This window comes from Parasteatoda tepidariorum, chromosome 8 (assembly GCF_982258835.1).
Source record: "Parasteatoda tepidariorum strain Cologne lab strain chromosome 8, Ptep-v5.0, whole genome shotgun sequence".
Classification (NCBI taxonomy): domain Eukaryota; kingdom Metazoa; phylum Arthropoda; class Arachnida; order Araneae; family Theridiidae; genus Parasteatoda; species Parasteatoda tepidariorum.
This window is the reverse complement of record NC_141762.1, coordinates 8430631-8567920: the sequence shown is the minus strand read 5'-3', so window position 1 is coordinate 8567920 and position 137290 is coordinate 8430631. Positions and strand designations below refer to the sequence as shown.

The following is a 137290-nucleotide window of genomic DNA, read 5'->3' as shown; positions in this document are numbered from 1 at the left end:
TACTTCCTAAATCAACATTTAGGATTGATATAGATTTTATAATTCTCTGATAGAAATGCTGAAATGAAATTTTTTGATTGATTTATTTCTGGCATCAATATAGAAAAGCGAGAAAAAAAATCGCCTCTTTCTTACCATTTTAACACCTCTTACCGTAGGTTAAATCATCTTCCTAACCTAAGTTTTTATGAAGAAATCCTGCCGCGTACTTCAAAAGGAACGCGCCTTCTGTTGAACGCCCTCTTTTTTCTCTTCTTGACTTAATATTCGAATCCACATTAATTCTTATACCGGATTGTGTTGGGATCAGGGAACTCGCCGTTCATAGGAAAGTTTATGGGTTCGAATCCCGTGTATGTTCTTTCATTCTCGGTAATTTTACAGTGGGAGCAACGTTGGTCCACCTAATAGGGTGCCCCTAAAAGAGTGGCCAACAAATCTACTCTGTGAAACACCCGAATTCACGAAATGTTAACACGTGTGGGCATTACAAATGATAAAAAAAAAAAATTAAAATTAAAAAAACATAAACTTTTGTCAACGACATTAAAAGATATTGCACTTTATTTTATTTTTCCTTTCAAAAAACTGTTTCAATTTGGAAACTTGTTGCTCTAAAACAGCGGTTCCCAATTTCTTTTCGATTACGGAACCCTAAATAAAAAAGCTTCTCTTTTCGGAACCCGACTTCATATTTAATGTAAATAATGACAATTGTGTTGACTATTAAAAGACCACTTTATATTTAATTTCGACTTTTTTATGTTTAATAAGAAGAGATGAATTTTTTCATCGACAGTTGAATTCGCAGTCTTGGAGACGAATTTAGCATAACTGAAAATTTTGTTTTTATATTGCTATGAAAAAAAAGAATGTGATTGTGAATGACTATTATGGAAACTTAGTTAAATAATTCAGTTATTTCATTTTGATTTGAAAACCGAAATGTGAAATGCTATTGCAATTTCTTTTTTTTAATAAATGCACGTCCTTTTCATAATTGTTGTTAGAAAAATTATGCATTTTTTAAAAAAAAAGTTTCATTTTTCTCTTTTTGGCATATTACGTTAAATATAAATTCATAAAGACAATCTGAATAATAACCAAATAATGGATTGTAGATTGGATTTAAATATAACTATAGATTTCAAAAAGTTGAAAAAAAAAAACTGTTCAAAAAAGTCTTAACCATTCCTACCTATCAATAAGTACTTAGCTACGTAATTCAATATAAAATCTGTAAGCAAAAGCAGTCTATTCCAAATACGTTTTTAAAAATAACATAATTTACATAATTTTAATTAATTAATTTAACATAATTTTTAAAATGAATGAGAAAAATTGTAAATTAGACAATTTTATTTTTTAGTCTTTTTATTGCTATTTTGACAATGTATTTGCTCATACGGCTGCATACTGCATCTGCTGATATGGTTTGCCGTTATTTTTTACCATATTTGTTTCTTTCCGATTTTTTCTTCAATTATATATAACACTATTATAATATTCATAATAAATGTTATGTCGATATTAAAATAACGTTTTGTAACGATGTTATTGTCTCGAGAACTGACGACGTTGAATTTTATAGAGTTAGCATTCTTAGAAGTCTAGTTGGGCATTTCACAAAACGTGAAGCATTGTTTAATTAACTGTTTTTAATAATGCGGTGTGTTTGTTGTTTTAATTTACATTGAAAATGTATTTTAATTTATATTGTTAATAATTGCGAGAGAAAGAGAGAAACTAAGGTGTCAGGCTAATATGAGCGAAAGATGAAGTAATCAAATATAATGTCTTTTGAAAAGCAAATTGAATGCGTGAAAAAGAAAGTAATGCAATATTTATTACAATTAAGGAACATTATTTCTTATCCATTTGCAAACAGTGAAATGACGGGCGAATAAATAATCAATAGACCCTTGAGGAAAAAACATGCCAATTCGATCATTTCTACACGTGACGAAATAAAACTGGTTTACTCGTTTCTATGGTGACTGTAAACCATTTATTTTACGCAAATAAACAACTGCTCTGTTAATCAAACATACATCTCTTAAACGACAAATTTACTAAAATGGCGCCAAAATTTGGGAAGCCATTTATAAGCGTATGCAAGGTGAGGGCCTCGAAACATTACGATTGAGACCTAAGGAGCAAAATTCCGATTATTAAATCAAAAGTTATTATATGTATTCCCTTTTTTTGCTCACCATCAATACAAATATTCCTCAGCCGAGGTATAAAATATGAGAATCACGGAAAAAGAAACAATGCTTAATCACTCGCTACGCTTTCCTCTTTTCTTAAATAAATATTATAAAATAAAGAGAAAAAAAAAGATTTCTTTATATAGTAAGCAATATTTCTTTTGAGCTAACATATTATTTAATTGGGTATTGCTAAAAATATCAGATTAGATAAAACATCCGATTATGGAGTATCAGGAAAATAGCATTTAAACTTTAAATAAAAAGCAAGAAAAGAGAAGAAAAAAAAAACAGAGTAGAGAATATCGATCAAGTGTATACGAAACAATGAAAAATTTCTTTTAAAAAAAAAAAAGAAAAGAAAATCGATACTTTTAAAAAAAATTTAATATATCAACTTTTTTATGTGTAGAGAATATCGGGAATATTAGAGAAGAGAAGAGATTTTAGTGTAGAGAATATAGATAGGTCAAATGTACAAGAAACAATGACAAATTTTTAGGAAGAAAAAATTTCTTTAAAAAAAAAGAAAACCAAGATTTTTTTCCCCCTTTAATATATCAAATTTTTCATATGCAGAGAATATCGGGAATATTAGTGCAGAGGATATTTCGTACTGTAGAGAATATAGGTCGGTCAAGTGTATAAGAAACAAGGACAATTTTTTCTTAAAAAAAAAACGAGCTTTTTTTTTATTTAAGATATCAATTCTTTATGGAATTAAAATTATATTTAAATAAGCTTATTTGGTTATTGTTAAAAGTATCCGATTGGATAAAACATGAGAGAGGGAATATCTGAAAAGTAGCCTTTAACTTTTAAATAAAAAGTAAGAAAGAAAAAAAAAAACAGTGTAGAGAATATCGATCAAGTGTATCAAGAACAATCACCAATTTTTTTTTTATAGAAAAAAGAAGTAAAAAAAAAACTGAGATTTTCTTTATTTAATATATACATTTTTTATGGAACTAAAATGATATTTAAATGAGCTTATTTGGGTAATGTTAAAAATATCCGATTAGAAAAGACATCAGAGTAGGGAAAATTCTGGAAAGTAGCCTTTGAACTTTAAATAAAAAATAAGAACTTTTTTATGCGTAGAAAACATCGGGAATATTAGTGTTGTAGAGCATACATTACAGATCGGTCAAGTGTATAAGAAAAAAATGACAAATTTCTTTTTTTTTTTTTTTTTTTTTTTTTTTTTTTAAAAAAAAGAGAACTAATATTTTTTTTTCATTTGATTTGTCAATTTTTTCAGCTGCAGACAATATCGGGAATACTAGTGTACAGAATATAGGTGTAAATAAAAAGTAGAAAAAAAAAACAGTGCAGAGATTGTCGGTCAAGTGTATACGAAACAATCGCAATTTTCTTTTAAAAAATAATTTTAAAAATGAAAAGAAAACAAACTTTTTTTAAAATTTAATACATCAACTTTTTATGGGTAGAGAATTTCTGGAATATTAGTGTTGAGAATAGATTACAGGTCGGTCCAGTGTATAAGAAAAAAATGACAAATTTCTTTAAAAAAGAGAAAGGAAAAGAAAGAAGGAAAATTGAATTTTTTTTTCCATTCTATATAGCAACCTTTTTATGTGCAGAGAATATTGGGAATATTAGTGTAAAGAATATGTTATAGTGTAGAGAATATCGGTCGGTCAAGAGCATAAAAAAATTTAAAATTTCTTTGAAAAAAAAATATAAAAAATCTAAATACTGGGATTTTCCTTATTTAATACTAGCCGCCTAAGGCGGCCAGCTGTCCGCCACGCTAAAGGTTTTCACAAATAAAGTTTTTTGAAACATAGCAGGAAATCTGAAGATTAGTGGACAATTAAAGTGTTCCTGTCCTGCAATTTTGTCTTAAATTCCTATTTTATATATTATATAGCTACAACGCTTAAGAAAAAACAAACTAAAATGCTAAATAGATGAAAAGAACACGAAAACGAATGAATTTTTTATGGTATCAATTTCTATTTCCATATAATTTTTTATGGTATCAATTTCTATTTCTATATCGCTACAAAAATTATCGTCTTCGCTTAAGAAAAAAAAAAAATAGAGCGTGGAAAGAAGAAGAAAAACTTATTATAACAGCGACAAATATATCAAAGCGAAGCGTTCTATTTACGTATCGAATATGATGCCACATTTTTAATACAAAAGTTAAACTTTTCTCCACTTTGATAAATGTAAACTAATGCGAACCTTACAATTAAATTATTAATTCCTTCGTATATTATTGGTTTAAGTTGTCGAAAATTAATAATTCAATTGTAAGGTTCGCATTAGCATACATTTATAAGAGTGGAGAAAAGTATATGCATTTTTAATAGTTTTTTGAATATGGCTCTTTGAAAACGAAAAAGCATAGATTTTCTTACAAAATGACTGATAACTAAAAAACTAATCCAAATTTTTGAAAAAGAAAAAAAATACTTCTTCATTATGTCAAAACACAATTATGTGCCGAGTTTCGTGCCTGGGCGAGGCTTCTGGGGCAATATATTGTGATTACAGACACATACAACACACAGCCGCGTTTATTATTATGTATATAGATTTAAATTTTTTATATGCAGAGAATATCGGGAATATTAGTGCAGAGAATGGTTTGCAGTATAGCGAATATATTACCGTGTAGAGAATATAGATCGGCCAAGTGTATAAGAAACAATAAAAACTTTCTTTAAGAAAAATAAAGGAAAATCTAAGATTTTTTAAAATTTAATACATCAATTTTTTATGTGTAGAGAATATCGGGAATATTAGAGTAGAGAATACATTACAGTATAGAGAATATAGGTCAGTCAAGTTTATAAGAAACAATAACCATTTTCTTTTTCTTAAAAAAAGAAAACTAAGATTTGTTTTCAATTAATATATTAATTTTTTTATGTGCTGAGAATAACAGGAATATTAGTGTAGAGAATATTTTACAGTGTAGACAATATAGGTGTGTCAAGTGTATAAGAAACTGACAATTTTCATTCAAAAAGAAAAAAAACTGATTTTTTTATTTAATATATACATTTTTGTATGAAACTAAAATCACATTTAGATGAGCTTATTTGGGTATTGTTAAAAATATCCGATTCGATAAAGCATGAAAAAGGGAATATCTGAAAAATTGCCTTTAAATTTTTAGATAAAAACTAAGAAAAAGAACAGTGTAGAGAATATCAGTTAAGTGTATTAAGAATAATCACCATTTTCCTTTTTCAGAAAAAAGAAGAAGAAAAACTAAGATTTTCTTTATTTAATATATAAATTTTTTATGGAACTAAAATAATATTTAACCGAGCTTATTTGGACATTGCTAAAATTATTCAATTAGATAAGACATCAGAGTAGGGAAGATCTGGAAAGTAGCCTTTGAACTTTAAATAAAAAGTAAGAAAAGATAAAATAAAAAAAAGTATAGAGAATATCAGTCAGATTTAATAAATTTTACGTTTGCAGTGACATAGTGACTGGGACTCTATACACAACGGTAAAGTTACAAAAAGAAATTTACCATATGTATAAGATAGACTGAATCAAAACTTTATTCACACTTTTAAGTTAACTCAAATTTTGTCTGGATATGCTTCAACTAATGACTATCTTCACAGATTTAGAAGGCTGGGATAGCCTGGTTGGTAGGGCGTTTAATCCATGATCTGAAGTTCGTTGGTCGAGGACTCTGTAGTAAATGGTGACTGGTTCACGTTAAATTTGTCGTATTACGAAGTTCTCCATATTCCCATATTATACCTCTGGGGGTACTGAGTTGAAGATTGATTTCTCTCTGGTTCAGGTCAAAATTACGACGTGTGAATGAATGAATGGATGTATGAATGCGTCCGGCTTACAAACGGGTTGTGAGGTGTGTGGCTGAAGTCGCATTCTTGGCCATATATGGTGCCACTGAAAAAAAAAAACAGGAAACCCACCCTCTGGCTTAAAACTCGCTTGGATTCACAAAGCAGGCTTTCTGATATTGGCAAGTGACAGTAGAAACAACAACAACAGATTAAGGCATATAGATTCTCCTTATTGTACCTGTGACCAAAATGAAATCCAAAGGGTTGAACTGAACATGTTTTATTCTTCTACCCTCAACTGGTCTCGCACAGACACGAACTTTTTAAACATACTATCACTAGTGGACTACAAAGGCCACCAGACATTCATATTTTGCTTACAACTGACTGCCTACCAATTTTTCAAAAATTTATAAACGATATTCCTTATCTTTCTTTTCAATATCCCATCTGTCTTCTCCTTAGTGTTTTATTTGCCTTTTGCTAATGCCAATGTTGTATCTGTAATTAAATATTGTGTAACGTTTTCGATACACGTACTTTAGTTATGGAGCATGCTGAAAAATAAATATTTTTAAAATTAAAATAGATACATACATACATAATTTAATTTAGAACTATACCCACATTACCACACTTGGGGTAAAGTGGGTATAGTTCTAAAATAAGTATATATTTGACTAAAAAACATGTGCAAATATTGTTTTAAAATTAAAAACGCTCTTAAATCAATGCATCATAATTAAATTTCAAAAAACAAATGCTATCGAATATCGGGAAGTGTTATGCTATCACTGTTTATTTCTTCTTCGTATTAATAAATTAAAAGAGTTAATGTTCATGACTATCAAAATTAGGTTTCACTTCGGATGTAGTTCACCTAAAAGCAAGAAAAAAATGTGATTTTTTGGTTTACTTGAAATGTAAATGAAAGTGTGAAAAATAACATCTATGGTGGTGATTTAAAATGTTTTTACTCTTTATACTAGACATGTATTTTTAATGGATTTAGTTACTTTAAGGAAATTGTTTTGTTTTCCAGTAAAAAAACTGTCCTATAAAAGTAGAAACTTACGTGAAATCGCATCTATATCTTTAAATATGCCCATTGAGTTGATCATAAACATATAAATTGTAAGCCGTAAAATTTTCTTATCAGTTTATGAACTTGAAATAAAAATGCTTGCCGCAATCCTAGGAAATATCTCTAAAAATATTACTTAAATTATCACAACTTAAAAGTAGAAAATAGGTGAATTTTAAAAAATACCCACTTTACCCCATCTATCCCTATATTTTACTTTTACTTTGAACAACTAAATTGATTTAAAATAAATATCTTTAAATAGCGAAAGAACTTTTCTTTTGTTCGGAAGAAAGCTATTTTTAGCCGATGCTCGTCCCCACATTTCTATATAAGAATAAGGGGTTTAAAATACAAAAAGGAAACAATGTTTGTTTTTCGCTTTTCTATATTGATACCAGAAACAAAAAGTGTTTTTCATTTTGCTCTTTTTCGTATCATATTACTCACTTAATAGAAAATTGTATTTTCTTAAAAAAAATTTTTTTTTCTTCATAAAAGCGGAAGGCTTGTAATTTTTTAATCACTGCTAACAGACAATTTTTGTATCTTTAATAATAGCAATCTGACTGCGTCTTGAAAATTCGTCGTAATAGAGAATTTCTCGTAATATGCCGCACTCGTTATATCAAGGTTTTTACTCCGTATTACGAAAAAATAACTTCAATGACTATATCAAAGGTATAACTATGGAGAAACGTGTCGGAAAAAAGGGCCTGGAAAACCAGAGCTGGTAAAGAACGTAATGAATTGAGTGAAATCAATGCAATAAATGTTCGCCACAACTTGTCAGCCATGAGAAGGCGAAGATGAGGAAGCGTCATAAAATGACAGGGCAAAGAAAATGTTTTGACACAAGAAATCGAAGTCAACTGCAGAAGCAAAATAAATCTAAAGCCTTTCAATTAATGAATGATTTCTTCTTTCCATTTTTTCTTCATAAGGTTAAATATATTTATATCATAGGATGATTAATGAAGTCAAGCTGTTTTCGTTGAAAAAGCGTTTTCAAAGTGAAATTTCCGTTACATCTCTTATAATTTTATTCACTTATTTATTTATTTATTTTTTTTTGGTGGATTTTCATTAACCAGTTATGATGAACCTACAAACCAATTTCATGATCCGGTACTGAACCAATTTTACTGTTCATCCAGAGCCAGGAACCATTCCTAATGACGTAGTTTTATTGTATATTTGGAGGGGTATTGCATGTTATATATATATATATATATATATATATATATATATATATATATATATATATATATATATATATATATATATATATATATATATATATATATATATATATATATATATATATATATATATATATATATATATATATATATATATATATATATATATATATATATATATATATATATATATATATATGTAATACAAAAATAATAAATACTTTTGTATTAATAAAAGAATTAAAACTCTTTCGGTTTCATAAAATGTCTTTGTTAAAGAGTAGGCGTAGAGCTATTCTATTTTGGGAATTCAAGGCTGAAAACATACCATTGAATAATAATTAGATTTATATTTGAAAGGAGGAGTTATTTTTAGAGTCTTGTCCCTCTTTCACTTCCATATTAGGAAACATTAAATGATTTTCCATACTGCGTAGAGTTACAAAGGCATGTACGACTGGGACCGAAGTACACCAATATCTGTAGTATTTAATGTGAGAGCGATTGCTTTCGCATGATGACTCTTGCTGAATAATATGTTCCAATAACCGTCTGGAGATTTGTCCACACCCCCTCCTGTGTGGAGTGGAGATGTGAACTGTTGTAACCACCAGCTATCTTTAAATAAAGCTTTTTATAACGTATCATGGCTTTCAACTGCATTTTTTAATATGAATACACCAATGATAACAGAGATGTAGCCCTGTTATTATATATATATATATATTACAAAAAATTAAGAATGAAATTTTTCTTTAAAACCTATTTACCATTCAATAGCTCATTAATCAAGTAATCTATAATACCGGAGGGGGTTTTGTCCCCCAAACCCTCCCCAAAACTATGCCACTACATATGTTACTTTAAAAAAGTAAGGAGTAAAAGTGCAAGTAATTCAAGCAAAAGTAACGAGTAAAAAGTGTTGATTTTAAAAAGTAACGATTAAAAAGTACAAGTAAAAACACTAAACAAGAGAGTAACGATTTTAAAGACATTTCGAGGAAATAAGAAATTCAAAGTAATTGTAAATTTCATTAAAAAATGTACTCCACAACAAATCCACAGAAGAGGATTTGTATTCTTTTAATGCCATAGAAATAACAAAAACTATTCAAGCACACCATGAAATATGATTCAATAGAGGATACGACACCAACCAACCAACCATTAAAAAATGTAAAAACTTATTTTTTTCTAAAAAATGCATAAAATTTTAATTTAAATGTATAAACTTTAAAATGTAGGGAAATGTTGCACAATTCTATTGAAATAGTGAACGCTGAGAGAAACTAAACGAGAAATCAAAATTCAATGTTTGCATATAAAAAGGAAATTTTAAATTATGCTCATTTTAAAACTATTAAATCTTCAGAAATTTCGGTTTTGCTTTTAGAATTTTTTGTATCAAATTAATTTGTTGAACATATTCAATAACATTATAATTTTTTTTAAATAAATAAGTAAAAAAAAAATTTATTCATTTACATTTAAAATACATTTCAGTAAAGGTTTCACGTTCCCTCCCCTCCAGCCGCCCCCTCCATTTCGGGAAATTGCAATCTTTCAAGATGTTACAGACGTTAGCTGTTAAAGAATATATAATACATTAAATTTATAAATTAAAAAATAATAAATTTCAAAAATTTTGAGTTTTTCTTTTTTAAAAAAAAGGAAAATGTTTAAAACATTTCCGAAAAGGGTAGAGATTTTTTCTCTCGACATTTTCAATACAAATACTTAAACTTTTTTCCCAAAAAAGAAACGAAAAAACAAGTAAAAGTACTGAATTTTAAAAGTAACGAATTACAAGTAAAAGTACGTACTTTTTACTTTTACTTTCGTTACAAGTAACGGAAATAAAAATATTGTCATGCATGCACATATGTTCCTCAAAAAAATATTCAAATTTATAGTTAAGTAAATATATTCATAAAAATGTATAGTAAGTCAGTTTTGAAAATCGACTTATTTCATCAATTTATTTAATTGGGCAAGACATATTTTATTCCTGTGCAGAATTTCAAAATCTGATGTTAAAAACTATTTTCACTAAATTAATAAGATAGTTAAATTTTATCCTAAATTAGGAATAAGGAATTACGTTGATAATTGCTTAAAGTGTATAAAATCATAATTATAAGAAATACAAAGACAACTGAAAAAAGTATAGTATATGTTTATAACACTCATATTAAATTTGTTTTGCAATATTTTTAATTTTTTAATATTTTTTTGCACTATCTTCACTAAATATATTTTTATTAGTGTTTGTTAGATCAGCTTTTAATAGAAATGAATAACAATTGCAATTAGAGCATAAATATTTTCTTTCAAAAGATACATTAATTATTCTATACTCTGTTGCAAATTAAGAAAAAACCATTATCTCTATGGAGAAAGCCTGTTTCCATCCATGTGTACGCCAAATGGATGCCAAGCTCCTAGCGAGAACGTATCTCAACATCGCTAACTCTTGGAACAGCGTTGCATCCAGAGCCTGACTAAGGCAGGGGCATACGGGGCAGTTGCCCCCAAATCAAATAGAAAGTTTTTGCTTTACCTTCCCTTCTTCAATGAACTTTTTTAAAACAAAATATCAGTACAGTGTAAAATCTGCCAGCTTTATGTTAGCTTCTTCATTAATCTATCGCATGAACTTGAACACAATTTATAAATCCGTGGCTTTCCAGGGCGCAATTCAGCTAAATTTTCTCAATTACGATGGAAAAATTTGGCCAATCAAAAGCGTGTATTTTTACCTACCGTAGAATGCGATATGTTTGCAAAATACAGGTTTCTGATTGTGTTAATATGGTCATCGTAATTGCCTAAATTTAGCTGAATTTCGCCCTAATGTCAGTAAGGATATGAATTTTTCTCAGCAAGATGACAAAGTTAACAATCAAAAAACTGCATTCGGCATGATGGACTTAGAATTGTCAGAAAATCAATGAAATGGACAGAACTATATTTCATCTGACCATTAGAGGGGGAGGGACTTTATAGCTATTTTTACCACGTTTATATAAACTTGCCTTCGTGTATGTCTGTCCGGGTGGAATTTTGTAATCGATTTTAAACTAACTTCCCGACTAGCTACGAACTTCAAATTTGGCACATAGTTCAGAATTGGATGACAATGCATGAAAATGAAGAGAAAAAAGACATACAAAGTAAAATAAAATTAAAATTTAAAAAAAAATTATTTTCGAGATTGTCTTTTGTTGTCGATTCCATTATTTCAAATTATTACGTGTGAGGTGAAAAGATTTTTGTTGTCGGAGTATTTTTATTGGCTGAAAAATCACGTGGTAGGATCCAGTTTTTCCTCATTCATTTCCAGATTGTTTTGGTTGTCATCAGCATAAAACTATTGAAAGTCGTAAAGGTATTGTTTTTCTATAAAGATTTTTGTATCCCTAATTTAAAATAAAAGTTCTATTGCTTTAGTAGTGGTCTTGTAGTAGTCTTGACTACTCTTGACTAAGAAAAATAATCTAAATAAAAATGTATATTTTTAAAAACCACGTTTTTTGTAGTCGTAAAATATAAAATAAAAATTAAAAATTAAAAAAATCATAGTTTAAAATAAAAAAATTCAAAATAAAAAAATTCAAAATAAAAAGTAATATTTTTAAAAACCACGTTTTAGTAGTGGAGAATAATAATTAAGAAAAAAATTGAAAAACGAAAAACGTGGGGCGCATGAAATACATAACAGTACATATACACATACATATACACATTTTCTTACTCATACACATGCACAGCCACATATACATCCACATACCTATGCATATACCAAAGCATATTCCACATCCACATTCAGATACAATTACAATTACTGATATACATACACATATTCTCAAGAGCACACATACACACACTAATATAACATTACTGTTATGTATTTCATGCGCCCCACGTTTTTCGTTTTTCAATTTTTTTCTTAATTATTATTCTCCACTACTAAAACGTGGTTTTTAAAAATATTACTTTTTATTTTGAATTTTTTTAGGTTCTAGTCAATTTTCTTGTTGTCTATGAGGTGAAAAATTTATATACTTCCATAAAGTGCGGTTCTTCGTTGCAGAAGTGGTAAAGCATAGGGGGCCCCCAAAGAAGGTTTTTCCCCGGACCCCAATTAGGTTAAGTAGGGCCCTGGTTGCACCTATGCACTAGCTTCTTTCAGCTTACTTTCTTAAATTGTGTGAAATGAGGAAAGCATAATTTATTAATCAATTAACAAGTAATAAGAATTAATGAAAATGATATTTAAAAATCTCAACCAATATTCGTTTTTCTATTAGCGTTTAAAGGAACTGATGAAAAAGTAGTAAATATAGTTTCTTGCAGACTATTTTCCTCTACAGTGAAAAAAATTAAATCTCGCATTGGATTTGTTAAGGACATATCAGCGTAAGACGAGCCACTTTTAGTGGTCTGATCAAATCCAATGCTCTTGCAGCATCATACAGTTGTTTCTCTTTGAAATATGAGTGTTTTTCTCATTTATCGAAATATGACTGCAAGTCTAGGATTCCAATAAAACTTCGAAACTATAACCCTTTTTTAATAATTCTGTTATATATATCATAAAAGATAGCACGAATTAAACTTCTGTCTGGCGTGTTTCACTTTTAAAATCTTTTCTATTGTTTTGAAAGCATATTTGTATAATTTGGTAACAAAATAAAACGGAACGATATGCAAAAGCGGATAGTTATTTGAATCTTATATCACAATTGCCTTTTGTTAACTTGCAACGGAGTATAATACTTTTACTAATTTAAGTATCATCAAAGATTAATTTCTTAGTAAATAAAAACACATATTAAAAGTTATAGCCAACAAACAAATAAAATTGTTAAGGTTTATTTTTTATTTCAATTTAACAAAAAACGAATTTAAGAACTTATTATATTTCATTTTCAGTTGATTCATGCTTATATTGAAAAGCAACAAGTATGAATAAAATTGGTCATCGATAAAATTAAACATAACTATTCATCATTAGTTCTTAGCATCCTTGCAATGATTTTTATTTTAAATTAGACCGTGGTAAATAAAATAAAGCAAAATAATTATTTGTCCCATTTTATAATAAATCGCTAATAAAAAAGTTTGGATACATTTTTTTTCGTTTTGAAAATGCCACTTTCTTGGTTCTTCCACTAAGTTTATGAATTAATATAGCTAAAATAATTTAAAATTTGTTTAAAATTAATATTATTTGTTGCCCTTTTCGGTGACTTTACGTTATTGAAGTAAATAAAAAAATTTTTTTTTGTAGCTTATCCTATTAGAATGAAAATTAAATGTATTTATCATCACTTGTCGTGATGATATTGCTCGCGGCCTACTCACGATAGCCAAAATTTACCACTATCAAGTAATTTTCTCCGCTAAATATCCCTTTCGAGGGACCGTAAAACACTCATTTACAAAGTATCGGTATTAAAACTTTTTAGCATCGGTGCAGATTTAATAATCAATAAATATAATAAAAACACTTTAACATTTGAGTTTCGTGTAAAATGAGTTTGTCAGAAGCAGCCAGCTAGGAGAGATATTTTTTTATATATATAAAAAAAAAAATTAATTGTTATTATAATTTGATAAGGATTTTGGAACATGGCCGTTTCCATCTATTTGACCTTTAGCTTATTGTTGAAATATTTATAACTAGTGTTGAAAAAAAAACCCTTCAAATTCCAATTCATTAAAATATTAATACACTATCTTTGCCACCACTGGAAAAAATATCATCGGAAACTATGAAAAACTTTTTGTCGAAATCTTTTTATTATTTCTTCTTATTTCTTTTTAATATATAAACTCATGTTTGTGAAAATTGCAACACCATGAAGGACTTACGCGAGTGAACTGAAAATTTCAGGAAATGCAAAGTAGAGCATAATATGCAAATGATTAGAATTTCAGACCCGTAGCGCATGCGTATGCTGAGCAGCGTCCTCTGAACGGCGAATGGATCCGAATAAATAGATGACTGTAGTGAGGCGTTTATGGTTATCGGTGGTTATCTGCTAGTGGTAAACGTTAGCTCAGACGTTACGAAAGAGAGCGAGATTTCAACAACTTACGGAGTTTGAAAGAGGGAGAATCATCGGCCTTCCTGAAGCTGGATTGTCTTATCGTGCAGTAGCCGCTCGTGTGCAGCGTAACAGAAGCATAGTGATGCGTGTTTGGAAGCAGTGGATGGACGAGTGTCAGACAACTCGGAAATCCGGGAGTGGACCCCGAAATGTCACATCAGCTCGCGATGATAGACACCTGGTCCGCATGGTGCTGACAGACCGTGCGGCTCCCTCTAGACAACTGGCAGCACAGTGGTCAATAGCTACAGGTGTTTCATTGTGTGCTTCATCAATTCGTAGACGTCAACTGCAGCGTGGACTGCGCGCAAGAACTCCTTTATACATGATCACCATCACGCTAAACCATAGCCGCCTGCGGCTACAATGGGCCAATCAGCATAGGGACTGGCGTGCTAATTGGCAGCGTGTCGTGTTTTCTGACGAATCCCGCTTTAATTTGTGGTACCATGATGGCCGCATTCGTGTCAGACGCTATGCCGGTGAACGCCACCTTCCGGAGTGCATTATCGAAAGCCACAGTGGACGAACACCAGGAGTTATGGTCTGGGGTGCCATAGCATGGCATGGACGATCTCAATTGCTACGAATTGTGGGCAATCTGAACAACAACCGGTACATCAGTTAAGTTTTACAGCCCCAAGCTGTTCCCTTCCTTCAAGCCTTTCCAGACGCTGTATTTCAACAAGACAATGCCCGCCCTCATATTGCTAGGACTGTTCAATCCTTCCTTGCATTGCGACAGGTACAGCTTCTTCCTTGGCCTGCGTATTCCCCAGATATGTCACCAATTGAACATGTGTGTCATTTCGTTGGTCGGTGCCTCGCTCATGATCCTCGTCCTGTTGCTTCTACAGACGAACTTTGGGTACGCATGCAAACTATATGGAATGCTCTTCCTCAGGCAGACATTCAGAATTTGCTTGACTCCATAACACGCCGTGTAGCAGCGCTTATTACGGTGCGTGGTGGCTACACAAAATACTGATTTCGATCTCTTGTTATTGTTTGTTTGCTTTGAAAGTTTAATCATTTATTTGTACCACTCAACTGTGTAGTAAATTTCATTCAATTATGACGATTCCCTCATGGTGTTGCAATTTTCACAAACAGGAGTTTATATAACCGTCGTTGAACAGTCGACCCGATTTTGGGGTTTATGACTACTAATATTGAACTGCGTAGCCCAGTAATTTTGAATCCTATCCAGAAGACAAAGGAACTCCTGGATCAAGTATTGGAAAAATTTGCTTTCGTGGAGGACTTTTGATGGAATTAACCCGCGCTTGCGTTACATGGAGAGGAAGAGCGGAAGAGCACGAGAACCTCCCACCGTTAGCTAGACCGCAAAAGGATTCTAACCGATGATCCGTCTACCACTGAGAATATTTCAAGCCAGTACTGTGGTCGGGGCAAGCCGGGTGCGGAATTTGCATCGACCAGCCATCGCCGGGTTTCGAACCCGGGTCACTTCATTGGAAGGCGAACGCTCTGTCCTCTGAGCCATCGTGGCTCTTTGTAGAATTCTTATCAAAATTGCACAAATTACCATTTTACCAATAGCGCATGTTACTGCCAGAAGTACATATTAATTAAACGTCATATGTGAGTTGTGCCTACGACAAATACTGTTCGCTACTAGTCGTGGCCACGACGAATTGTTGCTGCCAAATTATGCCAACGTTGAATTATCACTAAGAAAAACTGCGCGCTTGATGAACTGCCATGTGACGAATTGTTCTTACGACGAATTGTCCCACGATAATTTGTCTTCGTCCAATTTTCGGCAAGACGATTTGACTGTTACTGGCGATCAGAAAACTATTTAAACTTATGATGTCAGAACTTCATTTAAAAGGTTAATTCCTATTACAGTGTAAAATATTTTGCTCGTATCGGTTAAGAAAATAGTGGAACTAACACTTTTATCTTCTTAAGAGATTTGAGTGTTCTAGCTAATCGGGGAGGTGAATAATATAGGCGTCGAAATTTTGATTGCAAGATTTCATCGTAACTGTCATAAAAACGAGTAAATAAAAACGTAGTCTACTATTCAAGTTTATAAAATTATGTATAAAATTTCCAAGTTTTTTAGATTAACGAAAATCAATTAATTCGGAGGCAAGTTGTGTTAGAAAGGGATCATTTTCTAAAAATAAATTTCTTCAGTTATTTTGACTGACCTCGCGTGACCATCCATACAATGCCTGCACATTCCATAGGGTCGCCATAGCTACCGTCGTCTAACAAATATCAGCGCTATGCTTAATTATGTGCTGCACGGCAGAGAAGAATTTTGTAGAGAAAACCTTATTTATTTTTCTGCTTTGTAATGGTATTTCAGTCAAACACTTCAAATTAAAATCTATACGAAAGCGTCTACTATTTGTGTTTCATAAACTGTGACCGTTAAAAGTATTTTAACGCATTTCTGTGGAGCTAGCTTCTTGTAATTCACATTATAAGAATTGTTTTTCAATAAGAAATAAAAGGAAAAAACAAACGTTGAAAAGGGAGCAATCTTTTTGACAAAATTAACCCATTAATGAGCCGTTTTAATATATTTCATAAGCACCTAAACAGGACTAAGGGTTTTGTAAATTTGTTTATTTTTGAGGACAAAGGGGAAGACGGAGTTTGAACGATGTTTATGGCAAGATATTAAAGCTCCTTTACTTTCAAAATTTTCGAAGAAAGTGAAGAAATTTTTTTTAAACTAAAATATTGCTCGAAATATTGCCAAATTATCAGAAGATGTGGGCAGTTTATGAGCTGACTCTCTTTTCTCCAAGCACCCATACCACAGATAACGAGTGCACCACTCTGCTCAATCGGCTGCTAGTATCGAATTCACAAGCTCAGGCTGTCTACAAGCGGAATGAACCACTCCTTAACCGATTACGCAGCGAGGAGTTGAACAATGATAGTTATAAATCCATAATAAAAGTTAAACTGAAACAAAACGTTACTCCTTAAGTTGTTGTTGTAGTTCATTTACGTCACACTAGAGCTGCACAATGGGCTATTGGCGACGGACTCTGAAACATCTCTGAGTATGGTTTAAAGACATGCCATCACAATTCTGATACTCTGCAAGAGGGGATGGCTCCCCCGCTTCGGTAGCCCAACGACTTGCGAGGGAAGTCGATCAATTTACAGTAAAATAGTTTAATAAGGTCCAATACCGCACACACTCGGACCTTCTCAGACTGAATCAAGTGGTCACCTACCCGCACACTGATCGCAGCTTGTGACGCTTGACTTCGGTGATCTGCTGTGAACCGTGTCTTAACGATTAATCCACTGTTGTTGTTGCTGCTTATTCTCATAGATCTGACATTAGTCAGATATCATTTCCAAAAAGTTGTTGAAAGCCAGAAAAGTCCACTGCGGGACGTTATTGCTGAAGTAAAAATATTCTTAATGGTAAATTGATCATGGGATTAAACCCCTTGTCATAAGGCTGACAGTGGAAGGCTTTCCTCTAAAAGTAACTCATGTGAGAGTTTGTTTCACTTTAAAACTTTTTCCATGTATGTGTTCTCTTGCTTGGTTCAGATTTTCAGAGTTGGGTTTGGCGCAAATTCAATACAAGTGTTAAATTCTGATGTTTTTGCTGACGTAAAAATTTTTTCAGTGATCATTTGTTAGAATTCCATTATCGTAGGGATAACCGTGGGGAATTTTCTTGGTATCCGATCCTTAGTAATTTGAATGAGAGTTTTACTCAAAAATTTCCTCAACGAATTGCGAAATGGCTAAGAACGCTGTAAATTGGCTGGCCTTGATTTCGATAATTGGCCGGCCAGATCGCAAAGTGGCATGGGAGGATCAGCCAAAGTTGGAAGAAAAAATCATTGGCACGTATTATTGGCTCTGTACGACCATAACTTCATTCTTTAAAAATTACTAGCTGCTGTACCAGCCGCTAACTGTGAAGGGATGTGGCCATTTGAGACAAAGTAAAAAATTAAATTTTTAAAATTTTAATTTAAAAACTTTTTTTCTATTTTTAAATTAGAAGATTTATATTTTTAAATTAAAAAAGAAAGCAAAAGGGGCAATATTAGCAAATTAACTTTTTAATAAAGCAAATATTAAAAAATTGTGGTCCCACCATACCACTCGGTATGTGAACAAACATACCACTACAATTTTTTTTTCCTGTAAAGTGAAAGTTATTAGAAATACAAAAGATATTAAATAAGATAGTAAAATGGTCGCCTACCGGGTATTCTTGAATGAGCACATCGTGTTTTGGCCGGAGCATCGTGGCCACTTCGCGAAATGGCTGTATATATATATATATATATATATATATATATATATATATATATATATATATATATATATATATATATATATATATATATATATATATATATATATATATATATATATATATATATATATATATATATATATATATATATATATATATATATATATATATATATATATATATATATATATATATATATATATATATATATATATATATATTTACACGAGTACGATTGTCATAGGCATAATTCGTCGCGAGCACAGTTTTTTGCAGTTTCGATGAATTACATCTATTTACGAAGAGAAAAATTACATTGCCTACAAAAGCTAACTAGATATTTCATTTGTGGCTGTTCAAAAATTACGAAAGCTCCTAAGACGGGAGAGTGTATTGTCATATGTTAATTGTTATTTACAAGGGTTAAAAGGTATATGAGCAATGCTTGCATAAAATATTAAATTAAAAATGATTGTTGTGACTAAGGGCTTCACATGAATTAATAGTAACCAGTGGTCAGAAATAGCCCACTGCAAGTAGTGAAACTACTGTAGTCGTTCCTTTTTTCGTAGTTTGTAGTGTAGTGAGCTACTTGCATATATGGCAACGAGTAAAAGTACAAGTATTTTTAAAAAATGTAATGAGTAAAAAGTAAAAAGTTCTTATTTTAAAAAGTAACGAGTAAAAAGTACAAGTACTAAGCAAAAAAAGTAACGATTTAAAAATACATTTCTAGGAAATCGAAAATTCAAAGTTACCTGAAATTTCATTGAATAATATTCTTATGTTCTTTAATGTTTTTGCAAAATTGTTGTTATTTATTTAATTATTTTTAATTTTGAAAGTTATGGATATTAATTTATTTTTAAATTCGCAAGAATATTATAATATAATTTTATAATGTAATCGTATAATATAATTTTAAAATCAAATATAATTTTAATATCAAACTTTTTAGGGATTTGCACGAAAAAGAAATTTTATCTATTGACTTTAATTTTTAGTTTATTATTTTTATTTAATTAAATTACCATTGATTTAAAATTGTTTTACTCCTTAGAAACGCGTTTTAAAAACACAAACATAAACAAAGCAAACAGATAGCTTTGTGATCTTTGAGCTAGTAAAAAATAATTGAATGTGTAGTATAAGTTGAAACATAAGGTATTTAAACACGAAGTTAGCTGTGAATGCATATATATATTGCATTAACAGTTTTTTTTTTTTTTTTAAAGAAAGCTTACCGAGTTTTAGAAAAAAGTAACGATTTCATTCGATATTTCCGTTACAAATACTTTTACTTTTTCCCTAAAAAAGTAACGAAAGTACAAGTAAAAGTACTAAGTTTAAAAAGTAACGAAGTACAAGTAAAAGTACGTACTTTTTACTTGCACCGGCGGTACAAGTAACGAAAGTAAAAGTATTGCCATGTATGGCTACTTGCTTAAGAAAACAGTAGCACGGTGAGCAGTGCGGTACAAAAAAATAGTAGTTTATAGCGATTTCTGGTAACTACTTTTAACGTTACTTTAGACGGCTCTAACGCAACTAATTTTTCAAATTTGATGTATTTTCGAGGGTCCATCAATTGAGGGAATGAAAATGACCCTATGGAAATGAAATTACGTATTTAAAATCTACGTATTTAAAATCTACGTATTTAAAATCAAGTACAACTGATATATGACCTAACCATTACGAAAAATAGATAATCAATCACTTCTGTCACACTTTCACATTGATGTTATTGTTACATTGATGTTACTTTAAAGGAAGCAATGTATTTTCGATATTTTTAATTTCTGGAGGAAATAAAAGAGCAATAAACAATTAAAAAATTGCAAGCATTTGATAGTTTCGCATTTCTTAAATTAAATACTCGCGGTCTGAAAAGGCGTAAAAAGATGAAGATTAAATGAACAAATTCGAAATTTTTTTTTTGGAATAACAAACTGGCTTAAATATCTTGGACTTGAAGTAATGATTCTTAATTATTCCCTTATATTTAGGGTAAGTCAACTTCTTATTCAGAACCATTTTGAACATAGGCGTAAATTAAGTTCTCTTGAAAAGTCAAGCTCCTTAAATTACTAGAACATTTCCAAAGTAGTTTGTAATTACTACAATTAAAGAAATATAGTTTTAGTTAACGACATTTGTAACAATGTAGTAGTAGTAAACTACAAAAATAATGTAGTTTTTCCGAACACTGAGGGTAACGTATCAGTCGCAAGAAATATTATATTTCACTCAACGTCTTTGTTGTTGAAATTTTTTTAGATCGTACAAATTGAGTTTTTCAAGCTTAATAATTAGCTAAAACATATTTTTAGTGACCAACAATTTTTTTTCCTCTAATTTTTCCGCCATTTAATTTCAGTTTTTGAATCGGTATTTTTTGAATTAAAAAAAAGGAATTACTAAATTTTGTTATGATTTATAAAAATTAAAGACTTTTACAACAGACACTTTGGGTGTTTCATTACAGAAACTGAGACGTTTTAGGATATGAGATCAGTAAAAGTTTCAAACAAAATTTTTTTAATCAAAATAAAAAACCTCTTTTCCCAATACTAACAAGAAAATGACTTAACATCACGTCTTCACCGTCTCAAAATGAGGCTCATGAGATATTTTTTTGACTTATTTAACAATCCTGAAAAAAAATTGTGCTGCAGATGCACTATCTAGAGCACACCACTAACAAGAAATTCCAAGTCTAGAACTGGAAGAGGAAGTTGAAACTTGTGCCTATCAAGTCATCGAATCTGTTGCGATGTCTTCAGAAAGACTTTCTCAACTAAAACTAGAACAATAAATTGACTCTGCGTGCAAGATGTTGATCAATTAGGTTCATCAAGGTTGGCCGGAGAAAAACAAGATAATACTATCATGTCTACCCTTTTGGCCTCTAAGATATGAAATCTTCACACAAAATGGCTTGTTAATCAGGAGAATCCAAGTAATCGAGCCAAATAGGTTACGGTAAGAAATAATAGGCAGAATCCATGGAAATAAATGCCGTGCTTTAGCGAATTCTACAGTATAATGACTTGATATCTTTTATAGGAATAATGTCCCTCCTGCATACAGGAAGCTGAAAACTGTTTTGAACTTTTGAAACCAACTAATTTTTCTCAAAGACCTTTTGAAATTGTACCTATGGATTTGTTCAAATTTCACGCAGAATGGTATTTATTTGTAACAGATTTTTACTCGCGTTATGCAGAAGTGGCAGAATTGAATATGCTAAGATTAAAGGAAGTAATTTATATACACTGCAAATAGATTTTCGCTAGACATGGAATTCCGGATATTGTAAGATCAGACAATGGACCACTATTTGAAGTCAATAGAACCGCTGAATTTTAAGACTTCGCAAAACTGTACGACTTTAAGCATATTACTTCAAGTCCAAGGTATCTTATCTCAAAGCAACTGTGTTGAAGGTATCTTATCTCAAAGCAACTGTCTTGCTGAAGTGGCAGTAAAATAAAAAATAATAAAATTAAGATTCATATAGTTTAAAGATTATTACTTGGCTTTGTTGAATTATGGAACGACACCTTTGAAGGATAGCAACAGTCCTGCTGAATTGTTGATGGGATGTCGACTATAATCAACCTTACCTTTAGCAGTTTCACTACTTTAATCAAAGCTAGTTGAGAATGAGAGATTAGAGGAAAAAAGAAGATGAAATAATAGAAAAGCAGAGAAAGGATTATGATCGAAGACACAATGCCCATGCATGAATTGAAACCAAAGTGTATGGATAACTAATACGAAGATTGTTGGCACTGCACAGAGAAAAGCTGAATCACCAAGGTCATACTTTGTTAACCTTTTCGAGACTGTCGAGTCATAAATGTATTCGTACAGCATCAGAATCTGGATGGTAAAAAATAAAAAGTGGTATCTTAAGTTTGGGCATAGCTTATTTGACAGACTTATTTTTGCTTTCACTTTAAATCGAATACATTCATTCCTTATGTGTTAGAAGTGTAACTATACAATTTTTAACTTGAACTAAGTAGTGGTGAATTAAATAAAGCAAACTATTATTTATTACCCCGCCCACAAATAAACTGCTATAAAAATTGTTTGGCTACCAATTTTATCTTCTCTACTCTGATTATCGACACCCTGAGAATGCATATATGACTCGCCCGTCTCAAAGAGGTTAAGGAAGGCAAACAAGTGGTTCGACGGAACATTTGGTTACAGGATCTAAACTATAGATTCCTCCACTCTAAGACGATTTGGAGGAAGCTCTTTCTGAAGATGATAACAAAATGAGCTTGTCAGAAACAGAAATAAGAGATCCAGATTCACCAGTTTTGACTCGAAAGAAAGATAAATCTCCAAAAGTTGCTGTGGGGGAACCGTGAGAGCCCCGAATAGAAAGGGGTGATGTGGAATCAGCTCGTGTGAACTGATATATGTTAACTGTAACTTCATTTCATAATATATTTTCGTCTTCTATCTTATCGAGAGTTGTAATTAAATGTTAGTACGTGACGTTAGTATACTCTCGTCTATTTAATTACAGGTATCTAGAAAAACACATAACCACACAAAGTGCGTTCAGTTACTAGGTTTTTAAATGCAAAAAAAGTTCGCCTTGATGAAACTCACCTTCAGCTTGTTGAAATTTATGGTGAAGGAGTAAAGGAAGAAGGAGGGACGGTGAAGGAGTTTAGGGTGATGGAAATAAACGTAAAAGGCTTTTTAATGAAGGAAAGAATAAATGTTCGTGATGAAGAACGATCTGGACGGCCTACTGAAATGAATGAAGACTTGATACAAAACGTTGATGCGCAAGAACAAAGACGCAGCTGCGCAATTTTCATTTCGATTTACTGGATACATTTCTGACTTAGTACCACTTCGCCTCTTTTCATTTGTTTCCGAAACGTAAGGGATAAATAAGTGGGAAGCCCTTGGAAAATGATGGCATGACATACGATTAGGTTTGATAATGGGATCCAAAAGGTGGTGCCACGACTTGACAAACGTTTCAATGTAAATGGTGACTTTTTTGAAAAGTAAATAAATGTTCATATTACAGCTTGCGATACACTATTTCTCTTATGTGGCACCATGTTGCAATTATTAAGGTTTGTCGAGCCAATTAGGTAGTAATTATCCTAACTGGCAGCAATGCTAACAAGCGTTTTTACCAAGATAGGAATATTAAATTTTGACCATATGTTCGCTATCAGGTAAAAAGAAAAAAAAACTAAAAGTTTCACTTTCATGTTTGTATTTATTGGGATAATTAACTCGAAATTAACAATGCTGAGAAACATATGTTTCACGCAATATAGAAATCCCAAATTTAGAACTTATTTTTTTATGAGATTAATAGAAAAACAAAGCTTTATTTCGATATTTTGTAACCAACGGCGAAATTGGGGGTAATTAGCCTATCTGAAAGTTATGCTAAATAACAAATTCCCACAAATTTTCACGATGTGCTTAGTACAACATACCCGATTCCATCGTTCCTGTCATTAAACTGCGAAGCGATGATGGACGACTATGTGGCATCTCGAAGCTGTGAGTTTAACTCTGCAGACCAATTGCCCACCGCAGGTTAATTCTAGAAAGATTTTAAACTCTTCAATGGATTTCGTTTTCAATGTAAAAGTAAACATCAACAATTTCGAGCTCTTTACATGCTCGATTTCCGGCTAGAAAATTTATAGCTGCTTACTACAGCTTATTCTGCGAGGCGGTATTTTCAAACAGATAATTTTGTTTTCAAGAAAAAAAATAAATTAAAAAACTTCTGAGCTCAAATCTGCTGTATTTCATAAAATATTAATGATATCAAGTAATTCTGGTGAGCTTGAAGAGAAAATTATTTAAAGATCATCAGTAAATCTGAGAAAGAAGGAATTATTAGGAAGATTAACATATGATTTAACGAATCAATATATTCTTGTAGAAAAAGAAAAATATTGCAAACATTAGTACTAAAATTATTTCCCTGGGGATACCATTAATTTGTTGAAAAGACATTGTTTAAATAAGATATATTTGTTGTTTAGGTTAATATGAACTAGAAATTTCCAGTTCTCTTCATCAATAATATCATTCAGATGAAACAAAGTATGAATTTTAAGAAAGTCATCAAGAATTTTATTAGTTGGAAGGGAAGTATATAAGTTTACGAAATCAAAACAGTATAGAAAGTTCACACTATTCAAAGTTTTGAGTATATTTAGAACCTGTATACCTACTATTTTTAATATTCCAATTTAGGCGATTATTTGTTTTAGTATGCTTACTAATTTTATTGTATAACTTTTTAAGAGTATTTTCTAAGTAAGTGGTGATTTTTTTTCACGTTACTATTTACGCCACTAGCAATAAACCTGAACTTGGTTCGGGTTTCATGGAATTTTGGATTAGCAAAAAGAAAAAGAAAATTGTTGAAATTATTTGGTTTAATTTTAAGTCTTTCATAAATAGCACTAATTTTAATAATAATAATATCACTGTGTTGAGTTTTTTGTCAAGTTCATAGGAAAGAAGTCGTTTATAAAAACATTTTCAGACAGTAGCAAAATTATTACTAGCTTTATCAACACGGGGGATACAGAAATTCTTTTGAATTTTCTTAATTTCTTGTTTCAGTTCAGAATTAAAATTTAAATTTTTATGAAAAACTAATTAGTTCCTTTTCATATTAGTGTTAAAATTTTTAATGATATTTTATCTCCATTCATAAAACCTTCAAATGGAAAATTACGTTTGTAAGATAATTTTAAAATAAACTCATTAAGATTTTTAATAAAAAAAGAAATAACTTCATATTTAGTATATATATATATATATATATATATATATATATATATATATATATATATATATATATATATATATATATATATATATATATATATATATATATATATATATATATATATATATATATATATATATATATAAACTTTCCATTAGCGTTGATATGAAACTGAATGGACGATTATTCTGTGTGAGAAATGAATTTTCTTCCTGATGAGAAAACAGGCTGTTGACTGTGGGGTAAAGAGACCGGAAAATACGATTTAGAGAAAAGCTTTTCTAGAACATAAGAGGAAACAATTAGAAAGAATAGCAGATACAAAATTAATCCTGTTCCATAGACCCACAATCGTTTCAGTTCTTTCCAGGAAATTCTTTTATTTTCTCTCTTTCATTCTTTCTCCTTCATAAAGAAAAAGAAAAAAAAAGATGAGTTCCATTAGGTATTAGTACGGGGAGGAGGTAGAGAGAAAGGTATTAACAGAAAAGAATTAAAACAAACATTCTATTCATCTTAAACACACACACTCCGCATAAAGTGTAGGAGGGGGCGGTGCTTCCCTTTTTTTAAATCTTAATTGTCAATTATAGACTTTGACAATCATAGACATATTTATACTAATCAAAAGTTGAGTTTCAAATAAACACATGCGTTTCCTTCAATAGTATGTCTTTTTTAAGCCCGAAAAAATTTAAAACACAAATTTGTGTCTGAATCGGAAATTACGAACTGTTTTGAAGTATAAATAATTAATTGTGAGGTATCTACATTTCTACCTGATTTTAGGGAATGTAATTTTCAATTACAAGATATAAAATTTGAATGCAATAGATTGAATAGTTCTCGAAAAATTAAATTTTAAATCTAAATTGTTAACTTAGAAAGCATTCGACCGATTTCGTTCAAATTTTGATATTTAAAATTATATTCTAATGACGATAAAATTTCTTGACCTTTTATTTCAAAATATTAAGAATAGTAATAATTTCAATAATAGAAACAATAAATGTTTATTTCAAAGGTATTTTTGCGTGGAATTATCATTAAAAAAACGATTTTTATAAGTGTATACAACATTTTCAGATTCATTTAAAAAGCTCTCTAGATGTAGCAAAATACGCAAAATTTAAAATTAATATTACGGGATCCATAATTTCGACTGCTCTCTAGATCAAACTATTGGGACAATATTTTCCAGATATTTTGCGGGCAAAGTATACAAATCAGTAGAAAAAGAAATTTTATCCAATAAAAAGAAGCTCTGATTTCGTAACTTAAAATATCGTCTTCACTAATTAATTAGCATTCTTCATGTTAGGCCCTCGAACGATACAAACTGAGTCCTAGTACACGAAAATTGGATCATTGGATAAGAAGTTATTTAGGGTGTTCACTTTTTAACTATACGTTTTCACTATACTAATCTTTTTTTTTCTGAAAAAAGGAGAATTGTTACAGAATGTCTTGTTTAACCTTTTGATCGCGTGGAAATAACATCAAAACTTTGATATGAGCTTATTGCTTTACACATGCTATAGGTTAGTATTTTGGAAAAATACAAGATAAACAAGAAAATAAAGTTTTTTGCTGTTAATTAGCAGTTTTTTTTTTCCTTTTTACTTTTTGAGCCAAGCTTAGAAAGCTTCCGTCTGATTTTATCACGTTTAAAAAATAAGAAATTAAAAAAAATCCGGAAGCAAAAAATGAAATTTTAGCGTTTTCTGCCCCGAAATAGAATTTTCGATTATTTGATGTTTATTGCCTCTTAATTGGCATAAAAATATCTGACATTCATTTCTCAAAATATCCACCTTATTTTAAACACCTTTTGAGGAAATTTTCATTTTGAAATACAGCGTCACGGTAAACCTCACTGCGGTTACCTATGTGTCAAATTTTAGTACTGTTTTTCTGGAAAAAACAGATCTGCAATAAAAAGTAGATGTTCTTTCTTAAGATTTATAAGTCTCTCCACGTCTCATCCCCTGGGGGAGAACAGGGTGTCAACTTTGTTGTTATAGAATGCAGAGACAGACACATAACAAAATTAAATTCATTCTTTTATTAAAAATGACAACTCTTAGTATTCTCAGCTTTATTTATATCATTTGCTTTTGTTGATTTTTGCCAATTTGTAGAGCGAAAATTGCATTTAAAAAAAAAGAAAACAATATGCCGGTTCATTTATTTTGCTTTAATAGATTAAAAACTGTCAATTTTCTAGTTCCATCTTTTCCTTTCTAAGTTAAAATATACTATTTTCCTTTTTAATATTTGAGTGTATAAAAGAAGTGCACTTAAGTAAATCGGTGACATTAATTACGTGGGAAATGTTTAAAATTCCATGATAATATGAATTTTAATGAACTCCCTCTTTTAAAGGAACAAAGCTCTTTTCAAAGCTGAATTCATCTAGGCATTTATTACTAGTTTCGTTAATTGTCGCAAATATGAATTTTAGTTAGAAAACCGGGAAATGCATAGAATTATAAAGTCTCTGAAAATTATCCTCATTACACGCCAAACATAAAAAATAAAGAAAAAATAAAAATGTTTGGACTTTTTGATACATTAAAAAAAAAAATGATGAACAAATACTCAAATAGAAAAAGCAATTACTGAGCACTCCACGCGTACTTCATTACAAATAAATTCCTCCTTTTAAAAGAAGTAACGGAGACTAAATGTAAATACAATTTCATTGTAGTGTATTTCATGCGTGGTAATATTTTTTGTTAAAGTTTAACATACAAAGAATAAGAGCGGAAAGGCCAAAATGTCCGGCTTCGTCCTATGAGTACTTAATTTAATTATCGGCGCTGCATATCCGATACATTATATCTATCAATGTCCGTAGCCATGTTATTTTGAAATTGAAATTGATTTTGAAATTGACCCAGAGTTCAAGGGATCAAGCATTGGGACGAACGCAATCTTTAAAAAAAAAAACTAGTTTGTTTGCTTTATTGTGTATAAAAATTTATAAAACAAGCAAAAAGCAATTATCATTATAATTATTTTCTTTTTATAAGGTTATTTTTAGATGAAAATAAGGAATTCTTTTTTGCATTGTACGCTAAACACTGTAAAAAAAAATTCTATCGCCTGAAACAAAAAATCCATAGAGGATTTTATTATAAAGGTATCAACTATATTTTGAATCATTATCTTAAAAGCAAGTGCATATACTACTGTACTGCGTTAGGGATGTATGCAGTTGAAGAAAATTATTCAATAATTTTAAATTGAAAGTTGTATAAATTTATATATTGTACAAGATATAGTTCTAAGGATATATATCTCGAGTTTATATAATACAACACATTTTTATTAGTAGTTTATTTAAGACTAAACTTTAAAGAATGTTTCTAAGAGAAATTTAGGATGATTGTTCAGATGTATTCAGGTTTTAATCATCCAATAACTATTACAAGCTTAATTTACGAGCAATGAGATATACCTCAATACGATCTCTTAAATTTTTCGATAATCGTCGAAAAATTTTATCTTTATACCAATGTTGAGCAGAAGATTCATATGGCTCATTCCGAAGTTTTAAAAAAAAATCAAGTTGTCGTCATGTAAAAGATTTTTATGAATTTTTTTTTTTTGTATAAAAATTCTTGATCGATAACGACTGAAACTGATTTTTCGGACTGATATGAGCAATTCTTCAAATAAACGCCAATTAAGCGACAAAAAGAATTTTTTTTTGGGGGGGGGGGCACACTATTTCTACATGAATTTTCCTCTTTTTTACACCCTGAAAAAGTAAGAAAAAATCGTGAACATGAAACTTTTTCTTTGTGAATTACTTTAAATGACAAAATATCAATTTTAAATTTTTCCCGATTTTTTCAATTTGCGAACTTTGATAAAATTTTTTTATTTTTGTTCTTTATACTAAAATATAATCTTATAGTATGAAATCTCTATAAATACATTTTAGAGAGACATTATAACAATATTATATTTATGTAGAAATCGTTTTATCTGAATAAATGGCTCAGATAATGGCTCAGATAAATTGAAAAAATCGGAAAAAAATTTAAATTTGGTATTTTGTCATTTAAATTATGTCACAAAGAAAAAATTTCATGTTCGCGATTTTTTCTTGCTTTTTTAGGGGGTAAAAAAGAAGAAAATTCATGTAGAAATAGCGTGCCCCCCCCCCAAATTTTTTGTTTTTTATTGGCCGCCTAATAGGCGTTTATTTGTAGAATTGCTCATATTGGTACGTATCAAATTCAGTAAAAATAGAATTCCAATTGTAAAAAATGTGCGGAAATTGAAAATTTGAACCGTTATTATTTGCATTCAAATCAAGTCTTCTCAGCTGCAATAAAGAAAGTTATCGACATTGGGTTTTGTACATAACTGCAACAAAATTTGTAACCATATTCGAAATTGAATGAAGTAAAACAACGTGATTACAGCACAAACATTGGCATAAAAATGAACCTATTGATAGTTTCGGTTCTATAGACAGCAACCTTCCGATTGTAACTTGTTACTTTTTCCAATAATTTCGTGTTTCGACACTGATGAAGGTTTTATTTGCAGATCCGATACTACAATAGTCCTTTAATTGTGCTCTTATTTCACTTTATTCTTACGCATAGTATCCTTTAAGCAGGCATTATCCATAAGAATTAATATGAGCAAATTAATTTTATTTAATCATTATGCGATGATGAAATGAGAGAAAGAGTGATACTAAATCGTTGTGTTCTTCAGTGAAAGTTAGGGAAAATCTTGCAAAGAAAATCCGTAAAATGTCTCGTTTTAGGGAATAAGGGAAATCTTAGTAATTGTAATTAGTTTATGAAATAAGTCGCGCGATTCCAACAAAGAACAGGGGGGAAAATGTCTTACTTTTAATTAATGCATACTTGAACCAAAAATAGATTGAAGGACAGGATGTGAATTTAAAAGTGTGAGAAAGCGTTTCGTTTTGAATAATTATTTAGGAAAAGTATTTACAGAAAAGGAATAACATAAAATGATTAATTGAAGCTTTTTATGTTACATCCCCCACCCCAAAAGTTTTTAATTTCCGTCAAATTTTTTTTTTAAAAAATTATATATTTGCAAAACTTTCCCTGTGATCGAAGCACAATCGAAATGAAAATAATAAAAGTCGTTATCTCACATTACAATCAATATATAAAAATAGTATGAATTACAAAAAACACATTTAAATAAACAAGATAAGAATTCAACACTATGTTACTAATTTAACACATAATTCGCCTACTAAAGAAATGTAGAAAAGCAGGCCTACTTTTTAAGTAAAAAATTTTTAAATAGCTTTTCTGACTCTTTGTCAATTCAGTTCTAAGTCCTTCGTTTGAAGTTCTCACTAAAGTTATTCTCCAAGAAGTATTATTCTTCATAATTACAAAATTTAAGTAAATGCTCAGGATGCAAAAAATTTATAAACACTTTAAAATGCAAATATTCATAAACATAAATAAAAATATGAAAATACAAGTTGACATTTTGTTAAAGGAAAAAGTTAATCTGAAGTTTTGATTTCAGTATTATTTATTTTGGGAGAGGAAAAAAATGACACAGTGGTCGTTATTCTGAAGTTTAAGAAAAGGAATAACATAAAAGGATTAATTGAACCTTTGTAAATATATATATATATATATATATATATACAGTCAAACCTCGATATCTCAAACTTGAAGGAAGAGGAGAAAAAATTCGAATTATCGAAAATCGCATGTTATCGATGGTAGAATGAAGAAAAATGCTCTTTACATACCTTATTTATTATTCCATATTTATTCTATAATTGTTGTAATAATTGTTGTTTGCTTTAGAGATGTGTAAGAAAGTTTGTCTATAACAGTTTCTAAATGGACTATAGCTTTAAATTTCTCCTCTAACATATTCGGCTGCCTCTCAATAAATCTCCTTACAGTGTCCACTGCAGAAAGTGCTTGTTTGAGAATTTATTATGATTATGAGAATTGGCTTTCTATTTTTTTTTTGGAATTTTTTTTTTCAGAAAAAAAAATCTACACTATTTACGGAAAAAAAATTCAATATATCGGGGGATTAGGAAAAAAATTCGAGAAATCGAGGTTTTTTTTAACATTGAGTGTATAGGAAATTTGAAGGGAATTTCTTTTTCTTCGAAATATCAAAAAATTCGTGAAATCGATGTTCGACTGTATATTTATATATATATATATATATATATATATATATATATATATATATATATATATATATATATATATATATATATATATATATATATATATATATATATATATATATATATATATATATATATATATATATATATATATATATATATATATATATATATATATATATATATATATATATATATATATATATATATATATATATATGGGTCATTCTCACGAAAACTGTCATTTTTCAGTTCATAAAATCCCAAAAAAGTAAAGTGAATAAAAAGCTCTGAAACTTTTTATATTAATAGAAATATGTAATGATATTATAAAGAAAGTATAAATCCTATAAATTGTACTTAATATTTAAATTAATAAATTTTTTAAAATAATTAATTTATAATTAATTAATTTATAATAATTAATAATTAATTAATTTAATAAATAAATTAATTAATTTAATAAATTAATTTATTAATTTTTTAATTTATTTTTTAAATTAATTAATAAGTAAATTAATTATTTTCACTATTTATAAAGTGAGGGAATGACACTAATAGTGAGGGAATGATATTTTATTTTAATACATGTTTTTATCTAAGTTACATCTACCTAAAGTTTGAAAATGATAACATACTAAGTATATCTAATATTTATTATAATTTAGTCTTATATATTTAATAGTTTTTACAGGTTTGGGAAATAAAATTGGCTGGCACGATTGAACAAAAAAAAATTTAATAATATACTCATCTTGAATCATTCCCTCACTTCAGCGTCATTCCCTCACTTTATACACAAGTGAGGGAATGACGAATTCAATAAAAGTTAAAAATAACAGTTAGGCCTAATGAATTTCTGAAATCAATCACATACAATTATATTCATACAAGAAAGCAACATATAATTATCCACTTTCTCGATGAAGTTGTATTTTATTTTACTCTAAAAAATGACATGAGGGAATGACGAATGTAAAAAATTTTACATGGTTTGATTCATTCAAATGTATTCCACAGCAAAGCTTCTTTAAGTTGAAGATGGAAACATACTGCAATTTTGTTCTATGATGCCAGTTGTTAACTTCTGAAGTTTTTATTAGAATATTTTTATTCTAAGAAGATTGCAGGTGATAAGAACATTGTTGTGAGGGAATGACGCGAAACACTGGGGACAAAGTTTAAAATAGTGCTGTGTTAATATTTTTATCAGAAATTCAATTTAAAATTGATTTTCTGAATTCTATATTTTAGTATTCTGAAATAAAAAACACGAATTTGTAAAAAAAATTTTTGTATTTCAGAAACAACTTTTTTCTTTTTTTAAATCAGCAATGGGGACAAGTGAGGGAATGACATATTGGTATATTTTAATTACCTAAAATAAATAAAAAATAGAAATTGATAATTTTATTCTTTTGTTAGCTTGCATTCTGAAGGACACTTTCCCTGAATTTTTTTTCTTCGTAAGCTGTAAAACAAACATAAATTATACTGGGGACATGAAAATGACTGTTTTTGTGAGAATGACCCATATATATATATATATATATATATATATATATATATATATATATATATATATATATATATATATATATATATATATATATATATATATATATATATATATATATATATATATATATATATATATATATATATATATATATATATATATATATATATATATATATATATATATATATATATATATATATATTTCCACTATTAAAAATGTTTATAAGATAAATTCGGAATATTTCGGACACATAACATCTCCCAGTTGTACTTAAAACTAAAGTGGATAGTTCTAATCACCTTCTTTTTTTTCTTTTTTTTAAAATACGTTCTGGGAACAAAAACTTGAAATGTCAACATTAGGAGAGAAACGGGTTGACATTAATTTTTATTATAATGTTTATTGTAGCGGGTAAAGAATTTGTATTTTTTCGCTCTACATCTCCACTTTCATGCTTCTGCTTGTCTTGAACCACTGACGACCATTGACGTCATAGATATCGATTGAGAATCACACGTGACTTCCGTCTGCGGCGGGAACATCCAATATGGCGACAGGGATGAGAGCGCTGCAAAAGTTTCAATTTTCTTTTTTGGAACTTATTTCGCAACTGAATCAGTCACATAAGAGGACACCTGCTACTCTCCTTAACATCTGATACAGAGTTAACGGATGAATTGCATTCTTATTTGGATAAAAACATTCTTGAAGCTCTAATATGTAACATTCGAATACTTCATAACTATTAGTACGTTTTAATTGATAATCAAGTAAATGAGCAATACTAATTTCTGTACATACGTGAATAGTTCTTCGATCTATAATTTTTTAATGTTTCTTTGTACAGTACTACTGAAGTATCTTACAGCAATTCAGAAATACCGGTATAGATACTATCACTGTACCGGCATTTACGGAAAGATGTCTCTTACACGCCCGGCATTTGGCGCTGTTAGAATTCATTAAACCCAGTGACGAGATTCAAATCATTCCAAAAACTATTTCGCTTAAACGATTTTCGAATTTTTTTAATTATTTAATGCCAATAGAACCATGGGCGTCGCTGCGGGCCAATCTTTGAGGGGGCAGACATTAAATAGTCATAATAGCCTTCTAAACTTCACACATAAGGATTAAAATTCTTAAAATGTGCTAAATATCTACAAAAAGATTAATAATTCTTATTTATTTTTTGTTTTTAAGGAATTTAAATCGCTGATAATTCAGGAAAATGTTTCTTCATTGATCTGAAATATTGAGGGGGACTTTTTAGAGATTTCTAATTATAGAGGGCGATTTATACTCAGCGTCCCACCGCACGGCAAAGACGCCCATCCATTGAACGAAAAATAGTATACGCAATTCTATTTATTATTACTATTTCTTAGAATTATTTAATGCAGAAATATTTAGAACTGTGCAGCGTTAAATAGAACGGTATAATATAGAACAATGAGTCGTATAGACAGTTCTATAAGTAATTTAAGTTTTTTTTTAATTCAATAGAACTACAGTATCTTAACACAATTCAGAGCTACTTTTTTTCTATTGGGCGAACAGAGTATCTCCGTGCATTTCCGAAACGCCGGTACAAATATACCATCATTGTACTGGAATTTCAGGAAAACTCTCTTTCACTTAATTCACACTCCCCCAGTTTTTGGGATAGTTTAAATTGAATTCAATGACGAGAGTCACACCAGTCAAAAACCGGTTTACTTAAACTTTCGTATTTTTTTTAATAATTATTTTATGCAGAAATATAGGGAACGGTGAATAATATGCATCGTACAATTATTTTTTTGCATTTTTTATTTATTTGATACAAAAGAAATAAATAGGGCCGGGATAGCCTGGTTGGCAAGGCACTGGACTCACATTCGTAAAAACGGGAGTTCGAATCCAGCCAGCCGAAGACTCCCCGTGTAGTAAAGGGTGACTGAAGCACGCTAAATCTGTCGGATCACAAAGTCCTTCATGTTCCCGTAACAAATTAAACCTCTGGGGGTATTGAATTGAATATTGATTGTTCTCTGGTTCAGGTCAATATTACGATCTGTGGATAAATGAATGCATGTATGAATGGGTCCACCTTATACACGAGTTTGACGTATGGGTGTGGCAGAAGTCGAATTCTCGGCCGTAGATGGTGCCACTGGAAATCAAGAATAATCTCACCCCCTTGCTTTAATGGTCTACGACAACAACAGCAACAGAAGAAATAAATAGAACAACACACCGTAATATAGAGCGGTGAATAGTATACACCAGGGGTGGCGAACCTTTATACACCTACGTGCTATTTTTTCTAAAAAATTGTTTCATGAGGTCATAGACGTGCCGTCAAATAATTTTGACTTCGTGATTATTGAGAAAATAATAATACTAAATGCTATCAACTCAAAACTCTTTATTTACATTGAAAAAAAAAAAACATTTTGCCATGTCTTAAAACAGCTTAAAGTAACATCAGTGTGACTTCTGTTTAGATAGATTAGCTGACAAATAACTTATATTAGGTTGTAAGATGTTAGTTTAAGCAATACTGTTAAATTTTTTTTGCAAGTTATCTATTGTTCTTATTGTAATAACAATTGTGATCGGTGGCGTGCCCAAAATATTGTGTCTCGTGCCATAAATGGCACGCGTGCCAATGGTTCGCTATCCCTGATATACACCGTTCCATATTTTATTTATGTTTCTTCATACAGTAGTACTACTGCAGTATCTCACTATAGCTCTGAAATGCCGTTACAGATTCTGTCACTGTACTGGAATTTGAGTAAAATCGATTTTTCACGCGCCTAATTTTCGGTATAGTTAAAATTAAACGTATTCGTATTTTCGCATTTTTCTAATTATTTAATGAAGAAATATGTAGAGTGCGACTTGAATAACTTTTGATCTAATGATCGGATCTTCACGTTCTAGAACTCTATCTTAATGGTTGGGGGGGATGACCTCTAATATACTAATTAATTCGTGCAAACGATATTTAAGTTACGAAATCAGACGCAAAAACATACTTTCTCTGAATAAAATTTTTTTTCCCGAGTGTGTCAGGTCACAAAATATGGCTCCCTTAGTTAGGTCCGAAGAACGAACCATATCTCGAGAACTTCTTAAGTGAATTTTAAAACAAATTGCTCGAAATTATAGCATTCTTTTATCCTAAGATAATTCCATGCAAAAAAAATAGGTTTTAGATAATATTTATTATTTTTTTAATAATAAACGAAAAAGTAAATAATTTAAACTGAAAGGTATAGAATTTTTTTCATTTTTTTAAGCAATGTAATTTACATGGCAAAAAACAAAATCTTTGTGAAATCGATCGAATAATTTCTGAGAAATCAAATTTTGAAAAAAACCGTATGTGTAAAGTTTCATTGCTCAGGAACAGGTCAACCAATTTGTCCCAAATTATAGAATTTTTCATGTAAAATTAAATACTTTAAAATGATGTAAAAAATTGTGCACCTTAAAATTCAAATTTTTTTTTACTATTATTAAATAAAATTATGAAAAATAATAAATATCTACTAAATTTATTTTTTGCCTTATATTTATCTTTGGATAAACGAATTCATAACTGCGCAAAATTTTATTAATTCGCTTAAGAAGTTCTCTAGATATGCGAAATACGCAAAATGTAAAATTAGCAGTAAGAGGTCCAAACTTTGAATGGCTCTCCTGGCCAAAATATGGGGACACTATTTCCCAGATTCCTATATTTTGAGGGTTAGAAATCTGAATCCCTTGAAAAACATGCATGTTTATTCAGAGAAAGTGCGAGTCGGATTTCATAACTTAAAATATCGCCAGCACTAATTAATTAGCATATTTGAGATCACCCCCTCAATCCATTACGAATGAGTTATAGAAGGGGAAGATCCGATCATTAGAACGAAAGTTATTCAGGATATTTTACGCACTGTACAATGAATATTATGTGGAAGATTTTGGTAAGGACCAGACTAGTTACTTCGATTTTGTGGAAATTATTTTTGTTTTCAAGCGGACTAATTCTGAATTATCATCAGGCCCAGACTGGGATCTAAAATCGTGCCGGGCATTTTAGAGATATATCGGCCCTCTACTTCAGATAAACACCGCGTGCGCGGCTCCTAATGTATCATTTTTAGGCATTTTTTACTTATAAATTCTCATGAACGTAAGTTAATTTATCGAAGTAAGAAAGTAGATAAAAATTACTTAATAATCCCTTATAGAATATATTTCAGTTTAAAATACATGGTTCTTATGAGGAAACATAGGTTGATAAAATTAAAGAGAAGGTGAAAGATGAAGAGTAAATAAAAGTATTTCTTATACTACACATACATGAATGATTTATACAAAAATTTTTTTAAAAATAGATTTAATGCTTTCATTAAATTAAAATTTAATTTAATGACTTTTGATGAAGCTCACTATTTTCTGCCACTTTATCGATTATGTCGTCGCTATCTAATTTCATTAATAGATCTTTTTCTATTGCCATTACCATGAGAGCATTCAAATTATCCGAAGATAAAGTACTCCTCATTCGATTTTTAATTACCTTTAATGTAGAGAATGATCTTTCCCAAGCCACCTGACTTATTGACAATGTTAGTAAAAAATTTTAATGCTGGACCACTTAAATTGTAAGAATTGGTCAATAAATTGAATCTCTGTAATATCTTGTTGCAACAAATAACACAATTTTTGCCGGTACTGCGTGTCTCACATTTTAGACTTACTTCTTCTTCTGTTCCCAAAATAAAGTCGTTATTATCTTCATTTGAATGATCTTCTCTGATTATTTTATAGTCTTCTAAGTCTGAATTTTTTAGTTTTTCCCAATGTAAAGCTAAATTTCGTAGTTCAATCCGCAAATTTTCACCTATAGCTGTTTTGTCAAATTTTAGCAAGAGTTTGCTTAACTCGTTTAGTTCGCCAGATTGAAGCTTGTTAAGACGTATTTTAGGGAAATGTTTCGGATCTAGATGGGAAAAATTGGCGTACAATTTTCCATTTGCGGGAAACCGGCGTACCATTGACGCTACAACTGTGCTGAAAATAATGTTATGGACGTTTATCTTAAATGCAGTGGTTTCATCATCAAAAACTGTTTCATTCGACGCTATCTCATCAGGCATCAATTTTCTTTTCTTCACTCTTTTTTGTGGAAACTTAGTTTGAATTTCTATTTCAGTTTCAGTTTCTTCAAATTCCTTATTTGCGCGAATAATAAAATCATTTGTAACTTTTTGTACACCTTCAAAATCTCTCACTATTTTTTTTTTAGTTCTGAACACGTTTGTGATATCATTCCAAAAGCTAAAAGCTAAACCAGAGGTTTGCAAATATTGGGTGAGCGGTGTAGTTCATTCAAATATTCTTGAGAATATTTTGGTGTTGATTACTGTTTCATATTTGCAAAATGATTCTAAAAATATTTTTGCCTTTGCACGGATATCTAGCTTGAAATTTGAATTTTGTTGTATAGTTTCTAAACTTGCAATCAATGTGACATTTAACGGCTTTATAGTTGAATCTGAGTTTGAAAATGAATAAAAAATTTTCTTTAATGCAGAATCTTTGGACCACCAATGTGTTTCTCCAATAGTTGCGAGCCTTTTTTTATTTCCGTGCTCGTTACTTTGTTCCCAGATGTTCATGCGTCGGTATGATTCAAAGAAAAATACTGCGACACTATTTAGTAGGCTGAAAAACGATGCACTTTCAATTAGTGCCTTCGTGGTATCTCCTAAAACTAAATTTAAGACATGTGCATAACACCAAACATGAATTTGACCAAGGGACTCTTTGGAAAGCCATGAAGAAAATCCTTTATATTCACCTTGCATATTTGCAGCCCCGTCAGTTGAATTATCGATGCACTTTGTTATATCCATATTACAAGACTTTGAAACTGAATCCACTAAAGAAAACATATTCTGTCCTGTTGAAGATTTAACAGCGAGAAGTCTTTCATATACACGATCGTCTTTCAAATATCGTACTATAATTGAGCATTGATCTTTGCATGAAATATCCTGTGTTGTATCCACTTGTAACGAAAACATACCAGCTGCTTGTACTTCCATACTAATATCCCGTGTTATAAGCTGTCCAATTGATTGAATAATTTTATTAATGGTGAATTTGGAAGGAAACGTTAACAAAGACCTTTACTCTTTTGTGACTCGTGAAGTTTTTTACTGCTCTCAATACAATCTTTCAAAGTAATATCATATTTGCTAAGAAGAACAACAAGTTCCAAAAAGTTTCCATGATCTACGAATATGTCTTCCAGAGTATAGGCAGCTCCTAGTCTATCGCCTCTATAACTTAATCCTATCCCCTCTGCAGAGTATCAAAATTGTGATGGCATGTCTTCGGATCCTCCTCAGGGATGCTTCCCAGATAGTCGCCAAAAGCCCATTGTACAGCTCTAGTGCGACGTAAATGAACAACACCTACACCAACATAACTTAATCCTCGTTTCCCAATAAATTTAATAATATCTATTATTTGTTGCAAAATTTCTCTTCTGTTTCGTACTTGCGCTGAAAGTAAAGACATTTGATTGCAGAATAGCAAATTATCAAGATTTGCTTTGTTATCTGTTAAAAAAATGCTTCAGCACAATTATAGTGTGAAACACTTCGCTCATGTTCATCGACTCTGTCATGAACATGCCATCTATCTTCCATGCCTCGTAAAAACGGAAATGAACTAACCCAAGGTGAAGCAAACGCTAAACTTACTGAGTAAAACAAAGCATTTTGTTTGTCGCTATATGTCAGCCATTTCCTATTAGAATCATCTTTCCGATACATTTCTTTTTTTAACACAGGGTCACTGACGTCTTGTTTCGGATGATACTTAAAAATAAATCGAGTTGACTCTTTTCAGGACGTACAAAATAATTAAACGAGGGAAGTGAATTGCTATCTTGCTCAGTTTGTAGTTCGATTATAGCAAGATCAGAGGCGTCAATTTTAATGTACTTTTGGCCAATTTCTGATCATCCACCTGTTGTTCAATTTCTTATTTCTGATCATCCACCTGTTGTTCAATTTATGATTTATGATCATTTTCCCGGTGTTCTTGATCTCTATATGAACTATTAGCAACTTCTCCAGCTGCCTCCACTGTTTCCTCCACTGCATTAGATGTAGAGGAGTGCGATTGCGGACATGCAAAGACATTTGTCAGTTTAACACATTTTTGGGCACTGGCTTCTAAATGTTTCTGTTTCTTCAATCTAACTTTTTCTGCTGCTCCTTTTACTTTGCTCTTCTTGTTTTTATCCATTACTCAGCCACTAAACTCAAGATCAAGGGGAACTTTAACTTTGATTTAAAAGCCGCTCAGAGTTTTGATCAAATTTGACGCTTTCTTTTCTTATGTAGGAATTGAAATCCAAAAGGCTAAAGAATTTACATAAATTCTTAAGATCATTTCGGTAAGAATGTTTGATAAAGATATATAGAAAATTTAAAATTTCAGCAGCTCAAGAATTCCCATTCACAACTTTATTTCGATTTAGACTGGAGACCCCTATTTAAATATTTGTGATGTTCATGTCCCTCTCACGTCACAGGAAAATTTTAAAGAAAGTATAATTTAAAAATATGATTTTTTACGTATTTTAATGAAAAAATTCTAACAAAATTGAAAAGACTTTAATTTTCCAATCAAAATATGAAAAAAAATATTGCATGAATAAATACAATATGTATTAGTCAATTTGCTATACAAACAAATATCAACTTTATTACTATTTTTACTAGAAGACAATTAAGTGTATAGTGTATTCAAATATTATTCAAATAGGTATGCTATTGAATTCTGAGGTTAAACCAGTTTTTACTTTTAATGTTTCAGTACGGTATAAATTCGACAACAGGCCCCCATAACCCCTTCGTCATTATAGACCCCCTTTAGAAGTTCTTCTACCGGTTGGGGGTCGATACCGATCCTCAGGAAACCCTTGGAACTTAATACCTATACATAAAAATTAAAAATAGGTATTTACCAAATGGAATTTAAAAAACACACAAAAACAAATTATACATTATATTAAAAGTCTAGTGAAGAGTCACACACTGTAAGAAATTCTACTGGATAAAATAAAAGTTCACGTTTGTGCAATACTGGAAATAATAAAGAAAGAGAATCTTACACAGCATTAAAGACTCACAGTCGGACATTTATTTATTTATTTGATTTTATCATGAGTCAACAACGACATCTAACAGTATCTCTAGGAACTAATTTAATATTAAGGTATAAAATACAGGGTGATTCAGATCATGCGTGCCACCCGTTTTTTTCGAGAATGGAGCGAATAATCGATTTGAAATAAAAAGACTAATAACTAAATCGACCCCAAGGAATTCAATAGTGATATTGCTAATTCCCGCAAGTAGCCGGAAATACCGGAATTTGAACACAACTTTGATTTTTTAAATAGAAACCTATATCTTATTTGGCATCATTGGAGAGAGTTTTTGAAACGAAATAACTTTTACCTAAAATATTTTTTAATATTTCTTACTATTTTCAAGATAATAGATAAGAAAAAATACATATTAAACAGATTTTGACATATTTACTAAAAAATTTTTTTTCGTCATAATGTCTTATACCTTCATTAAAACACATTTGTGCTTTTCTTCCCATGTTTTATAAAAATGGAAGCGATTTTGATTAATTATTTTTGGTAAAAATGATAAATTGAAGTAAATAATCAGAATTTTTTCGTATCCATTATCTTGAGAACAGTAAGAGATATAAAGAAAATTTCAAGTAAAAGTTACTTTTTTTCGAAAACCCTCTCCAGTGATAAGATATACGTTTCCATTTAAAAAATCAAAATTGTGTTCAAGTTCCTGTACTTCCGGGAATTAACAACAACACTTTAGAATTCCTTGGGGTCGATTTAGTTATTAGATTTTTTATTTCAAATCTATAATTTGCTCCATTCTGGTGGCACGCATGTTCTGAATCACCCTGTATATTAAAACAATATGGTATCTCACCCATTGTGGTGGTCCTGGAAGAGTGGATACCACCTCTGGAGAACGCACTAGGTCTGCTCATCGGCAAGTCCGATTGTGCAGTTCATTGGAAATAAAAAAATTACTACATATATCATATATATGTTATTTAATATTATTATTATTATTTGCGCAATATTATTTGAAATTCATGCAATGTATAAAAAAAAATTTGAGCTGCTGGCTCGGCCCAACCGGCCCTCTGGGCATTTGCCCGGTTTGCCTACTGGCCAGTCCGGGCCTGATTATCATTCACTAGTGAAGAAGAAGGATCTACCCACTGATTTGGCATATTGTTGTTGATTAATAAAGGAGTCTGTGTAGACAAGTTTGTCTTACTATGACAACTCTCTAATATGCTCTTTATTGTTTTTAAACTAGCCTTATTTACTGTTCAGTACCAGTTACACGAATTACTTTTTGTCCAACACATTATACGTTTACTAAAGATTCATACCTTCACAAACAAAAGGATTAAGTCTAATAAATCGCACTGTTCCTTTACGTTTCGATAAGCTTTGCTCTCGGGGTAAGTCTTTTAATACAGAATTGTAGTTTTAATATAGACATAACGAAATTCTCCACAATATATTTTTTTAATAAAACTAATTAATAAACACTATATTTTTGTAAGAAATTTTGGACTGGCGCCCTTAGCAGCCCTGAGTCCAGAATCAATCCTCCTTGAGTACGGCCTTAAATACATCATGCATAATTTTCTTACATTATCATATAAAATTAAAATGAGATCCCAGCGATGACTGGTCGATACGAATTCCGCATCCGGCTTGCACCGAATACAGTGTTGATGAAAAATATCATCAGTGGTACACGGATCATGGGTTAAAGTCCGCTTGCAGTGGGATGCTTTCGTGGTTTTCATATCCATGTAACGAAAATGCATGTTAGTTCCATCAAAAAGTCCTCCAAGAAGGCAAATTTTCTCCCAATTGTTTCAGGAGTTATCTTGTCTTCTGGATTGAGTTCAAAACTACAAGGCTACGGAGTTGAACATTGGTAGTCGTAAACTCAGAATTGGGTCGGCTGTTCAACGACGGTTGTAATAAAAAATTGCCATTGAATTAACATGCGTTTTCACCGAGTGCGGTCTCACACCCGTAACCCGACGAGTGCTGTAAGACTAGGATTTTTGACATTTTCCAGGTAAAAAAACTATATATGTAAGAAGTAGTGCAATTATGACTTTTCAGGAATGATACATTATACAAACTAAGCAATTAATAACTGATTAAATATGACAGTTTCTTGGTAGAAGAGTTTACCTCCAACAGGATCCTTTGAATCTTAGCTACGTTGCCTTTCCCGATTTTCCCCTACACCATTTTATAATTTATTTCGAGTCAATCTTAATAATTTGTGGAAGGAGGAGTTATTGACAATGTCTACCCAGGTACCTCAAGATTGATTCGAGTTAGCCTGTCTTATATGCTAGTGAAATGATGTTTAATAATTGTAGTGTTAGTTACGCCACAATACTCCCCCGCCAGAATTTTATCGGAGATGGAATTCGGATACCACTTGTTGCCGTATTTGCAAAAGACCGGGAGAGTTGTGTTAAGTTAACCGTATTTTGAGGGCTTGTGGCAAGAGCTGTATTAAGTTCACCGAGTTTTTGAGCGTTTGACGTGCGTGCTGTATAAAGTTCACGGTCTGTGTGGTCTCTTCAATCTTGTTATTAGAAGTCGAGTGAGTACAGGATCCCGTTATGTGTAAGTGAAACTGAGAGCAACGATGGCTCAGGGGATGGAGCGTTCGCCTTCCAATGAGTCGAACCGGGTTCGAATTACAGTCGATACGAATTCCGCATCCGGCTTGCACCGACCTCAGTGCTGACGGGAAATATCCTCAGTGGTAGACGGATCATGGGTTAGAGTCCCCTTGCCGCCAGGCTAACCTTGGAAAGTTCTCATGGTCTTCCTCTCCATGTAATGCAAATGCGGGTTAGCTACCTCAAAAAGCCCTCCACGAAGGCGAATTTCTCCCAATACTCGATCCAGGAGTTTCTTTGTCTTCTGGATTGGGTTCAAAATTAAAAGGTTACGGAGTTGAACATTAGTGGTCGTAAACCCATAAAATTGGGTCGGCTATTCAACGACGGTTATAAAATAAAAAGAGTGAGACTGAGAAGCAACAGCGCGAGGAGGACAGCGACGCAGTGACAAATAGCAAGTCAACTGTTCAATGCATTTCATTCATCGAAGTGCGCGTTACTTTCAGAGTAGGTGAGTTCATTTCACGTCCGGGTCACCAATGAGGGGCATGAGTTATCGGTAATGTTACTTTTCAAGCATCAATAGGTACATCAAGATTGATTTTAGTTAGCATGTTTTATATACTAATGAATTGATGTTTAATAATGGTAGTTACGCCCCAAATTTTATAAAGAAATATATAGAACAATTTACCTTAATGTAGAATAGTGAACAATATACACCATTCTACAATTTATTTATGTTTGCTTTTACAGTACTACGTTAGTACGCCTCACTGCAATTCTGAAATGCCGATATAGATACTGTAACTGTATCGGCATTTACGAAAAACAATATCTCACGCGTCCAGGTTCTGCAACGTTATTTTAAGAGTTGGCGATGTTGAAGCAGCTGGAAAGCTTGGCATGCATTTGTCATACACTTAATTGCAAACAGGCTCTCTTCAAAGAGTTAATGGTTTTTCCTTAGCTTGCAACAGAGTATAGTTATTGTTGTTTGCTAACTACTGATCGTTACCCGCAGTGGACTGATCGTTAAGACACGGTTCCCAGTAGAACACCGAAGTCAAGCATCACTGTCTGCGGTTAGTGTGCGGGTGGGTGACCACTTGGATCAGTCTGCGTAGGGACCGAGGGTGTGCGGTATTGGTTCCCGTTAAACTGTTCTACCGTAAAGTTCTCGACTTCGCGTGCAGATCGTTGGGGTACCGAAGCGGGGGTGCCATCCCCTCTGCAGAGGATCAAAATTGTGATGGCATGTCTTCGGATCATCCTCAGGGATGTTTCCCAGACCGTCGCCAATAGCCTATTGTGCAGCTCTAGTGCGACGTAAATAAACTACAACAACTACAACAATGAAAGAGCGCGAAAAGTACAACAACAACAACTACGTAATAGGTATCAGAATATGTTACCCAAATGCCTTAATATTTGTTTTTAATAAATAAGCAAAAAATGATGATTGGCACTAACGTCTCATGCACTTTTTTCATGACGTTGAAGAAATTTTCAAAATAGTAACTGCGATATTTTTATATATTCCTCTTCTTTAAACAGAAGTATCGAAAAATGACTGATACAAATATGTCTCTTTTTTTGTTTAGTTAATTTACACGTATTTTAATTATGTATCCATACGACGATAGCCTGGTCGGTAGGGCGCTGAGTCCATGTCCGAGAGTTAGTGGGTTCGAACCCCGCCGGTCGAATACTCCCCGTGTAGTTGGTGACTGATGAAAGTTAAAATTCTGTCGAGTCGCTAAGTCCTCCATGTTCCCGTAACAAATCAATACCTCTGGGGGTACTGGATTGGAGATCGATCGCTCTCTGATTCAGGTCAAAATTACGATCTGTGGATGAATGAATGGATGTATGAATGGGTTCGCCTAATAAGCAGGTGTGACGTATGGTGTGGCAGAATTCGAATTCTTGGCCATTCATGGCGCCACTGAAAAACAAGAAACGCACACTCTGCCTTAAAACTTGCTCGGTTTCACCCAGCAGGCTTGCCCGTGTTGCAAGTGGCATTAGAACCAACCAACCAACCCACCTTTGAAGTTTATTTGCTGCGGTGTAATATTATCTACCTTGTGGTACTTACTTTCATTTTATGAATTATTTAAATTTTCATTTTTAAGGCAATTCGGCAACGAGATTTTTATTCTAAACATAGTTCAAAGTGCGTGTTTAAGAAAATGAACACAGTAAAATAAACGAGCTTTTTCAGTGTTCAATCCAAATTTAACAAGGAATTTGGAATTCACTTTTTAAACACTATAAGCATAATCTTATCGAAGCAAATTTCCGGGATCAGAGTTGACTGTAAATTCATATTTAGAATACTAAACCATTAAGTGATGGCTTATAAAAATCTAAATAAGTACAAGGTTTATTTAATACCACCTATTAAAAATTTATGGGACACATAACAACCTTTTAAAAAACAACTGCTGACTATAAAGTTTTAAAAAGTGACCAATTTAATAATGATTGATGCAAAATGACAAAGTCATGGACGAATTCATTCGGATCCACTAAGTTATTCTTTAAAAAGGAAAGACCAATTTAATGAAATGTACAAAGACATTGATGCAAATGGAAATCATTTGGGTCCATTAGTTTATTCTTTAAAAACAAAATAGACAAATTAAGAAATTGTACAAAGTGATTGATGCAAATGGACAAAATCATTCGGATCCATTAGTTTATTCTTTAAAAAAAAAAAGACCAATTTCATGAAATGTACAAAGTGATTGATGCAAAAGGACAAAATTATTCGGATCCATTAGTTTATTTTTTTGAAAAAAAGACCAATTTAATAAATTGTACAAAGTGATTGATGCTAATGAGCAATATCATGGACGAATTCATTCGGTTTCATTAGTTTAATCTTCGAAAAATTAGAACAATTTTCGTAAGAGAAGTTTCTAAAATGGAATCAAATACTACGTCTATTTTCTTAAATAACTATGATAATTTTCTTAAAAACGCTTTTTGAACTGTGTTCAGAGTGATAATAATAATAATAATTGAAAACAGACTCACACCGACGAATTATTTCATTATTGTTACCACTGAGAAGAAAAAAATTTAGAACTTTTCAAGAAAACCGAAATCAAATTCCTCACAATCCAATTACTTTGTTTATAATATTAAAATAATCATTCTTCCAATACTGTTTTGATGATCGTTTTCATTCATTTGATCTTTCTCAATGTCAGAGAAAGAGAGTGAGATAAAAGAGGATAAATCGGGTTCTTCTGCTCTTAAAATAGTGATTGTTCGTATCGAAAGATGACCTATTTTTAGATCTCTCAACCAATCGATGTTTTCTCTCTCCAGGATTAAATTATTCCCGCCGAAAGAGACCGGGGAAGAGGGGGGGGGTAATTTTGAATGAAAACCAAACAGAGAACTGACACTAAGTTTTCTTTTCGATAGTTGGCGGTTTCCGATCTTTTAAGAGAGAAGCCTGTAAGTCAGCTTGAACAGATTATATTTTCTCCCGAGTTCTATCTTCTTTTTTTCTTTCTATCTTAATGAAAAGAAAAAAGAACAAAACTAGCTGTTGAATCCGGATAAAAAGAAGAAGCCAAAATTTGATCAAGTGATCTGCGTGAACAGTAATCTAATTTTTATTTTATTTTAAAAAAGTACTTGTGAAGTTGCTATTTTTTTATGAGGTACTTTGAACAAAAACGATACGGTATTACAAATACCACGTTTTAGCTCTGCTATAAATTTCCTAACTGCTACATAACTCAATTTTTCATATGTGTGCCTTTTCGGTTACTTTACATTTTCATAAATTCACCTTACATTTTTATATGCAATTACATTTTATGTATGGAATACATTTTCTGCATGCAATTCATCTAAAGTAAAAGATTAACTAAAATAGGTACTTGTTCGGTATCAAAAACGTGGTATTGATGTCATTTAACTCGTGTTGTCGTTGTAGTTCATTTACGTCGCACTAGAGCTGCACAATGGGCTATTGGCGACGGTCTGGGAAACATCCCTGAGGATGATCCGAAGACATGCCATCACAATTTTGATCCTCTGCAGAGGGGATGGCACCCCCGCTTCGGTAGCCCGACGACCTGCACGCGAAGTCGAGCACTTTACGGTTGAACAGTTTAGCGAGGATCTATACCGCACACCCTCGGTCCCTACGCAGACAGATCCAAGTGGTCACCCACCCGCACACTGACCGCAGCCAGTGATGCTTGACTTCGGTGATCTGCTGGGAACCGTGTCTTAACGATCAGTCCACTGCGGGGCATTTAACTCGCGATAGACCTCATTAACGTTTTTTCCTCCTGTAAATCGACGTCAAGATAAGAGCACAATCTATATTATATAAAACGCTAATACGTACGTATGTATGTATGTATCAATAAAACCGATGATATTTCTTTTCTCGCGCTGGCAACAGTTTTAATTTTTAATTGATTGGATTCGGCGCGCAATAGCACTTAGAGAGCAACCAGATAACAATAACCAGAGTGAGCATTATCAGGTTGTTCAATTCAGATTCATGCACTAAAAACATGACAATATTCGCGATCGCAACGAACTATAGGGGGCGTTGTTGTATGAGACAGATACCTGCGATTTCGATATGAACAGTCATTCATTTACTCTAGAGACGTCTTTAATGTAGCACGTAGCATTGCAACGTTCCTTTTTTTATCGTGGCTAATTAAATTTAAAAAAGAAAAATGTTTAATATCCTTTCTTATGCAAACGAAAACAAAATGGTATCTCTTTTTTTTAGAGAAGGAACATCCAAAACACATCGGAAAAATATTTGCACATAAACAGAAAAAAATATGTATATTCTTATAAGAGTTAAAACCTAATGCCCGAAAAATAGTTTTACTAAATTTAATGACATAACATGAAAGGCCTATTTAAATTTTACATTCCATAGTTTTAAGAATCATATTAGTTCAAAAATTAAAATGAACAAAAAGTATACATAAGCCTCATAATTTTATGAAATTTAATTTAGTAAAAAAGGTTTTTTGACAACAATTTTTATTAAAAAATTTCAAGTTTCAATAAAATCATTATTTAGAAACTAAAAAACATAAAATAAGGAATGCTTACGATACAAAGCAAAAATGAAAAACCCAATTCTAAAAATTCTTTGCATTAAAATAAACAACTTTCATGTTTTTTCTTTTTTGATTCATAATCGGACGCAGAAAACCATTCTATAGAGAACTATCATTTAAATCAAATAAGAAAAAAATTACTTAAGTAAAATTTTTTATTTTATAAAAATTAACACTTACCTGCTTTATAAATCAGAAGAATTCCAAAATGATTTGTTCTTCGATTTTTGTTACCATTTTTTAGTGCTATGAAAATTCGTCTTTGGGAATTGCCAAAAATAGAACAAGATGCAATTTTATTTTTTCAGGAGCGAAATACTTTGCCCATTGTCCACCGAAATCCGATAAACTACTTTGATTTTAAATAAAGTGTTTTATTTTATGATTTGTTGGTGTAGATTGGTGGCACTTAAAAACCGCCAAATCTGTAGTTGCGGTGACGTTATTACGTAAGTACCGAAACATATTACTTCAAGCATTAGAATATGCAAGAAGTATACATTGGCACATAATTTTATACCATTTAATTTTTCAAAACAATTATTTTAGCAACAATTTTTATCAAAAAGTTATAAACTAAAAAAAGTAAAATAAAGAATTCTTAGGATAAAAAAACGATTTTAAAAATTCCTCATATTGAAATAAAAGACTTCCATATTGTTTCTCTTTTCATTCTTACAGTTCTTAATCAGACGTAAAAAAGCATTCTGTAGAGAACTATTATCAAATAAGAAAAAAAAAAATTTACAAGCTAATTTTTTATTATTAAAATCATGACACTTACCTTCTTTATAAATCCGCAGAATTCCAAACGAAATGCTCTTCGTTTGAAAGTTTTATTTTCAAATAATATGTACATAGATTATCCCTTTATTACTTTTAGATAACATACCACACATCAAAATTTTATAATTGTAAGATCTCGATATGAATTTGAATATGTAGCTTAAAAACAGAACAGCTGAATTCTAGTTGAAATTATCTATTCTTTCAAAACTCAGAAATACTTACCAAAAAAACGATAAAAAATTTATTAATCATCAGCACAAATGACACTATTTCAAGTAATTTGGATGATTCTTTATTGTTGTTTTCCGAATTATATAGATACAGAAATATATACCGTTCTATAACAAAGAAGAATATTCTATAACAATTGCTGTTCTTGACGTTCTGAATTCACATTTATTTATTGAAATGACGAAAGCAATGTTGACTTCAGTTTAATTTGTAATGAATTGAAGACAGAAGAAATGCATTTTACCTTGAAACACACATCTGTAACAGTATGCCATAGCGAAATCGGAAGTTATCAGTTGCAAGTTTGTTGATAATAGAAGTTGAAAATTATTGAGGAATTTTCTTCAAATGTTTGGCGTGTTCTGTTTCTGAAAGATTTAACAATGTTCTGGAGAGTTTTTTCAAGTTTTTCGGCTTTTTCCTTAGGCAAATTTTGCTTCTTATTTCGTGCAAAGAAAATGGCGACCGACTCTGACAGTGATTCTGGTGGAACTGAATGAAAACGTGATAAATTAATGTCTGATATTTACAGGCTCCCGCTAGACGGCGTACTCGAGCGTTGCGATCGCGAATTTTATTTAATCTCCATTAGGAATTAATTAATTAATTGAAGTGAGAATGCTTTAAAAGGCCGCTGTTGAATTGATATTTTTCTACTGGGAGCTACCTAAACGTCTAAAAAACGTTTAAGTGTTTGTATTGAATGCATTGAATTTTTTTATATTTCGCGTTTATTTATGCATTGAATTTTCACGCTTTAAAATGCAGAATATTAGTGAAGCAATATTTTATAATTTATTTTGCTTATATGTTTCTTATTTAGCTAATGTTTTGATTTTTTCACCATGTACAATCTAAATAGCTAATATACTTTTTTAAAAGCCAATAAGAACATTGGTAGAATTCTTCTACATAAGTACAATACTATGTCTTTGATGATAAAATACCATGTCTTTGATGATAAAATACTATGTCTTTGATGATAAAATACTATGTCTTTGATAATAATATATTATGTCTTTGTACTAGAACATTGTGTTCATTGGCGAGCGAGCGCAGCGAGCCATGGTTCACGGAGTGAACCACATAGGATTGCGTAGCAATTCTCGGGGGCTGGCGAGCGTTAGCGAGCAGGGGGCGGAGCCTCCTAGTTGTATTTATTTATTTATTTTCTTTAAAATTCCCATTGACTAGTGACACAAATTTCATTTAACTTTATTTTATTTTATAACCAGCGTTGAACAGCCAACCCAATTTTGGGTTTATGACCACTAATGTTCAACTCCGCAGCCTTGTAGTTCTGAACCCAATCCAAAAGACAAGGGTACTCCTGGATCAAGAATTAGTGAAAATTTGCCTTCGGGAGGACTTTTTGATGGAATTAACTGGCATTTGCGTTACATGACGAGGAAAATCACTAAAACCTCCCACGGTTAGCCTGACGGCAAGGTGACTCTGAACCATGATCCGTCTACCACTGAGGATATTTTATGTCAGCACTGTGGTCGGTCTGGACACAGCCGGAAAGCTGGGATTCGAACCCGGATGACCTGATTGAAGGTGGACGCTCTTTTCCCTGAGCCACTACGACTCGATTCCATTTAATTGTAACAAAGATCTGTCAAAAGCATATCTATAAGCAAAATTAATTTGTGACTTTCTACAGCTTTTCCACATATCACGAGAATTATCGTTGTGCTCATTTGACAAAAAGATTCAAATCGGAATAATTTATAAAATTTTTTGATTGAATAGATCTGAAAATGTCACATATTTAATTTTTATTAAAAGAAATCGGCTCTAGTTTTATCTCCTCTAATCTTTGAATGCCATATTTCCAAAATTAGGCATCATTGGCGACTTTTTACGGTTCCTCGTTATGAATATGAACATTTTCTCCATTAATTTTGCTTCATAACTTAGTTTTTATTTCAATTAGAACTTATTACCAAAATTAATTTAGCATCATTGAAGACAATAATAGTTTGCCGATTTTTTTAAGATCTCTTAAAGGAATTAGTAACATTTCTCCATTAATTTTCTCTTTTAGTGCATAGCCGATTATTTTACTTCAATTAGCAACTAATACAAACTTTATCATTGGCGTAATAGTGGTGTTTTTCATGCTTATCCTTCAACTAAATTGTTTCATTTCTGCATTATTTTAAATTTTCATCATAAAGCTTTTTTTCATTTCTATTACCGGTGATTTTAAATTATAGTTTTATACGAACAAGTTTTGAAAACATAACTATAAACAAAATAAATACGTGGTTTCAAATAACTTTAGGAATAATAATTCTGTGATGTAGTTTGCTTATGCTGCCACGCTCTCTTTAAGCATAAAAATAACCTGGAAAATAAAATATAATTAAGTATAAGAGAACGAGCAACAAACAATCAATTTTGACTCAAGATACAAGCTGGCAAACATTACTGGTGTTATCTTTAACATATTTTAAATTTTTTTTTTAACCATTATTAGCTTATTTTAAAACAGTGGCTTACGCTAAGCCAATGAGAAAAATTCAATTTTCAAAATGTCTCTGAATTTAAATTATGATTAAATAATTTAAATTTGTAATTTGTTTACAGTGCTACTCTTTAGATTCATTTTGAATCTCGTATATAATTATAGGCCCATATAATATAGGAAAATATTTTGTTATACCCAGGTTACTTCAATTACAATTTAAGTCAGATATGGAGTTAGATTCTCGGGTATCATTACCCAATTGTAGTCTTAACTTGGCTATTTGAAGAATTTGAAATGTTTTGTGAATTTAAGGAAATGAATGAAAATGCAACGAATAAGAAAATCAAGAGATCCAGAACAGATAACAGGTTAGAATTGTTAATAACAAGACTGATAGTTTTCTTGAAAAATACAGGATCATACCTGAAAAAAAAAACCGTATAACCTTTCGTCAAAAGGACGTGCTGAGCGAGCCTTAAGAGTATTAGTAGAAAGAGTTGAGATATTATTAAATAAAAGTGAATTACCGTTAAAATTTCGGGCTGAGGCGATTAATTTTAACACTCTCATTTCGAATTATTTTATTCGAACACCGCGTAAAAATAAACCGATTCTTCCGATTGAAATATGGTCAGGAAAAGAACATTACACTTAACTACTTAGAAGTATTTGGAAGAGTCGTTTATTTTCATTTGCCTAAACAATTCCAAAATAAATTTGATATTTCATGAAAACGCGGGATTTTTGTCGATTATTCTAGAGAAAAGCAAGCTTATAGAATATGTAATGTCGATAAAAAAATTTTGTAATTGAAGTCTCTCTATTGTGTATTGTAATTGTTACTGTCAAATTTAACGAATCAGTTAGAGGAAGTAAATTTTCTGACAAACAAAAATGAGTGTATCATATGGAACATTGAGGATTTGACCCTGTTTAATATATCTCAACCAAAGAATATAGAGAGAAGTCCAGCTCCTCGAATGGGTAAATTACGCCGAGAATTGTTCGGTGCGGAATACTATACCAGAAAAACAACTTACAGGGTGAGTAACGTACTCAGATTTAGCAGTGCATCATACGTATTAAGATACAGCGCATTCTCATACGAAGTAAAGTGACAGTCAGGAGGTGTGTCACCCGTGAACGGGTTGTTGGACAATTCTACATGTATGGTTGGGCACTCTGTCTCCCGCCAACCGCCATTGCATTCTTTCTTTCTATGCCAAAATGTGTTTAAGCAACATGGATGATATAAATGTATTCTCAAAGAAATTTCTTAATGAATAGTAGAAGTGCTGTTTATTAATCAAGTAAAAGTGCAACATAACACAACAATAAACCAAAAGAGATAACTTCTCTTTTAACCCAGTAGTGGTTTGGAAGAGAACAGGATGCATACCCGTTTCAAGAACCTCTGCATTTGTGCCCCTAAATATTGTTTTTCCTTTTGACATAGGTACCGCGCTTAACCTTTGGGGAATGATTTACACTAAGCCTATGAGAGATAGACTTCTCCCCCTATGTATATTCCTTGATCCTACACTGATGCTATTTTTACGTCAGTACTGTGGTCGACGCGAGTTGAGAGCAGAGCCACTGCTGGGATTCGTACCTGGGTCACTTAATCGGAAATCAGTTTCCTATATCGAATCCAACCGAATAAAAATCAAAAACGTTATCGAATTCTTACGAACCACAACTGGATGAAACGAAACAGTAAACCAGTTTCATTCAGTCCTCTGCTTCCTCTGGCAATCAAACTAGTTTTGATGTTTTTAACCCCGTCTTTTTAAAAGCAACTCGTCAGTTTCGCGTTCATATATGAATGTTTTTTTGGCTTCCTTTTTGATACGAATTTAAAAAAATATATATTAGAGTATTCATTGGGACCCGGAACAAGAACCGCACCAAACCTTGGGGGGACTGGTTTACATTATGTCTAGAGAAGCTAGCCTTCTTTCCCTGTTTATATTCTTCGTCTCAACCTCAAGTCGAAACTGAAGCCCAACCGAATGAAGGAGTGAACATTCTCTTTCTCATAAATCGTCTTAAGAAAATACCGAGATGCAAAATGAGCACAATCAAAATACTCCCGCATTAAGATGCTTCTGAAAGAATAAAAAATAAAATATCCGCGAACGTGAGCTTAGCCTTGAAAGAATCATCTGTTCTTCGAACAGATGAATTACGTTCTTCGAATTATGAACAGACGATAAATAGCAATAAATATTCGAAGTGGAAAACCGCAATGGAAATTGAACTTCTTTCGATGGAGAAGCGTAAGTTTTTCGAATTAATTGAAAGGCCTAAGAATGAAAATATAATAAAAAGTAAACTGGTGTATATAATAAAAAATATCGATAACAACAAGGAGCGACTGGTTGCAGCTGTGTTTAATCAAATAAAAATTTTTGATTATTCTGAATCATATACACTTCATACCTGCCAACTTTCACTCTTTCCGAGAATGGATTTTCAGAGTGGTTGTAAAACAATAAATGAAAAACAATCTGACTCAAAAATATATTTGTATTTTGATCCCGTTGAAATTCGCTTGAGAAAAGATTATTATGCTTTTATATATTTATTGTAATTATTTATATGTAGTGGAGGTCAAACTCATTTATAATTATCATTATAATTCAAAAAGTTAATTGGAATAACCTGAGTATTGCTACCACTTTAAATATGAAAATAAAATCTTCCGGAAAATCCGGAAGAGTTGGCAGGTATGAATTACTTGTGGTAAATATTGAATTATTCAGGGTATTAATTGCTTAAGCGGCAAAATTGGATTTAATTGTTACATTTCTTGATATTAAAACAGCATTTTTATATGGTGATATTCATGAAACTGTATTTATGAAAATACCTCCAGGTTTTGAAGATAAATATAGTAAAAATAAGGTAAGCAAATGAGATAAAAGTTCTTATGATCTACCTCAATCTGGTAGAAATTGGCATATAAAGTTAAATAATGAATTTTAAAAAGATTGGTCTTACTCAACTTGCATCTGACAATTGCATATTTACTAAAATTAATGATAAGGATTTTTTTGCAATTTGTGTTTACGTTGATGATTTGGCTATATTTTCTAATAATTCGAAATCATACAAAGATATTTCAAAACTTCATAAACCATTTGAATTAAAACAAACAACTAATGTTTCAACATTTTTAGGCATTGAGATTTCATAAAAAGAAAATGGAATTGATTGACCTCACACTCATTAAATTGAATCTTCAATGAAAAAATATGGTATGGAAAAATGTAGGAAAACAAATACCCCCATAACTAAAGTTGAAGATAGATGTTTTTAATCCTACTGATGATTTAATAAATCAGACTGATTAAATCGTAAGTGAATTTTTATATTTAGCAAATAGAACCCGACGAAATATTGCTTTTGTAACTAGTTATTTATTACAATTTAGGAAACGTTCCGAGAAAAAAGGCATTATGTTCTGGCTAAAAGAGTTTTGAAAGATTTGAACGCTGTTCAAAAGATAGGAACATATTTTATAATAAAGAATTCGGTTTTTAAGTTGTACTGCTGATGAAATTTGGGGCCATGTAGAAAGAGAATTTTTTTCCAGGTTGTGTAATTAATTCTCTTATAGCACGAAAAAGTAGAAAACAAAGATATATAGGGCTATCAATATGTGAGGCTGAATTATTTGCTGCAGCTGACGCAGCTCGAAAACTTACTTGGATAATAAATATGTTCAATGAAATGAACTGTGAAAAATTTATTAATTCTCCTGTTACTATATTTTCTGATAACCAAGTTGCTATTGACTGGTTGAACATTGGGAAGTCTTCTAACAAAACCAGGCATGAAAATCTTAAATTTCATTTTGTGAGAGATATGATTGAAGATGAAACATTAAAAACTGTTTATAACAATGCTAATGATAACATTTCTGATTTCTTAACTAAAGCTGTAGCGTTTGAGAAATTAATTTTCTTTTTGAAAAAAAAATAAGTTTAATTTGAAATTATATTGAGAGAAATAATATTTTTTTATAAATTGTTATTTGTAAAAGTAAAATTCTTCTCGCAGGTGGTGATTGTTGTCATTCCCAGGGAAGGATTGCTACGAAGTCTTTTTCTTTTTAATACCGCCAGATGGCGTTTGTTTTAAATTTGTATGTATTTGTCTGTTGAATGTCAACAAATCTTACTTTCTGTCTGAATCTCGATCTCCACCCATTGTTTAATTCGAAATTATATTGAGAGAAATAATATTTTTTTTATGTGTTCTTATTTGTATCAAAAAATAAAATTCTTCTCGCAGGGGGAGATTGTTGTCATTCCCAGGGAAGGATTGCTACGAAGTCTTTTTCTTTTTAATACCGCCAGATGGCGTTTGTTTTAAATTTGTATGTATTTGTCTGTTGAATGTCAACAAACCTTACTTTCTGTCTGAATCTCGATCTCCACCCATTGTTTAATTCGAAATTATATTGAGAGAAATAATATTTTTTAATGTGTTCTTATTTGTATCAAAAAATAAAATTCTTCTCGCAGGGGGAGATTGTTGTCATTCCCAGGGAAGGATTGCTACGATGTCTTTTTCTTTTTAATACCGACAAATGGCGTTCTTTTTAAATTTGTATGCATTTTTCTTCTGATTGTCACTAAACCTTACTTTCTGTCCGAATCTCGATCTCCACGCACGGACCACAGTTCCTAGAGAAACTTCAGGCATTAAAATCATTTTATTTTCTAGAATTGTAGAATTGTTACACTTAGATGAAGAATATTACATAATTCCGTGAGGTACTTTGAACGAAACACAAAATGGTACTTTTTCATTGTTCATCTTTCCAACACGCACGAAATAAATTAAAATCGACGTGCAAAGACATTTTGAGAATGAAGTATAAATACAGCAGATGAATAAAGAATGAGGCGAGATTTCTTAGTAGTAAGTTTCTTTCTCGATCCATGAGCCAGGAGGTCTATGTCGGAGTATATACCGCCTCACTTCATCATAGACGAAAATGAGGAGAGAGAATGGAAGAGCGATCAGCCACCACTGGAATTTCAGTGGATACATGCGCAGACCACGATCCATTCCGGGGCAGTAGGATAGGAAGGCGGCAAGGGCTGTTTCAAAGCAAAGTCCGAAATTGAGGACGTGGTTCCTGAAATAGATAGGTATTATAATTTCGTAGAATTAATCCTGTTCATCTTAAAACAGTTAGTACAAATCAAATCGACCGATTTTGCCAATATTGGGGAGCTATATTCATTCTCGCGATTTTCACAGATCAATTGACTGTAACAAAAAGACAGGTATAGTCTGTTCACCAGGAGTTGGCACTTGGCTCCGCCTTCATCACGTGGTATGCGACAATACTATTTCTCTATTTTTGGGAAAAGGATGTGAAGAATCTTGAACAAGGTTGCTATTTGGCGATCGTATGACAAAAATATTTATTTCTCCAACTTCATATTCATCTTTTTAACATTAAATATTTTATAAATTTGATCATATTTCGCTCCATTTTTTATGATACTATTTCTCTTTTTTGAGTGAATAGTTTATCCTTTTTGAGACATTTTTCTGCGAAAACAGCAATTTTTAAACTTAAAATATATTAATTAGCTAGAGAAACGAAATGTATAATAGCAGATTGTAAAGCGAAGTAAGTGACTTAAAAAAAATCACTGTTTGTGTTTGGCGCGCATTAAAGGTTGTCTCAATTTCAAGCGTGGAGATGTTTCACCTTTTACTCCAGCGCTGAAATGAACTCTGCGTCCGAGGAGGTGGAGCCAAGTGCCAACTCCTGGTGAACGAACTATACTTATCGGTTCTCGGGATCATGTGTTAGAGATTGTTTTTTCGGAGATCCCGCTAACTCGAACATTGGTCCCTGCAACTAATAAGTAGAAATTTTAATATCCCGATGTTAATGACAAAAGTATCGATATTTAACAATAAACCGCGATACTTTACCAATTTAATTTGCATTATCTTTTACACTAATCAATATTCTCGTAGCGCAAAGTTTATCAATACGCAATATTGTATTCAATCATTAACGTTATGTACAATGTTTGTGCTCGATAACCTTAGTTATCAATAGCGATCGCTTAATTTCCGCATTCCATGAGTATTGTTATCGCTAATTATCACAATTCTGTTGTATTGGATACACTTGCGTGTATTATCAGGTATTCTGTGCAGAGCATAGATTGTCTCCTATATGTTGACTTCAGGATTCCTATACCGAAAAGTACCAATAGAATAAATACAAACATAACGCATACAAAAATGAGTAACTAAGGGAGATTTCGCACGTAAGAAAGATTGGAGCTCGCGTTTATTTTAGAAGTTAATGTAGGCGTGATTTAAGCTACAAAGGTACAAGCCAACACCTCCTAGAAGAAGGAAGGCCTCAGCATAGATCAATTTAGTAGTCCGATGTGACGAAGTTGACTGCGCAGTTGATGAAAAATAAGAAAGATGCCATTACGTTCGGGGTACTAAGCTGCGCAGTGGTTGAAAATACGAAATATGTCATTACGTTTGGACTACTGAAGGATATTTATGGTAACCCGTGCAGAGGCCTACTCTTTTCTAGGAGGTGTTGTACAAGCACGCTGTTCATAGCTGTTAAATCTTGTTTAAGCCTACCTTCCAACTAAAAACATGGACGTGGAATGCGAATTGATGAAATGTATTGATGAAATTTAGAAATGAATCACGTGATCTTACAACATTTATTCATTCATTCAATAAGTACATAATTTTATGGGTTGTTGTTCAACATTATGGTTGTCCAATTGCATTAGTTCCATAAGAAACTAAATATATTTTCGCTATTTTAAAATTATAAATTATATTTATTTTAACTATACAATTTAGTTAAAAGAAGTTAAATAATCAATAGAAGCTCAAGGATATTTTTAAAAAAATATTATTATTAATAATAAGAATAGGCAGCATTATTTATCGCTGAATTCATTAAAATCTATAATCTACCAAATTTTTCTGATGAAAGAACCGCAATTATACGTAGAGCGAAGCATCTTGAATCGTATGCCAGAGCTTTAAAGAAAGAGTCTACATCCATAGTAAATGCTTGTTTTGACTTTGTGGTCAAAATTTAAATGATATTCCACTACGTTAGCGTTTTTAACTTATGGACTTCGGCGAAATCTCTTATTTTCACTTACATAAGTTTGGTATTTTTTCACACGCGCATGCGCACTAGAAGTGCGCATGCACCTATAATTTATTTTCGCATAGACATAGCACCGTCATTGCAGAGTTTCAAGATTAGTTCTCAAATGCAGAGTCAGATCAAGTTCTTGAATGCACATTTTCTTCCCATGTGATGATTCAATGCTTTTGTCACTATATCATTTTCTGTGGTAATTAGATCCCAAATTTTGATAATTTTTCCGAAAAGAGAAAACACACACACATACCAACACCTCCTAGAAGTAGAAAGGCCTCAGCACAGATCAATTTAGTAGTCCGATGTGACGAAGTTAACTGCGCAGTTGATGAAAAATAAGAAAGATGTCATTACGTTCGGGGTACTAAGCTGCGCAGTGGTTGAAAATACGAAATATGTCATTACGTTTGTACTACTGAAAGATATTTATGGTAACCCGTGTAGAGGCCTTCTCTTTTCTAGGAGGTGTTGCACACACACGGTTCAATACGCATTTTCAAAACAAAAATGAATCAGAGTGTGTTTAGTACCGGCCTTATATTTAGAAGTGATCTGCATATTGCTAACAAAGCGATGTTTTGTTGATAATGTTCGTCGAGATGTTAAGTAAGTATCAGTCAGTACACAATATATTATTGCAGATACATATTTTCCCCACTGCTATAACTTGTTTGCATTTTGATATTTCGATAAAAATGTTTCAGCATTTGAAACCCCATGGTTTACTCTGGGTTTACACGAATTTACTTCCACTATACTTTACATTTTATATAACTCATGTAGGTGGATACGGTATGGTACGGTACTTTTATTTATTTAAGTCGATCTAGAGCTGCACAATGGGCTATTAGTAAACGGTCTGGGAAACATCCCTGAGAATGATCCAGGGTCAACATACCTACATCACATCCCGTTTTACAGGGAGGACACATTTACACACCATCCATCCATCTTCAGATCGTAATTTTGACCTGAACCAGAGCATGACCCATCTCCGACCCAATACCCCCAGATGTATTGATTTGTTGATGGGAACTTGGAAGACTTCGTGACCCCAACAGATTTAGCTTGCACCAGCCACCATTCTGCACACGGGTAGTCTTCGGCTGGCTGGGATCGAACTGATTACCTTTCAGAGATGGGTCCAATGACAATTTCTCAAAAAATATTTTAGTTTTAAGACACCAGTCTACGTAAAGAAGGATTATTTCGAATGAAGTAAAGATTCGAAAACTGATTTATTGAAATTGGGGATAGAAAGATCTCCTTCACCACATCGAAGGAAACGATTATGAAGAGTAAGTTCTGTAAACAGAAGTAGGAAGTGTTGAAATACTGCCGGAAGAAATTATTGAGCAAAGATTAGAGCATGAAGCGCTAGCGGAAAAAGTCAACTGCATAAGGAAAAATTGGGAGCCCTATAGAAAAAAAAAGAATAAACGTCAAGAAGAGACTAAATGTCGTCGAATTGAAATACAAGCAAAAATGGAAGCTAAAAGGAGAGAAGCGTCAGAAAAAAGACGCTAAAAAGAAGAAGACGCTTACTTTGAGAGTTGGCGAAATAGATATTATTTATGATAGAAAAGAATAAGAATGCAGATACGTTAGAGAGAATACGTTAGGGCTGTTTTTCAAAGGCTTCGTCATAATATGAAATGATACTTTTTTGCGAATAATATGCTATTTTTATCACTACCGGAAGAAAGGATTGGAAAATAGATAGAATGTGTGTAGCCACAGTGAATCCTAAGTTACATAGAAACACTAGCCATAAAGAAGGCATGTTTTCCTCATAGCGCCGGCATATAGGGATCCTCTACAGTTTGTGCTGGCTGGCAAAAAGATAATATTCAGTCCAGAATAACGAGACTTGCTGAGGAGCGAGATTGGCGAGGGAGATTTTAGAACAGAAGGTGGAAAGAGTTTTAGACTGTGCTGGACAGAAAAAAAGTTGCTAAATGGATTACGGCTAACATCGCATCTAAAGCTTTTATTGTCAAGGTTCATTTATAAAATTAAATGTTCGTTTATTTTATAAAATTCAACATGTTTAATCTTCAATTATCCATCTACCCACATAATTAATAGCCGCTCGGAAGTGACGATGTCTATCACAATGTTTTATGCTTCTATCATTAAAGGCATTGTCAAGGTTCATTTATCAAATCAAATGTTCGTTTATTTTATAAAATTCAACATGTTTAATCTTCAATTATCCATCTACCCACATAATTAACAGCCGCTCGGAAGTGACGATGTCTGTCACAATGTTTTATGCTTCTATCATTAAAGGCGCGATTCTTTCATGTTTTTCTACAGCGCTATAAGATAGAATGAAACTTACTTCATTCCCTGGTGAAGTAAAGAATTTCTCCTCGTCTTACAGATAATGAGATCCGCCCATTGGACGATGACGATGGACACAAAGAAGGCAGTGTGACATGTGTACTCCAGCGTCTTCCTCCCTTTGTATGTCTGCGTGATAAAGTGACAAATAAATATCAAAGATCAGATGGTAAAAGTAAATACACAAAAAGTAATGACAACTCACCATAGCCGATAAAATTGCCACAATAGCGACCTTGTTATTATAAAAATAAATATGCATTTTTAGGGTTAAGATAACAGTAAAAAGCCTGAAAATGAAGTAGACAAATATATCCCTTATTTTTGAAATACATGTCTAGAGTAGATTGTTTTTACTTACAGAGTGATTTAGTTGCGCTGTACTTTATGAATGACAAAAATGTCTACGGCAGAAATGTTTCAACAACAAATTTCCAAATCCTAACAAAATTTTTCCAGAAGAAAAATCAATGAAGTGCAACACCTTTTGACATACATTGACAACAATGAATGTTGATTATATAGCTGTTGTTATATAGCTTGCATACAAAAATAAATTTTAGAACTTGTCTAAAACATTAATTTCAGCCTGCCTCTCTATGTGATGTTTCTTCGATTAATCAAGGCTTTCCTTTCAGGACGCCGGTGAGATTCGTTTCTATACTAAGATAAACACGTGAAAAATATTTTCACTCAGTATCCACCACTGAAAAGAATACGAGATCAATTTGGCAGTTAATTTCTATTGGCTTTAGAGTCATGTGATTTCTAGCCGGTTGGTAAATTGGCCTAAATCATGTAACCCATACATGTTTCTTATTTAACTTAACTTTTTGAACTGACATTTATAATTAAATTAGTTACTAAGGTAGAATATCACACCTTTAGAGTAACTCATTCAAGAAAAAAACTTCCTTCTCCTAAGAATCCAATATTGCATCCTAAAATTGCGTGAATATGAATCGTGATATTGGATTTTAAAAACGCGAAAAGACAAATCACAATATGGAATTTTTAAATCGCGAAAATATGAATCACTATACATATTAGATCGCGTGAATACGAATCGCAATGCTCAGTTTTTGAATCACGTATAAATGAGAAAATTGATGTTTGATATTAAAAACACATGAATACGAATCGCAATATTGGATTTTAAAAACGCGTTAATAAGAATCATGATATTGGATTTTTTAATGACGTGAATAGGAAGTGCGATGTACGATTTTTAAATCGCGTGAATACGATTCGCAACGCGGTAGCTTTTAAACCAGGTTGAAACGGAAATCGACGTTTGATATTAAAATCGTGTAAATAAGAATCGCAATATTAACAGTTCTAAATATTCAAAATGGCGAAAATCCGCCAAATCAAGAGAATCAAATTGGGAAAGAACCACGAAAGACGTAATTCCTCACGTAATTAGTAAAAGAATGTATATAAATATCTCGTTAAGGGGATGTTGACAAAATTGCAACATTTTGTCGGATTATAAGTTTTTGATTCGCGAAAGTTCGCGAACTAATGGTTTTGATTTACGCAAAATTCTGCGATGTTCGCGAAAAAATCGCATGTTCAGCTTCTAGTTTTTAGACCAGGGAGAATGATATGTAAAACTTGAAATTTCGTGGTACCCACGGAATACAATCACCCCTAATTTAGGGATACAACAATATTTAATAGGAAAAAAATAATTTCGTGATTCTTGCTGATGCCAGAAAAAATACTTGCGATTTTTAATCTAATTTTACTGACTATTCACCAGACATGGAAATCAGATATAATATAGTGATATGCCACACAAAGATGCACCCTATAAATGAAACTGTTTCTTAGCGTCATTTCCAGTTATGTATTGATGACTACACAAAACGTCTCTTCGTGTGCACGGAAATCGTTGTCTCTTTCACTATAAATGCTGTCTTTTGAAATATGTCATCATTTTTTTGCCCTTCATATGTTTTTTTCCCCTCACTAAACAATTATTTACGATCTTCAATATGTAGGTTTTGGAACATTAATTTCAGAAACGATTTTCTTAAACTATATCTAAATTAATAAACATAAATTGAAATTTCATTAGAAAAAGTCTTTTAACGCTGTTTAAATATTTGGCTTTGTTGCTGTTAAAATTAATTTCAATGTAACTGGAGATTGTTTCACTTTAACACTTCAATATACTTCTTTTTAAAGTTTGATAGGAATATTTAAATAAGAATTCATGAAATTAGACGGCAATATGAGCACCAAAGAAAAAAATTTTTTTGTTTCCTATTTGTGCGTTAAATTAGTTATCAGTTAAAAAAATTACCCATTCTTGTCCATAGGAATCAGGGACGTCGTTAACTGCTTTTGAATCCCATGCTCTACGAATACCGAATAATGTACTAGGCCAGAAACCATTCTCTGCCATGATTACGAAATAGGTGAAAAATCCTGCAGCAGCTTGCATCATTCCTATCTGACCATAGGCCATCGAAATAAGTCTGAAAAAGAAATGTTGGATAAGTCAATTGAAATACGTATTGTCGACATTCATTTGCAGAAAAAATATTTTTATTTAATTATTATTTTACCAGGACGTTTTTATAAACTCGTCTATAAGTTATAATCTCAGTAAAGTTTCGAGGAATAGTTGTTAGGAAGAAACCTAAGCCTTAATTTAATGTTATTCTTCAATTCATTGAGTGTAATAGAAATAGTCCTACGTTAATTTCGTGTATGCTTTTCGCTTGTAATTCCAATGATTCAAACTTCAAGTAAATAACTTTGTTGTTATATGTTGAACTTCACGAAGACAAATACAGCAGACACTATGCTGCCTAAGCACTTGAAAAAGAAACATCGTTCTCTTATTGTCATTTGGTTGTTCGAGGCTTTTTTCCCGTGGAAGCCTTATATCTCTACACCATGGTGATCCTTAGTCTTGTAGTGGTCTTATTCAAGAATTAAAGGAAGAAATTAAGAGAAAAGATTGGCATACAAAATCATAAAATAGAAGCAAGAATATAATTGGTTATTGTGCTGCGATTGCATCTCCTATTATATTATCAATTAAAATCGAGTGCAGCGCAAAGAGCATGTAGTGATAAAATAGTAGACTTATTTGGCCCTTGGCTCAGGCCTTTTTTGTAATTTCAATTAATTAGAGTGAATTTATTTGGGAAAATGACATCACTTGTGAAAAAGTGAGCTAGGAGTCTAGTTTTTTAATCTTCGTGGAGAGAGCTTTTTCATAAAATTGAATATTTGAGGTTTACGAAGTTTTTAATTCAAAATCAGTGTGTATGGTTAAGTTTCTTATATAATATCATAATTTACTCATTCTTCTAAGTATTTTATTTTGAAATGTGTTGGTGTTGAATTTTTTAGTTTATGATTTATTCATGCTGCACCAAACTAGACATGTATAGTGCGTTAAAAAAAGAAAAAAAACTGACCATCCTGCATAACTTTTGATCTAATGATCGGATCTTCCCGTTTTTGGACTCATTCTTAATGGTTCATCCAACATGCTAATTAATTCGTACAGATGATATCTTAAATTGCGAAAGCAGTCACAAAAATGTACTTCCTCTGAATGAACCCACCTTTTTTCACGATTTCGGATTTCTAACCCCTCAAAATATAGGAGCAATCTGGGAAATATGTTCCCAATTGTTCTGTCAGGAGAACGTTCCAAAGTTTTGATCCCTTTACAATAATTTTAGTTTTTGCGTATTTCACTATATCTCGAGAACTTTTTAAGCGAATTGAAAATTTTTTACACAGAATTATAAAATTCATTTAGCCAAAGATAATTCCATGCAAAAAAAAAATTATTTGTTATTAGTAAATATTTATTATTATTTTTTTATTATTATTTCTTTATTATTATTTTTAAAATTAATCGAAGAAATTTGAATTGTAAGGTGTACATTTTCATCATTTAAAAATTGTATGCATCATTTAAAGATGGTAATTTTAAATGGCGAAATACAACAATTTGAGGGAAATCGGTCGAATAGCTCCTGAGAAATTGAATTTCATAAATGTCAGTTATTTAAAACTCGATTTCTGAGGAACTATTTGACCGATTTTGATCGAATTTCGTATTTCGCCTTTATTCTTTAAAATGATGCAATAAATTGTGTACCTTACAAATCAAAATTTTTTCGACAGCTATTAAATAAAATTATATTTACAAAAAAAAAATTTTTTTTTTGCATGAATTTATCTTTGGATAAACGAATTTTATAGTTGTGTGCAGTTGTTTTTCAATTTTCTTAGAAAGTTTTCGAGATATAGCGAAATATGCGAAAAGTAAATTAATATTAAGGGGCTAAACTTTGGACCACTCTCCTGACTAAACTATGGGGACCAAATTTTCCAGATTGTTGTTACTCCCGATATTTTGGGGGTCAGAAACTTGAATCCGTCGAAAAAAAGGTGTGTTTATTCAAAGAAGGGACGTTTTTGTGTCTGATTTTATAAATTAAAATATCGTCTGCACTAATTAATTATCATGTTTGAGATCGCCCCCTCTAACCATAAAGATTGAGTCTTAGAACAAGGATGTTCAGTTACTTGTAGCAATGTGATAGTAGATAATACTGGCATTGTGGTAATGGACACTACCAGATAAAAGGTACTTAATTTACTAATGCAGATACTGTGGTTTTAAGATTTTATGCCCCCCAAAACAGATAAGTACAGAGAAAAGTATGCAATCAGTAAGCAACATATGAGAAATAAAAAATAAGGACCTTTCGTTCACCAGGTTATCGGTTTTAGGTTCTCTTGGTTTTCTCTTCATTATATCGCTTTCGGCTTTTTCATATGCCAGAGAAATAGCTGGAACCTATAAAAAGACAAAAACAATATTTTAATGTTTTCTTTATTATCTTACTATCAGACATATCATTATTTGAATTCCGGGTGTTCTGTAATGATTACCGTAAATGTATATTTTTTAAAATCCTTGTCAAAAAAGAAGCACACATTTAGAGTTAGTCACAAATAAGGTTACTTCTCAGTTATAAGGAATGTGTGTTGGCGGATGCTTTTCAGAGTTGTCGCCAACGTGATCTTTGGTCCTTATAACCGATAAGTACGAATTTCAATACCACGATACACTCTCAAAAAACGATATATTGCGATATTTTTCCATTCCAAGTAATTTTATTAGTAATTCAAAATTTTGATTCTTCAGAATTCATCAATTTGTGATTGAAAGAGGAATTCTATAACAATTCACATGTTTCAAAGTTGTAATGTATGTCTTAAGTGAATGTTACCTCTCTAAATATTTTTATATAAAATTTTTCGAAGTCAGCCTGTTTAGCTAAATTTTTTAGTTGAATTAGATTTTTATAGCCGTAGATTATTTATTCTAATAAGAATTTGTTTAAAAAATAAACCCAAACAACAAAAAAAAGTGTGCAAAATGTGTCATTAAATGAAAAAGACCTATCAATCACCAATTTACTAAGTATAAGGAGAAATCTACTAAGTTATAAGAGTCTACCAGCCACTGGCTACTGACTGAAAATTTAAATTTTCAGGTCTATAAGTAAAACAAGAAACGCTTTCGGAAGCTGTTTGAATTCGCTAAAGTATCCGTAAAGGAAAAGAATCATGTTTCAACTCTTTTCTTTTTTTTGGACAATCAAACATGTTTTAAGGTGTCTACCCCAGTCTTCCTCAGCAGTGATTAGCCACAAATGAACAAAAACATCACATTAAGATAATGAATCAAAAGAAGTTAATGCTTAATTTCAAGTTATATACTATATACTATTTTACCATAAAAGAATTATCGATATTTTGGATCGATATTTAAAACTTCAAAATTATCTCGAATTTTTTAATCTAAATGAAAATTATTAAAATCGATGAATAGTTCTCAATTTTTGAGAATAGAGCGTTTGAGTAACTTTTCAAATTCTGAAAAATTAGATAAAAAAAACTTTGGCCTATTAACGTTTTGCGTAATTTTCAAAATTAACAAAGAGGGCAGAAGACCTATTTTATCCTAATAGTTATAAATAACTGTTACAACATCGTAACAGAAATAAGCAAATCATATTATTCACTAATCCAGGTTTCTGTCAAAAAAATTCAGGTTTCCGTGAAGGTCGATCATTTAGGGTTCCATAAACGAAATTTTTTTTAAACCACTGCCCATTTTTAACAGCTATTAATGAAAAACTTTTATTAGTTTGAACCAACTTATTGCTTTCCTTTGAGTGATAATCTATATTTTACCTGGAAGCAGCGACGAATCCAGAGCCTCCCAATGATGTGCCCAGATTCGAATCCCAGCGACGGCTGGTTGATACGAATTGTGATCCTAGCGTGTGCCAACTCCAATAAGGAGGTAATATATCTTTAGTAACACACGGATCATGAGTTAGAATCCGCTTGCCTTCAGGTTAACAGGGGAGGTTTTCGCGTAACACGAAAGCCTCCCACTCATGTAACACAAATACAGGTCAGTTTGGTCAAAGAGTCCTCCACGAAGGCTTGGTCCAAAAGTTTGCCTGACTTCTGGGTCAGGTTTTTGATATTCGAAAACCCACAGATGTTTCCACTTTTCAGCGAAGGTTATAGTCTAAAATATATTTTATAGAGGGAATATTCAGTGTAAAAGATGAACTGTTACCATATCTGTTCCAAGATCGATGCAGAGGATTGTAACTGTTCCCAATGGAAGAGGAACATCAGCCAGAATGAAGAGCAGGAAAGGAGAAATTTCAGGAATGTTACTTGTCAGCGTATAAGCGATGGATTTTTTCAAATTATCAAAAATGAGACGTCCTGCAAAAAAAAAAAAGAATCATTTATTGTTTTCAAAAATTTTTCTTTTAAATATTTAAAAAAAATGGGATTTTTAATGCTAGTCTTCTCATTTATTTTTTTCATAATGAACAATAGAACAGTACATAAATAATTCAAACATTCAACATCTTTAAATAATAAATGTAATGCTTTTTTTAGAAACTTTGGCAAATCTTGGCTTTGACTTTGGAAAAAAAATCGATTTTTCCGACCTACCTAGGTGTATATGCCCCCTTAAATTATTTTTAAAATATTTTATTTCTTTTGTGAACTATTAAAAAATTATTTTTTTTATTTCTTTTTTTAAAAAAATGTTTTTTTTGGGGGGGGGCATGACCCCTATGACCCCCCCCCCCCCGCTGGATCCGCCACTGTATCAAATTACACAAATATGCTTTCAAAAAGAATTTGAAAGCTTCTAAAAGTTAAACACGTCAGACAGAAATTTGTATCGTGCTATCTTTTATGATATATAGATCACAGAATTATTAAAAAAAAAGTTATAGTCTCGTAGTCATACTGGAATCCCAGACTTGGCGACATATTTCAATTAATAAAGAGAACATTCGTTCTTGAAAAAGAAGCAACTGTATGACGTTAAGAGAGCACTGGATTTTATTAGACCACTGAAAATGGCGCTTCTTATGCTGACATGCCCTTAACAAACCAAGTGCGAGATAAAGAAATTTTACTTTTGCTTCGCTATAGAAGAAATTCGTTTCCAAGAAACGATATTTATTATTTTTTAATTAGTTTCTTCAAATAAGAGTTGGCGATGTTGATATAAGTGCTCTAATTAATTAGCATATTTGATGTCACTCCCCTCGAACCATTAAGATTGAGTCCTAGAACACGAAGATCCGATCATTAGATCAAAAGTTATTCAAAATGGTCCGTTTTTTATTTTGCGCACTGTACATTCTAACTTCAAGAAATTTTTATATAAAAATGTAAAATTAAACTAAATAACTACTAACTGCAATTATAAATTAACAATAATACTTAAACATTGTTTCATTTAAAATCATAGCGTTCAAACTGAAACAAATTTTTAATGTAAAGAAATAATAAAATACGTTTTTAAATGCCACTAGAATAAAATTATTTCGCTTAATTATATTTGAAACTATCTAAACTTAGTGATTTTTCATTAAATAAAATAATTTCATTAAATAAAGCTAACATAGGGGTTTAAAAAAAAAATAACTTTTAAAAAATTCGGAAATATTTGAAGATTGCTGGAGAAGAGGACACGTGTCCCCCTCACACTACGCCTATGCTTGCACATCGCTTCTGTCTAGCACTTCATTTGAAAGATGGCCGGTTTTCAAGAATTAACAAATGTATCTCCTTATCATTATGAAATGATATAAATGAAGAATATTATCCTCATGAAATGTAGATTCGAAAATCGTGATTTGAAATCAAATTCCTTAATTAGGTTCTAAACTCGAAGGGTAAATCATAATCGAGTACATTCCATTGATATTTTCCAGTAACTACGATTATATTTCATTTAGAGTGGATTTAAATGGGAAGACAAGTAGCGATTTCTAAACTAGATGTCGAATATTCCAAAATGTCATCGTTCATTAATACATATTTAAATCTTAATAATGTTTCTACCTCCTAAATTATTTCGAAACAAACCCATTTTCAAAGCGAATAATAATAGATACTAAATTCAATGCGTGATTAAGCCTAATATGTTCCTTATTCGTTTAAACATTTGTGAAAAGTATAACAGTATTCAGTACGATGTCGTTCATAACACATTCTTTTTAATACCTCCTTAATTTAATATCTATTATTCCTTTTAGAATTTTTACTTTCCTTTTCATTTTTATTTTGATTTGAACCTTTAAAAAATTTCTTATTTGGCCTCTATGTAAGCTATAAGCTAATTTCTGATTTTTTAAGCTAATTCCGGAAGTCCCAATCTATTCGGGAAATTGCTTGATGAGCGTAAGTTTTGACTATAATGTGTTGGTTGCGTTTAATAATATCATTTTTGGAGGCAACTGATACTGAATACTTTTTTTAGAACTTGAGCTTCCAAAATTATGAACTACGTAATCTAGTAATGTAAAGACTTTGAGAAGAGCAACAATTAAGAATTAAGGAAATAAAAATTATTTTTTATTTATTAATTGTTCTGATATATGCCTTTCATATTCGCGCGTAATTGCGTAGCTTAAATTAATAGAGATTCGTTAATTATTAACAATTTTTTTCACCTCATACGAAGAGTGAGAATTATGTTACTAGTAAGAATATATATTTTATGATTACTTTAAAGTTTAAGGGATGTAAGCTGCGATTTTATTTTGAAGTTTATATTGAATTTAATTTAAAATACAATTTCTACAGTTACTGCAGTTGAATGTTAACTATGACACGTTGACAGCCGTCATTTTAGGGGATAAATTCTTCAGTAATACAATTGAATCCACAGTTTATTATATACAGTTGAATCTACAGTATAGTTTGTCTATGGAAAGAACTCTCCATGAAGTCTAAGGCTCTCTGATGCTATGGAAGCAATAAATAGCACATTTCAAAGATTCTTTCTTCCCAGATTCCCTTTTTCTCTATCACCTGAGTCAAAACCTGTCTTAAATAATGATCCAACTTGAAATAGTAAAACCACGTTAACATAGTCACCGCCACAATTCTAAACGAATGGCTAGGGCAGTTTTCTACATAGATATATTATATTTATCATCCTTGTTGTTGTTGCTTATCTCCCACCAGTTTATAGGCTTTTCAAGATCTTCATAATCAGAGGACGCACCCTTTTTGAACCCTGAAAAACGTGACCTGGAGGACTAACTTGAAACTTATTTTTTGGGAATCATTATATTCTGTATATGTATCTCATTGTGTTCCTTCAGACCAGATCTAAGAATCCGTTCTCATTGAAAAAAATCATACATAAGAAGGAGATGAATAAATTTCCTCCCTAATGAGTCAAAAACAGTCCAATACGTGTTAAGGTAAAGTCTGATGTTGGTGACACTTGGGATAAAGTGGGTAGGTTTTTATACCCTCAAAAAAAACCTTAAAGTCTTACTCTTTTGGTGGCCGCAGAAGAGGGGCGAGATGGAGGTACAAATTTTCCTATTGTAGGAAATGGTCAAAATAAGGCCTGGCCTACGACCCCAATATCAATGGTGAGTAAGATGTATCAACCCATCTTTCTTAATTATGTATCATCATTAGTCTGTATTAACCACGAAAATTGGTATGAATTTTGGCGACGCATGACACGACGAATGACTGTCACTTAACGCATGGACAACTGATGGAGGTTGAGCGATACTAAAAGACATATTGGTTATGGCTATTAAATTTAAGTTCTTCTGCTGCACTAAAAAAAAGCATCATTTTGTGGGTGATACTTCGATTGATTTGTTTACCTTCTTCTACGCCAGTAACTATAGAAGCAAAATTGTCATCCAATAGAATCATATCGGCTGCTTGTTTGCTGACATCACTTCCTGCGATTCCCATTGCCACACCTAGAATTTTAAAAGATACAGACAGCTTTTCAAAGAATAGAGCACGCTTTAAGCAAAAGAAATATCAGTTTAAAAAATGAACGATCCTCGATTTTTAAATATTAAGAGAGAAATGCAATTGTGACTTAGATTAGAAACTCTCAAAGCGATAATTACGCCATGATTTTGCAGCAAAAATTTGCTATATGAAAAAATACTATTGGATATTCCAATGTGGTTTCACCTATGGTCAAATTTTACCATATAAGTATATTAAACACTTACCATACGCGTATGGTAAAAATTTGACCTACCCTTATAGCAAAAATTTGACCTACCCTTATAGAAAAAATTTGCCATACGCTTATGGCAAATTTATTCACGTGTATGGGAAAATTTTACCATATTTATAATATATAACCCTATTTACCATATTTCTTACCACGTTTATTAAATTTTACTACATTTATTTTTATTATTTTATTTATTTGCGCCTATGGTAAACTTTTATACTACCAGAACTCCCATAGGAATATCCTACGGTATTTTTTATGGTAGACTTATGGTAAATTTTCCTAAGGGAATTTCTTTTTAATTTAAGCATAAAAAAGGATGAATTTTAACTTCTAGCATTTTTACGTGCTGCAAGATATTTTTCAAGTGTATTTTTAATTATATGATATAAATCCACTGGACTGAAATATTATAATACTTTTATACCACAAACATTAGCCGAAAAAAATCACAAAATATTACCTTTTTAAATGATAAAATTATGAAAAATGTTTGTCCAGTATATGTGTTTCTAAAACACCGGGTAACTTAGCCATAACCTAAGTTGCTTAATTGGAGCATGTTTCCGTTCAAGTTGAATCATTGGCTTAAAGTATTTGGACGCTTACCCAGCAAATTTATGGTGTAGTACAGGATTCGACCTGAGCTCCTCTCGTTGAAAACATGAATTCTAAAATGTAGGTAAATATTCTAGACAATGTTTCTCTATTATTTCTTTCTCAATATTTCGAGAAAATACCACTACTCTTCCAAGTAGCTCCATTCACATTTCGAGACTTGCACATTCAGGGTGTGATGAAATGGGTGCTTTAAACCTTTTTAGAAGTTCAAATCTAAAATCCACAAAACATCATTGGAGGCAAATTCGGAAGCCTATTTACTTAGACAGCCAAATCCTCACTACCAGCACTCCCTTTAGCTCCATTCCTATCATCACCAATGAGAAAATGGTTGAAAAGTCTCCCCAATCTGTCGTCGATGCAAACAGGGGACCAACATCACATACCTCTGGACTCAATACCATTGAGTGCCCGCATACTTTTAGCCAGACATTGTTTGTCATGTAATTAAGCTAAAGAAGAGCTAGTAAAATTCACTTATCCTTAAATTATTCAGGTTAACTCGAAGATTTTCCTTACCAATATCGGCTTTCTTGAGTGCAGGTGAATCATTGACACCATCTCCTGTGACCGCAACGATTTGTCCCTGCCTCTGACAACCTTCCACGATGATCAACTTCTGCTGGGGAGACGTTCGAGCGAACACAATCTCTGTGTGCTCTCGTAGAAGCTCATCCAGTTGTTCTGGAGTCATGTCTCTGAGCTCAGCTCCGTGAACAACTGCAGCCTTTGCTTCCCTAAAAGAAAGGACGCATTCAATTGACTTCTCTCCAAGGATTTGAAATTCAAACGTTTAGTTTAACTGTAAAGAAATAGTGGTTCGTATAGGAAACATTAAGCCAAAAGTTGCCAACTCGGAAAAAAAATACCGGATTCTGGCTTGCACAAGTCACCGGTGACCGATAATACGCATAAGTATCTTAAATACAGCAACATCGCCATCACTATTAATAACACATTAAATCGAAAAGATAATATCGAGAATATTATATATGACGCTAATTTTCGAATACGATATTAAGCTGAGTGCTGGTAAATTAATCTGTATAGCGAAACTATAAGTCAATAGAAAAATGAAATGTATTAAATTAGAAAAATATTGCAATATATTGTTAAATCTTGCTATTTTTTGACAGTACATTAAGGTGATAAAACTTATCATTTATAGAAACCAATGTTCGTGCTGGCGAGAATTCTGAAGAGCAGTTGCCAATATATGATCCCTATAACCGATAAAAACCAGGATAACTTTTATGGCGAATACTTACAGGACGCTTTTTACAGGTTATCATTTTTGAGTTCCAAACACCTTAAAGTTTATACCTCGAAATATCATAGATTTATTCAGTTCTAGACTCTCTATTACCATCGTAAAGTTTAGAATTTTTCCTTCACAATAAACTATCTCATTTTCTCTTCTTTTCCCTTGAAATTTTTACACTGTGATATCCATTAATCTTTAGCAGTTATTTGCATCGAATGCAGTGAACTTTGCCGTTTCATTTAAGACACAAAAGAACAAAAATAAATAAATAAACCGTTAATTTTTAACCGTGCAGAAAATCAAAAACTTCTGATTCCTTCGGCAATCATTTTTACCGCTAATGCCAGATTATTTCATCTCTCGGACGTCTCATACACTTTGAGTCAACTGCTTTTATGCGATACTATTGGAATATCTATCATATTAAAAGGGATTTATTTGCTTATGGCTCTATTAAACTAATATAAGCGTCTACGAATAGAATAGATGAGAGTTGTGGTGGCGTAGGGAAGTGTTCCCCAACCCCCGGTCCGTGGATCAAATGGTACGGGGCCACCCATTTCATTGAAACTGAATTTAAATTCCTAGGTTTATACCAAAAATTAAAAAAATCTGTGTTTCATTATTTTATTTATTTAAAAAAAGGGGGCTCCCGAAGGTAGTGACATAAATGTTTTAACGTTTTAAAACGATTACCCCCAGTTGGAACCATCTCATTCCAAAGAAACAAGTACAGGGTTCCCATTAATTTAATGTTCTAGTAAATTAAAATGTTAAATCACTTTATATTTATTTTTTGGTGTAACTGTATTTTATTTTGAAGGCATGTTTAAATACATTTAAATTAAAATTAATAAACCACAATAATCAAAAATGTAAACAATCAACGTCCCCATCCCCTCCTACGAGCCGCGGTAAAATTATCAAACGTTGACAGGTCCGCAGTGATAAAAAGGTTGGGGAACACTGGCGTAGGGGATAGAGCGTTCGCCTTCCAATGAGGTGAACCAGGTTCGCATGCCAACAATAATTGGTCAATTCGAATTCCGCACCCTGCTTACACCTACCACAGTGCTAACTTAAAATATCCCCAGTAGTAGACGGATCAAGGGTTAAGAATTCCCTTGCAGTCAGGTTAACCGTTCGAGGTTTTTGTAGTTTTCCTCTCCATGTAACGCAAATGCGGGTTAGTTTCATCAAAAAGTCTTCTCTGAAGGTTAATTTCTCCCAGTACTTGATCCAGTAGTTTGATTGCCTTCTTGATTGGGTTCAAACATTGAATATTAGTAGTCGTAAACCCAAAATTGGGCCAGCTGTTCAAAGATGGTAAAAAAAATGGAATAGACGAATATAGTGAGCTGCGGCAAAAGGCGCGTCCCTTCACCAATTCTTTTAATTTGTATCTAAAATAGAAATAGATCAATGATGCCGAAAGCAGAAGAATCAATGTGGAGCAGCGAGGCGGCGAATTCGTGGAGGTGTCAATCACTGCGAAACCATGAAGCGGTGAGTTCGCTGCTAGCGACTATGTTTCAAGTAAGTCATTGCCAACTTTGCACGCTTTCTCACTCTTAGAACTCAAACACGTACGATTGAAACAATATGAAATTTAGTACTTATTTTGAAAAATCTTAAAGGAACATTCTGATGAGAAAGTGTTATTGATGTGGTTATAATTTTTTAAAATCTTCCATGTCAAAGTTAAAGAGATTTCACCATTTGGTTCCATAAACGGGCTCTTTTAATGCTTAGACATTTTAGTATATCTAGTTATCACTTTTATTACTATGGAATTTGTCTTTCAATGAAATCTTCCTATCATCCCATATAATCCTCCCTTTTAACTTCATCCAATTAGTTATTTCAGTTGTAACTTCATGATTTACATTCAAAGTAAATCTTCATAATTTTTTTTAAAAAAATTATGACTTTCAAAATTAATTTTCGATCATAATTTTCTTAAACTTTATTTAGGAAAACATATTTCAAAAATAATAAACTTCCTTTTAAGGGAGTTAGTTATTTCACTTAATGTTGCTTTTTCAAAGGCTTTGTGTTGTATTTTATTTTATTTTAAAACCGTGGTTGAACAGCTTACCTAATTTTTCGGTTTATTACGACCAATACTCAACTACGTAGCCTAGTAATTTTGAACCCAATCCAGAAGACAAGGGAACTCTTGGATCAAGTATTGGGACTAACCCGCATTTATGTTACATGGAGAGGAAGACCACGAGAACCTCCCACGTTTAGCCTGACGGCAAGGGGTTCTAACCCATGATCCATCTACCACTGAGGATATTTCATGTCAGCACTGTGGTCGGTGCAAGCCGAATGTGGAACGCATTCGAACCCAATCCAGAAGACAAGGGAACTCCTGGATTAAGAATTGAGAGAAATTTGCCTTCGTGAAGGACTTTTGGATGGAACTTACCCTCATTTTCGTTACATGGTGAAGAAAACCACAAAAAACCTCTCACGGTTAGCCGGACGGCAAGGGGATTCTAATCCATGATCCTTTTACCACTGAGGATATTTTACGTCAGCTCTGTGGTTGGTACGAGCTGGGTGCGGAATTCGTATCGACCAGCCATCGCTGGGTTTGAACCCGGTTCACCTCATAAGAAAGCCCCTGAGCCCTAGCGGCTCTTTGTGTTGTATAAAATAACACTTTTTAGGAATTAATTTATTTTCATAACTGTTCGATAAAGTTAATCAGGTTTAAGCCAGAGCCGTCTGTGATAATTATGAAAATTGAGCAAATGTTAATAGAAAATGCAAAGCTAATACCATATTTAAATAAAATACATTTGTGATCTCATATTTCATTATTTAATAAGTTACGCCAACACTGCATTTTTGTAAATATTTGAAAATCCATTTATATTAATAATTTTCATCAAAGCAAAAAACATTTCTCTAACATGGCGATTTTTTTAAGGAAAGTTCTACTGACCGAAGCTCGTAATTACTTTTCATTTACATTGTTTTTTCGCCGTCAGTATTTTCCATTAAAACAAATGACATTTTTTCAATAATATACACAACTATATCTTACAATTCTATATAACAACATTCGTTAATATGTTAATCCTAACGAACTGTTGAAAACTGACTTATTTTGAAAAAGGGAATGTTTTACAATCTTAGGAATACGGAATGAGTGATTCAATAAGATGATTTTATTCGTTAACGGAAATCATAACAATTAAGATAGGGAACGGATTTTATCTCTCTTGATGTTAATTTTTTAAAAATGTCAAAGTATATCATAAGTTTTATATTTCGTAATATCTTATCTTCCAGTTTTTGTTATTTTGCATATCAACTAAATTCCGAGCTTATAAGATAGAGGTTTAGAGAGAAATTTTTTCTACAATAATGGGTAATTAGAGCGAAAAAGAAAGGGGAAAATTCGTGAAAAAAAGCACTAAAAAATTTAATATTTTCGAAGAAATAGGAATTTTGAAACAACACACTCGTGTTGAGTTTATGGATAAAAATGGTTCTTTCCACACTTCGAATTTAAACTCAGCAGTTGAGTTATTGCGTCCTGAAGAGCGGACTGCATATCATATTTCACTCTACATTTAATAGTTAATTTTACTTTAATGTTAAGTTTGTTTGCTTTTAATTTCATCGTATTCCCTGTATATTTTTCAACTCGTCTTCGTGCTTTAGGTCGTGTAGTTTTTGACCTGCAAAATAAAATGTAGCTTCAAGTAGAACACTGAAAACAGTGAAAATTTTTGAAGTGATACTTCTTATGCGACTTCCAACAAAGTTGCGTTAAACTTTTAACGCTATATTTTTCTTGGACGGGAAATCACGTGGTAGGATCCAGTTTTCCCTCATTTATTTCCATATTGTTTTGGTTCTCACTAGCATAAAAATAATAAAAGTCATAAAAGTAATGTTTTTCTATAAATATTTTTCTAGTTTGTTTTGATACACATATAATTTAATAGGGTAGTATTTTTTATTTTCAAATTTAGTGGATAACAATTGTAAAAAAAGAGTGAAAACAATCCCACGGACAATGCGACGGATTTAAGGTTATGTCGAGGTACGTCTCTTGTGAATACCAATTAATTGTTAGCTTTTCTCCTCTGAAATTACGTTATGACGCATTCACATACATTATTAATACATTTTCCAGGGCGAGACGATGAGGCAACCGCAAGCCCTTCCACTGGTTCAAGAGATCCACGAGGGAAAAATGCGCAATATTACCGTGATTACAGAGCACAGAAGCGAGCGGAGCAGGTAAAAGAGTCGTTGAATAGATCTAGTGATCCCTCTACGACTGCTGATTCTTCTACAATTAGCGTCGCAGTTTGCTAAGTTTAACTTCTTCCGCGCGGTGGGACTCCACGCGCTATTTTTTTAATTTCATCGTATTCCCTGTATATTTCTGAACTCATCTTCGTGCTTTAAGTCGTGTAGTTTTCGACCAGCAAAATAAAATGTAGCTTTAAGTACTAGAACACTGAAAACAGCGGAAATTTTTTAATATGGCAAGATATTTACCACAATAATTCTTTTCAGCGAGATAGTGTAATTTAAAGCTAGAGGTTTTAGATTCTGCTGCGAAACTCTTTTATTTTCTACGGGACAAAAATATTCACAAAATAATTCTATTTTGTTCCCTAATAAATGATTCTCACCTTGCATTAATGTTCTCGACAGAAACTCCCATTCTATCAGCAATGTCCTCTACCGTCTCATTCCCTTCAGAAATAATACCCACAGCTTTGGCTATGGCCTTGGCTGTGATAGGGTGATCTCCCGTCACCATGATCACCTGAAATACAACAAACAAAATATAAACAATTGCCATATATTCCGTAATATTTAACGCTTCACACGAAATGTAACGAAAAAGTGTGGTAAAAACGGGAAGCTGAAATTCGATAGCCTGTTCGATATATTTCGATGGTGATAATGCTGTAATGGATCTTATCGGTATTATAACTCGCCGCTGACCTCTGCAAGCCACAATCAGGCTTTGTTCAACTTCGGTTTCATGTTCCCGCCTATAAGTACCGTTATCTCTTTACAGCTTTGGGCAAGTTCTCTAATAATTTGCTTGCATTTTGATAGTTATAACACATTTTTTTTCAACATTTAAAACTTCATGGTTTATACTCTAGATTTGTATGAGCTCACATTTTTCATACTTTAAATTAGTTATGGATGGTAAAAAGAAATTTAAGACGAGTTTCTTTATCGGTATGGTGTAAATGTTTGTGAATGAAAGGTAGGTAGGAATTTTATGAGCTGCACAATGGGCTATTGGCGACGGTCTGGGAAACATCCCTGAGGAGGATACAAAGACAAGCCATCACAATTTTGATCCTTTGCAGAAGGTATGGGTCCTCCGCTTTGTTAGCCCATCGACCTGCTCAAGAAGTGGAGCACTTTACGGTAGAATAGTTTAACGATGACCAATACCGCATACTCTCGGTCCCTACGCGGACTTATCAAAGTGATCACCCATCCGCACACTGACAGCAGTCAGTGATGCGTGACTTTGGTGATCTCTTGCCTGTTGAAACTTTAAAGTGTTTCGAGCGTTCACGTTTTTTCTCCTTTCCTACATCAAGTTTATGTGTTTTATACAGTAGACTTTTTCAACAAGGATTTGTTTTGTATTCTGTTAGATAGTCAAAAGATAAGGAATAAGAGAAACACCTTTTTTTTATTTTTAACACATCTAGTATTTATGCAATATTGAAACTTTGGTTTACCCTAGAACATTTTTAATCTTGGAGGCACTTAGCCTTGAAAGGGAGACACTTGAACTGTTAGTCGACTATTTTATTTATTCTACTAAGCTTATTTTAGTCTTATTTGTTTTTTTAATGTGATTTTTCATATTTTACCATTTGATGTTTTACCTGACCTTACTTTTACATGTTTTTACCTGTATTTTTGACACTTTTATTGTCGGTTGATTTTATCCACTTTGATGTTTTAAGCACTTTTAATTTTTATTCTGTTTTATTTTTATTTTACTTTTTCGATTTTGGGATTTTTCCTATGTGTTTTAATCTTTTAAATTTTGTACTTTTACTTTTCTGTAGTTTGGTAGTGTTTAGTTCACGTGCAAACGGGTGAAACCCTTATCCGCAAACTCCTTCGGGGGTAGGTCGGTTACTATTGGTCTTATGCAATATTTTTGGTTCGATTATGTTATTCAGATGGTGATGTAAATAGAAAAGGTATGCTGTTTTTCCACTCTCCCCCACTTTCCCCTCTCCGTTTCCGTGGTTTCAGTCAATCTTCTTTTTGCCCCTTAGCAATATGTTTCAATAAGAAGTTGGATTATTTTCAGAAACCATGGTAACGGAGAGTTTTGTGAAATTGCGTAATTTTACTATTTTATTTATGAGGGGTGACTCACTTTAATGCCGGCACTTCGACACTTTGAGACGGCGTCAGGAACTGCTGCTCTTGGAGGATCAATCATTGCCATGAGTCCCACAAATCGGAGTCCAGTCAGAGGAAAGTTCTCAGTCTCTGAATCAAATGAATAGCCCGGTCTGTATTTGCTCTGAGGTAGTTTGTAGTCACAGAAACCTTCAAAGAAACAATACCCAATGAGCTTCTTTGCACCACTTAATATAATATTTGTACATTAATATTTAATATTTTCCACAAAAAAAAAAGAAAAGTTCTGTCAATTCGTGTGAAATGAACGATTTCCTGCATTCGAAAATTAATCATCTATGTTTGAAAAATAAAATTCAAACTGCGGAATACAATTCGAAGAAAGAATGAAGTACTTTTACTCGTTAACGTGACTCATAACGGTTCATAAATAAGGAACGGTTTCTGTCCCTGTTGTTACTAAGTTCTTTTTCTTCTCTCCTAAAAAAAAAAAAAAAAAAATCTGTGTTAATGTTAAGTTTTTTAACTGGCAATATTTAATATCTCTCTGTTTTTTCTTTTGTTACTTTTGATATCAAATCGGGTGCAAAAACCTACAAGTTAAATTAAAAAAAAAATAAGCAATGGGGTACTTGCCCTTCAAGAAGAAGAAGGCTTTCAATACATGGGTCATTCTCACGAAAACTGTCATTTTTCAGTTCATAAAATCCCAAAGAAGTAAAGTGAATAAAAAGCTCTGAAACTTTCTATATTAAAAGAAATATGTAATGGCATTATAAAGAAAGTATATATCCTATAAATTATACTTAATATTTTAATTAATTAATTTTTTAAATAATTAATTTATAATTATTAATTTATAATAATTAATAATTAATTAATTAATTTAATAAATAAATTAATTAGTTTAATAAATCAATTTATTAATTTATTAATTTATTTTTCAAATTAATTAATAAGTAAATTAATTATTTTCACTATTTAAAAAGTGAGGGACTGACACTAATAGTGAGGGAATGATATTTTATTTTAATACATGTTTTTATCTAAGTTACATCTACCTAAAGTTTGAAAATGATAACATACTAAGTATATCTAATATTTATTATAATTTAGTCTTATATATTTAATAGTTTTTACAGGTTTGGGAAATAAAATTGGCTGGCATGATTGAACAAAAAAAAATTTAATAATATACTCATCTTGAATCATTCCCTCACTTCAGCATCCTTCCCTCACTTTATACACTAGTGAGGGAATGACAAATTCAATAAAATTTAAAAATAACAGTTAGGCTTTATTAATTTCTGAAGTCAATCACATACAATTATATTCATACAAGAAAGCAACATATAATTATCCACTTTCTCGATGAAGTTGTATTTTATTTTACTCTAAAAAACGACATGAGGGAATGACAAATGTAAAAATTTTTACCTGGTTTGATTCATTCACATTTATTCCACAGCAAAGCTTCTTTAAGTTGAAGATGGAAACATACTGCAATTTTGTTCTATGATGCCAGTTGTTAACTTCTGAAGTTTTTATTAAAATATTTTTATTCTAAGATGATTGCAGGTGATAAGAACATTGTTGTGAGGGAATGACGCGAAACACTGGGGACAAAGTTTAAAATAGTGCTGTGTTAATATTTTTATCAGAAATTAAATTTAAAATTTATTTTCTGAATTCTATATTTCAATATTCTCAAATAAAAAACACAAATTTGTAAAATTTTTTTATTTATTTTAGAAACAATTTTTTTCTTTTTTTAAATCAGCAGTGGGGACAAGTGAGGGAATGACATATTGGTATATTTTAATTACCTAAAATTAATAAAAAATAAAAATTGATAATTTTATTTTTATTCTTTTGTTAGCTTGCATTCTGAAGGACACTTTCCCTGAAAAAATTTTTTTCGTAAGTTGTAAAACAAACATAAAATATACTGGGGACATGAAAATGACTGTTTTTGTGAGAATGACCCACATACAAATGTGACTTATGACGTCAGCTCCAGTTAATCGTTATCAGCAAAATGGAGAATTAAAGTTGAGCTAAGCTTTTCTACATAAGCTAAAATGTTAGTTAGCGATAATTTAATTAAATATAGAGCCGTTTCCCATATCGAATTAGTTGAAATATAATTCTTTTTCTTCTACGTTTCTTACTTAACTTAGATTTATTAAAAGTTTTTGTATTTTATTGTAACCATGACATATTTTTGTTTTGTGTACCTGGCAACTTCGATGCATAATTAGTTTGTTTATGTTCCACGTGACTTCGTGCTTGTCTTTGTGTTAAGCATTTGTGTAAATACATAGAGAAGGAATTGGAATCTTTGAGAAAGAATTTATGCGAAAAAATTAAGAATGTACCACTTAAGAGAATTGATACTTGACGGACTTGGCTTACTCAAAATAGAATGGAACGAACAGCTGTTAACGTAAACAAATGTCACGTTTCAACAACCAATCAGGATCGAGATACCCAGACTACGTCACTTTCAGGTATCCCATTGACGTTTCAGTTTTACAGAGAGAGTAGATAGTTTTTTTTTTACCAATGACTCTTTCTCCCATTCCTCCAAGCTCCAAGTAGGCATCGTTGAATGCTTCCTTCATGTCCTCGTCCAGAACTTTCTCCTTTCCGTGGATGAAAATGGTGGAACAACGATCCAAAATTCTTTCCGGTGCCCCCTTCATGCACAACAAGTAACCAGAACCATCTTCCAAATCGTGAATAGTCACCTGTCAGTTAGAAAGAGAGAGAAGAACTATTATTGGAAAGGTCTGTCTTTTACATATGTTACGGTAAAAGTGATAAATCGGGTTATTATTAATAATTACCGGTTATTATTAATAATACCTGCTTCTTTTAGTTATTATTAATAATGACCGGTAATTATTTATAATAACCGGCTATTAATAATAAAGACCAATGAAGTTAGATAAATGTGATAAGACGGTTTATATAGCATTGAAACATGAATGTGCCTCTTTGTATATATGTTACGGTTAAAGCAGAGATGCCAATTGCTCCAGACCCGCCATTATTATCTAAAAAATAACTATAACAAAATGGCGAATTATATATGCCTTCGAATTATTTCAAAATAGTGGTGGATAAAAATCTAATTAAATGACTTTATTGCATCAAGAAACACACATTAATAAATTATCACTCAAAAATATTTATTTGCTTCCCGGAGCAAGTTGGCATCTCTGTCAAAGTGATAAATCCGGTTATTATTAACACAAATTGTCAAATAATAACGGCTTCTTTTGGTCAAAGTGAGAAATAAAAACGTGAACGAACTTGTTGTTGTTGTAGTTCATTTACGTCGCACTAGAGCTACAGAATGGGCTATTGGCGACTGTCTGGGAAACATCCCTGCGGATGATCCAAAGACATGCCATCACAATTTTGATCCTCTGCAGAGGGGATGGCACCCCCGATTCGGTAGCCCGACGTGAAACCTCCGCGAAGCCACCTGCACGCTAAGTTAAGCACTTTACGGTAGAACAGTCTAACGAGGACCAATACCGCACACCATCGGTCCCTACGCAGACTGATCCAAGTGGTCACCCATTCGCACACTGACCGCAGTCAGTGACGCTTGACTTCGGTGATCTGCTGGGAACCGTGTCTTAACGATCAGTTCACTGCGGGACGCAAACGAACTTGTATTGCGTTCGGTGTGAATTACAATGCGGGAGGAAATTTTAAACTGCATTTGATGAGTTTGCTGAAACAGCTTATGGTTTGGTTATACCAGGAACAGCCTATACCGGACAGTGGCACTTAATTTTGAAAATAATAACATCCGTGTAGGGTATACCGGGCAATTGTTTCCAGGCAGTTGCACTAAACTAAACTCAGCGGCGCGACAGCCCTTGCGGGCCAATGCCAACTGTGCCCATCTCAGTTTTCTTGACCTTGGGCTCTGAGGTGCAGGAGCAGATGTTCCGGTCAGGTGGTCAGCCGAACGCGGAACCCCCAGTGTTTAGTTCCCAAGCGTGCTTGGTACTCATTTATCGACCCACTGAAGGGGTGAAAGGCTGAGTCACCCTTGTCCGGCCCGAGGATCGAACCAGGGACCTGTGGCCCGACAGCGCGAAGCGCTACCGCTTAGCCACCGGGCGTAGCAAACCAAACTTATATACTTCTATAATTGCAATACTGAAATCCTTGACCATCTAAGTTAGAATCCTTACGAGAGCCAAGTTTACACAAATTTTCATTTTTACCTTCTTTTACGTTGAGCATGTCTAAATAGTTGTTAAAACGTGATTTCATGACTTCTAAATAGTGATCGCGTCGTTGCAAAATTTGTTAAAATAACTGCCTTATTTTGTGAAAAACTCTAATGTAAATGCAAAAAAAAAAATGACAGAAAAGGATCGGGAGTCCATATCTTACTATATATAAAATTCTAATGATGGTGTCGCAGTTTTCCATTGTTGTCGGCTCATTTTTATTGGCCAGAAAATCACGTGGTAGGATCCAGTTTTCCCCCATTCATTTCCTTATTGTTTAGGCTGTCATCAGCATAAAATTAGCAAAAGTCGTAAAGGTATTGTTTTCCTTTAAATATTTTTGTATCCCTAACTTAAAGTTATTTTTCAGTACTGCTATTATTAGCGAAAATTTTAAATTATGGTTGAGAACTCATCAAATTTGTTTGAACAATATAATGTATTAAGAATATAAATGTTATTTAAAAAATTGATGATTAAAAAAATCACTTCTGTTCACCAAGAGATCTATATGTTTATAATACTAATAGATAGTAATATTTAGACGTGGGAAGTAGAGGCGCAAAAGCGTAAGTAAACAGAATTCCTTTTAGTACATACATGTTAAGTGAATATTTTTAACTTTAGTGGGAAAACTGTTTTCTGCCAAGAAAAAGCAATTATTGCGAAGCAATCATTGGGGTTGGTGAGCGGTAGCGAACAGGGGTCTTTGCCCCCTAGTTCTAAAATAAACAATGAGCTCATTTTGTCATGCTGTTGCCAACCATTTACCAATTGCCAACACATTAAAAAATGCGAAAGAATTACGTCTACCTAACTTCATTGGTTACTATTAATAATAACCGATTAATTTAAAGAAATTCGCTTAAATTAATCACTTTCACCGGCTTCTTTGGTTATTATTAATAACTACCGGTTATTATTAATAATAAATTAACATTATGATTGTCTAATTGCAGCAATTGCGCTAGTTCCATATGAAACTCGATCGCTGTTCTGTTTCAAAATTATATTTATTTTAACTCTATAATTTAGTTAAGAGAAGTTAAATAATCAATAAAATTTCAGTAGTATTTTTTAAATACTACTACTACTACCGATAATAAGCTACATTCTTTAGCGCTGAATTCATCAAAATCTATATAATACCAATTTTTTCTGACAACAGAACTGCAGTTTTACGTAGAATAAAGCATTTTAAATCGTATATCACAGCTAGAGATAGTCTACGTCCATTGTTAGCGAGTGTTTTGAACTCATGGATTTTTGCAAAATCTCTTATTTTCACTCACGTAAGTTTGATATTTCTTCCACGAGTGCATGAGCATTTCACCAGAACTGATGCATGCACACTAGAAGTGCGCATACGCAATTTTTTGAAATCTTTATGCACGGGATCGTACGGAAGCGAACGTAAATTTGCGAAATCTCCCTATTCATCCTCGACTGCGTATAGTTCTATTTTATTTCGTTACAACATTATACAAATAGATTTCTAAAACAATCTAAAAGCTAAGGTTAAGCACGTTAGTTAGAAATTTAATCCGTGCTATATTTTACAAAAAGTATCATAGAATTATTAATAATAAAAAATGATTACAGTTTTAAAGGAATTCTGGACTTGCCTGGAATGAAATCTGGACCTGGAATCTACTGACAGAATCCAAAGTACACAGAAATCGGAGTTTTTGGAAGCGAAAAGAATTTACGAATGGTGTGAATGCTCGTGAGTTTGGGTTAAACATTTTCCTTTTGGACTTAAATATTTTTCATTAGATTTTTTAAACTTGAATTGTTTAGATTATACAACATTTAAAGGGAACATCAATGTGATTTTTTTAGAACATTTGGATGTCAAAACTGGAGAGAAAGCTTTGGGGGGAATGGCAAGAAAGCTGTTTCTCTATGAACTTTCGGCAATGAATATTTTTGCCTTACTTTTGCAATTTTCTCATAAAAAGTATTTTTTTTAAATAATATTTTATCATGGTTCGTTATAAATTCTTTATTCCCCAACGCAATCAATGAAGAGCCGCCCAGACAGAATGACAGCACCCGTTACAGTTGTCAAAAGTAAAAATTGAGACAAAGCATCTGAAGAAGTTGAATTCCGTTTATTATGGTTAGTATAATCAACAATTCAACTATTAATTCTTGAAAGAGTTTATATTAAAGTAGAGTAAAGGAGGATTACTTACATGATATTTGTTTGAAGAATTAAACGGAATTTCACACACTTTAGTGTTCTTTTGTCTGTATGTAGATACGCTTCCAATGGCCAATTCCATACATTTTAAAATAGCAGATTCCGATGCATCTCCAATGCAATCTCTACAAAACAATGATTAAAAATTTGCATTCAACTTTTAAATCATAAAATGACGTAAAAAACTTTTTTTCTTATATTTATGAAGAAATAAAAATCTAAGTCAGAGAAAATTTTACCGTTTAAGTACTGGAATATTTTCTTGTCCACCTTTGAATTCAGCTTTACTGCAGAGACAGGCAACCCTAGCCAATGCTTGCCATCCAGCTGAGCTCTTATCATATTGTACACCTGCAACACAAATTGCACATATCACTACCTTGTATTTGTTGGACAAAATTATTTAAGAAGACCTATTATTGCTTACAAATTAACTATGCTTTTTTAACTATATATATATACATATATATATATACATATATATATATATATATATATATATATATATATATATATATATATATATATATATATATATATATATATATATATATATATATATATATATATATATATATATATATATATATATATATATTATATTATATTATATTATATTATATTATATTATATTATATTATATTATATATATATATATATATATATATATATATATATATATATATATATATATATTATATTATATTATATTATATTATATTATATTATATATATATATATATATATATATATATATATATATATATATATATATATATATATATATATATATATATATATATATATATATATATATATATATATATATATATATATATATATATATATATTTATATATATATATATATATATATATATATATATATATATATATATATATATATATATATATATATATACAGGTGATTATCAAAATAATGGAAACACTTGTGAATAAAAAGGACATTTAAGAATTCGCTTCATAAGCATTAAAAATATAATCCTAGCTACCAGTATTTTTTAATATAAAAAGGACATATATTAGGTGGTATGAGAGAGCTTTTACAGAGTTGTCAACGTTTTGAATTTTTTGTCAAAAGCGTAAAATGTCAGACCTCACAGATTTTCAGAGAGGCCAAATTGTAGGAGCCCGACTAGTTGGAGCAACAGTGACCGAAACATCCCAGCTTTTAGGCGTTTCTAGAGGTACGGTGTCTAAAGTCATGACAGCATACGCACAGCGCGGAAAGACAAGCTCATCAAAGCAAAATAGTGGACGGAAGGAGAAGCTGAGTGAAAGAGACCGACGGGTATTGAAGCGGATTGTAATGTCTAAAAAGAAAACAACTGCAGCCAAAGTGACCGCAGAGCTCAATCAGCATCTGGATTCTCCAGTGTCAACAATTACAGTTAGGAGATACCTTCATAGAGAGAACATTTACGGCAGAACAGCAATTCCCAAGCCACTTGTCACAGATGCTAATGCAAAACGTCGTGTAGAGTGGTGCCACAACCACAAAACCTGGTCGATTGATAAGTGGAAGACTGTTATATGATCAGACGAATCGTCTTTCACACTTTTCCCCACAACAGGATGGGTACATGTCTGGAGAACACCTGCACAAGCGTATGATCCTGATTGCCTCCATCCAACTGTCAAGCATGGAGGTGGATCGGTCATGGTATGGGCAGCCGTGTCATGGTTTTCTGCTAGTCCAATCGTAACCCTGAAAGGAAGGATCACTGGGGAGAAGTATAGAGAAGTTTTAGCTGACCAGGTCCATCCTATGATACAAATTTTGTTTCCTGCAGGAGATGGAATTTTCCAGGATGATAATGCCCCTATTCATGCAGCCAGAGTTGTCCAATCATGGTTTGATGAACATGAGGATGAAGTGGAATATCTACCTTGGCCAGCACAGTCCCCAGACCTCAATATAATCGAACCGTTGTGGTCTATTTTAGAGCTTTCAATCCGGAATCGATATCCTCCACCGGCATCTCTCACGGAACTTTCACAATATCTCCATGAAGAATGGTACAATATTCCTCTAAACACTATTCAGAATTTATATGATTCGATTCCTAGGCGAATCCAAGCTGTTTTGCATGCAAAAAGCGGTCCTACGCCATATTAATAAAGGATTCCTTCAAAATCTAGGGTGTTTCCATTATTTTGATAACCACCTGTATATATATGTCCCGCAGTGGACTGATCGTTAAGACACGGTTCCCAGCAGATCACCGAAGTCAAGCATCACTGGCTACGCTCAGTGTGCGGGTGGGTGACCACTTGGATCAGTCTGCGTAGGGACCGAGGGTGAGCGGTATTGGTCCTCGTTAAACTGTGCTACCGTAAAGTGCTCGACTTCGCACGCAGGTCTTCGGACTACCGAAGCGGGGGTGCCATCCCCTCCGCAGAGGATCAAAATTGTGATGGCATGTCTTCGGATCATCCTCCGGGATGTTTCCCAGACCGTCGCCAATAGCCCATTGTGCAGCTCTAGTGCGACGTAAATTAACAACAACAACAACAATATATATATATATATATATATATATATATATATATATATATATATATATATATATATATATATATATATATAAGCTCACCGGACAAAAGATTAATCACCCTCGTGCGCTCAAGTAGCCTGCTCAACTGCAAGCACACTGCTTCCACGTGATCACAAGCAAGTAGCTATCAGTGAGATATTTTTATTTGGAACGGAAATTGTGTGTAAATATGGATAAGTGTAAGGATGTGATAGAGTGGCAAAAAAGGGCAATTATGTTAGGCCATGTCCATGGTTATACGGGGAATGAAGCTGCTGGATGTGTTGGTGTTTCGATGCGGACTGTTCAACGCGTCTACAAGCATGGTGCAATACACGTAGTTACGAAAGATGACGTCAGAATCGTGTTTAGAAAAAGATCCTGCATGAAAGGGACCGGAGACGTGTTTCACGACCTGCTAATCAAAATCACTTCCAGAGCCGACAGGAATTGCTTCAGTTTGTAAATGAAGGTCCATCCCAACCTGTAAGTGAGAGAACATTGAGCTGGGAGTCGCATGCAATAAACATTTGGAGTCAAACATCTCGTAAGAAGTCATTGCTCACACAGGCACATAAAGTTGCTCTACTTCAGTGAGCTAGAAGTCACCGAACGTGAACAGTTGCTGACCTGCGGAATGCAATATAGTCTGACAAATCACCGGGAGCCGCATGCAATGAACATTTGGAGTCAAGCATCTCGTAAGAAGCCCTTGCTCACACAGGCACATAAATTTGCTCTACTTCAGTGGGCTAGAAGTCACCGAGCGTGGACAGTTGCTGACCTGCGGAATGCAATATGGTATGACAAATAACGTTTTTTTTTCTTCGAAAGACGCATAACGTTGAGTGCAACGAAGAGCAGATGAAGCATTTCATCCTGATTGTGTGCAAGGTCAGGTTCAAACCGAAGGATATGTTTTGAGGGAGCTTTTCTCATTATGGATTGAGCCCCCTCACTAAGATGGTCACTAACATGAACTAACATGTTTATTTAGACATTCTGAATGATTAGATGTTGCCTTTCAGTCAGCATCTTCCTGAAAAGTGTGTTGTTGATACCCCTATTTTTGGAGATGACAACAGCAAGGTTCATCGGACTGGAAGAATATGTGGATGGTTTTATGAACACTCGGGCTCTCAATTACATCTCTACTGGCTTGCAAAATCACCTGACTTCAACACCATTGAAAATTTGTGGGACATGTTGAATCAACGGGTAAAACACCGAAATCAGCTTCCTCGCAATTCGTCCTCAGCGTCCTCGTTCAATCCTCAGTGAGTAGCTTAAACTTGATTCAACGAACCTGCAAAACCTTGTGGACTCGCTTTGTAACCCAATCCAAGCGGTTATCGAATCCAGAGGTGTTACATGCTATTAAATGATGCTTTTCATGATTTCTCTAAGGTTGACTAATTTTTTATCCGGTGTGCTTAGATGAATATCCAAGTGAAGCAAAATCGTAGTGCTCTGCAATATTAGTAAGAGAAATTCTTGCAAAATAAATCCGTAAAATGTTTCATTTTAGAGAATAACAGAAATTTCAATAATTATAATTGGTCTGTTAAATAGGTCGAGGGAAAAAGTCTTTCTCACGAGTTAGTAAAGGGAAAAACGTTGAAAGGTTAATTATATAATGCATAACTTGAAGATTAAAAGTCGTAGTAGATTAAAAGACAGGATATGAATATTAAAGTGTATGCATGTATATGCTGATATATTTATGTATATGCTGATAAGATGATGAATTCATGCATATGCTGATATCATGATGTATGCATGTATATGCTGGTTTTGTTCTATTATTCGTTTAAAGGAAATTTAAACCTAATTGACATTTTTCTGGAGGAATGTTAAAAAGAATTACCGGACTGGTCTTCTGTAGTATCAGCTTCAATGATTTGATTATCGAACCACATATGTGCAACAGTCATACGATTCTGTGTGAGGGTCCCTGTTTTATCAGAACAAATGGTCGAAGTAGATCCTAAAGTCTCCACAGCTTCCAAGTTTTTCACAAGGCAGTTTTTGGAAGCCATCCTTTTGGCAGTTAAGGTCAAGCATACCTAAGGAGGGAAAGCATATTAGTATGTAACAAGGAATATATATTTTATGATTCAGTAGAGAACAAGATTACTTACAGTGACAGTAGCCAATAATCCTTCGGGTACGTTAGCGACGATGATACCAATAAGAAAGATGACGGCGTCAAGCCAATAGTATCCCAGGATGAATGCTATGATGAAGAATGAGACGCCAAGGAAAACAGCCACTCCGGTGATGATATGAATGAAATGTTCGATTTCAATGGCAATCGGGGTCTCGCCCATTTCTAGTCCTGATGCTAAATTAGCGATTCTACCCATAACCGTACGATCACCAGTATTAATGACGATTCCTTTACCAGTTCCTGAAATAGGAAGCTAAGTAAATAAAATTACTGAATTAAAGCTAATTTCAAACGAATTCTTGAAAGCATGATCAAGTATTACATAAAGGTACTACTAAATTCCAAGATTATATTATGACCAAAATTATGTAGGATTATTGCTAAATCTAACTTGAAGCTAACTACAAGTCTAGTCTAACAAACATGATCAAATGTTATACGATATACTCTCGATATCTCAAGTTGAAGGGTGGTTAAAAAAAATCGAGATGCGAGTTTTCGAGATAACGAGTTCAGAAATAAATATTTTCTGAAAAGTAGAAAAATATGTTTGGAAATATTACAATAAAAAGTAGAGCCACTTAAGAATAACTATTATTAAATATGTAAGCAATGATAGTTGACTATAAGTCTAAATACAACAATGATAATTTTATTTTTAAAAGTAAGACAATAGCAATAATGCATTAAATATAAAGAATTGTTTACAATAAACTTATTCTGCGATTTTTCAGAAAAGATTCAATTTCTATTTTGAAAAAAGTTGTCCAAATTAACAATAGGTGGATATATAATGCCAAAGGAAAAAATTTTTTTATTGAGATATTTCCCACTTTAACGAATCATTCCACGTGTGCAGAGCACTATCGCTTCTCTACAGAGCATGTGACGTGCATGAATATATGTTTCGTGCAAAATACATTGAAACCTCTCAAGAGCGACTACTCTCTGTTCCACAGTAAAATGTTCCACAGTAAAACGATTTTTAGAGGTTGGCCGTTCTTAGGGGTTACCTCTATTGACTTCAAAATGTTATACAAGGAGCATTATTTTTCGCAAACGGCATCGCAAGGTGCATGATGTTTAGTCAACGTCATTTTCATTGCATAGAAATGCCACTAGTGTTAGCATCATGAAAACCGGATCGATGAATAAAATTAAGCGTCATTAAAAATGACCTCTTTGATATAATTATGTCTAAAAATAAATTTACCAATAATGAATGATAGATCTATTTTAAATAAATAAACTATTATGTTTCTGTTGATGACATTTAATTTTATATCATAAAAATTAGATAGCTATAAAAATTGAGAAGAGGTTTGTTTGTTTGAGATGCTTAGTTTTTTTCTAAAATAACTTTTTTTCAAATTTAACTTTCAACTCTAAAAACAGACCATTAATAGCATCATCTTTAGTGCACGCTGAATGCAACATGAGGTTGTAGATCTCTTTGAGAGATCGTCAAAAAGAGCTCCCGAAATAAGAACCTCACACAAATATTTTAAATAAAATATAAATCTACTTATTTGTTTCATTAATATTTTTTATTTTGATATTTTTTTCGCGTTTCCTTACTTGACCTATTCCGCAATTAGTGCAGAAGTTCGCCCGATCTCTGGGGGAGGTTTTGATGGTCTTTGATCTCTTAAGGTTTTCTTTAAGGCTGCTTTTCGAAGGCTCCGTCGCACTGTGAAATGATGTTTTTTTGTGAATGATATATGCTATTTTTATAACTTCTGTGAGTTTGCAACTGTTACTCATGACTGTTAGGTCAAGTTTAACGTATCTAAAACTAGCTCTGTCTTCGCTTATTTTGAAAACGTGCAAAACGTCAATAGGGAGAGAAGCCACAGTTTTGTGTAAATGAGAAGCGTTTTGGGTCTAATTTTTTAATATTTAAAAAACTTACTCCAATAATGCATTACTTGGGCTCATAAAAACTTGCAAAAGCAGAGAATAAGGCAGTGATTTTGATAATTTTCATCTAGGTTAGAAGATGTCACTAAAAAGGCGATTTTAAAAAAAGTTTAATAACTTTTAAAATATTTAAGTTGTCTGTTCTAAACCCTAGATAATTCTTCTCGACAAGATTACATATATAATTTAAAATCATTGCTTTTTTTCAAGTGCAAAGTCTTTTTATGGCTTTGGTTTTTTATATTTCTACCATTATATTAACTGTGGCTTTTTAATTTTCCTTGGTGACAGAGCTTCGAAAAACTGCGCCAATGGAGAAAATTCTATGGAGAAAATTCCGTTTCTCTCAAAGTGGTCATGAATAGTCTACGCAGAGGTAGTCTTTACTGGAGGTTTCACTGTATCTCTAATGCATGATAGAAAAATAAAGTTTTTAAAAGGGCGATTCATAGTATATAAGAAAATGCTGAACCTTCTACGCAGTTTGTAGAGAAGAAAGCAAGATTTCGTGTCTCCAATGGATTTTCATTCGTCATGTCCGGGGATCGAGTCTGTGGTTCCGATTCACCAGTCAGAGATGAATTGTCCACTTTGAAACCAGAGGCAGATATGATGCGTATATCAGCAGGAATGCGATCACCACCTTTGACCTCTACTATATCACCCTGGACAACTTCTTCCGCAGAAATGGTCAGCTTCTTTCCACCTCTTAACACTACAGCATACTGAAAAAAAATCACTAATCATTCACGGAATTAATGAATGTAGTTTTAGTCTTCCTAAGTTTTTCACTTCGTATAAAAACCTAATTGATTTATATTTAGTAGGGGGTCGTTTTATTGTGACTCAAGCATGTTTTGGCAGATTTGTACTTCCCAGATGAATTACTTTTTTATTTGTGTTATAAAATTTAAAATTTAATATCCTTTAGTAATCTTTCGTTTTTGTTGTTGTTCGTTACAATTCATGACCTCTGAAATTTCTAGAAGGAAATTCCTTTTCCAATACTTCCTTTCCGAAAACCTAACTTATATTTCAAATTTGAGATTTTTCCCGATTCTCATTTTTTCCCCCAGAAATTTTTGTTATTTAATTTATTTTAAGTTTTTAAAAAACTTAAAATAAATAAACCTTATTTTAAGTTTTTAAAAAAATGTAATTTTAATATTTTACGTAAGCTCTGCTCTCTTCTTACCAGAAAATAAGTAAATCGTCAACTACCCATTATGTTCTTACGTAATATTTCATCGACTCTAAATTAAATGTTTAATTTATATACGTTTCCTTCGAGTCTTTTTTTTTTTTTTTTTTTTTGATCCGTACGCAAACTCAATTTTGTTAATTCAAATGCCTTTGAAGATTTTTGAAGATATATATATATATATATAAATATATTTGACTCAGATGTAGTTTTGCTGAAAAAATAAATGCAATGAAGTCTTACCTGAGGTACCATGCTCTTGAATGATTCCATAATTTTTGAGCTTTTTGCTTCTTGGTAGTAAGAAAATATTCCTGTTACAATAACGACTGCGGCTAAAACTACACCAAGATACAGCTAAAAAAATATTAAGACATTGAATTATCAAAGTTCGATCACTATTTTTCGAAAAATATAGTCTTTAAAGTACTAGATGCGTAGTTACATCAAATAATAAAGGAAATGTTTCTCTAAAACATTATTTTTGTCCTTTAAAGATTTGTTAAGAGAAGTCCTATCCCTCCCCCCCCCCTCCGTGGAACAGCTGACCCATTTTTGTGTTTACGACGATCAATCTTCAACTCCGTAGCCTTGTAATTTTGAACCCGACCCAGAAGACAACGAAACTTCTGAATGAAGCATTGAGACGAATTCGTGGAAGACTTTTTGATGCAATTAGCTTGCATTTGCCGAAGCATCGATAGAAAAACACGTTCTTCAAACTTCTAGGTTTTTCATTTCACGTGGTATGACTGGCTCATTGATTTGTAGGGCTTAACCTTAAATATGTTAATTAATTAACGCGAACGATATTTAAAGTTACAAAATCGAACATTAAAACGCATTTTCTTTTGTATAAACACATTTTTTAAAAAAGATTTGGATCTGTGACTCTCAAAATTTGGGATACAGCCGTAATCAGAAAAATATGGTCGTAATAGATCAGACAAAAAAGCGTTTGAAAGTTAGGTCTCTAAATCTTATTTTCATCTATTATGTTTGAAAGAGAGCGAATTTTAAAATTTTCATTTCTCGAGAACTATTTAACCAATTATTTTAAAATTTTGGATTTGTCACTCAAAGTTACGTAGATCTAATTGATGCAAAAATTTGTATACAAAAGCTTAGGAGTATAAGCTTTGCATATACGAATGAAGAGAGAATGAAATAGAAATCTAAATTAACCAGGATGGTCGGTTGTAGAAAGCTTAAAATTACAATTTTGTTTCTTAGTAGAAAAGGAAATAAGTTCTCAAGCATGTTGGGATGACCTTAAATATCGGGGGTCCAATTATTCAAATATATACTTAAAAAAAAAATACAAAATATATACTTTAAAAAAATCAATATTCAAAATATATACAAATCAATATATACAAAATATGTACTTTAAAAAAATCAATTTGAAAAAATTTGAAATTAGAAATGGATGGCTTGCCCCGTTCTGCTGAAGAAAATAGAGTATTTATTCTTCCAAAATCACAACATACCTGCCAGCTTTTACAGCTATGCGAAGATAGCCCCCGAAAATGAGGAAAATCAAAAATTCAAACTGCATTCGTTTGACCATTTTTTGACCACAAATGACCACCCTTTAAATTTTTTTGACCACCCTTATTTTGGACATAATCCTGAAAATTAAATTCGGGGGCTAACTTCGCATTTTCACGCCAAATGAATAAAAATCAAATTTTTATATTGTATTCGTTTGACCACTTTTTGACCACAAATGACCACCCTTTAATTTTTTTTGACCACCCTTATTTTGGACACAATCCCAAAAACTAAATTCGGAGGCTAACTTCGCATTTTTTCGAAAAATATATAAAAATCCAATTTCTGTATTGTATTCGTTTGACCATTTTTTGACCACAAATGACCACCCTTTAAATTTTTTTGACCACCCTTATTTTGGACATAATCCTGAAAATTAAATTCGGGGGCTAACTTCGCATTTTCACGCCAAATAAATAAAAATCAAATTTTTATATTGTATTCGTTTGACCACTTTTTGACCACAAATGACCACCCTTTAATTTTTTTTGACCCCCCTCATTTTGGACACAATCCCAAAAATTAAATTCGGAGGCTAACTTCGCATTTTTTCGAAAAATATATAAAAATACAATTTTTATATTGTATTCGTTTGACCACTTTTTGACCACAAATGACCACCCTTTAATTTTTTTTGACCACCCTTATTTTGGACATAATCCTGAAAATTAAATTCGGGGGCTAACTTCGCATTTTCACGCCAAATGAATAAAAATCAAATTTTTATATTGTATTCGTTTGACCACTTTTTGACCACAAATGACCACCCTTTAATTTTTTTTGACCCCCCTCATTTTGGACACAATCCCAAAAATTAAATTCGGAGGCTAACTTCGCATTTTTTCGAAAAATATATAAAAATCCAATTTTTATATTGTATTCGTTTGACCACTTTTTGACCACAAATGACCACCCTTTAATTTTTTTTGACCACCCTTATTTTGGACATAATCCTGAAAATTAAATTCGGGGGCTAACTTCGCATTTTCACGCCAAATGAATAAAAATCCAATTTTTATATTGTATTCGTTTGACCACTTTTTGACCACAAATGACCACCCTTTAATTTTTTTTGACCCCCCTCATTTTGGACACAATCCCAAAAATTAAATTCGGAGGCTAACTTCGCATTTTTTCGAAAAATATATAAAAATCCAATTTTTATATTGTATTCGTTTGACCACAAATGACCACCCTTATTTTGGACATAATCCTGAAAATTAAATTCGGGGGCTAACTTCGCATTTTTTCGAAAAATATATAAAAATCCAATTTCTGTATTGTATTCGTTTGACCATTTTTTGATCACAAATGACCACCCTTTAAATTTTTTTGACCACTCTTATTTTGGACATAATCCTGAAAATTAAATTCGGGGTCCTTATGTCCTTTGAATTAAACATTCGAATTCAGTTACAATTTTCTCATTTTAGAAGGATAATTTTATGCTGCGCTTTAGTATAACTTCATTAACAACTATATATTTTTTTATTATTACGGCTGAAAAAAGAGTGGTAAAAAAAACTAAAAAGTGGTAACTTGGGGTCAAAAAATGGTCAAACAAATGCTGTTGAAACTTTTTATTTTAACCATTTTCAGGGTCCAACTTAACTCCACCCTAAAACTTTATTTTTATAATTACGGCTAAAATAAGAATAGTAAGAAAAAGAATAAAAGGTTGTTATTTGTAGTCAAAATTGGTCAAACGAATGCACTTGAAATTTTTTATTTTTTCTCATTTTCAAATGGTTCATTTGTGGCCAAACGAATGTTGTTAAGAAAGTAATTTTTCTTATTTTCGGGGGATAAATTCATGCTTCTCCCAAGTCTTATTTTTAGGATTACGGCATAAATAAGGGTGGTCAACCAGAACTAAAAGGTGGTCATTTCTGGGGAAAAGAAAACAGTATAAAAATTAGATTTTTAATTATTTTTCGTAAAAATGCGAAGTTAGCCCCCGAATTTAATTTTTGGGATTATGTCCAAAATAAGGGTGGTCAAAAAAAATTAAGGGGTGGTCATTTGTGGTCAAAAAGTGGTCAAACGAATACAATATAAAAATTTGATTTTTATTCATATGGCGTGAAAATGCGAAGTTAGCCCCCGAATTTAATTTTTAAGATTATGTCCAAAATAAGGGTAGTCAAAAAAATTAAAGGGTGGTCATTTGTGGTCAAAAAGTGGTCAAACGAATACAATATAAAAATTTGATTTTTATTCATTTGGCGTGAAAATGCGAAGTTAGCCCCCGAATTTAATTTTCAGGATTATGTCCAAAATAAGGGTGGTCAAAAAAATTTAAAAGGTGGTCATTTGTGGTCAAAAAATGGTCAAACGAATGCAGTTTGAATTTTTGAATTTCCTCATTTTCGGGGGCTATCTTCGCATAGCTAACTTTTACGCATTTGGCGTAAAATTTTATTTTTATATTTAAAGTGGTAGTAAAATGTATGCTAACTATATATTACTTGCATTTATAAACTTAAATTATAATCTCTTTGACCACCACTATTTTTTAAAAAATTAAGCATATATATTAATATGTAATACTGTCGTAGTTGTCTGCTTAAGCTTTTTCAAAATACAGCGTATGTTTCTGCTTAAAATTGTAATTAAAATTTCATTTTACTACCACCACTGGGGAAAATCATCCTCGAAAGGATTAAAAGTTGGCAGGTATGCAATCAGTAATAAAATTAGTCAACAGATGGCACTAAAAAATTTACTGAAAAACGATTTTAAAATAAGCAGCATTTGAAGCATCAAAGTGATGAAGTTCGAGGATAAAATTAACAGACATTGTTCTAATTTATAAAAAATATCATTGTTGTTTTTTTACTCAGAAGAGCAATCTGTTGGCAAATCTTTTTTATTTAAATGGCCTTCTGAAACTTTTTCACAATTATTGGCCTCGTTTTCGTAACAGAATTCTTTTTTTTTTTCTGAAATATTTTTCTTACGTTGTCGTCGGGAGCTTCCTCCATGGAAGATGTCTGAATAGAGTAGGCTATGAAACAGAGTAAGGCTCCAATCCACAAAAGAATGGCGAAACCTCCGAACAACTGCTTACAGAACTTTACCCATTCAGGGGTTTTCTTTGGGGGTGTCAGTGCATTCGGTCCATCCCTTTCTAGAACCTTCTTCGCCTGATTCTCACTGAGACCCTGTTTATAGAAAAATACATTTAACAAGAATGAATATTCATGATATAGGTGTTGTAGTATAAAGTTATTTTATTTTATTGCTGGCTTTGAGCAGACAACTCATATTCGGATTTGTAATTGTAAATGTTCGACTCCGTAACCTTTCAAATTTTTAACGCAACTCAGAAGACATGGAAACCAAAGTATTGGATCAAACTAAATTCATGGAGGACTTCTTAGTGGAACTAACATGCATAAGCGTTATATGGAGATTAAAACACAAAACCTCCTAAGGTTAACTCGATGGCAAGAGGATTCTAACCAGTCATCTACAGTATACAGTGGATCAAAAAAAAAGGAACCACCTTGAATAACTTATGATCTAATTATGGGATTTTCTCGTTCTAGGACTCAATCTTAATGACTCGAGAGGGTGACCTCAAATATGCAAATTACCAAGATGACACTTTAAAATACGAAATCAGACACAATAACGGACCTCCTGTGAATATACATTCCTGATTTTTGAGGGACTCGGATTTCTGACCCCCAAGATATGTGGGGTTGCCGCAATCTGGGAAATATAGTTCCAACAGTTTGATCAGGAGAGCGCTCCAAAGTATAAATCCCTTAATATTAATTTTACTTTTTGCGTATTTCGCTATGTCTCGAGAGCTTTTGAAGCAAATTGAAATTTGCAAATTTTGTAGTTTTCGCACATAGCTATAAAATTTGTTTATCCGAAAATTATTTCATGCAAAAGATAAGTTTTAGTAACCATTCGTAAATAAAAGAATAAAAAATAATAAATGTTTACTAAGAGTTATTTTTTGCAGGAAATTATATTTGGATAAACGAGTTTTACAATTGTGTATAAAATTTTTCAATTCGTTTAAAGAGTTCTTGAGATATGGCGTTATACAGATGAAGTAAAATTAACAATTAGGAGTCCAAACTTTGGAGCTCTCGCCTGATCAAACTATTTTGACCATATTTCCCAGATCGCGACTACTCATATTTTGGGGGGGGGGTCAGAAATCAGCATCTGCCGAAAAAATAGTATTCTTATTCAAAGAAAATACGTTTTTGTGCCTAATTTTGTAACTTTAAATATCGCCTGCACTTATTAATTAGCATATTTGAGGTCACCTTCTTGAGCAATTAAGATAAAACGAGAAAATCCGATCATCAGATCAAAAGTTCTTCAGGGTATTCACCCCCCCTGTTCATCTGTGAAATCGGTACAGAAGCATAAGAAGAGCATAATTGAAAACCTACCTCAGATATGGTAAAAGTCTACAGCTACTGACGCCCCTGGTGTAAAATATGCTCTCTTAAAGTTTTAGTTCACTGACTTATAAAATGAAAGAAAACGCTCGGGAATTCGTTGTTCAACGGTTTAGATATTCGCCTTCTAACCCAGCGGTTTCCAAAATGTGTACCACAACACCCTATGGTTCCGTAGAAAAGTCACAGGGGTTTCGTGAGTTCGAACATATTATTTTAACCAGTAATAATTTTTGAATCATTTAATAAGCCAATCAATATGATCGATTATTTTTAGGAAATTATTCAATAAAAAAGGAAATAACAAAAAAAATATTTTAAAAAAATCTGTAACTATTTTTTCTTATTTTATTCGTGTATATGTATTTTTTAATCGAACTTTAAATTATCAGTAACAAATATTCTATTTTTACATCTTCTGTGACAGTGTGCTAGAACAATAAAATTCAACCGATGCTCTATGCTAATTGAAAATGGCGCAACATGAAGAAAAGCCACAGTTTTGTGAGTAAAAAAGTTTGTAATCTTTTACTTTAATTTTTAAATTTTTTTATATAATATTTTTTAATAATCTTTCCCTAAACTTTTTTTAAAGTATTTCATAATCTGGACACACAAAAATATGCTGAAAATGAGAATTACACATTGAGTTTGGTGAGTTTTCATTTGAGTGGAAAATTCACTGCAAACAGGCGATCTTTTTCAAAAAATTTCAAAATATTTAAATTATTTGTCCGTTTTAAAACCCAGATACACTACGATACTTCGTTTTTGAACTTTTTTTTTTGGAACGAAATGTAATACCCGACAAAGGTAGCCCATCTGCATAAACATTATTATAGATCTAATTTTTTTTTAAAATCACTATCTTCTTTGAGAAGCATTGCCTAACATTTTGAATAAAACATAAAACCAACAAAATTGTCATTCATTTTAGCTAGGTTAAAACAATTATATAATAAGTTATAAAATACCCCTTGCGTTAAAAAAAAAACCCTGTTAGACGCCTCTATTTTGTTAGACAAAAGCAGTTTACTCTTGTTAAGTATTTTAAATCAAAATAGTTCAAATTGAATGGAAAAAGAGGTCAGTACGCCTGTTTCATTTTTTTTAGCGTTTTCATTATTTTAACACTAAATGTGTGTATTTACTTATATTTCATTTGCTATTGCAGTGAAACCTGTCGGGAGTGATCAATCTAAAATGGTCGTTAATGGAGATTGGTCGTTCTCCGAGGTTACCTTCATTGACTTCAAAATTGTTATCAAAGGGGCATGATTTTTCGCAAACTATTTTAATTTCAGACAGTGTTCCTTTATTGGTGCGGAAATGACACTTCTGTTGGCGTCATGAGAAATCAGATCTATGAATAAAATTTAGCGTCTATAAAAATTATCCCAACCGGTGTCATTATGAGTAATAACAAATTTACCAATTATGAATGATAAAGTTATTTTAACTCATTAAACAATTATGTATTTTGTTTAAGCTTGAATTTAATTTTATATCATAAAAATCAGTCAACTTTAAGAGATGAGGAGAGGTTTGTTTGATGAAGATACTTAGTTTTTTTTTTTTTCTAAATTAATTTTTATCTCTAAAAATAAATCATCGTCCTCGGTGCCCTTTGACTGCAATATGAGGTTGTAGATCACTTTCAGAGATCGTCAAAAAGAACTCTCGAAATATTTTGAATACATTTGCACAAATATTTGGAATACACTTATCTACTTATTTGTTTTGTTAATATTTTTTGTTTTGATATTTTTTTGTGTTTTCTTATTTGACCTTTTCCGCTTTTGGTGCACGATTTTGACTGGTCACTGGGAGAGAGTTTTTAATGGTTTCTTCTAAAGGTTCTCTTCAACACATGGTCTACGGAAAAAATTCCGTGCCTCCCAAAAGTGGTCGTAACTAGGGGGGGGGTGTCTTTTCTGAAGGTTTCTTTGAATAAACTTTTACTATACTCAGTGGCGTACGCAAGGGAGGGGCTTAGGGGTTTAAACACCCCCCTTGAGCTCAGACAAAATGGCAAAAATAAAACTTTTAGTAGAAATTACTTGAGCTATTATTTTTTAAGGCTATATATTTTAATCTGTCATATGCCTACTTTTTTTTCTCACGGTATTTCTCAGAATACTGAAAAAACATTTACTATAATAGGGTTGTACTTTTGAAACCAAATTCACGTGATACTGTCACGGACTGGCTCCTTTCTGTTCTTCCAGTATAGTTTTCGAGACTGGCTGTCATTCGTGAGGTCTTTACGCGATGATTCTGGAATCCTAGACGTTTTGTCGTCTTTGAGACAATTCGAGAATTCTGGAGATGCGGTGAGAAATTATATAAAAGGGGGAACGGAGTACAGTTAGTCAGATTAAGAGTTATCTCTGCCGCTTGCCTTTCGGAGCTTGTGGCTAAATCTGTTTTAATTATTCTCAACAAAAAGTTCATTCAATCGCCGAACCCGTCGTCGCCACTATTTCGACTAGTGAAGAAATCAGTAACAATACCATTGGTTGTTGCAGATATGAGCTTAAACAAGAAACGAAAGTTTCATCACAACGTCATTCGGTTATTTATTGTTCACGAGAATGAAAAGTATTTGTTTCGAGAAAAATGAAAATTGTTTTCAATTCAAATTGAAATTTCTTCACAATTCAATTTTTTTCACTATCAATTCATTCATAATCCAATTTTTTCATCATCAATTTTTACATTCATCATCCAATCGTTTCATGATCAAAATTTTTTTTTAGAATCTCACTTTTTCATAATCCATTCATTCACTATCAATTTTTTCTTCATCCCGCTTCTGAAAATTGTGGGGACGGCATGAGTGGTCGTCTTAAATAAAAGACACGTTCTTAAACAAAAACATATATATTGAAGATTAAATTTACATTGGACGGACGATTAACAATTAACGATTAAATAACAAAAAATAATAATAAGTATGGAACGTCTTTAAAAGTTTTGTATAACTCCTCTTTGGAGTGCATATCCTCACGTCTATCTCGGTTCGTTCTTCATTGCGCTCTTTTTCTGGGAAATCCCCACTGCTTCCTCGTCGTGCACAGGGATGAGCTTTTAGCTTGCATTGACTTGCGGGACTTCTAGCTTAAGGCGACTTCTAACTGACGGATCTGAGAACTGATATCGGGTTACAGCACAGGAACTGGCACCACAGAGAACTGAGATCAGCTTTGTGTACAGGAGCTGGCACCACATATATATATATATATATATTATAATTATTTTGAGAAAAAACCACGACCGACCTGAAATTAGTGGGGTGACAGCATCTAGTACCAATGTAAGTTTTTCTGTTGTACAGAAATGAGATACTTCCGTTGAAGAAAACGTTTCTAGCATAACAAAATCTGATGAATGTGAAAGTGGCCCTCAAAGTGTTACTTCCCACCCATATGACATTGGACTTTTTTTTAGAAGATATTACATTATGTTCTTAAACTTAAAAAATGAAATCAAAATTTAACTAAACAATGTTGTCTAAATAAAAAGTCAAAATTGTCTAGCTGTCTAAATTAGGAAAATAATAGTGCTTTATTACAGACTCGAATTTCTTTTAGTAGTTTTAGAAAATTATGAACACCCCCCTTGAAAAAATTCTGCGTACGCCACTGACTATGCTAACATTTATTTGCATAGGACAAAGTTTAAAACTTTCTGATAAGGTATAATACACGAATCTCCCCTTTCAGTTCATTGTGCGATAATATATTCTTGACTAAAATAGCAAGAGTCTTCATTCTTTTTGATAAATCTTATCTCAGAAAGATTGCAATACACTCACTATTTCTGTGTGTGATCCTAGTCTGGCGCACAGTTCAGACATTGAGATTTTGTGCTCGTCCTGAAAGAACAAAATTCCATTAATTATGCAGAAAAAGAACTTATTTTTAACAATTTGTCTTCATAAGAATTTCAATGCACTGTTTTACACCACATTATTTTATGATTATTAGTAGTTACATGGTAATATAGCACTATATATCTTAAATAAATTGGTGCTTACATTAATTTTAGGATTTTAAATTAATTGGAATGCAAAGCGTTAAAATCGAAAACAAAAGTTAAAACTTTCTGGTTCTTTTTTTTTTTTTTTTTTTTGTGTTTATGTTGTATCTAGATTGAAATAAGAAATACTATATATTTTTAAAAATTTCACAACGTGTTGAATTATGATATCGTTCGAATTCGCTTTGCTGCAATATTATTAGAGTGCTAATTTATTTCGGGGTCAAAATTTCACCGAACTATAAATTCGGGTGAATAAAAAAATTTCGCCGATCCATAAATTCGCGGGTACAAGATTTCGCTGGTTTATATGTTTGCCAACCTAGATCTTAGCGAGCAGGTATCTAGTAAGAAAGTTTTTTTCTTTTTTTTTTGATTTACCTTGTAGTTATCGTTTTTTAATAATTTTTTTAAATCACAATTATAATAAAAAAATATTTAATATTTTTACTTTTATTAAAATTAAATTTAATATGAGTTTGAAGCTTTGAAACAATAACTTTTCCTAGTTAATATAAAGCGTTTTTTTATCTATTTTTTTGAAAAATTGAATATAAAAAATGTTTAACTTAATGTTTTTACTTTTATTGAAATTGAGCTAATTATGAATTTAAAATTTATAAAATTATATAATATGTAAATTATTTTTTATTAAAATTTAATGAATTAATTATTAATTTATTGTAAATTACCAATTTAAGATTTTAAACTTGCGAAGTTTTGTTCACGTGACGTTTAGTCCGTGAAGTTTTGACCCCATTACAGTTAAATTGAATCCTGTTATCGAACTTCATGATAAGATGATATAAATACGGCGCAGCCAGCTCAAACGGAAACGTGGTTCAATTTAAATTGATACGTGTATTTTTTCTTTCCTTTTTTTTTCTTCCTAGGGGCAGTTTGAGTAATACGTAGGCATCTAAAGAGGGAAAGGATTTGTGATTTGATTATTTTTAATGACGAAAGGCAATAATGGCAATGCTTACATAAGGCTTTTAATAATTTTATAATATCAGTATTTATTTGTCGTTATTATTTAGTGACAAAAGACTTATTTAAAATTTTATTTGAAAATGCAAAAAAATAAATAAATAAACGTGATAAAAAATTTGGAAAATGTTATAGTCGGAAAAATTTTAAGTTTTAATAATAATTAAACTTGAAGAAAGATTAAATTGAAAATTTTTTTTCATGGAGTTTTAAAATTTTACAAAGATTGTGAAAGTCAAAATCAAAACAAAGACAAACAAAGTTGTTTAAAAAAAAAACGTATTGAAAAACAAAGTATTGTTAAAATCTGTTATTTACTCATCGGGTAAATAAGAAATGCTGTGAAAAATTAAATCGATTATTTTTTTTCCATTTCAGTTCATAAATCACTGAGACAGAAATTATTTCGACGCAACGTTATAGCTATCTTAATTTTATGATCTACAGTAGGTGAAATACAATGTTAGGAAACTTTACAAAAACTTCCATAACATTCTATATTATTTTACGTCATGGCTTATAATGGTGAAAATTAAGAATTGTCAAGATTTCCCGAAACAAAAATCAATTGTATGAAATAAAATATGATTTCATGTATCATTAACAGCGAGATTCTAATTACCTCGAGAAGTTAATGACAGCAACGCAATTATGAATATATTTTCGTGTGTGGCCTAATATGATTTAAATGACCAAACGAATCCTAACGGATTCCATTCAGATTGTTCTTATTGCTTAAAATACACAAAAGAGATAAAAAAGAATGGGAACAACCTTCTTCCAATATTAGACAAAAGAAAAACGGTTTCAATTGTTTATGTTTTGAAAAGACTCTTTTAAATATCTTTAAAAATGTATTAATACCATAGAAAAATTATTATTTGTTTTCCTTTTATATTTCCAGGGGTCACGCTGCTTACGCATGGTGAAGGTCATATATTTCAGCAAATTAGATCTAAACATTTCTAGTGATTTCTGACAAAGTCAAGCTTTCTTTTTTTTTTAATTATTGTATGAGACTAATTAAAATAAATTACGTAGATAATTGATATTAAATTACTTCTCTGAAAATTTACCATTTTTCTCCGGTTTAAAGATCATGCGTGATGTTTTTAAAAATATTTTGTCGAATCTGAAGTAGTTGGCAACTTTGCGTATTATTCATTCCTGCTATTTTTATTGTATGAGACTAATATTTTTATTGCATGAGACTAATTAAAATAAATTATGTAGATAATTGATATTAAATTACTTCTCTGAAAATTTAACATTTTTCACCCTCTTAAAGATCATGTTTGATGCCAAACTCATGCGTGATGCTAAGTATTATTCCTCTTAGGTATTATTCTTGGTTTAGTAAATTCGATGTATAGCGTTTTTAATCACCTCTACTTCTAAATAATTTAAAGTCTTATGTGATACGCCAATTTGCTACTGCTGAGCCGTGGGACCTCCCTGGTCGAACAGTTTTGCGCGCTAAGCGCTGTGCGAAGTGTGAAGGTGACAGATTCGAATCCTGCAGTAACCCTAGATGATGTCCTACTCTAAACTGTTCTATCTGTCCTTTTTCTTGATAAAATTTTATAAGCCTAATCTGTAATTAAATTTACAAGCCTGCAAATGTATGTAATTTCAATAGCGGAATTACTGCTGAGCCGTGTTGAGCCTTTTAATAATTTAGCGAAAATAATCGAAAATTTGGCCATTTTAGCTCGTAGATCTTTACCATTTTAAAAATATTTTTTAGAATCTGGAGAAGTTGGCAACTCTGCGTATTAATCATTCCTGCTATATTCAGTATAGGTTGCCTTATAATTAAGAGTTTTAAAAAGAAAATAATTTTGAGTAAGGGACAGTTGCAACATGAAAAGTTAGGGGCAGCGATTTTCTGATGAATTGTGAAAATAAAAAAAAGATGCTAAAGGAGAATGTGTAAATTATATTTCGGATAACATTTAGCTGCGAAAATCTATACATACAGTGTATATTAACATGCTTTGCATTTACATTGAAAATTAACTTCAATAGGAACAGATGTGACACTTTGTACAATCAAATTGAGCTATTAGCCATATTATTATGGCGTAATGAAAAAAAAAAGGAAAGCCTTAATAGATTTTTGAAAAAAATCCTTGTTCAGAAAACTATATTGAATAGCGACAAATGTCACACTTAATCAACAAACATTTTTTAAATTGAAATAAATTTTTATAATTACCATAGAAACCTCCTGTTTCAGTTCTTCTAGATCCATTCTTTTATCCTTTTTCTTTTCCTTCCTTGTTGCTCCATTTTTTCTGTTATCCTATAAGATTATTAAAGTTGTTGTAATATTATATACTAACAAAAAGAATTTTCGTATTTTAGTTATAAAATAATGAGGTCAATATCATTAAACCATTTGTGCCTTTCTAAAGGATTTTTCTAAACAAGGACAAAAGTAATGTTTTTCAGTGGTAAGATTTAGTTATAAGAACTAGAAAGTCTACTATGATACATACATTTTTAAAATACTTTGATCTCAAGTCAAAACATAGTGTTTTTGAAAAACTAAAGTAGTAAATAACAGAAAGAAATAACCATTTGGCAACTTTGTTTTACCATTTTTTCCCTTTCAAATAATGGCTCTTTTTCGTGGCCGGGCATTAAAAAAATTTATACAAATTTTAAAAATGATGATTATAAAAAGAATGTAAAAACTTTAAATTCAAATTAACCACAAAAGTAACACTTTTTCTCAACCTATATCCTGAAAAAATTTCGTGCTTTCTGATATTGCATTAATATAATCAACGAAAAGTATACCAATACAATAGTATGACTAGCACCTAAAAATAAGATTGATAATGTAATTCAATCAAGTTAAGACAAGATTAAAAACAAATTAAAACTCATAAATTATGTATAAATAAATATATACTTGCAATTGCCTTACAAGAACGATTTATAAATATATTTTCATACCTAAGTTCCCAGATCATGAAACATGAAATTAAAGATTTGTTAAGAGAAGTCCTATCCTCTATTACGATTTAATTTTAATTTTTTGTAAGACATTAGTGTCGTGTAATTAAATTTAGAAGTTATTTACAGATTGATTAATGAATGTGGATTGAAAAACGAGATTATGATTTGCTATAGCTAACAAGGAGAGTGGAATTTACTTTGAAATGAAACTTGTTATGATTAGAAATATATTTTAAGAATATTTCGAGTCAATTCCTCTAAAAATACAATTTAAAGTTCAAGCATACTTTATACGCTTACTAAATCTGAATTTTGAAAACGGTCTAGTGGCAAGAAACCTACCTCACAAAGAGATGGCGTTCGAGTCTTGCAATGTATAGTTTATTTTAATCTATTTTTTTCAATAAAGGTGTTTTTTTTTTCAAGTAATTTAAATGTAGCTTTATTTCATTTATTGTATTTTTTAAAATTATTAGATATTACGTTAAATTATTTGATAATATGTTATGTAAATTATGGTATTAATGTAATTTTTCAATAAAATAAATGATTAAAATAATATTTATAAATAATGTTAATAATAGTCAAGTAACTCGACTTTTATTAATTAATTATATTACAGATGTTGTTTCATGTGTAATAATCTGTATTACAATTATCGCAAAAAAAATTTAGAGCAAAAAATTATTTGGCATCTGCGCAATTAATAAAATATTATTGTTAACATGAATAACGTTTTGGAGGTTGAGCTAATGAAAAAAAGTTTCATTAATATTCAAAAGGTTTTCTCAATCTTTCGAACTTTTAAAAGCGTACAAATCATATGTTATCGTTTTTGGAAAAAATGGCGGTGGAAATTGACGATGGGCTTTTATTTTAATTTTAATATAGACTTCATGAGAATTTATTTCTCGATTTCATTCAAATAACTATAAAAAGTTCTATAAATGCTTTATTAAATTTTTTTTCCTGTCTATAAAAATAAGCGCCTCGAGTTTAAACCGGATCAATACATTCTAACCACTGCTGATAAATATTTTTATCTTGACCGATATCTTTACTGAAAGATTGAATTATTATTGTAATTTAAATATGCTGCACGAAGTTGGAAAAAAATAAATTTAATTACATATTGCGGAAACTTATATTGATTTTTAAATGCATAAAAAATTATACGATTAAAAGACATATGAGAGACTATTTTTTTGGTTGTCTCATTATGTTAAAAATAAAACAAAATGCTGCCTTCATCACCACTATTTTAGAAAAGTCTTGTCTAGCATGCTTCGCATTATCACAGCACAAAAGCTGTTGATGAAATAATATGAAAATGCATATTTCTAGAGAAATTAATTATGTATCAAATGTATTATGTATGTTGATGCTGTTATTTTACGTCAAAGTTGAAGATTTTTTTTATCACTGTATTATTCAGTTTACTATAACCTATAAGCAAGGCATAATAAGTTATATATACGATAACCTGCCATTATTACATCGTTTAAATTTCGAATAAGTTTTGAAGTAATTAAATGGTTATTGTTCACGGTTTTTAAGATTAAAACTAATTGTAGTAGAAATATAATTTTTTGCATTTTTATACTCTTATAACAGAAGATTAAAGAAAACTGTTGACCCTTTTCTTGAAATTTTGAATTAGTTTCGAAATAATTAAATTTTGTAAATTTTGGTGTTTTTCATTTAAACCTGAACCGTTAATGGAAAATGCGCATTTTTTTAAAATGTTGTTCAGATATATCGATTTAAATATTCTCCTTTCATTTAAATTGGGATTATTTTAATGAAGACCAGAGCATTCTACTTCTATTCGGTATTCACCGAGATTTGCAGATTACCAAATTATTTGTATAGTGTAAAGTTATGTCTTCATTTTAACTGTGAATTAATTAATTAATTTTATTTTACATTTATTTATCAAATGGTTCATTAATTATGTTGTGAATTAGTCTATACATAAAGTATAAAATCATTAAATCTGTAATATATTGGTGGATAAAATTAACTTGTTGAAAGAATATTAGCAGCAATATAATTTAATTTTTTTTTATTGAAGCAAAGGAATTATATTCTAGTTTATTCTTCAGAGAGTACTCCTTTTTACATTATTCGAATTTGATAAATAAATGTATTTAGAAAGATTTCATAAAATTTATATTCAATTTTCGGTCACGTTATCTCAATTAACTATCTCATTATTGATTTTTTTAATGATAAATAAGCGAAATTGTTATCGACTTTATACAAATTAGTTTGATTTTTGTTATAGCATATCCAGGGTCCGCGTTAAAGATTTAATTATTAGCCAGTAAATTAGCCAAATATAAAAAAACATCCGCCAATCTTCGAAAGTCTTCGCTAAATGGAAATCTTAACAAATTTTTATGATGACTTTTTTTCTTATAGAATTATTTAACAGGGCTTAATCGCATTTTGTGGTAGTATGTTTTAGGTTTATATTATTAAAACCCATTTCTAATTGGTAATGCGGGGCATCTACCGAAAATTACTGTAATGGAATAAAAAACACTGATTCGCTTAGAAAAATTCATTTTGACGGTAATTTTGAGGATCGAATTAAATACGTTTTTTTCTGTTCAGTGGAAAAAATCATTCGCCAATACTTTCGCCACAACATAATTTTATTCTCTAAATTTTCGATTTTATCCAATTTGGCGTGGTAGTGAATGCTTAGCGCGGGCCCTGCATATCTATTAACTCTATCTGTTGGTAATCTTGTTATTATTATAAATTAGACTTTTAAAAAAATGCTCGCTTGTTGATATTATATCAGACAAATCATACCCATTTCTTATCTGCCAACACGTGAACTTTTTTGTAAAGTTTTTTCTAGTGATACTGAAATAAAAATTGCAACAATAACCGAAAGCAGAAATTACTTAAATTTCATCAGCACCTAAAACCCCATTAGTGATTAGCGGTGAGTTTCTGTATGTTTTAATTAATTTGAATTAAATATGATCACGTACATTTTAAATCAAATGTATTAAATAAAAAGTTAATTATCAAAACCTTAATCTTGCTACCACTTTAAATATAAAAATAAAATCATCCGGTTGAAATAGGAAGAATTAGTAGCTGTGGTATTTATAACTCTTAAGATAGGCTCCTGGTGGTTCTTTATTACATACATACATATTCCTCATCACTCCGAATAGGAGCATAGGGCTTCTATCACAGCTTTCCATCTATTTTGCCTCTCTCCGTGTTTCTCCGATTGTTTTCAATTCGATTACTATCGTCCCGTGCCAAGTATTTTTATGTCTTACTCGTTTTTTATTGCCTTGAAGATTCAAGATTTTTTGAGGTTTACGTCGAACATGACCAATCCATTTACATTTTTGTTTAATTTCCAGGTCAATCGGTTTCTGTTTTGCTCTTCTAAGGATTTCTGCATTACAAATTTTATGGAACCACTTGATACACAAGATTCTTCTTAAACAGTTGTTAATGAATACTTGAAGTTTTTTTTTCTTCATGTTATTCTTATTGCAGTCTCCGATCCATATAGTAGAACAAATTTAACATTAGCATTGAAAATTCTAATTTTTGTTGAATTTATTGTTTTTTTGTTTTTCTGGAATTTATTGAGATTAGCACTGCTTCGAGTTTTGTTCAATCTATTTAGTATATTTTCCTAAGTTCCTCTATTGTTGTTAGTTATACTTCCAAAATATGTAAAACTGCTGACCTCCTCCAATTATTTTCCAAGAATATGTCATTTAATTGTTTACGATTAATTTTTAAAAGTTTAGTTTTATTTTGGTTGATAATAAGCCCCATTTTCTTTGCTCCCTAAGTTTAAAATGTTTATGTTTGAATGCAAGTTTTAGGATAATTGCAGGAACTTATTTATGAATTGGTCAAATTAAAAATTTCTTTCGGTAAAATGGGAATTTCCTCCCTACTTTAAATGTAAGTTCACGGCGCCCTCTACTTCGTGGTCGCACCCTCTGCTTCGAAGAAGTTGGATACAAAATAATGTAAAATGCACTTATGTAATGTATTTGAGTAATTATTTTACTTTCATTTAATTACTATTTAATTTGTTTTTTTATTTATTTTAGTTTATTTAACTATTTAATTTATCTAAGACAATATATTATATTTAAGATGGCGCCAATTGAAGGTAAACAACTCAGAATAAATTTATAAAACTAACGGTAAAACAGAATAATTTCTTTCTATATTTAGAAAACAAAACAAAAATTATGAACAATGAGAGAGAAAAGTTTTATCACCAAGATAAGACCTAGTGATAAGAAAAGCCCAGACAAATAACATCCGCTTGAATTATGAGGGAAGAGAGCAACTAGTATATCACTTTCCTGCACAGCACTCCTATCGGACTACTTAAGTGTCGCAAGCAATTTAATACTGTCATTTTTACTATTCGGTACAGACAATTTTCGCTATAAACGTTGTTTTTACTACTTGGTACAGCTAATTTTCTCTGTAAACGTTGTTTTTACTATTTGGTACAGCCAATTTCTCCGTAAACATTGTTTTTACTATTCGGTACAGCCAATTTCTGTTGTAAATGCTGATTTTACTATTCGGTACAACCAATTTTTGTTGTAATCGTTGTTTTTATTTAGATATATATTTAATCTACCTCATTGTGAATAATGATGAAGAAAAAATTGGGAAAATAATAATTTTTGAAAGAAACCCTTTCTCAGATTGTAAAAAAAAAAAGCCAAAATAATGAGATTGTATAGAGTTAAACTTCAAAAATGAGATTGTACTTTCAAAAATGAGATTGTATAGAGTTGAAAAAAAAGCCCTTTTTTCCAGATTGGGAATATTTGAAAGAGAAAATGTCAAGAAAATAATTTGGAAAAATAAACGTTTTTCAAATTAAAAAAAATTTAAACTAATAATTAGCAAAAGTAACTATTTCTCAGATTGTGTATACCTGAGAGAAAAAAAAATCAAAAGAATAACTTGTAAAAATAAGCCTATCTCAGATTAAAAAATGTCAAACAATTTTTGAGCCGTTGTGGCGCGGGGGATCGAGAGCTCTCCTCACAACGGGGTGACACTGGTTCGATCCCAGCAATGGCTGGGATTCTAATTCCGCACCCGGCTCGTATTGAGCACAATGTTGACAAAAAATATCCTCAGAGGTAGACGGATCATGGGTTAGAGTCCCCTTGCCGTTAGGCTAACCGTGGGATGCTTTCGTAGTTTCTCTCTTCATGTAAGGCAAATGCGGGTTAGTTTCAGCAAAAAGTCCTCTGTGAAGGCAAATATCTCCTAAAGCTTGATCCAGGAGAATCCCTTATCTTCTGAATTGGGTTCAAAATTATAAGGCTACAGAGTTGAACATTAGTAGTCCGAAATAGCATTGTCTGTTCAACGACGATTGTAAAGTAAAAAATAAAATAAAAATTATTTTATCATTAATAATTACTACCTTAAGATAGTATAGAAAATTTTTTGCTTATACAATTCTATTTTTTTTAAATATTATTTAAAAAAATAATAAAATGCAACAAATAATTATTAAAAATCATTTTGTATGTGGAATTCAAACTTAATAATTGTGGGTTATATAATAAAATAAAACTAATAACTTGAAAAAGTAAGTTTTTCTCAGATTTGTGAATATTTGAAGAAGAAAAAAATTCAAAAATATAGCTTGAAAAAGTAAGCCTTTCTCAGATTTAAAAAAAATGTCAAATTATTTTCTACAATTCAAACAAAAATGTCAAACTACTTTTTACAACCAATTTTCTTTCTCAGACGGTTATTAAATCATAAGATGTCCTTGTGATTTCTCGAATCATTAATGTGATTTCTCCTTCATCGAGAGAGGGAGATAACATTTTTGTAAATCAGATGGATCTGAATTACTGAAACTAAATATTTATGCCAGGGAAGGATCTGTTATAAAATTCCAGTCACAAGTACTTTTGATAAGGTGCGTCTTATCGCGCAATAATATAATAATGATGAACATTGCTTATTTTATCCTCTTCAACTTATGCATGTTACCATAAATGACCGAAATCAAGAGAATGTCGACTTTCATCTGCGAATGTCAACAATCACATAGTCGCTTTAGTGAATGTCCGAAATATGTGTTGCATCCAATTTTATCATAATTTATTCGTTGATATCATTATATTTATTCGTATATTTTAATATCTGCTGAAGATAGATTAGGGAAAACGTCAGTGTTCGGAGTACCGGTTAAATGCATACTGAATAATGGCATTTGGCCTTAAAAAAAACATTGATGTAGGGCATACCGGACAAATGTATACCACGTAGTGGCACTTAACTGGACCTAATATATATTTCGCACATTTACTAAAGCGACTATGTGATTGTGTCAACATTTACCGGTGGAAATCAACAACCACCAATATCGGTCATTCACAGTAGCATGTTCACTAGAAATATACAAAGTATACTTCCAGTGTATATATATATATATATATATATATATATATATATATATATATATATATATATATATATATATATATATATATATATATATATATATATATATATATATATATATATATATATATATATATATATATATATATATAAAGAGAGTGTCCTAAATAGCTTTTAAACTAATAATCGGATTTTCACAAAATTCAATTTTAAATACTACCCCTTATCACAATTTTAAATAATCTTAAAACCATAGTTATATGATAAATAAATAGTGCAGACAATGCTTTAAGGTACATAAAAACGTACTTTTTCTGAATGAACGTACCCGATTTCAACGGAATCGAATTTTTGGCTATCGAAATCAAGGAAAAGGCAGCAATCTAAAAAATAGGGTAGCCATAGTTTCCTTAAGAGAGTGGTTTAAAATTAGAGCCTCCATAATTTTAATTTTTGAATATTTTGACATATCTCGATAATCCACAGATAACACACAAAAAATGATATTTAAAAGCTATTTAATTTTAAAATAAATGGGAAAACAATTGTATTTTAAAGTAGAAACATTATCTTAATCAATATAAACTTAAAGGACAAAATCCTAAACTAAAAAAAAAGCCTAAGCAAAACACTAAAAATCATTCGTTTTAATTTCCAAAAAACAAACTTTTAAAACTATATATATATTTTTTTTTGGGGGGGGGGGATTTTCACAAAAGTGCTGTTCGATCAATTTCTATCAATTTCGGACTTTTCAATTAAAATTATTCCCTTGAAAATAATATAAATAACTAAAATAATTATAAATAGCTATCATAAGTATAAATGATAATAAATAAATTATATTTAGAATGCATAAATATATAACAAAAATAAATAAATGATTTTAATGTTTTTTTTTTTTTTGCATGGATTAATGTTTGAGTAAACGAGATTTATTATTTCCTGCAAAATAGATTTTGATTCGCCCAAATTGAGATAAGGCGAAATATGCAAAAATCAACAATGATAAGGAGTGCTATTTTAACTACAATATTTCTCCGATGTTTTTAAGGCTCAAAATCCGCTTCCTTTGGAAGCAAAAAAAGAAGGTCTATAATGTGAAATTACGTTTAGCGTCTTATTTAGTGAATACGGCTGAACCATTTAATGTAATTTTATTTTGAAGCAGTCGTTGAACAGCCGACCCAATTTTTTGTTTACGATTACTAACGTTCACCTCCGCAGCCTTGTAATTTTGAACCCAATTCAGAAAACTAGGGAACTCCTGTATCAAGTATTATGAGAAATTTGCCTTCGTGGAGGACTTTTTAATGGAACTAACCCACATTTGCGTTACATGGTAGGGAAAACCACGAAAACCTCCCATGGTTACTTTGACGGCAAGGGGATTTTAACCCATGATCCGTCTACCACTGAGAATGATTCACGTTGGCATTGTGGTCGGTGCAAGTTAGATGCGGAATTCGCATCGCTGGGATTCGAACCTGGTTCACCTCATTGAAAGGCGAAAGCTTTATTCCTTGAGCCGTCACGGCTAGCACCATTTAATTAACATTTTTTAAAATTGGTATTATTAGGATTACATGTTAAAATATGAAAATCCGATCGTTTTAAAAAAAGCTATTCACGCACGCGTTTTTTCGTTTCTTATACTTGCGTTAGTCCGTGTCATGTGATCCTTTAATCAAACCTTCATCTCCTCTTTCGACAAAAGATCAATTTTTATCGCGTCTTTCACTTTCACGATTTTTAGAATTTCTCAAATAAAATTAAGAGTTTTTTAATTAATTATTTTACATTTAGTGTCAATCTACAGATTATTTTTGGGAGCATTTATGGTGGCTCAGGGGAAAGAGCTTTCCCCCTCCAGTGAGGTGAACCGGTTTCGATTCCCAGCAATGACAGGTCGATACGAATTCCGCACCTCGTTCGCACCGACCATCGTGCTGATGTAAAATATAATCAGTGGTAGATGGATCACGGGTTTGAGTCCCCTTCCCATCAGGCTAAACGTGTGAGGTTTTCGTAGTTTTTCTCACCATGTAGCGAAAATGCGGGTTAGTTCCATCAGAAAGTCCTCCACGAAGGCAAATTTCTCCCACTACTCGATCCAGGAGTTCTCTTGTCTTCTGGATTGGGTTCAAAATGACAAGGCTACGGAGTTGAAAATTAGTAGTCGCAAACCCGCAAATTGGGTCAGCTGTTCAACGGCGGTTACAAAATAAATGTTCATAGTCAGTCTAGTTGCATCAGAAATATTTTTGTTGATTTGTGCTTCTCGTAATATTGCGTGGCTCATTAACATTTCAACAACTTTGCTCGTAAACATTGCATTGCTCATCGCTAGCGTTACTAACTGTATTAATTTGTTGGTTAACAAAACATCATTGTATTATTTGCTAGTTAATATTGCATAGTTTTTCTCATTATTGCAATGCTTTGTTCGTTTAAATGATTGCTAGTTAATACTGCATTGCAAGCTAATATTGCTTTTCTGCAATTTTTTTCTTAAATCAGCAACACAAAGGGAACAATTTTTCTAAAACTAATGTTCCATTAAACTTGGATATTGGTCAATATTATTTAGATATTCCATTATTTAGATTAATTGAGTGAAATATCTTACCTTAATATTTTTACAAACATTTTTAATTACTTTTCTATTCCTTTTTTTTTTAAAAAAAATGGAATTTTTTTGATATTGAACAATATTAGGGTTGGTTGGAATGCTTTCCATAACAGTGCTACAGAAGTGATTGTTAAATAAGGATGGGCAGAAGCTGGCTTTTTTTTTGCATTCGATAAAAAGCAACAAAAAAAAGAAGAAAAAAAGAAGAAAAAAAAGAAATTAGTCTCAAATAACACTGAAATTTTGGTCAAAAATTGGATTTGTAATGTTGCATGAATGTCTATTATGTTACATGAAGTTATTTCGGAGATATATAGTTTAAAAAACAAAAATTTATAAAATGAAAATTTCAAAAATTTATTAGTTAATTATATTTTAAATTTACTTGCGTTCTTTTAAACACAACACTTTTTGAAAAGCATGGTTTTTGATATCTTGATTTCTTAATGAGATCTTGATTTGATATCTTGATTTCTTCCCGAGTGCGATCATACTAATATCGAGTAATACCAATAGTTTCTTTCAAAAAGCTCAGAATTTAGAGGAAAAAAATTTGAATTTTTTTTAAAATTTTATTTCTGAATTTGAAACATAAATCTTTATTAATTCATAAAGGATGCTAATTTATTTATAATTGATATCAATTGGGCAAGCATTTTCATCTTTTCTGCACAATTATACAAAATCTGGACATTTCAATACATCAGCTTATTATTGGAAAGCTTGTTTCTAAACATTAAAAAAAAACATTTTCTACTTACTTTTGTGCCACCCATTTTCAACAATTATTCATTAATTTTTATTTTTTAAAATTTAGACATAACCACAACTGGCTACACTGCCCGAATCCTGTAATCTGTGTTTAATGTTAGCGGCATAAAATCCTTTCACGTGATCTGAACTAAAAATTGTGACGTTTGACTCCTATCCCCCCTCCCACTTTCGTGACGAAAACGGTTATTTAACCAATAGAGAGAGGGCAATACCTCGTTATCGCCTATGGAGCTTTCTTGAAGATTTATATGACTATTTTTAAGAAGTTTTTCATGGCATTCCAACTTTTCAGCACCTTTTCGTTTAGTGAACGCAATAGAGATTAAAAGAGTGTGACGATTGGAGATAGATGCGATTTTTTTTCTTCTTCTCTGTATTATTACTTTTATAGATAACTGTAAACGAAATTTTTAACTCTGAACTTAAAAATGATTTTACTCAATTCATGTTTCTCATTTTTCATAGACTCCTATGCTGCAGAAACATTGATTGAAATCTGTTGTAACAAAACTTCATCTATAAACATACATTGAATTTTCTAAATTTATATTTGTGCAAATTTTAAATACATTGAATTGGATATGTTGAATACATTGATTTGAAATCTTGAAATTCGAAATTCCATCGATGAACTTGAAATGACTCACTTGACATTAATGTATTTTTTTAATCACTTCTAATTTGCCTTCAATATGCAGTTAAGATTGAAATCTGATGTGTCAAAACTCCATCGATAAACTTAAAAATAAGTTTATGTATCCATTAATAAACTTAAAAATACGTCTATTACATATGCTCCGCTACATATATTATACGGCATAGAGCTGAAATCTGATGTCACGAGACTTCATCCATAAATGTGATTTACAGTGCGCAAAAAAAGGACGACCCTGAATAATTTTTGATTTTATGATCTACTTTATAGCTCACAATCCCATTTTGCAGCAGTGGATTGAAATTAGATATCATATAACTTTATCTATGAACTTGAAATACACACTGTTGACAGTGGTGCTTTTTTTCACACCCTCTCAATATGCATGCATCATGCAGCATAAAACTGAAATCAGATATCACAAACTTCATCTATGCACTTAAAATTCATTTACTCACTTTATATTTATGTATTGCTCTACACACCCTATCTGCGAACGTAAATGCTGCCTAAAACAGAAAACTGATATCGCAAAACTCAAACTATAAACTTAAGATGCGTTTGCATCAGGGCCGGATTACCCTTTAGGTCAGACTAGGCCATGGCCTGGGGCCCCCAATAATCAGGGGCCTCCTTAAATTGGATTTTTTGAAAATAAATTAAGAAAAACAATGATTTTTCAAATTTTTTCAAAATTTTATGATTATTTTTTAGTTCTAATTTAATAAAATAAAGTAAAATTTAATTTAGTATTATTTTAAATATGCTTTCTTAAATGAAAAGATACTTTTATATTTGAATAAATAAAAAATATACGAGAAAAATACTTAATCTAAGGGCCCCAAAAATTTGAATGGCACCTCGTACGCTCAATCCGCCCCAGCTTTGCATCAGTGTTTTTTTCCCCCTAACAATCTTTATGTTGCATAGATATTGCAGCATCGGATTGAAATTAGATATCACATCGATGAACTTGAAATAGCATTTACAGTAAGTAAATGCTATTTCAAGTGCAAATTCATGCATATTTCTTCTGCACTCCTAATCTGCATACTTTGTGCAGAATAAAACTGAAATCGGATGTCATGTAGCTTCATTTATTAAATTTAAAATGCATTTACTTAATGTATTATTATTTTCGTATTTTTAATCTAATCCTGTTTCCAATGTAGTGCGCAATATGAGATTAAAATTTGATATCATAAAGCTCAGTCAAGAAATGTATTTATTTAATACATTATTTCATTTTACATTTATACGATTGTTTTGCATACCCTTACTCAAAAATTGAGGTTTTTTTGAGGTATTTTTCAAAGGTATAAATGAGTTTCCATTTTAAATAACGTCGTTAGGTTGAAAAGGGTGCGAATGAGTACCTAAAATATATCTTAAGTATACCTCCAGAGGTATATATGTATCAACCTGAGGTGTTTCATCTTACATCTGCAGAGAGGCAGATATCTACTACTTTAAGATGTTTCGTTTTCAACCTTAAGTTGTTACTTGTCAACCTGAAGTATATTTTTTTACACCTGCGGAAGTATTTATTCAACAACCAAAAGTGTTTCATTTAACACTTTCTGGATTATTCACAGATTATTCAGGATCTACCTCAAGTGTATTTTTTGACAGTTGTAAAGGTACTAACTTGAAGTGCTTTATGTTCTACCTCAGGTTATTATATTTCAACCTCAAGTATATGTTTTATGCTTTTAGAGGTATTTTTATCAACTTAAGGTGCATCATTTTAGACATCAAGTTATTATAGATCAACCTCAAGTGTATTTTTCGATCGTTGGACAGACTGTTTTTTATGAACGTGAGGTGTTCCATGTTGTACTTTAGTTTATTAATTTTTAACTTCAAGTGTGGATTTATATAGTTGTTGAGGTATTTATTTATCTACTTAAGGTATGTTATTTTTCACTTCCGGTTATTATAAATCAACATCAAATGTATTTTAGACACTTGCAAAGGTTATTTTTTATTAACACGAGGTGTTCCAATTCTACCTTAGGTTAATATTTCGTAATCGCAAGTATATATTTTTGTATTTTTAGAGGAATTAATTTATCAACCAAAGAAGCGACATTTTACGTTTCAGGGTTTTATAGTTCATCCTAAAGATGTTTTTTTAATACTTACGAAGGCAATAATTCACAAACATAAGGAGTTATACAGCCCACATAGTTTATTACTCTTTAACCTCACTATTATTTATATTACATAAAGAATAGTATATCTTTACATTTTTTTCATTAGTAGAGATTTTCCTTTATCAACCTGGAAGTTATTATTATTACACGCTCGGCAGTAATTGCTTCTTTTGCTAAGCTATAAAAAAAGTTTCAAATACATAATTCTTCTGTAATTTTAATAGATTTAATTAAATTATCTTGAAATGACACTGTTTAACATGAAATGATCCGAATTGACACAGTTTAAAAAAAAAATTGTTGTTGAGGGAACTCACATTTTTATAAGGTGCTTGAATTTTCAAAGCTATAAAAAGAACTGCAAATTTATATAACTAGTCAGCTGACATTCAAAATAATTTTATTTAAAACTGAAATTTCCTTTTTTTTTTTTACAAACCATCAAAATTATTTCAAATATTGATTCTGTCTCTCTGTTGAAAGTCGGAAGTATCGAAACCTAAAAACAACGAAATATGAATTAGTAAAAAAGTCATATTTACAATAATATCGGCAGGTTTTAAAATATTAGAATCAAATGATCTTCTACAGAATTGATTAAACAAAATAAATTGTTGTTTTGCATGATTTAAATTAATTGGAAGAAACTAATTTTCTTTCTCAGATAAATGGCATGCCACTTCTGTCTCTTCTATTCCATCCTCGTAGCTAAAAGAGTTTAAAAGTGTGACAGGTACCACCACAAAATAAAATACATTGAAGAAAGCACTAGCATTAAAAACCTTAACAGAAATTCAAATATATAATTCCAATCTTATTAGGAAATTTTAACACGTTTTATTTTTCCATGATTGAACCTTTTTTTTCTCATAATGGCACTTACAAGTTTGATAATTAGATTTTTTTCTTTTTTCTTAAAAATCTTTACATAAACTCATTAAAACTAATAGATTTTAAATCAATTTTTGACTTTGATTCTGAAAAGGACTTTTATTGTCAATCGCATCAGAGTTTCACAAAAATAGTTACTTTAATATTTTAATCAATCTAATCAAGAATCAACAATCGTTTAATAACATAAAATTTGAATGAACAATTTGAAGTGAATTTAAGTTAGGTACCATTTTTTATACCCAATAGAATAAAACTAGCCGCAAGCTAATAGGAGCATTTGTTTCAAAGTTGTGAGCAATTTTATGAGAAGAAAATGTCTAAGAGAGAACGATTTGAAATAATGCTTTTAAAATAGATTGAATAAAATATTTCCTAAGTGACTTATACCGAGCATAATAAAACTAATTGTTAGTTGCTACAATCGTTTGTACAAATATAAAAACATATCCCATAGGATGAAATTCAAAAATTGCATATAGCTTTCATACAATAAGTGCTTTTATTTACAATTGAATTTATCCGATTCAGCATTAATATTACATAAGAAACCATACTGACTTACGTCTAAAAAAATTTAAGATTTCCGAAACTCGTTAATTTTTGAAGTAGTAACTGCATAAAAATGCTCATAACCTTGAACCAAATTGTCATATAAACTTGAAATCGGGTTTTATTTCATTCTGCTTAATATTCTAATCAGTAATAACAATTTGCCTAGTAAATAATTAACATGGGTAAATTGCAAAAAAAAAAAAAAAAAAACATGAAGTGAAAAATAACAGTTCTGTGATCAAGCATAAAAAGTGAGCTAGTACAGTTATTAGTTTTAAATTATCAATGCCATGCAAACTATTGTTATCAACAATCACATAAATTTAGTAGTTTATTTTGTGAGCTTCCTTTTTCTTTTTGGTATAAATTCCGAACTATTTCCCTGGGCAAGGTTGAGCAGTAGCTTGCTGGCCACTTCTTCTTCGCTGTTGCATGTGTGCTATATACAGACTAGGTCATCTTAGCAATATCAGGGTACTACTTGTGGATAAGCTCTGTAATATATATATATATATATATATATATATATATATATATATATATATATATATATATATATATATATATATATATATATATATATATATATATATATATATATATATATATATATATAAGTTCAAAATGAAAAATAAAGCAAAGAAAAATAGGGGGTGGGAAATAATAAGTAAAAAAATAACAAACAACATATTATTAAAAAAAAAAAAAATATGAAATTTTAATTAAAAAACCGGAAAAAAAGCCGGAAAAAAAAAGATATAATCTTTTCTTCAGCCCACACGATTATATCCGCAAAACAGAGTGCTTTCTGATATTGTATCAATAAAGCCAAAGCAAAATATATTAATACAATAGTGTGAGGAGCACTCAAAATTTTTTTTTATAAAATAACTACATAAAAATAGATCATAAAAAGTAAACATAACATGTAAAAACAGATAATAAAATAAAATAAAAAGAAAAAACATTAAAAAGGGTTAAAATTATCTGCTAAAATTTTTTCTTTGTTAATTTTTCCATGTGCAAATTCATTTCGGGCAAATCCGTGTTAAAATTATCTATTAAAATTCTTTCTTTGATAATTTAAATAATTTTTCTATGTGCTAATCCATATCGTGCAAATCCGCGGCTAAAATTATTTGCAAAGCAGGCAATTTATGTTTCTCTTTTCTATTTTATATTTTTCTTAAATAAACATCTATCTTCTAAAACTATTTATGATCAATTTTTAAAATTATCCAGTATAATATTACCTTGCGCACATCCATTTCGGGACCATCCTTGGTAACTAACAAATCAAAACTCAGAATAACAAATCACTTCAGCAGTGCAGTAAGAACGACACTTTAAAACCCTCTTGTTACACTCAATTTGCGCTTTTGCTTTCATCTTTTGTTTTCATATTTTGTAATCTGGCAATCTTTCTGCGAAAACATTTTTAAATCATTCTTGAAAAATATCTGTCCATGTAAGTTGTTATGATTTTGCTACTCGCTTTATAGTCCCCCCTTTTTAATGTTTTTTCTTTTTATTTTATTTTATTATCTGTTTTTACATGTTATTTTTACTTTTTATGATCTATTTTTATGTAGTTATTTTATAAAAAAAATTTTTGAGTGCTCCTCACACTATTGTATTAATATATTTTGCTTTGGCTTTATTGATACAATATCAGAAAGCACTCTGTTTTGCGGATATAATCGTGTGGGCTGAAGAAAAGATTATATCTTTTTTTTCCGGCTTTTTTTCCGGTTTTTTAATTAAAATTTCATATTTTTTTTTTTTAAATAATATGTTGTTTGTTATTTTTTTACTTATTATTTCCCACCCCCTATTTTTCTTTGTTTTATTCTTCATTTTGAACTTATCTAATGAGTGCTGTTTACTTGCAGCTTAGGCGCAATAAATGATACTTATTGTTTTCCTTAACTTTCTTAGTGTTTTCTTGTATTTATTTATTTATTATATATATATATATATATATATATATATATATATATATATATATATATATATATATATATATATATATATATATATATATATATATATATATATATATATATATGGAGAGAGAGGGGGGGGCCACAATATAACTAATTGTTTACATTATATTACATTTCAAAATTTAGAAAACGTGTTGCCTTAACAACAGAAGAATAAAATAAATCAAAGCGGTGTCAAATTGAACCGTGTTTCCGTTAAAGTTTGCAGAAACATTTGAAAGCCCGTAGCAAACTCTTCAATTAAAGTTTATGTTAGATGTCTCTGAAAAACGACTGTACGATTAATATTTTTCTTTCCAATATTTCTTTAATAAATTGTCTTTACTGTCCCCCTGTAAGGATTATCTTAAATTTCTATTAATATAAGGTAAGTGTAAATTATTCAAATTTTTAAAAAATATATTACTATTTCCAAGGAAATAATCTTATTTTTTTCAATAAATGCCAAGAATGTTTAAAATGTAATTTCATAATTAAATTTAACATATCTAAAAATCATATTTCAGTCCTTATGTTACATTTTGCTAGAACTAAATATTTACCTTTTCAAAATTTTTTATTTCATTATAAAAATTGTGATAAAGTTTCAGCGTCCTTTGTTTAGGACTGTGTAGCCCCACGTGCATGAATGCGTTCAAATGGAATCATATTATTATAACCATATTTTCAAGTTGGATAATGTAGTTCAATTTTGCACTCTATTAAGGTTATAGCTCCTATATTCCTAACTTTAGTGAAAGTTTCCTAGTTGTTCTTGCGAAGGAAAATAAAAAAGTTACAGTTTTGAGTACCTAAAACTTGAAGTCAAGTTTTTGGTTAAATACTATTTTAGTGTAAAAAATTGTCTGGTTTAAAAACAGATCAATATTTTCAAATATTTTACTTTTAAAAAATAGCCAATTTGACGACATTTCTTTACGAAAATCAAACAAAAAGTTACAGTTTAAGGGCTTTGAACTCGAAGCAAAGTTTAGGTAACATACATGTTATGGTGACTTAAAATGTGATCTGGACTTTAGAACAAACAAATGGCTCAGATATTTAAAAAAAACTATTTAACTTCTTTTGAAAGTTGTCAATTTAGAGAGATTTTTTAAACTACGTAAAACTTATTAAAATCTATAAATAATTCTAATTTTTATGACAGGTCGGGATAGCCTGGTCGGTAAGGTGCTGGGCCCATGTTCGAGAGTTCGTGGGTTCGAACCCCGCCTGCCGAAGATGTGTAGTAAAGTGACTGATGCAAGTTAAATCTGTCGAGTCGCAAACGTCCTCCATGTTTCCATAACAAATCAAAACCTCTGGGGGTACTGGATTGGAGATCGATCGTTCTCTGATTCAGGTCAAAATTACGATCTGTGTGTGGATGAATGGATGTATGAATGGGTCCGCCCTATAAAAGGGTGTGACACATGATGTGGCAGAAGTCGAATTCTTGGCCATAGATGGCGCCACTGGAAAAACAAGAACAATCGCACCCCCTCTGCCTAAACAGGCATACTTCAACAACAGCAATTTTTATGACAAGTTCGCAAGTTTTTATGAGCACAGACACATAGCAATTTTAAAAAAAACGTTTCAAATACAAAGAAAAATGTTATGACAAACGCTTTTCATGTTCACAAAATCATAGCAATCCTTCATAAATAAATTTTGCGCCGTTAACTAAGAATTAAAATCAAGAACTATGTACAAAAATGGACAAAATTTAGCGTAGCAGGCATCAGTAGACGGAAGTAGCGCACTACAAGTAATGAAACAACTGTAGTCGCTACTTTTTTTTGTAGTTTGCAGTGTAGTGTGCAACTTTTGTAAAATGAAAGTAGTGAAGTGAGTAATGAGATACAAAAAAAAAACAGTAGCTTGTAGCGATTCCTGACAACGACTTTTTACGTTAGCATAATAAAGAAACAGAGTTCTAACACAACTAATTTTTCGAATTTGATGTGTACAAATCTTCGAGGGTACATAAATGGATATACAATTTAAAATGCTCCTGTGAGTTAACAGGAATTACGTATTTAGAATCAAGAAAAGCTAATAATTGAACTTACAAATTACGAATAATAGATAATTTATCACTTTGGTCGATTGAACTATGAAACATTGATTTTATTTCAAAAAAAGGAAACACATTTTCGATGTATTTAATTTCTTAGAGGAAACAAAAAAGCATTAAACACTTAACAAAATTGATAGTTCAAAAAAAAAATGTTTCAGAATAACAAACTGATTCATGTAAACATGTATATATATTTCTATTCATGTATAATATAAACCACTTTTATTATTTAAAACCATTTTTAGCATATATATGTAAATTAATTTCTACATCAAAGTTTGGTTCTTTAAAGTAGTGAAGTAGTCACTACATTTCGAAAGTAGTTCGTACCCTTATGAAAAAATCGAGGTATAAATGAGGTATAAACGAGGTATATTTTAAAGGTATAAAGGAGGTTGTTGTTTAAATACCTCGTAAAGGTTGAAAAGGGTGCAAATGAATACCTCAAAATCAGCCTCAAATATACCTTAAATATACCTCCAGAGGTATATATGTTTCAGCCTGAAGTATATTTTTTTACACTTGTGGAAGTATTTATTCAGCAACCTAAGGTGTGTCATTTTACACTTCAGGTTATTATAAATCAACCTCAGGTGTATTTTGTTCGACTTCAGGTAATTATTTTTCAACCTCAGGTATCTAATTTTATGCTTGTAGCGGTATATATTTATCAACCTGTGGTGTGTCGTTTTACACTTCTGGTTGTAATAAATCAACCTCAAATGTATTTTGTTCTACCTCAGGTAATTATTCTTCAACCTCAGGTATATAATTTTATGCTTGTAGAGGTATATATTTCTCAACCTAAGGTGGGCCATTTTACACTTCTGGTTGTTATAAATCAACCTGAAGTGTATTTTCAACAATTGGAAAGGTTATTTTTAATTAGCGCCATGTGTTCCATGTTCTACCTTAAGTTATTATTTCGTAACCTCAAGTATATATTATTGTATTTTTAGAAGTATTAATTTATCAACCAAAGACGTTTTTTTTTAGCACTTACGAAGGTGAGGTGTTATACGGACCACCTAGTTTATTAATTTTTATACTCACTATATAAAAAATATAATATATATATAAAGATATTATATATAGTATATGAAGAATAATGTACATTACATTTTTTTTTACTAGTAGAGATCATTTATCAACCTGAAATTTTTAATATTAAACCTTCGGCAGTAATTGCTTCTTTTGTTAAGCTATAAAAGAAAGTTTCAAATGCATAATTCTTCTATAATTTTAATAGATTGATTTAAATCATCTTAAAATAACACTTATCCAAATTCTACAGTTAATAAAAATTATTTATGGGAACTCATACTCGTATTTTTAGAAGATAGTTGTCTAAGGTGCTTGAATTTTTAAAGCTATAAAACTACAAATTTAAATAATTAGTCAGCTGAAATTCAAAGTACTTTTATTTAAAACTAAAATTTCACTTTTTTTACAAACCAACAAAATTATTTTAAATACTGTTTCCGTCTACATGTTGAAACTTGTAATTATTGGAACCTAAAAGGAAAAAAAATATAAATTAGTAAGAAAGTCATATTTACAATTATAGTGGCAGGTCTTAAAATATTAGAAAGTATTTCTTTTTATCATTTAAATTAACTGGATGAAATAAATTTTCCTTTTCAGATAAATATCTTCTGGCATTTCTATTCAATCCTCGTAGCTAAAAAGCATGACATGTATCACAGCCACAAAATAAAATACACTGAAGACAGTATTACCATTAACAACATTTACAGAAATTCAAATATACAGAGTGTTTATAAAGTCTCGGACCCATTTTGATGTTTAATAACTCATAAAATAATAATGATAGATTAAAATTAATAACATAAATGGTTAGATAGACTCAAAAACTTTCATGAACCTTGTCAATGAACTTCCACGTGTGCCCCCTTCGTCGCACGGAGAATATCAAGTCGATAGTCAATTTCACGCCAGGTAGCGGCAAGCATGTCGGCATCCACAGAGGCTATTGCGGTTGTAATTCTGGCTTTTAGGCCACCAATGTTCGACACGATCCTCCTGTAAACATTGTCCTTTATAAATCTCCAAAGAAAAAAGTCCAGCGGCGTTATATCAGGTGATCTGGGTGGCCAAGGAATTGGACTTCCTCGCCCAATCCATCTTCCTGTAAAATGGTCATTCAAAGAACTACGAACGATGATACCCCAATGAGGTGGTGCACCATCTTGTTGAAAAAAGACATGTGGCTGAAGCTCTTCTAGTTGTGGAAATACGAAGTTTTCCAACATGTCTAAGTATACGACTGATGAGATTGTCTTTTCTGTAAAAAAGAAAGCTACCTCTCGTGAAATTGACTATCGACTCCGTGCGACGAAGGGGGCACACGTGGAAGTTCATTGACAAGGGTCATGAAACTTTTTGAGTCTATCTAACCATTAATGTTATCTATCTTTATTATTTTATGAGTTATTAAACATCAAAATGGGTCCGGGACTTTATAAACACCCTGTATAATTCCAATCTTATTATGCAATTTTAACACTTTTTATTTTTCTATACATCTGTAACATTATGGTACTTGTAAGTTTAATAATTAGATTTCCTTCCCTTTCTTTTTTAAAAATCTTTAAACTCAATAAACCTAGTCTATATTTTTCAACTTTTTGTCAGACTTCATGAAACTAGCAGCTTTATTTTAAATTTTTGACGCTGATTCTGAAAAGGACTTATGTTATTGTCAATCACATCAGAGTTTCTTAAAAAATAGTTATTTTAATAATTTTTAATCAATGTAATCAAGAATCTACAATCGTTTAATAAATTAAAATTTTAAAGTTATGTACAGTTATGTAAAATTTTAAAGTATTCTTTTTTTACACTCAATCGGATAGAACAAATTACAAGCTGATAAGGAGCATTTATTTTAAAGTTGTGAGTAATTTTATGTGAGGAAAATGTCTAAGAGAGAATGATTTGAAATAATACTTTTAAAATAAGTTGAGTATAATATCTCCTATATAACTTATAATACCGAGCAGAATAAAACTAATAGTTAGTTGTTACAAACACTTGTTTAAATATAAATACACATCCCATTGGATGAAACTCTAAATAATGCATATTACTTTCAACAATAAATGTTTTTATTTGCAATTGATTTTATTCAATTCAGGATTAAATTTGCATACTATGCTGACTTATTTCTAAAATATTTAAGATTTCCGAAATTCGCACATTTTTGAAGTAGTGAACCATAAACAGCTGCATGAAAAAGCTCATAACATTGAAACAAATTGTCATATAAACTTGAAATCAGATTTAATTTCATTCTGCCCAATATTCTAATAAGTAATAACAATCTGCTTAGTAAATAATTAACGTGGGTAAAATGCGAGAAAATAACATGTAGTGAAAATAGCAGTTTTGTGATCAAACATGAAGAAGTGAGTTAGTACAGTTACTAGTTTTCAATTATCAAATATCTAGCAAACTATTGTTATCAACAATTACATAAATTCTGTAGTTTATTAGGAGAGATTACTTTTTCTTTTAGGTATAAATTCAGAACTATATCCTAGGGGAAGGCTGAGCAGTAGCTTGCTTGTCTCTTCTTCTGCGCCGCCGCGCATGTGCTATTTACAGCCTAGGCCATCTCAGTAATATCAGGGAACTGTGGATAAGCTCTGTAAATATATATATATATATATATATATATATATATATATATATATATATATATATATATATATATATATATATATATATATATATATATATATATAAACAATAATATAAACTTTGCAACAAATATCCAAACGATAAGCATACAGCTATAGTAGAATTTCAAAGCAAAATTGCTATTTTAAAAATCTTTCAATTTTCAATGATTTATTTATAAGAGAAATTGTGAACATTTTTCTCAATTAATCAGCGTGCATACTGCTACGTTAAAACATATACATGTAAGCAAAATAAAAAGAATAGTTCTATTTGACTGAACTACAAACAATAAAATATACTGTGCATTACCTGCTGTAACGATTCACCAGTAATGTTACCCAAAACAGTGACGAGAAATATTTCGGTTATTCTCTCTTATTGCTAAGCCTACAACGATAGCTTCTAAGAATATCCTCCAACTTAAATTATTTAAGATCAGGACGCGTCGTTTAAACAAAAATAATAATATTTAAGTTTCAAAATTGAAGCATATTTGATTAAAAGTGATAAAAACTAAATTAATAAATGTCAAGCACACTTACCGAATTTCGAATAGACTTTCGATTGTCAACACACACGCCATTTGCCGGCTCGCATGGAACTCTGGGAAGTGAGTTAGTTAATATGAAATGTACTTTAAGCAACCTTAAAACAAGCTTAGGTATAAATAAAATGACTTCAACAACTCAACAAATACCTCACTCTCTTTAGTTGAAATAAGGTATATTTTTTTATACCTCATAAATACCTCAATATCGTTAGTAGAGAAAAGGTATATTTTTTATACCTCGTAATTACCTCACTCTCGTTAGTTGAAATAAGGTTGATTTTTTTATACCTCATAAATACCTCTTTTGTTACAAGTGTAAGAGAAACAACCTCGTATACCTTAAAAATCATCTTATCAGTCTGGATGATTTGAAGTGAATTTAAAACAACCTCAAAATAAGCTTAGGTATAAATAAAATGACTTCATATACCTCAATAAATACCTTTTTATCGTTAGTTGAAATAAAGTAAAAATTTTCATACCTCAAAAATACCTCTTTTGTTACAAGTGTAAGAAAATAAACCTGGTATACCTTAAAAATCTCCTTATCAGTCTGGTTGATTTGAAGTGAATTTTAAACAACCTCAAAACAAGCTGAAGTATATATAAATCAACCTCGTACACCTTAATTACAACCTTTACGAGGTATAATTTTTATTGCTGTTTTCTCTGCAACCTTAAATATACCTCAAATATACCTCAAAACAACCTTAATACCTCAAAAATACCTCAAATCAACCTTAAATATACCTTAAATTTTCATAAGGGTATACCAGGTTTATTTTCTTACACTTGTAACAAAAGAGGTATTTTTGAAAATGTCAAGCGCGGCGGTGCAGAAGAAGAGACAAGCAAGCTACCCCTTATGAAAATTTAAGGTATATTTAAGGTTGATTTGAGGTATTTTTGAGGTATTAAGGTTGTTTTGAGGTATATTTGAGGTGTACTTAAGGTTGCAGAGAAAACAGCAATAAAAATTATACCTCGTAAAGGTTGTAATTAAGGTGTACGAGGTTGATTTATCTATACTTCAGCTTGTTTTGATGTTGTTTAAAATTCACTTCAAATCAACCAGACTGATAAGGTGATTTTTAAGGTACACCAGGTTTATTTTCTTACACTTGTAACAAAAGAGGTATTTTTGAGGTATAAAAATTTTTACCTTATATCAACTAACGATAAAAAGGTATTTATTGAGGTATATGAAGTCATTTTATTTATACCTAAGCTTATTTTGAGGTTGTTTTAAATTCACTTCAAATCATCCAGACTGATAAGATGATTTTTAAGGTATACGAGGTTGTTTTTCTTACACTTGTAACAAAAGAGGTATTTATGAGGTATAAAAAAATCAACCTTATTTCAACTAACGAGAGTGAGGTATTTACGAGGTATAAAAAATATACCTTTTTTCTACTAACGATATTGAGGTATTTATGAGGTATAAAAAATATACCTTATTTCAACTAAAGAGAGTGAGGTATTTATTGAGGTGTTGAAGTCATTTTATTTATACCTAAGCTTGTTTTAAGGTTGCTTAAAGTACACTTCATATTAACTAGCTCACTTCCCAGAGCTCCATGCAAGCCGGCAAATGGCGTGTGTGTTGACAATCGAAAGTCTATTCGAAATTCGGTAAGTGTGCTTGACATTTATTAATTTAGTTTTATCACTTTTAATCAAATATGCTTCAATTTTGAAACTTAAATTTTATTATTTTTGTTTTAACGACGCGTCCTGATCTTAAATAATTTAAGTTGGAGGATATTCTTTGAGGCTATCGTTGTAGGCTTAGCAATAAGAGAGAATAACCGAAATATTTCTCGTCACTGTTTAGGGTAACATTACTGGTGAATCGTTACAGCAGGTTATGCACAGTATATTTTATTGTTTGTAGTTCAGTCAAATAGAACTATTCTTTTTATTTTGCTTAAATGTATATGTTTTAACGTTGCAGAATGCACGCTGATTAATTGAGAAAAATGTTCACAATTTCTCTTATAAATAAATCATTAAAAATTGAGAGATTTTTAAAATAGCAATTTTGTTTTGAAATTCTACTATAGCTGTATGCTTATCGTTTGGATATTTGTTGCAAAGTTTATATTATTGTTTATATATATATATATATATATATATATATATATATATATATATATATATATATATATATTTACAGAGCTTATCCACAGTTCCCTGATATTACTGAGATGGCCTAGGCTGTAAATAGCACATGCGCGGCGGCGCAGAAGAAGAGACAAGCAAGCTACTGCTCAGCCTTCCCCTAGGATATAGTTCTGAATTTATACCTAAAAGAAAAACTAATCTCTCCTAATAAACTACAGATTTTGTGCAATTGTTGATAACAATAGTTTGCTAGATATTTGATAATTGAAAACTAGTAACTGTACTAGCTCACTTCTTCATGTTTGATCAGAAAACTGCTATTTTCATTACATGTTATTTTCTCGCATTTTACCCACGTTAATTATTTACTAAGCAGATTGTTATTACTTATTAGAATATTGGGCAGAATTAAATTAAATTCGATTTCAAGTTTATATGACAATTTGTTTCAAGGTTATGAGCTTTTTCATGCAGCTGTTTATGGTTCACTACTTCAAAAATGTGCGAATTTCGGAAATCTTAAATATTTTAGAAATAAGTCAGTATAGTATGCAATTTTAATCCTGAATTGAATAAAATCAATTGCAAATAAAAACATTTATTGTTGAAAGTAATATGCATTATTTTGAGTTTCATCCTATGGGATGTGTATTTATATTTAAACAAGTGTTCGTAACAACTAACTATTAGTTTTATTCTGCTCGGTATTATAAGTTATATAGGAGATATTATACTCAACTTATTTTAAAAGCATTATTTCAAATCATTCTCTCTTAGACATTTTCCTCACATAAAATTACTCACAACTTTAAAATAAATGCTCCTTATCAGAATGTAATTTGTTCTATTCAATTGAGTGTAAAAAAAGAATAAAAATTGGTACATAACTTTAAAATTTTAATTTATTAAACGATTGTAGATTCTTGATTACATTGATTAAAAATTATTAAAATAACTATTTTTTAAGAAACTCTGATGTGATTGACAATAACATAAGTCCTTTTCAGAATCAGCGTCAAAAATTTAAAATAAAGCTGCTAGTTTCATGAAGTCTGACAAAAAGTTGAAAAATATAGACTAGGTTTATTGAGTTTAAAGATTTTTAAAAAAGAAAGGGAAGGAAATCTAATTATTAAACTTACAAGTACCATAATGTTACAGATGTATAGAAAAATAAAAAGTGTTAAAATTGCATAATAAGATTGGAATTATACAGGGTGTTTATAAAGTCCCGGACCCATTTTGATGTTTAATAACTCATAAAATAATAAAGATAGATAACATTAATGGTTAGATAGACTCAAAAAGTTTCATGACCCTTGTCAATGAACTTCCACGTGTGCCCCCTTCGTCGCACGGAGTCGATAGTCAATTTAAGAATTTGGATAAGTGTTATTTTAAGATGATTTAAATCAATCTATTAAAATTATAGAAGAATTATGCATTTGAAATCTTCTTTTATAGCTTAACAAAAGAAGCAATTACTGCCGAAGGTTTAATATTAAAAATTTCAGGTTGATAAATGATCTCTACTAGTGAAAAAAAATTTAATGTACATTATTCTTCATATACTATATATAATATCTTTATATATATATTATATTTTTTATATAGTGAGTATAAAAATTAATAAACTAGGTGGTCCGTATAACACCTCACCTTCGTAAGTGCTAAAAAAAACGTCTTTGGTTGATAAATTAATACTTCTAAAAATACAATAATATATACTTGAGGTTACGAAATAATAACTTAAGGTAGAACATGGAACACATGGCGCTAATTAAAAATAACCTTTCCAATTGTTGAAAATACACTTCAGGTTGATTTATAACAACCAGAAGTGTAAAATGGCCCACCTTAGGTTGAGAAATATATACCTCTACAAGCATAAAATTATATACCTGAGGTTGAAGAATAATTACCTGAGGTAGAACAAAATACATTTGAGGTTGATTTATAACAACCAGAAGTGTAAAACGACACACCACAGGTTGATAAATATATACCGCTACAAGCATAAAATTAGATACCTGAGGTTGAAAAATAATTACCTGAAGTCGAACAAAATACACCTGAGGTTGATTTATAATAACCTGAAGTGTAAAATGACACACCTTAGGTTGTTGAATAAATACTTCCACAAGTGTAAAAAAATATACTTCAGGCTGAAACATATATACCTCTGGAGGTATATTTAAGGTATATTTGAGGCTGATTTTGAGGTATTCATTTGCATCCTTTTCAACCTTTACGAGGTATTTAAACAACAACCTCCTTTATACCTTTAAAATATACCTCGTTTATACCTCATTTATACCTCGATTTTTTCATAAGGGTACCTTAAAAATCTCCTTATCAGTCTGGTTGATTTGAAGTGAATTTTAAACAACCTCAAAACAAGCTGAAGTATATATAAATCAACCTCGTACACCTTAATTACAACCTTTACGAGGTATAATTTTTATTGCTGTTTTCTCTGCAACCTTAAATATACCTCAAATATACCTCAAAACAACCTTAATACCTCAAAAATACCTCAAATCAACCTTAAATATACCTTAAATTTTCATAAGGGTAGTTACATTTATAAAGAAGTATTTGTAGTTGTAGTTAGTTGTAACAAAGTGGTTAAAGTTAAAATAAACAAAAATAATTCTATTTTTCCGAGAACTTGCTGGCATGAATAGCAATAACAAACTCAAAACAGTTGTAAATACCGAATATTTTTCGCTATAACTTCATATGACGACAGACAACGTTGGACAGGAAACTTCATTTTTTAGATATGGTTCTTATCGTTTATTTCTCTCTTGACCAGAACTTTTCACAGCTTCTGATGACCATATTTAGAATCTTGCATAATCGTAAGGAATGTGCCTTACAGAAGGATTCAAAATATCGGAATGGATAACCTTATCCCTAAAGAACTGACCTTAATACACATCTGCTGTCCGAATCTGATAAAAGCAAATTCAAACGACAAACATATTAACTTGGAATGCTGGAACAACTTGATAACGACGATATGGAATGAATGTAAGAAAGAAGAAGAAAAAGGAGGGGGAAGGAATCAGCTCGAATAATTTTTGATTGTCGGATTTCACGTACAAAGTGCAGTCTACGATGTTTTAAAAAAAATATGACATTAAATAAAATTAAAAAATATGTTTTGATCAAATTGCGTTGTTGACTCTTATACCAATCAGTGAGCCCATTTTGAATCTGAAACTAAATAGAAATTAAATAAAGCTTAACAATGTGACTAAAGTACAAAAAATATGTACTAAACTGGACATATTATAGTTTCTGTTCCAGGAACAAGAACCTTCCTCCTCGTTTGAGCACATCAGTATCAGAAGAGGACACAAACACGGAGTA

General features: G+C 31.3%; 1 protein-coding gene and 1 long non-coding RNA gene across 2 annotated transcripts; both read right to left on the bottom strand.

The window, feature by feature from the left end:
• Positions 1-57325: 57325 nt before the first annotated feature.
• Positions 57326-119356, bottom strand: LOC107456567 (sodium/potassium-transporting ATPase subunit alpha). The gene is made up of 20 exons (XM_043050245.3): positions 119193-119356; positions 108598-108684; positions 105166-105225; positions 99879-100082; positions 95608-95721; positions 94636-94888; positions 92215-92483; positions 91941-92139; positions 87757-87868; positions 87510-87642; positions 83616-83802; positions 81066-81241; positions 79327-79463; positions 73915-74132; positions 72401-72502; positions 68806-68960; positions 66908-67002; positions 64474-64648; positions 62161-62291; positions 57326-57773 (listed from the first exon to the last, which is right to left on the bottom strand). The coding sequence occupies exons 1-20, from the start codon at positions 119205-119207 to the stop codon at positions 57548-57550; spliced, it is 3048 nt and encodes a 1015-aa protein (XP_042906179.2). The 5' UTR covers positions 119208-119356; the 3' UTR covers positions 57326-57547.
• A 9521-nt stretch (positions 119357-128877) lies between these two features.
• LOC147805264 (uncharacterized) lies at positions 128878-132574 on the bottom strand. The gene is made up of 3 exons (XR_015428533.1): positions 131778-132574; positions 131057-131198; positions 128878-129045 (listed from the first exon to the last, which is right to left on the bottom strand). It is a non-coding gene; the product is annotated as an uncharacterized LOC147805264 (long non-coding RNA).
• Between the last annotated feature and the right edge of the window lie 4716 nt (positions 132575-137290).

Coding starts and splice junctions, on each gene's coding strand:
- LOC107456567 (XM_043050245.3), bottom strand. Junction 95,722..99,878: donor AGGAAGCTCCCGACGACAAC/GTAAGAAAAATA, acceptor ATATTTTTTTAG/CTGTATCTTGGTGTAGTTTT. Junction 72,503..73,914: donor ACTCAAGAAAGCCGATATTG/GTAAGGAAAATC, acceptor TTAAAATTCTAG/GTGTGGCAATGGGAATCGCA.